General features: G+C 38.1%; 1 protein-coding gene and 1 long non-coding RNA gene across 4 annotated transcripts; one reads left to right on the forward strand and one right to left on the reverse strand.

The window, feature by feature from the left end:
* The first annotated feature begins 21,029 nt into the window (after window positions 1-21,029).
* LOC121907266 lies at window positions 21,030-26,558 on the forward strand. 3 transcript variants are annotated; one of them, XR_006098821.1, is made up of 4 exons: window positions 21,030-21,337; window positions 21,467-25,566; window positions 25,679-25,802; window positions 26,430-26,558. It is a non-coding gene; the product is annotated as an uncharacterized LOC121907266 (long non-coding RNA). The 3 variants fall into 3 exon arrangements; XR_006098822.1 differs by having other exon boundaries at window positions 21,030-24,838; window positions 25,400-25,566; window positions 26,430-26,546; XR_006098820.1 differs by having other exon boundaries at window positions 21,030-25,566; window positions 26,430-26,542.
* Window positions 26,559-26,704: 146 nt separating this feature from the next.
* On the reverse strand, window positions 26,705-92,257 carry pth2ra (parathyroid hormone 2 receptor a). The gene is made up of 12 exons (XM_042426718.1): window positions 92,152-92,257; window positions 88,813-88,923; window positions 88,162-88,283; window positions 82,104-82,201; window positions 75,494-75,677; window positions 69,091-69,244; window positions 64,499-64,559; window positions 58,447-58,513; window positions 47,974-48,068; window positions 40,208-40,346; window positions 30,859-30,900; window positions 26,705-28,736 (listed from the first exon to the last, which is right to left on the reverse strand). Exons 1-12 carry the CDS (start codon window positions 92,255-92,257, stop codon window positions 28,350-28,352), a joined length of 1,566 nt encoding a protein of 521 aa, XP_042282652.1. The 3' UTR covers window positions 26,705-28,349.
* Between the last annotated feature and the right edge of the window lie 41,875 nt (window positions 92,258-134,132).

Below are 134,132 nucleotides of genomic sequence, written 5' to 3' on the forward strand. Positions count from 1 at the left end.
CCTGACATCCACCAAAGCCAGATTTTGACCAACAAGTCCTCTGAATTAAATGACAAACCACGTTGTTTGTCCATGCCCTCCAGCACAGCACATATACGTGTTTTCTTATCTGATACCCCAAATTCACAACACAACATTGTTTGTCCATGCCTTCCAAAACCATTACAAATCACTCTTTCAGAAATAACTGTTTTATGATGTAACAAAGCTATGATTGGCTAAGGTTTAGGTACAAAAACAACGTAGGGAAAAAAGGAAATGAACAGCAGTCTCCCATATTAAAGTCCAAGGTTTTGTTGTCCCATTCTTCCATCCCACCTTCCTCCCTCTGCAGACTTTGACGCTCTATGAACTGTATATACACACACAGTACATCACACTACTTCCTCCTTTCCTCCCGACGGACGGACAAGAGTCATGATTCTTTACAGCACCTTAAGGGCTTTGTCACATTTAGAAGCAAACATATTGTTGTCTTGGCCACTTGCTAAAAGAATGATGCTGTCATTTTTCATGGGAAGACTCAATTCTCACACTGCCAGAGCGGGAGGCACGGTTCATCACCCCAGACAAAATGTTTTCGCTGCTGTTTGGTGTGTGTTGAAAGTGAGGACGAAATATTATGCACTTTATGCTTCACTCGACAGTCCTTTTTTGTGAGCTTGTGTGTCCTGCTGTTCTGAGGCTATCCTGCTGTTGCTCCTAGACACCTTCACTTCACAATAACAGCACAATTTATAACAGCAATTTGACAAATTGTGGGTAGTGGTGGCATAAAGGTTAGAGAATTGAGATTGTGACCTGAGGGTCACCCGTTGAATCTCCCAGACTGGCAGGATAAATCTGGGTTGGGAAAGTGAAGAAGCAGCACTTGCCCCTTCATCACTACCGCCACTGAGGTGCCCTTAACCCCAACTGCTCCAGTGGAGTTGCTCAGGTCTGAATGTATAACTGTGTGAATGTAATCAGGACATTCCTGAAAAAGAGAGCATTGCTCTCAGAGAAAATCCCCTGAATAAATAAAGGTTTAAAAAAAAACTTATTGTCACGTTAAAAGTTCTTAAGCCCTCATTCTTCTACTATTTGTTTGCACCAAAGGAGATGGCATGGATGTACAGTAATGCTGATTTTTGCTGTTTCAGCAATGGGATGGGTGTGACAAATTGAAAGCCAAAGCCACAAATTAAAGGAAACATCCACATACAGTATCTTTGGATTTATAACCACCCAGATGATCTCTCTTTCTCGCTGTGTCTGTTTCATATGTTCTAGGAAATGTAAGGCTGATGCTGTCAAAGGCACTTGATGGAGTCTGTGGTCTGTGCAATTAAAAATATCAGTGAGTGTAAGAATTAACAGAGATAAAAAGTCACGTTTGTCACTCACCCTGACTGGAGGTGGCAGTCTGTCTTATTTGATATGGTGGCACAGTAGAGGCAGGAACACCGTGACAGCCCTTGTAAGTGCACCGATATTACGAAAATGCCAGAAATTGCACAAGCAGCAGGAGGGAGTCATTATACCTAAAAGATGCCTTCTGTCTAACATTTATCTCCCTGACTGAGGAAAGGCAGGCAGCGTCCTGTCTCCTTCCACTTCCTCTGATGGGGATTTTGTCGTCTCCCTCCTCTAACTCTCGACTATGTCCATGAACACTTTCATCCAATGCAATAAGACATGATGGTATGACCAATACTGCTTTACAGAAAACCCGCAACATGTAGTGAAAACACCAGTCTACTCAAGAAGTGAACTATTTTTGATGTTTTCTGTGTGTCCATGTAGATGACTGTCATATATCTCACAAGCAATCTTACAATACCAATTCATTTTGCCAGTTTGTTGCCTGGATAATGTTCTCTGGCCACATTTTTTTTTTTTCCAGTTCGAGAGTGTGTCATTCTTTTTCTGCACAGAAGTCACAGTGAGAATGAGCTGAATGGTTGTGGGAAAGATATACAAAGACTTTGACACCACAGACTGGGTATCACGTCCTGTGTCCCACATGTGGTTAGGTCTAGACCACTGCAACAGTTTTTTACGGTTAGGGAAAGACTGGTTCTATGCTTCGAGTCGGCATTGACGTTTTCAGTATTTAAACAAGACTTTCCTTCAGTGTAGTCGATTTATTGCAACAATATGCTTTTCAGTTTGGAGGTGTGAATCTGCTCATATGATACTCTGCACCAAATCCGCTTAACACAGACTATCCCCGTGCTCCGGGCAAACACCTGAGAAACCCTAACCCTACATCTGATGAACACATTAAAAGAAATATCCAAAATTCATGAACAACTGAATACAGGAGGAAGTTATTTTTCTCAAAGCACACAGTATGTAGCAATGAGGAATCAGAGTTTAACATTGTTATATGGAGAATAAATGAGTGCCAAATGTTTAGATGGATAGGTAGTGAGCATGTATGATTGGAGGGTGTATGGAATATGTGACTATGAAATGACTTCCTTGCCTGCCTGCACTACTGCGAGGCTATATTGCTTTGAATTGTCTACACACACCTGCAGTATATAAAATCTCGTTAAGACATGCTTTGGTTGCCAGGAGCAGATATTGTGGGGAAAACAAATGAAATAAGTTGAATATTTTGTAGACACTGTAAGTTAAACATGTCCTAGAAAACACAGGTGGAATTAACTTCTACTTTTTTATTTTATATCTTTTTCTGTCAACCATTCCCAGAAGAATGGAAAATTAAAAAAAAAAAGATCTAATCTTTGAACAGACAGGTTCTCCTAGACACAGTTACACTTAATTGAACATCAATAGATCATTTTCTCATACTTCTGAAATATAGCCCCTGAGAAGTAATGGCACCTCATTCTAATCCTCTTTTAAGCTCTTGAAATGTTCCATTTTTTTCTCACACCATAGGGTGTTTTTTGTCTGAAAGAACTCAGCTTTTGAGATCTCAGTAAAATCCAAAAACAAACCTTTTTGACTTACAAATTCCGCACAGAGCTGTTCAGTTACAGTTTCCTCTTCTCAATCCTATAAATATTAGAGGACATGCACTAAATGCACTGCATAACATTTAATAAAATGATCTATTGATGCAGATGATAGTGAAATGACAATATTTGAGAAAAAAAAAGGGTATTTAAAAGGAATAAAGTTATACAGGTAAAGTCCTAATCATCAACTGTACTCATTTGGATCAGGCTAGTGTTGGTGTCAGCTGCTCACAGTATAAAATGACAGACTTTATAGTAACAGTTTAGCAGAGAACAGCTGTTGGAACATCTTGTCTTTTTCTGTCCTTGATACTGTGACAAAGTGTTGCAGTTGGCATGGGAACAGTGGAGGGGTAAGGAGTTTTTTTTTTTTTTTTTTTGTTATTTTGAAAGATTAACACACTTTGGGTCAACCTGTAAAGAGTGATGAAGATTAAAGAAATCAGATGAAACATAATAGAGTAGAAAATAATGAAAACACAGTTCACACTGTTCACAGTGAGGACTGCTAAATGTTTTCCATTGTACTAGGACAGCCGAAATACAAAAAGCAGGCCTACAGGTTGGTAACAGGAAGGCAGTCCAAAAACAGGCAAACAAGTCCAGATGGCAAGGCAAGCAGGTCAAAACCAAAGGTGGAAGGTTTACAGGGAGAAAACAGAGAAACACTGGCAGGAACAGGTAACTGCAACACAAGTGTTCAACGTAACATTGAAAAACTGGCAGGGAACGAATGGCAGAGGTCCAGTATATATGCTACTGAGGCTGATGAGATAATGAGCAACAGGTGGGGATAATTGGGGAGTGGCAACAGATGAACAGGTGGGTGTTGGAACCAGGCAAGAAAGTCCAGGTGCATCTGGTGGGCAGGGAAGAATGGCCAAACCAAGGGAAGAGAGTGTGGGGCTGAAGGCAGGACAGAAGCAGGCTGAATCCAAATGTCTGGACTTCACCACACTGGCAGACTTGCGGACTTTGTGGGCACACTCCTCGGAATTCCGCAAATGCTGAGATCTGTCCAAACCCACAAGTCATCAAGTCCACAAGGGCCCTAATGTGGACTGTCTGCTTGTGGTGCAGACTTCACCAGACATTGCTCAAAAAATTATCCATAATCCTGCAGTGATAGGCTATAAAGTGACGATGTAACGAATACTACTAATTATCATTATCAATAAACAACAATAACAACAACAATCATAACGTGATGTGTAAAATATTTACTTTTGATGACTTTTTTTCACTTTTGTTGTGATATAGTGAGGTACACAGAATACGCCTATAGGCTTAATAATGTAGATGTCTTTATCATAATCAGCTTAACTAGACGAGCAAAGATTGTTTTTTGTCCGTCTCCCATGTGAAAGTCCTCAGTTGAGAATTTAATGTGAATATAATATTAGCAGTGTTTAGCAGTTCACGTAAATGGAAAATCTCATTGAGTATTTTGACCAGATTTGCTGTGAATGTAAAGCAGCAGACCTGCACATATCAAAACCGTTAAGAGCCGTTCAGAAAAACACTTTGAAATGAGTAACAGGGTCAGGAATTTCAATTTATCTCTGTGGAAGCACCTGAGGTTTCAAGTCCATCTCAGAGCGTATTTTTATCCCCTCGCGACCCAACGACCTCTCAGACTTGATGTGATGATGGCGAAAACATCACAGTATGTACGACCGAAGTCCACGAGGGCTCAGGCTGCAGGTCCGGAAGGTGGACATCTGGATTCAGTCACAAAATGGCAGGAATCGTGGCAGTTGTTTAATCCTCTTGTGGTAGGAAAACATTTTGGACTCTGCTTTGTGTATTTCATTTATTTTTAAGTGCAGGATAAAAGTATCTTGGGGGAAGTCAGCACAACTTAAATATTTGCATAGGACACTGGACAGTCACCACCCAGCAATAAATATCATAAAGAAAAAAGCACACTACTCTTTTCTGACCATTTAGCGAAAGATTTCCGGAAAAAGCTTTTAAGTCTCTCATGAACTACATCAACAGGTAATGAAATCACACCAAACAAACAGCTTCAGAGGTAAAAAGAAAAGGTAGAATGGCATCGATTGAGTGTATTAAAAGAAAATAGAATTACAGAGCAACAGTCACTGACTCATAGCTCTATTGACTCAAAGTGAAACACTGACGTAAAAGGGAGGACAGTGGCACACAGACACCCATTATGGTCCTGTGCAGGTTCATGTGCCACTGTGGTCCAGAGGTGTTTGTCTGTGCTCTCAAGCTAATGGGCATTTAAGTTGTTCCAGTGTTGGAGCCTGCAGAGAAATATGGTGAATGATAAAATTGCTCGTAAGCTTTCCTAGGTAGCTGTTGTCATGGGGAGTCAAGGGTTGTCACTCGTCGTCTTTTAGTCCATGGATGATCGAGTTAGTCCTGCTATAAATAACTTTAGCTCTACTGGTTGGTGTGACTGACACTGTAGTTTCATCTCTGTGTCACCGATGTGACCAATGAGGCTCTCTGCTGGTCACAAATCTCTCTCTCTCTATCCCCCATAATAAAATATCTGTTGTTAACTGTTGTGTGGTGTTCGTGTTTTTGTTACTCATCCAGGTCTCGTGGAACCACAACATTATTGGGTTTTTAGACAATGTATCCATAATAATGTATGTATGTTTTAATGTATGTAAAATGAATTAACAGATGTTGACTTCATCTCAGTTCCAAGCACAATAAACAACATATATGGTTAATATTTGACAATTACCTTTGCTAGATCACATTTATCAATAAAAGTTCATTTTTTGTGATAAAATGTGATTTTTGTGAAAAGAAATCAATGTCCTGGACAACTTGTATCCCATGTATAGTTCCATGCATATGATGAAGCAGCATCACAGGCAGCCCAGATCTTGATTTCATATTTGATGGGTTTAGATGGTATGCACTGCCTGAAGAGGCAGCGCCCTCTAAATGGCATAAGCTGCTTATTAACAGTAACATTGTGCCCAAGGTTGTAAAACAGGGAAAGGCAGTCCACCCTCTTGTCCCTCACTGATCTGATGGCAGTTAGCATGTCTCTCTGCCGCCAAGCTGGTCTGGTGTCTTGGTTATCGAAGCAGATAATCCTGGAAATAATGTGGAAGTTTTCCAGAGACATTGTTGCACAGAAAAGTCTGGCCTCTGCCAGTTTCTGCATCCCACGGGGATTCTGTGGATTCCCCATTGGATCTGAAAATACCAGCAAGGATAAGAACCCTAAACTATGCATGCACACGGGTTCGGTCCATCTCCTTCAGTCTCTCTCCAAAAACATGGCTTCCCTCATAATTAGTGCAGTCCAGCATGATTTTCTGGATGATGTCTGGGATGAAAAGTTCAAAATAAGACTTTATGTCCTGCACATGAGTAACTGCCATCTGCATCAGCCATGGTTGCATCCTTATCACATTGGCAGCCATATCAGGTGGTTCATTTCGTGGGCAAGAAGACCATTCAATTTAACTGTTTTTAATGCCCCTATCTCTCCTCCTGCAGGCTGCTAACGGTCTGGTGCTGTGGCTGGGTACAGATGGGCTGGCTGAGGGTCAATCTCATCCTCTTTTTCAAACTCACTGTCAATTAACGGAAACATGATCCTCATATTCTGGAGACTGTTCATCATTTTCCAAAGCTTCTCTCTCTTCTAAAAGAAATTTCTAAGGCTCTCTAAGCAGAGACTCTTCTTGCCATATTGATTGATTGTGATTATGAGCCACACACCCAAAGATATTTATTTCCCCGACCCCAATTTGTATATGATAGAGAGTGAGAAAATATAGAATGTTTACAATGTTTTGACATAACATTGTGCAGGTTCCTGCAAGACATTTTGTAGTTTCTTACACTACAGAGGGTACAGTGTGCAGGAATATGTGGGAGAGTTTGAGTTTGAGTTCTCAGTGCTTGTGTGTGTTTATGTTGTCCACAGAGAAGCTGGGAGGTGATTTCTGATTTTGAAAAGAGAAGAAATAAGAATCCTTGTGGACTGGGAGTGTATTTGTGTTAGGGGGTGGGGAGGCTTTCATTTTTTTTTTACCATGTTTACTTGTTTTCACCTACAATTCACACAGTTTTATTACCTTCGGGTCCAGTGGACCCCGAACACCACATACTGTTAAAATGTGTCCTTACATGTTCTTCACAGAAAATGAACCGAGGCCAATGAGTCTCAGGTTGAAAAAATAACTCATTACATCATTTTATCTTTTAGCAAACATTGAAAACGGGTCCCACAGACCTGGACACCACACAAAAGGTTAATGTTCCCTGCAGCCAGGGAACATTCAGCCAGCCTCCAAGAAGTCACACCGTCTTCAGATACAGCAATTCAGGAAACTGCTGATTATTGCTTCCCCACTTGTCCAAGCATTAACTTTGTAAATCAGAGGTTAAAGAGATTCAGATTTCCTATATGGGGAAGTTCAGTGGAATTACAAAGAGTTATAATCACAATCAGACGTTGATTATCTCTAATTCGTAGCACCACCATCATGCTGCTCATACTGTTTTTCTTCACATAGACAAAAATAATATCTACTTCCATAAAACTATAACAATCCATAAAACCACGACACAAAATTGAAGTACTTACTGAAACCATCTAGATACTGTGTAGGTTTGACCATTTTTATAGTGTTTCAGTACTTATGCTACATGCTTTAATAGTAATTTTTTTTTGGATACGGTCAAATCCTCCCTGTATGCTGCAAGTGGTTTACCTTGATGATGTGTTGAAGGGGCGCTAGTTCGCACAGACAGAATAATGCCATTTATACAATAAGTGTGCGTCACCTGATCAGTGAGGGGTATGTCTCACAGCTCCCTCAGCTCACAGATGCATTTAGGGCAGTATGCAGTTGTTTTTGTCGCAGGGTAAATGTCTCTTACTGACTGACACACAGTGTTGAAATGTGCATGCATAGCAGTTTCCAGGCAACCCAAACCACCTCCTAACTTTGTGACAGTGTTGCCACATTTAACAATTTTCCAAACCCCTGTAGCAATTTACTTTCCAAAAAGAGCCTTGTGACAAATCTAGTAACTTTTGGGGGAGGCGTATTAAGTCAACCAATAATGCTTGGTGAATCTGCAGAGACCTGCTCTCTGTGGCTGCAGATCTTTTGGGTTGACAGCTGTGTTCATTAGGTAGGAGAGAGCATTACAGCCAACTGCAGAGCAGCTAGATTGAAACATTAACTGCCGGCAGAGTATGTGTATATGGCGCATGTGAAGACAGTTACGGGTTGTGTTCACAGACCGGTATAAGGCTTTTAGTAGGACGGCAAAGGAATAGATATTGATAGAGATATGCTAGACAAAGGTAACTTATTTTCTACCACAAGCCAAGTCTTAAAAATAACATAAAATTTCTTGCATTACCTTTATTCCAGATCAGACAGTATCATGCTCTTTTGCAACCCACTAAACCCATTTGAAGGACCCACATGGCTGGATGGATCACTACTGAATTCCTACCATTAAGCATCCTTGTCTCCTAGAAAGTTATATTCAACAAAATTGTATTCCCCATTACATTGTGTTGGCAAAAGTAATGGGTAAATGAGTAAGGTTTTCGTAGAAATTAGGTGTATAAATATGTCGCGCTGAAGTCGGAGGAAGGAGGTCAGAGTGGATGGTAGGTGTACAAGACAAGGACTCTTTCATCCTGAGTCCTGTGTGTGGTCAGGTTTAGGCAACAAAATTACTTTAAGGTTAGTGAATAAATATGTTGTGCTTTGAGTCAGTACAGCCTGTTTTTCTTTATTAAACCATGAGCTAGTGGATATTTTACTGCAAAAAAGAAAGAAAGAAGAAAAATGTTGTCACTATTCAGTATCAACATTTTTGCAAATACATTAATTAACAACAGTTTCAACATAATTCAGCGAGCATTATATTTCCTGCAAAGCATATTTGCAATTTAGTAGTGTATATAAATGTCATTTCTTGGGGATGGGGTTGCTTATAAAGACATCATCCTGTTCCCCTTATTTTCTCAGACTTTTGTTTGTCAATTCATTCAAGCTATAATTATCTCCTTTTGTCAAATAGCCCTGTTCCTGACTATGTCAAAACAGCAGTTTAACGTCCACCTGTTTCTTTAGCTCTTTCATTTTAGTTTGTCTGCCCTCATCATGTCCTTGTGAACACAGCGTTTTTTGCAGCTCCCCTGGTGTTTTTCCTATTTTCCCATCACTGAAATTGAATATCAATTTCCACCTCCAAGAACTGATCTACATACTGTTTTATGCACCGACTGTTACCTGACAGACTCCAGTCACCGGTATGATCTTACCTCAAGGCACACGTAAACTGTTCATTGTCTGTAATATTCTGACATTTAAAAAGCCACGATTAGTGATGTGAAGTGACTGATGGCAGAATATCAATGCTATTCTTTCCCAGTTTTTGGTTACTTATGAAATCTTTTTACTTTCATGAATAGGCAATGTTTGAATCCAAATGCTCTAGTGTGTAAATGTACCATATCCCAGTAGTTGCAAAAGTGTTTTAAAAAAGCCTTTTTTTTTCTTTTCACTGTGTGGGTGCTTCCTATTTATTTACCCAATCTGTGTATGTGTCTCGTTCAATCTCAGAGAACTTATAAAAGTGGCTCATAAAAATGTCTCTCAGTGGAAATTAGAACTGATTTATTCTTCATCTCCACGTGAACTATTTCAACAAAAAATACATATAGGCTCTGTGTTCTCCAGTTAGGCAAGCACATTAACTGTTGCCCACATAACATTATCAAATGTATTCACTAACTTAGACCACGCCATTTGTGTATAGTTTAAATGGTTTATTTGATCAGCAAGATGATTCAGGAAGTATTAAGATGAGGGGTGATGGATATAAGGGTCCAGGGGAGGCAATGGACGCCAGATGTGGGTTGCCATCATGAAGGAGTCGAATTGGATGGATAGTGACCGGTTGGAGTTGAGTTGAGGCTGGAGCGTCTAGGAACCCAGGGATGGAGACTCAGGGTGGGGGCACATCTCGATGAGCAATTTTTTGTTTCATCATCCCTGGTGGTTCCACAGAAAGGCCCCAGGACGGCTTGAGTTCATAACCCAGGACCTTCTTGCTGTGAGGCTACAGTGTTAACCACTGAGCCACCGTGTCGCCCGCTGAGAGGAGAGAGGAGAATGGGGTTTTGGGGGGGTGGGGTTTGAGAGAACTGAGACGAACAGGAGAGGTGGAGGCTAGGCGTGCTTATATGTGCGCGCAGGTATGTGGCTGGGAGGCACAGGTGGTTTGGGTTTAACGAGGCGCAGGTGTTGTGAATTGGTGAGAAGGAGCGGGGCGTGGTCTTGTTCCTGAACTTAGTTATTATAATAACTTCATATAAAATTAATGTTCTTTCAGAAAGTGTAGTCTTTCAGTGTTTTGTCCCATAGACAACGTTACGTGACTCACACTTGGAGCACTTCTACAGCTTGGCTTGGCATGAAACGAAGGTTACAATATTGTAACCCTGGTTCTATAAGCACAGAGGAGCCCTCTACTGGGCTCTCCTCCAATCAAACACACGCAATCACCCACTGAAATCTGCATGTACATAGCTGGCAAATCAGTGCGTGCTTACCTGTTACGTGTGCCTCACACAGTACAAAAGGCTGCGTCTCGCTGCTGCTCACATCCCACAAGCTCAATGCCACAAGCTACTGCCCCATAAGCCCTCTCAGTCACATATGTGACGACCCCTCCGCTCCACTAGGTGCTCCTGCGTTCCGTTTGCTGGTTTCCTTTTTGCCTTGCGGGATCCGGGGCAGGGCGGAGGATCGTCATCGCCATCATGAGCCACACCTGGGCCCGGTGTGGTCGTGACTATAAAGCTTGGCCGTCTACAGAGTTTCTCTCTCCTCCTTCATCACGCCTCGTCCATTCCGAGCGCGGCACGGCTGTTGTTTTTTTTGGTTGCCGACATGCACACATCCACACATGCCTACAGTAGTGATTACTAACGTTTTTTTCCGTTCTCAGTTATCATTTTGTAAATAAACACTTATCCTAAGTTACAAAACTCGTCTGGTTTCCCATATTTTGTCGCAGCCTATGAGCTGGGCTGTGACACATAGGAAAACTGTTCAAAAGAGTACTCACCTCATGCCTCACCAGCCACAAAGAATCAATAGGCGTCCTAGGAATTCACCAAGCTGGTTTCAGGAAAGGGAGAACCACCACGGACAACATCCTTCGGTTATCAGAAGACATACATATAAATTTCAACAGAAAAGAAATAACCCTGGCTCCAAATGTCCAGAACTAGCAGCTAAAAAACTTGACACAAAAAAACACAAATGCATAAATGAAATAAAAAACTGTTCAAATATGTGGAGAATCAACCTGAACCCTGCCAAAACACAATGTGTCTTCTTCACTAAAAACCCACATCTGCAGCCCAACAACAGTGTCAACTTAACACTGTACAAACAGAAAATCATTATCAGCAAAGAAGTAACATTCCAAAACAACATGACACGGACAAAACACATCAATAACCTGGAACAAAAGGCAAACAATCGACTCAATTATCTCAAAGCCCTCTGTGGAAAGCATGGTGCATCACCCTCTACAATCATCAAAGTCTACCTGTCATCCATCCAACCACTCTTTGAGTACTCTGTATTCTGTCTGTTTCTGACAACCAGCTACAATGCCTGCAAATAATTCAGAACAAAGCACTGAAACTGGCACACAAACTCCCATTCTTTATTCATTACATTCACACCATAACAGGCATCCAAACTGTAAGACAAAGACATCAAGCGATAGCACAGAAATACTTGAGGACAGCAACAAACAATCCTGCCCTCCAGAAAACTTTAACCACCTGCCTGTAGGCTCGGGAGATGCACTCACAAAGCCAACTAGCTAAGTGCCTCATGGTTAGGGCTTTACCGGCCACTCCCTCTCCATAGCACACGAACAGCTGTTCCACCAAAGGAGGACCGTGCGTTCAACATAACATGCTAACACACGTACTGGACACAATAGATGCAATTTTGCCTCCCTGAAGTCCCCATCGGGTGGAAGACAAAATGCTTCTAGCTTAATACTTCTTGACCTAAATGAGCATAGCCCTGCAGACTCCCCCATGTGCAGGGCTTCTGTAGGGGTCTGCCGGTGTTTTGCATCCTGGTATGGGCCGCTCTGCAGTTGCGGAAGGGCCGGTACTGTGGTCTCTCCATCAAGGTGGCTGACGCAGTGGGGGTTGACGGTGCTCTGCCCTGCCTGCACGCTCTCCTCCTCGCCATGGTGTTGTGGTAATGCACCTAGTCACCTCTCTGGCTAGAAGAAGGGGTGAGCAGCTGCACCTTCTCCTCTTTTAGCCTCTTAAAGTGCAGAGTTTTCATTTGCCCTTAATTGTGTAATGGGGTTGAAAGGGTCTATATATAAATGCTGTGTGGGAAAGTGTGTTGTGTGTCAAAGACAGTCAGGTTGTACATCATGTCTGCAGCTAAAATCTGCTGAACCTGCAAGTATTTTTTTTTTGTCCAACAACCTTTTATAGCTTTGTAAATTAGTAACTTTTTGTAACTGCTAATTATTCACCAGTAAAAAATCGGAGCTCTGGAAAAAATCCTTCTTGGACTGACGCCACTCATTTTTCCACCACTCCATACACCTCAACACTGCTTGCTTTCATCCTGTTTATAAGGGTTTCCCTTCCAACAACATTAGAGGACTCTCCTCTCCTATCACAAAAAGGAGACATTAACACCCTTTATCACCAGGAAATGTGTTTGTTTTTTCCGACTGGTGGCAGTCAGGTTGCCTAATTATCATGACTGAACTGAATCTTGGGAAATGAAGGAGAATTCAATGTGCTGTTATGCTGTAATTGCTACCTATGGCTACAGTGCCTAGCAACAGATAGAAAGTCTCACTCTTATTAAGATATAAAGACATAGTCCTACATCAAAATGTATCTGAGCTGAAGAAAAAAAACTGCTAAAACATAGACTTCTGTAAAAGTGAATATTCATTAAGAACCACTACAGTAAGACATTACAAAAAGGCTTGATTCTGAATTAATCAACTGAATTGATGCTAAATATGGATTACCTGGCAGTGGTGTGTAATTTCAATGAGAACACGATGGGCTAAATATGAAGCACAGTAGCTAGTCGATGATTAAAGTAGTAGTGTGGCTGTTAGAGGTGTTGTGTGATCAGTAGAAAAAAATGTTATATTCCCTGTAGGGGGAAAGAAGACATTACTTTGACGTCAAGTTTACCTTTTATGTTGAAATAACAGTGATTCAGGTGGATGGGTCTCTTATAGAGGCAATGGTTGCACTTATTCTGTGGAATGATCTCTGCTCTGGAGGGGTTTTCAATTTAAAGGGTGGGTCCTTTTATTTATATATGTGTATATATCATTCTGTAGCTTCCCACCAGTGTTCCTTAGGGTTGGGTATGGTTCACATTTGAACTGGTACCTGGAAAATTACCTGTTATTACAGAGAGACCATACGTAAACATATGGTCTCATCCATACAATCACATAAGATTAGCATGCTAGGCTAACAGTCTGTCAGCTGTGTGACTTTATATCTGTGCTGTGATGTCTTTCAGAGCACACAAACACCATAAGCACTCCTGTCACCTGCCCAGCATGGTGCTGTTAAACTGGAGACACCGCGGCTACACATTATTTTTATATGGTCTATGGGCTACACACAGCACGGAACAGCTATGCTAACGATGCTAGCCAAGCTAACTAGCTGCCATGCAGGTTGGTAAAATGGACCGATCATGTCTCCCTGTGTCGTTGGGTTGGTGCTCCTCTCAGTGTTGAAACATTTGTGTTAGACGTTTCGGTAAATGTTTTTAGAAGTTATTTCGGGGCAGCCCTCACTCTCAGTCCCGCGAGGTGATGATATTTGCCACCGACTGATTTAACGTGAATCATTACTTGGTAGTAGCGACGTAATTCAGTTGGTACCCTTAAAAGGTACAAAGTTTGGTACCCAAATTTAATGTTCCATATGTATTAAAATCCGAAAATTCAAATTTTGGTCGAAGTATGTATGTTTTAGCATCAAAATGCCATTTTTCCAAACCCTTCTAAAAACTTTTTCCAGCATGACCTGAGATAGGTTTCTGCATGATGACGTTGCTATATATGAACTGATATAAATCCCCTAGCCTGCCTAGCCAGTAGCCACAAAGACGGACTGAACACTCACTGTTGCAGCTGCTCTCTGTGACCTTTTTGCTAATAGCTGAATGGCCATTTAAATTTGAACAACCCAGGAAAAAAACGCAGGTAGTCGTCCTTTAAAACCAGCTGTGTAATTAATTCAGTGAGGAGTGCATGCACTCATCTCATTTAAAGAGTACCACCCCTAGAGCTATTTCAGTACTGCAAGTGCTCAAAAAACACCCAAATAAACGCCCACTCAAAATCATTTTCGCCAGAAAATTGGCATCAATTCACAGTATGGATTTTGCAGTCTAACCAGTATGTAGCACTCAAACAGAGCATGCAGGTCTGTTAGACTGCACACAACTCTAGTTAGCTGTGTCATTTATTTATAGCAACATATAACCAAGGCACTCGAACCTTTGCATCTTCACTCAGCTGCCCATTATTCTGTAGCATCTGTAATAGTGAGCAGTGCTAATTAGACCTGGAGAGAAGAGCAATACACAAATAATTTGAAGTCAAGTGACACATCCAGCTCTATGGCATTGTTTGGAAGAGCTTAATTATAAAATGTAATGTATTAGTACTGCAAGCTCTTGCTTCTAAAATATTTCTCATACACATAAATGTACAACTTTAACATTCTGAAGTGTGTATATTTCACATTAAATGACACCCTGAAGCAAAAAACTGCAACCAATGATATTTTTTCAAAAGCAGCAATAAGAAACACTGATAGTTTTCGTTTAATACAAATAGGACACATCTCTTCGTGGGTTAGTCCTTTTGATATACAATGATTTTTTGCCTCCCAGTGTATAGTGTCTTGAAACAAATTGAATCAGCTGAGCTAATACACTAGTTGTTTGCATGTTTCATAGAGATCTGCTCACAGTGCTTTGAATGCAGCATAACCCAGGTCCTCTACTAAAGCTAGGAGCGTGTGACTCAATATAAGGGCCAATTATAATCTTGTCTTATTCATGCTGACTGTAGACTGTGGACTGTGGAGAGTCTAGACTTCAAAAACAAAGCAGGTTTCAAAGGTTGTTTAGGGGGTGTTAGTATGCAATGTCGTGGGTGCTTAACAATTTTTTTTTTTTTTTTATAACTGTTATCTGGGCTATTCTGAACATGATCTTGGTGTTTGACCTGAACAATGACAAATGTCTGAACAGAGAAGTAATCATTACTTTCCATTATTCAACCCAGCTACATCAAAGGTGCTTTCTCAAATGTTGCATATAAAATGAGACACTGTCGTTTAACGAGAAGACAACCTATGGACGATAGAGCTCTAGCCCCGATGACTGCACACAGCCTTAAAGATGTCCTCACAGTGAAGTCGTCAGCTTTACACATACCCTGGCGATTCCTGAATGTAAGCATAACAGTGGTAAGCTACTCAGCTAAGACAATATGTATTTAAGACAGTGTAGGAGTGTTACAACCCAGAGGTCGTATACTGAACATTTCCTGTGTATTGTGTGCTTTAACTGCCTGTGTGCTTGTTTGTTGCTGAACTGCTGCGGCGTCCACACTGGAAGCGTGTCTGCTGCAGTGCTTCTGCCACTGGCAGCCCAATCTTTCTCATTTTCCCTGTCTATTTCTGCTGAGAACCGCACGCATCACGCGGCGAAAATAGGCGAGACCTTGAATCTTTAGATGAAGCGACGCAGCAGCCTCGTGTGACACGCGGGTAGTGTGACCGCTCTAACCTGTTAACATGGGCGCCGAAATGAAAAGCAAGAGGTTCCGTGATGCACACGCGCTGCTCACGCATCCAGTGTGGCCCAGGGGTAAGTGAATGATTAGGCTTCCCCCAGCTCCTGCAGGCTCTTCTCTCTCCACTGCCTGCCTGCCTGCCTGCCTGCCTATCTTTTCTCCTGTTTTTGTCAAGTTATGAGTTAGGTAAGTGAATTATAGCTTGGTTTCTTTCTGTTTGAGTTGGTAATTTTAGGTTGATTAGCTTTTGTCCCATTTGTTAACCCACCCTGAAGTCAAAAGTCTGAAATAAACATTTAAAAGAGGTTCTGAATTCCCTTGTTGCTGGTGGTTCTTGGGAGCTGGGAAGAAGGAGTCTCATTTTCATGTTGTGCCAGGGTTTCCCCTAGATGGGATCATAACAAGGAGTTACTTGAAGTTTTCCCTTTTGGCAGAGGCTGCCTCGCTCTACCTCCAGCCTCTGCACCAAGCTAACATGATCCAGACCATTTTATTCACTGAATAAAAAGAAATGAAACTATCAACCATCCATCCAACTCCTTGCAAGACAGCAAACAAGTTCACATCCAAAAATATCAAATTAACAGAGCAGCAACATTATGCATATCTTACAGCGTGTTATGTAGGAGTATATAATATTAAAGGAATGATTTATCTAGCATATCTGTTACGGGTCCTAAGTGTGGTCCCTGAACAGATTATGCTGTAACATAGCTGGAAAAAGTTGTAAACAGTAGTGAGTGAATGCTGAATGTCGTTCCTTGTCAACAAACAGTTTACTTTATTCACAGTGGTTCCTCAAAAGCATCATATGTCTTCCATGTTATTACAATTACATTTCAGGATATACCCAATGTCCTTTCTCTCTCAGAAACATTTTTTCTGTCTTTGGACCTGAATAAAATCTGTCTTACTCCTGTAAGCCAGTTCATCTTTACAAATATCAAACAGAAGCAATGGACAATTCCAGATACATCATTCATATCTCAGATCACAGTTCTGATCTGAGATGGACAGATCTCAGGTCATAGTGACCAAAGTAGTGGTCACTATGATCACTACTTTGTCATAACAACACATCAAGCAGTTCCTCTGACTTTATACTCTACTAGTTTGCTATTGTTAAGAGCCATTTTCAGCTTAAATATGAATATGCTTAAGCAACCAGGTGAGTCCATATTCTAAACACATTTATCACAGTATGAAACTTAAACTCCCAGCAAACATAACAAGCCAGTAATATCAAATTTATACATTGATCCACATATACTAAACATTGTACAAAAATATTAACAGTAATGAGCTTATTTGCTAGCTAAAAACTGCTAAGGAAAAACCTAGTACATAGACAGCACGTTAGAGTACATGAGAGAGACGATGCATACCCACTAACCTGGAAAAACTTGTAAACAGTAGTGAGTGAATGCCACGTGTCGTTCCTTTTCAACAACAGTTTTCTTTAGTCGGAGAGTTGGAACGGCACGCGTACCCTCAAACTTGCAAGGAAGCTCTGACCAGGGCACATGGCACGAGCAAGAGGGAGAACAAAGCCCACAGGTGTCCCGTATAATCTGGCCCTGATTAGGGGATTGGTTAGAGGAGGAGTCAAGCCTGGGGCTGCGTTCACTGACACTGTACATGACACTATTCACACTGGCTTCTGACATTTCTAGAAACCCCAAAATTCTCCCAAAAATCTTCACTCCCACCAGTGAACATATTCTAGGGGTGTGTGGGCTATGTATGTAGGCTGCAGGTACGGTGTAAGTGGATAAAGTGAAGCTAGGAGTTCCTGGCACTTTCCAAATAGGTAAGTATGGTATTTTAACCGGTGTTGCCTTTTAAATGCAGGGTAGGTATGTAGGGAGAGCTAGCCTTTAAGACGTTTGACAGTGATTATAATTCAATGTGGCACAATTCTCTCACACTCCTCATGGAAATGAAGGGACAACTTGTTGCAAATATTAAGTAACGGAATTTTGAACAATGCAGCTTTGTGAATTGCTTTTTTAAGTGGATTACACTCACATCTGGCACATATTCAGCATTTAATTTTTAAAAAACAATTCCCTGTTTGTTTTTTTGTTGAAGAGATGAAGTGAGGTCAGAATGATGGGAAGGAAGGAAGGTTTTGCTTTTCAGTTTCAGTTTTCCGCACATCAATAATGAGTAATAAGAAAGTAATGTGTTACCTCTGCATTGCAATGCACATTTTTTTCCTGCTAGAATCACTTAGAGAGGTGGCATAGAATCCTCTCCATACTGTTGTTTAACTATGTAATCACCTGTTTTGTTGGTCTTTCATTCTCCTCTTCCAAATACTTCATCCACCTACTATTTGGCTTTTTCTTCCTCAAGTGTTTTTTCCCAGATGTCTTCACCCTTTATGAATTCCTCGTAAATGGTGAGCAAATTAAAATGCTGAGTGGGTCCTCAGGCTATGTGGGATCTCTTTGCTGAGCAATGCCGCTTAGCTCTCCCTAACAGACAGCTTAGTGGTAACTTAGTTTTAAATCACCCAATATTTATAGTTGTGCTTAACTGTATAGTGCTTATTGGAATCTGACACAAGGGCTGCAACTAATGATTATTGTCATTGTCAATTAATCATTTAATCTATAAAATGTTAAAAGTAATGACAAATGCCCATTACAAGTTCCCAGTGCCTAAACTGATGTCTTCAAATAGCTTCCTGAATCTGATCAGCAGCCAGAAAAACCTTTGTTTGTGTGTGTGTGTGTGTGTGTGTGTGTGTGTGTGTGTGTGTGTGTTGTATTGATAGGAATGGGAAAAAAGCAAATGGTTCTTAGTATTTGTGTAGCTATAACCGGCAAATGTTTGGTATTTTTACTTGATAAATGACTAAAACTCTTCATTTATTATCAAAGTTATAATCAATTTCAACTAAGTGATTAATTGACTAATTGTTTCAGCCCTAGCTAACACTCATTAAAAACCTATTAATAACCAGGCATTTAAATACTACACTCATGCCTGTAGAGAGATGTAATAAAGTAAAAATTGTTATCTGAGATGGTAGTGGTGTAATGCTTCATTTATACTCCCTAGTGGACGTGCACACGGACAGCTGCGGACACCACGGCCAGATAGTTGATGTGTTTATACTACCCTCTGGTGTCCGCGTTGAGGACGTGTTCCACACATATGCAGTAGATCGGCGTGTGACATATTGCACACATGCGCACTACAAATCAAATCAAACCAAGATGGCGACATACATGGACAAAGAAGAAGAGCTGCTTTGTCTGTTGTACTTAGCAAAATCACACAGAAAAAGAAAAGCAAGGAAACAAAGAAAGTGGTGTGTGCAGCTGCTCAACCACAACAGGGCCAAAGACGGGGAGTTCAGCATGTTGGTACAGGAAATGCGTGCAATAGACGAGGAGAAGCACCATATGTCTGCCGCCAAATTTGATTTTCTGGCCCGCAGCATCAGAGAACGTATCCAACACCAGAGAACACACCAAGCTCCGATCAATGTGGCCGAAAGGTTAGCAGTGACGTTAAGCTATTTAGCCACTGGTTGCTTACAGACAAGTGTGGCTGCAAGTTACAGACTGGGCAGCTGCACTGTCGAAGATCATTCCAGACACAGTGGAGGGAAATTGCAAAGGATTTTTGGAGAATCTGGAACTTCCCACTGTGTCTTGGTGCCATCGACGGGAAGCATGTTACCATCAGAGCCCCCCCCCCAAATGCAGCAAGTGACTACTTTAATTAAAAGGGAAGTCACTCGGTTGTTTTGATGGCTGCAGGTGATGCCAATTACCAGTTCATGATGGTGGACATGGGGGCCTATGGACGTGAAAGCGATGGGGGCATCTTCAAGGAGAGTATTTTTGGATCCAAAATACTTGATGGGTCTCTGGAGCTGCCACAACCGGTCAACCTGCCAGGCACAGGTGTCACCAACCTGCATGTGTTTGTTGCAGATGCAGCTTTCCCACTGCACCCAAACCTTATGTGCCCATTCCCAGATAACATTATTTGTTTATCAGAGTTCACAAATTAATTATAAGATTTACAGCAGTAATTCATCCAGAAGCATCGTATATAATAGCAAAACACTGATAGGGATACTTTAAGTAAATTTTGCTGATAATAAATAGTTTTAACTAAGTAAGGTTTTGAATGGAGGACTTTTACTTGTATGGAGTATTTTCAGTGTGGTATTTTACTTACTTTACTTTACTTGCACTTCTTCCACCACTGTCAGTCACTTTATCCCACAGGCTCCAACCTCACAACAGCACAGCAGGTGTACAACTACCGACATTCCTGGGCCCGAAGAATCATAGAGAACACCTTCGGCATCATGGCATCCCAATGGAGGATTTTTGGTCGGCCAATTGACTGCAGCCCACACAATGTGGTACACATTGTGAAAGGTAGTTGATCCGTAATCCGTACGTATCACCCCCCACAGTTCGGCACACATGTGAACCGCAGATTCATTGCAAAATTTAATGTCTCATTTAAGATAAAGTAAACAAAGCGCTGTAAGTACAAACAGTACAGACAGCGTCGCTAACAGGGATTTTGAAGAGCAATGACCAAACCAGCATCTAACGGGTCCGAAGTGACATGGTATATTTACATGCTGTTTAACCCATAAGAATCCATGGTGACACACGTGTCACCAACCCTTTCAATGTTCAGGAAAATTCCTTATACAGCTTTATCCTTGATTTTAACTCATGAAGTCCCTCAGTGACATCTACTGAACATCCTGCTGCAGTCATGTGACAATGTGTGAATCTGTGTACCCATTACATCACTTCCAAAATGGCAGTGTGCCTGGTCAGCAAATGTGACAGAACTAGCTAATTTTAAAAAGCTTGTTTTTTGTTACTAAAGGTAGGTTTCAACCCATTTAACAATTCTGATGCTTTAATAAGATGTCCTGGATTACATTTAACCTGTTCTGACCACATTTCTTGAACAAATTGATATAAAACAGGTTAGGGAAATATCATTATGACATATATGTTACATTACAGATCTTTGACACTGAAGGTAGAATTTCAAAAAAAATTCAGAAATGTGTTCCTTGTGGTCCATTTGGTCTGTTTTACATTCCCCATAATTTTCCTTTAAGGAGAAATGGGTCCGGGTTCTTATGGGTTAATGTGCTGCAGCTGAGCAGCCAACTAGCGATCTAGCTGCTAACTGACAATAGCGGTGCACTTTTTTCCTGGTGAATATTTGTTTGGTGGCTCATTCAACAAGCTGCAGGACAAGACGTGTGTTCATGTTTGTAAGTTATCATCAAGTTTTGATGATGTGGACACAGGCTGTTGTTTCATTCACTCCCATGTTTAAAGGAGGAAAGTACCATGCACCAGTGATATGATCCGAACCATGAGTTTTGTGATCCGTTGCACCCCTATGAGATGGTAATTGCTACCTGTGCATTACATTTGATGCACAGCATCATTTGGATACATCTGCAAAAATCAGGGGTATAATTAACCTTAATTTTTAAGTGTTCTTCATATTTATTCAGTAATATTAACCTTGGGTAAAGAAATTACTATCTTTTTATTTCCTGGCATTGCCTCTTACACATTCCATCTTTCCTTGTCTACCAGTACAATAACAATGAAGATGATTGAAGAAATACTTGAGATGACATGAGTAATGCTTTCAATAGGGAAGATGAAAAAAATAAAGTGGACAATGAAGACTTTGAGAAGTACATTTAAGAGGTATTTACATATTACACCTATTACGGCAGTACAATGTCAGCATTTTTTGCTTTTATGAACTCACAAAAAATATTTACTTGCTTGATCATTCATATCCACATTACTAATAATGTTTATTAGAAATCTAAAATTGTGTAAATGCAGTTGTATGCAAAAGTTTGGGCACCTCTTGTGTGAACACTCAGCAACCATGGGTTCCTCTGAGCAGCTGTGTAAGACTGTGAAAATGGAAGTTATCGATGCCCACAATGCAGGGGAAGGCTACAAGAAGATAGCAAAGCGTTGTCAGCTTGTATTTTCCACAGTACAAAATGTAGATAAGAGATGGCAGTTTAGGTGAACTGTCAAGATGAGATCTGGAAGACCAAGAAAACTCAAAACCCCCATTTGACAGCAAAAAACCTGGAGGAAGATTTAGTAGACTCAGGAGTGGTGGTGCACTGTTCCACTGTGCAGTGATGCTTGCACAAACAAGACCTTCAAGGAAGAGTCAGCAGAAAAAAACATCCACAAAAGCCTGATACATTTTGGAAACAAGTGGTGTGGACTGATGAAGTTAAAATAGAACTCTGTGGCCACAATAAGCAAAGTTATATTCAGAAAAAAGGAGTAGCATTTCATGAAAAGAACACCTTGCAAACTGTTAAGCGTGGGGGTGGATTTACTATGCTTTTGCAATGTTTCTTTGCTTGCTTTGTGCAGTGTTTCCTGTGCCACTGCACAGGTGAAAGGAAAAATGGATTCCACTAAATACCAGCAAATTCTGAAACATCACATTGTTTGTAAAAAAAAAAAAAAAGCTGAAGCTGAAAAGAGGATGGCTTCTACAACAGGGTAATGATCCTAAACATACCCTCGAAATCCACCATGGACAAACTGCAGGGACGCAAGCAGAAGGTTTTGGAACGGCCCTCACAGTCCCCTGACTTAAACACAGTTGAAAATCTTTGAGTGGATCCATGAGAGCTGTGCATGCAAGACAGCCCAAGAATATTGCAGAACTAGAAGCCAAAAGGAAAACGGAAGAAAATCCCAAATACAAGCATTTAAAGACTTTTAGCTGGCTACAAAAAGATTTGGAGGCTGTGATATCTGTTGGGGGGGTGTTACTATGTATTACATAAGTATTATGTTGGTGCCCAAACACATGCCACAGTGATGTTTTTGTTTTTTTGTTGTTTTTTTTTTTTTCAATTTATGATATAAAAAGTAACCATGAATTTATGTTTTTTAATAAGACATTTTGCATATAAATGAACTTAATGGACAATAACAAACATATCAAAATGGATTATGCCAAAATAGCAGCCTTGTACCAACATTCAGCATAGGTAGTAGGAAAATAATTATAATTGCACAAAAAAGGGGAACTGGGACTTTTTATTTTTTATGTTAGCATAATCCGCTTTTTGTCTGTTTATGTGATAAAAAGTGTGATTATGAGACCTGTTTTGCCATGATATGGAAGAGCATGGACAGATACAAATACAGTATTCTGTATTACCAATACAGGAAGGCACAAAGAAACGAATAAGGATATTTCAACACCGTTAGGACTCATGTCATGCCTGGATAATTATATAACCCAAGACTCTACTACTACTACTTAGTTCAACACCTAAGTACATACTCGGGTAGCTACTCTTTGTTCTGAGTTTGCAGCTCTGTAGGATATGATGACATTATTTTCCATTTTGTGATAATCCAAGGCAAGCATTTCTCAAAGATTACATTTGCTAAAATAAAAGACAATAAGCTGAACTGATATCCCTGCTTCATTCTGCTGTGCTCTCTCTGTCTCTCTCGGGCAAGTGAAGCTAGAGCAGATACTGGTGACAAGCCCTTTTATCCTGGTGCACCTTTGGATACTCTTCTAGTGAAGAGTATCAAAAGTTATGTGACAATGTAGTTCTTGGAAAAGATGACTTGACGCTAATTTGGAATTGTGATGGCACACCAGTGTTCAAAAGTTCTAAATGCACCAGAAGTGAGGAAAAACATTTTAATGTAACCAACTAATGTAAACCAACCATTTTTACATTACTAATGCCATTTGTTAAAGAAGCCTCATTATTAGAGACCGGAGGTATCGACTGGTGAGACATACAAAGAAACTGTCATGTTTCTAAAGTGTTTAAGTGGTTTGTAGCTCAGATTCAATGGCTCATCCATTGCTTCACTACACAAAGCAGTTTAATGTTTTTAAATGGTTGTGACTTTTGTTATCACAAAAGTGGTAAATCCTATCCATGTGATCAACCTGAACCTCCATTATGAAATGAGAGAGATCATTTCAGTCATGGAAAGGAAGCTTCAGTTAATGAGCCAGTGTTTGGAGCCAAAGGGCCATCTCCTTTAATGAAGCTTAGTCACTTCCAAATGATAAATGGTTTCATTCCTGAATATCAACACAGTGTGTGCCCTGGAGTCAATAGCCAACTGTCCATATTTTGGTTTGATACAGTAAACAGTAAAGCCCCCTGGTACAATGTCAAACAGATGGAAGAGGTTGACTTGCGACTTGTAAAAATAAAACCTCCTGTTGAGATAACTAGGACACCAAAGTCAACGAGTGAAAGAAAACAAATTTTCTGGTGTGGAGAGAATTGCTAGAAAAACCCAAGCATACTATCACTTCAATAAGTGCAAAGGTTCAGTAATTTGTTGAAGAACTTTTTAAGAAGCGAAGAACAGAAAAATATGAAATACAAAATGAAAGCGTCAAGGATTTTTGGGCAATCCCCATTGCAAGAAAATATCACAGCTTCATATAGGCTTGCCATTTCCAAGTTATGTGGAAATCTAAGTCACAGCTTTTGGGCTTAGATGGAATTTTGTATCGCGGTCAAAAATATGACTACTAAAAAAAAGATACAACAGTGCTGTATACTTGAAAGATGATACACACAGAGAAATAGGGGTATCATTTCTGTACCTAAAGGTACATTTGTCAGAAAAGTACCCTGTAAGCTATGGAAATGGTCCTTAAGGTGATAACTGTAGGCCTTTGTTTTATTTTAAAGGTACAAAATCATTGCTCACAGAAAAGGGTACATAATTGTACTTTTAACAAGCTTAAGCTGGTTCAAACCGGTTAATCCCCCATTGTGTTCCCAGACATGAAATGGCACAAGACAGTGAAAATGTTGGTTTTCTTTTTCCTGCTTTGTCAAGCGTGTCCATGGATGAACTAATGAAAAAGATAATTGAAGATGGAATATAAATTTAACAAAGAAGAGACAAGAAAATTCAGGGGTAAGTAACTGGACCTTAACATTTCTTTTCATGCTACTGTTAGCTAGCTAGCTAACTTTAACAAGCCTAACTCAGGATACTGTAACTTAACATTAGCTAGCTACATTTATGGCCTGTTGCTAGATAGGCTACATTTTTATTAGCTATTTCAGAATGATTTGGTCTTTTAATCAAATAACTTTAACTTTGTGACAGAAAACTTATTTCAGAGTGATTTTGTTCATTTTACCAAGTTGCTAACTGCAGTGTAGCAGAATTGAAATGCTTCCACTTTCCATCACCATTATCCCCCATTTTATTTCATTTTTTACAAAGTATTTTTACTGTTTCATTCAATATTCTTTGCAATTCTCCACTGGGACTTTTTTCCACTGGGTTTTTCTGGATTTATTAATTTTATGCATTGGCGCTCCCTCATGGAGCCCATGTGGACTTCAGTAGTACAACCCATTCCAGCCAGCTAATCTAACATTTACTTTTTCACTTAGTGCAAAATGAGTAAATATAAAAATAAGTGATATACTGAATGTCAATTATAATGTTTTCATCTATATTATACAGTTTTTTGACGAAGTTGACCAAATCCACTTTTCAACAAGCAGCTTCTGCCATTGCTTCAGGGAGGACTTCGCAGGTGTTTTGCCAAATGTGCTGAAACTTCCCGGGGGAAAATCTCACCTAACAGTACACCGTTGCAAGACAGGATGCCCTGGCTGAAGCTCTACCAGGTAGTGACAGTCACCTTGCTAATGAACCTGACAATAGATCTGCTGTCGTTACCACATTGCACACTTGAAAATGTATGTAATTGTGAAAGTAGGATATTTTTCTGCATTGCAGGAATTGACTTAAGGGCCAGGCTTATCCTCTTGACATCCATCTTCAGAGAAAAGATTGAATACTACATCACTATGGGAGAGGTGGGCAGCTGTATTGTCCAACAGTACTGACTGGTAGACCTCATGTAAGTGTTACATAAAAAGTAAACTGAAAGCATACTGTCTTATTTTTTAGTTTAAAAGAAGTATGCTAATAGCACACTTGAACAAACTTCTTTGTAACAAACTTGGAAACTTGGAAATATGACTACATTGATTCAAATACACTAAACATTGTACAAAAATATTCACAGTAATGAGCTTATTTGCCAGCTAACCACCACTAATAAAAAGCCCAGTACATAGACGGCACCTTAGGGTACATGAAACAGACAATTTACTGCTTGTTAGCAAGCTGTGACAACAAAACATCATTATCCTCTAAGGGAACATTACTAAGTTTTTTAATGTTGATTTTGAGAGACTATGCTTCTCCACTAACCTGGAAAAAGTTGTAAACAGAAGTGAGTGAATGCTGCGTGTCGCTTGCTTTATGAGTTGGAACGGCACCCATACCCTAAAACTCTGATCCTCAGAGGAATCACAGCTAAATAATACCAGCTACTGACATAAAATTAATAAAAACTGAATAACCTGAACAATACTAATGTGGTGGTCATAAATTTGTTTTGGTTTTCTTTTTAAGACAACCAGAAAAAGGATTTATGTGTATATGAATTATTTAACTCATAAAATCCCCCCCCCCCTCTCAGGTATTCAGCTGAGTGGTGAATGGCCCTGCCCCATATTTAAGAGAGGCTGGAGGAGATGTCTCTCTCCCTGACTAAGCAGCCAACTACTGTTGTTGCGGTTCATTTTTTCTTTTGCAGCAGCTTATTTTAATTAATGTTCTTTGTAAATAAAATAATTTGTGGTACAACTAAACCATGGTTCTGGCGCTCTCTTGAGCCAAGTGTCTTTTCTTATCTGTGGCCATAACAGTATCACACATCCATTGATAGCTGAAATATCAAAGAGCAGCTCAACAGGTAGTTGTTGAAAACATTAAACATTTATCAGTAGTTAACAGCGGGAGTGTGAAAATATATGGGAGAGGAGATAATGAAGGGAGGAAAGACACAAACAAATATCACAGAGAAAAACAGCCAAATTCATTTAGCACATGGAAAGACGAGATTAAGAAGGATCTCTTCAAGTCATTTTTTAAAGCTTCTGCAGGAGAGGCATACAATAAATATACTATTTGTGTGACAAGCATTATAATGCACTAACAGACATGCACGCACAAAGCAGACAAAAAAATCCTTAAGCAGCCACCAAATGCAGGCCTTCACTGTTAGCACAATAGTTGATTGTCAAAATAGAAAAATGGTGCTTTTAATGCTGTCACATTTGATGTGCCATTACAACTCTATGTGCTACTGACTGGGACTGTTTTTTGTGCCCTTGCTTACAGCTTAAACATAGCAAGTGAATCCACCAATGTGAGCACTTCACGGCAATAAAAGTCAAAATTGTGTGTGTGCACACAAATATATCAATACATCTCCCAAAAGGTGAGCAACATCTGAAGTTCATTTCAGTTTGATTTTAAAGTTACATAAAAAATATTCTGGAAACATTCAGTTTAGTTCCACTGGGAGCCGCAGGTAGCATGTTGCTCTTCACAAAATGCATGACTTTTCACAAAGTGGGCTGACTGTACAAGCAAGCACATCATTTCACCATGACACTGACTGACTCCTCTTGCATGACAGATACTGTAATTGTAATTAAGCCAACAGGAGGGATGCACACTCCTATCAATGGCTGAAAATTACATTTTCTGTGGAGCTTGGAGCTATGCAGAGAAAATGACATACAGTATCTGCTATAAAGATTAAGTGAACACTTGTTGGCAAGAACAAAGATTCATCATGTCACCATTCCAGTTTTTATACTACAGCTATCATGCTGCTGGTGTTTTCATTTTATTTATTTATTTTTTTAGAAAAGTATGCACCTGTTTCTTACCTCCTTTTTCTCCCAGTTTATGGTAAACATATTTTAATGTAAATTTCTCAAGGGTTCTGTGTGCTTTTTCCCCACTGTGGTTTATCATTATCTCCAGGTATAGAATCAGGGTGACAGCAGGAAAAGTGCACTTTAATGCAAATGCTGTTCAACAGCATACTGTATTTTCCATTTGTCCACCAACCAAACCAAGTGGCCTCCAGTGGCTGCTGGACAATAGAGAGCACTATGGTGTTGCCCTCCCTGAGAAAAACATGGGGTCTTCTGTTTATTGTGTTTAAACAAAAATGTTTGCCCTTTTTTAAATCTAAAGACATCTGCAGTTTTTCAGTTGAATGAGTTGCATTTAGCCTTTAGGGCACTAGGTTGGACCTTACACAATAATCCGCATCAGTGATCAACATTTAGTGCCAAGGCAGGTAGTACTCATTGATAAGTTTCAGCCAAGATCAACATCCTCTGTTAAAGAGCTTGTATGATTTAAATATTTCTGATTTTGGCAACTTCAAGTGGTACTATCAAGAGACACTGCAGAATGGCACCAATGCAGCAAACTGGCATTCAGCTCCATAACTCTGTAATTGTGTTTGTTACTTTCTTTTTTAAGTTTAGCTAAAAAAAAATTCCATCAGTCTCTCCCTTGTGATGGTTGTTGACTGCTACAGTGTTTCCTCCTCATCCTCGGCTGCAGCACTGGTATTGAAAACAGGCAGATTCTCCTTCAGCGAGATATCATCCACCTGCTTGGGGCCGCTGTCCTCAGGTTCTTCTGGTATGGATGGGTCTGAGTTACTGATCACATATCCTGGGAGGGTGGCGTGCATGCTGATCATGGGGGGACCTGTGCCGCGATAAACACGGCTTGAAACAAGTGTTGTGGAGCGTGTGGAGGGGCCACCCCCTGCCAGGTGGGACTGGCTGCTGGTGCTGTTGTTATTGAGGCCGACAACAACTGAGCCATAACGGTAGCGGCCGCAGACCACAGGTCCTTCCCACTCAAAGGTCAGATTCCAGCGGGTCCATGTTTTCTTTATCTCTGTCTGGACCTGTGGGAATGTGAACAAAGGAAGCAATAAACATCAAGTGCAGAAAAGAAGTCGTCATTGTTTTGCAAATATCTAAATCAATCATTTTGGGGTTTTTTTGCAAAAGTTGGTTTCATCCTAATTTGTTTTTAGCCACGCTAACAGCATGGCCACCACTTTGGTCCAGACTGAAATATTTCAATAGCTGTAAGGGTGCCATGAAATTATGCACATTCATTGATTCATTGATGACTTTTTCTCTAGCACCACAAGCAGGTCAAAATTTTCACTTATCCTGTGAAATATCTCAAAATTTATGAGATAGATTGGCACCCAATTTTGAACAGATTCATTGTTTCCTTTGGGGATCCCCCAAATTTTTCTCAAGCACCACCATGAGGTTGACATTTTGGTTTTAAGTTGAGTTGAGTCTGGGTCAGAAATTCCCCATCAGGATATAATAACTTTGATGATCTCTTATCTTTTCAAATAATATCATCTGGTCAAATTTTTATTTTGTCCTATAGCTACTGTGGTTATGACAAAATACCTACAGAACGAATCACATTTCCTCAGCTGTACTTTGTGTTTATTGCTAATTGGCAGATGTTACCAATGCTAACATGCTAAACTAAGATGGTGAACATGGTAAAAACACAGTATATAACAAAGCCGAGTACATCCCCTGTCAGTATCACTAAAATGTTAAATAATTACAAATCCTGCCCATTTCATACAATTTCATTTGTTTTTAGAAGAAACCTAAGAAAAATGAAGCCAATTCATTAAAAAAACAAAAAAAACATTATGATCAAACTATAATGAAAGGTCCATATTTTTGAATGAGCTGCAACAAAAGTCAGCACACCCTTCAATAGCGAGATATGCCTCTTTTCAAGTGTAGGAATGACAGTGATGCTGCACACAGCACTGGGGGGGTCTACGAAGTCCAACACATCTAATAGTTTTAAACTGGGTAAAAAGAACAACAAATGGTCACTAGGATTAACAGCCAATACCTGTGTTTTCAATTGAAACACTGTGTTATACTATCAGTCACAATCGTAAACTGATCTGGTTATGTGACCTTTCACATTAGTCACATGACTGATAAATGTTAATCAAGACAATCCGTCTATTTTATCATTTAAAAGTTGAATTTCTTGCCCAAAGCCAACAACAACACTTTTAGAGCTTCCAGAAATTAAAAATACATTCTGTCACAATTGTGACCGGTGGGACTAAACAGACTAAATTTGAATATATATCAGTAAACAATTTCCTTCTAGCAAACACAAAGCAACAAAAGCATTTGGAGTCATGTTTTTGGCCATGTCACTATCTGTGTTTGGTCTCTTCCAACTGAAAAAACATCAGTCTTAACTTGCTAGATGTTTGCCTTCACTAGCATCTTTATTTTCAACCTGCCACTTAATGCTGTGGCCTACAGTTTTCTATTGTCCAGTTAATTAAATGGTAAGGTTCAAGTATACCATTTATGTCTGCGCCAAACAACAAAAACAATGCAGCATAAAGCTATCTAGAGCTACAGAGTTGGGTGTTAATTCTCAGGGCCAATTGAGACCCCTTCACACCACATGAATAATAATGTCAATAACAAAATTATGCTTTATGGGGCTTTGATTTAGCTCTGACTCAACAGAAAACAGACATCCTCTGTTTTCTGATAATTTTTGAGTTGTATGAATTGCAGTCGCTCCGAAAGGTCTTGGAGGATGAAAAGAGTGTTCCCCAGGAGACAATAAAGAACACAAAAAGCAAGCAGAGAAAATGCAAAAAGAACATGGAGGCATTTGTGAAGACAAAACTGGCAGAACTGCCAATTCTGATTGCAACTGAGAGTGCTGAGTACAGAGTGTATGAGATTGAGGGATTCAGAGAACGATATAATGGCTTAGAACACTTTTTAAAAAAAAATCACATTTCATTAGAGAGGGCAAGAAGCAGATGAACAGAAAACATACTTGACATACTTCCCCCAGTTATGTGTGTCACCAGAATAATACTAACACAAACTTTTTTTAAATACATTGTGTACATATTTTTTTAATGTGCTTCAGTTTTGGAGTGTTTGTGCCATGATTAATGTCATTTGGAAGAAAAATACAGTATATACACTCACCTCCCCATTGCAGAAGCAATAAATAATGGACACAAAGAAACCCTGAAAAGAGAGGAGATTGACATATAAATTATGAGTGTAGATTACAGTGGGTGGCAAGTCAAGTGAGAAAAAAACTAATATACAGTAGATATAGGATGATCTAAATCATTTTTCAAATGTCATTCTTGTCTCAGTACAACACTAACAATATTTATTATCAAATAAATATGATAATGATTTTCCAGGTCACCCACTGTCATCCCTTTGCTTATTCTAATGAAAAAAAGAAAGACAGAAACATTAATCTCTGCTTCATCTCTTGTTCTTTCTTCACGCTCTGATAAGAAGTTGAAGGACACACAGTCTTTGTGAAAGTGGTAGATTACGTGACCATCAGTGTGTGCATGGGTGTGTGTGCCTTCTTGCATATCTTTGCTAGTGAGACAACCTGGCAGAGACAATTTCTGATAAGCCTAAATCAACACTGCACTCTGTAATGAAGAACAGTCTCAAGAGACATTTATCCTAACAGTCATCTAATAAGAACGTATTTACTTAACACTGAAAACCAGCAACACTAATAACTTCTTTATTACACTTCAACGCCCCTTTTAAGACCCAGAGATTTTATTTTTTCCTTTTTTAAACTGCGAATCTGAAGTTCTAGTAGAGTTTGAAATGTACAAAACAACCAAAGGAGTTATGGTGTACAAGATTCTTGATCATTCTTAAAAAAGCAAAATTATTAGGTATATATAGACTGTAGCAAAATGAAAAGGTAGCTATTTATATTTCTAAAGTAAGTAGTCTGATTAGATTACTCAAGTACCTGTATAAAAAATATAATTTTGCACAGGCTGATTTTAGTGAATTGTACCTGAAAATCATATATTATGTGTTATTAGTGGCATGCAATCAGAGCACATAATATGTGAATTTTTGTCTTTTTTAAAGTTGCTTTCATTATTTATGCCCTTAAACAAGTTCCTGATTAAATACGGTAATGATGTGCATGTCTATATGAAGATAAACTGTAGATAAACAAAAATTGTGACTCAAACTGCTGAGCAACACACAATAAAGATTCAAAGCACAAATATGCGTTGCCAAGGCTGGATTGCAGCTATCCCCAGAGGCCCCAAAGTTTCAAACTAACTTTATCAACTGATTTGTGCTGATTTAATCTTTTAATCTTTGGCAATATGCATCAACTGACATCATAAAGGCCTTAAGGTGGGTCCTGCTTAATTTCCTACTGAAGACGATCTCTGTATCAAAATCTACTTCATTATTTGAGTATTGTACTTAAATGCATATTTCTACAAATGATTTTAATTAATTATAACACAGCAAACAGGTCAGGTAGTTCTCTAGCATTGTAAAGAGAAGGGGAGTTAATTAGTGAAATCAGATGATTTTTAGCTCAAGAGCCCCATAGCAGAGCACTGAACCTACCATACTCTGTATTTTGTAATCCTTCATTTCATTGAATTTAATCTTTTATAAAAGTTGTCTGTACTTTTTTGGAGAAAACAAAAAAAACTTTGTTTTAACATTAATTAGGTACTGCCATCTAGGAATAGCTGATGTTTCTTTGAATTCTAAGCACCTATGTACATATGTGTATGGGTACATTCATTATAATTGTAGTGAGGGCAGCCACCCTTTAGAAATCCGCTAAGAGATAAAGGTGGGTGTTTTTCCAGCCCTCTGGATGTGCAGAACTGGCTTTTCATCTCTTGTGGTGGGGGTGTCAGTATTGACACTGGCCAGACGGGGCACCGGTGCTCTCAACCCCTGAGAGACCGATGATTTAACAAGATAACAAAATTAACAGCAAGACGTAGAAACACTTAATGACCTTCTGGGGTCATTTTAGCTGTGAACCACATGAAAAGACAGAAGTCAAAGGGATTCCGTCTCCCCATGGAATAGAGAAATAAGTTTCACTCAAGAGACTGAAATACATTTCACATCAGAACAAAAGAAAACTCACCAGGATTAAACAAATAACCTTCAGTCTCATTCTCCCCTCTCTCTCTGTCGTAAACACACATGCACACATACCCTCTCCCTGTCACACCCTGTATAGTCTGAGATATCTGCCAGACCGTCCTAAGTTGTAGAGACATTCCTGCAGTGACTCCACACTGTATTTCTCCTTGTGAAGCACACGTCTGAATTAATGTGAAGTAGCTGTCCAACTATGTAGTAATCCAGTTAATATTACTAAGCAAATGTTTTCATGAAAAATAGTTCAACTCCCATATCTGTATGATATAAAATGACTTGAATTACTCAAATTCAGATTTAATGCATTGTTTGCTGTGTAGCCACACTGCAATCTATTGACCATAGACAGTTATTTCTCTGTAATACTAAGTATAAAGTTATTGTTTGTGTAATACTGTATTTTAGTATATTGTATGATCCAATTAGTTGTTGTTTAACTTTCTGTTCATCTATTAGAAGTATAGGAAATCACTTTGCCAATTAATTAGTCATGAATATCATTTTGAATAATTACCTGATGTGCTGTACTATGACTATTGTTATGCTATGTATTGGATATTCTATATAATACACTGAAACATGCAATATATGCTTACAATCACTGTTGTTGACAATAGTGATAAGCTGAAGTATGTGACTTTTGCATGTAAAACCTCAAGTGAATTAATCTCCCTAAAGTAGGGAAAGTTTCAGATCAATTTTTTTTTCATTCCTTGACACAAATGAATCAATATTCATTAAAGACGGATAACAATCGTCTCCCTGCCCAAAATCCCTGCCTATCTTTGCTAGTTGATAATAAGACCTGACTGATTTTTGTCAGCAGGCTGGTCCTCCTAAGCTCAACAAGGCTTTGCTCCAGTTTATCTTAGTTTTTTCTATAGACGTCTAATCTATTCATCTTTTGTCCTCGCCTTAAGTATGCAAGCATTTTAACCTTTAGATAGAAACAAGCCTCAGATTGCACCTCAGTATCAAACTGAATGAACTTTTTTTATATATATTTTTGTACCACAGTAAGCCTAGCATTTGTTAGTGTCTTGGAAGTTTTGTCATCCAGCCAACAAATTTAGTTAAAGAAAGTGAGTGTAGTAGAGGTCTATTTGACTTAAACTACAATGGGCCAAGAATCAGCAGTAACTGTATCACCTACCAACATCTGCCCGCTTTCAAGAACGCCGTTACGACAGTATCTGCCTCAAAGACCTTCTCCACCCCCATGGTAGCAGGATTGCTAAGGATCAGCTGAGAATCTCTGCAGCCTGACCCTCCCAGCTCAGCATCCAACTGCATTCTGGTGAGCGTCACCTCGCTGGGAGGCCGCGAGTACAACCAGCACTACACAACAGCCTCACAATCCGCTGAAACGAGTTTATCTCTACAACGACGATCCAACAAGTAGACAAACTTTACATCTGCTGCCTGTGATAAGAGTTGATGTTGGATATTGCTCTGAATTCTTATTTTTGATCCTCATAGAGAAGTTTTAATTATTCCTCTAGCGTTCTGCTGTTTCATAGTAACTGAACCACATACTTTCACTATTGCTAAACTGATAAGTTATGTTTTGCCATTTAAAAGATCTATTTTATTCATCTGTTTGATTCTGATCTTCTGTTATGTACTCATTATTAATGCCTCATTTATTCAGTTGTAGATAGACATTTAGCGATAAATAAATGTCTGCATCTATCGCCAAGTCGTTGTCTGTGTGTATTCCTTGAAGCAGCAGACAGAGATCACTGTACCGAGCGTTCGCAACTTCCAATTATAAGATTGGTTGATTTGGTTTGTTTATTTTCCTTCAATTGGAGGCAGTGCCCCAATTATCAACGAGTACAAATTTAAATGCTAGTCGCGGCCATCACACTACATAATCTTTTCATTAAGGCACATGTGGAACTCTGATGCAACTAATCCTTAGTTGCATCAGATAAATAACCAAATACTTCAGGCAGCAGAGAAGGCTGTTTTCTTATGTCTGGATTTATCATAGTTTCTAAATTTGGTTGAAGTGTTGTATCCACCTTGCAGGAAGAGACTTTGCTAAACACAGCTTCACAATGGCACAGGAAGCCTCAACCATTTCAGTTAAATAAATCTTGTTTTGTCACAGTTTGGTCATGTATGTGGCTTTTTATACATTGTGACTTATTTCTCTTCAGAGCATAGATTATCTTTCTCTGTCGGCATAAGCATGTAAAGTTAAAGAGACACCAACCTCCCAAATTACAAAGACTTGCACTTGATTTAGGATCCCATATTGTATTCAAGTTCAAGTACAAGAGGGAGGTCATGAAAGTTAGATGATTCATAAAAGTATTTATAATCACTTGTCCAATAAAGTTACTTGATTAACCAGGATTTGATTCTCCACAAAGTGAATCCACAATTGGAATTTCCATGATTCAGTTATTGTTGATTATTTTTTGGTTCAATTTGTTTTAGAAACAATTGGCCTGTGTCAAAACACACACTCACCATGATCCAGATTGATTTATAAAAAACATAATAATAATGTTATTAATAATTATAACATAATATATAAAGCGTGTGAGTGTGGAGTTATTATATACCATAGACCTTATTATCCATATTTAACATCTCAAATGTTTAATCTGCTTCAAAACAAATCTGCTCATGCTGGGGTGATGGAGTGATGCAGCTGAGGGTTTGTTTGTTTTTCTTCTTGGTTTTTTTTTGTACTTGTTTTGGCATGAAATGGTGCTTTTGTTGTATCTCTGGCCATTCAGACCACCATCACAAATGCAAACCAGAGTCATTTTTTGGCTTTAGGTGGCAGAGGCACAAAAACAGACCTCTCTAAAATCACAAAAAGCCCTTTCATGATGGTAAATGTTTCCACTTTCACTTTAATAGAAATTATTTCAACAAGTACACATTTAAATTCACATCAAAAATTAAATTGATATAATTGCTTGAGGAATGAATAGGTCCCATCCCTTTTGGTTGACTAAATACCACTAACCATCACACTGCAGCAAGAATTATGTTCGCTCCATTGGCAGCCTATAATTTAACACTAAAGCCGCTACAGATGGGTAAAATTTACCCATGGCGGTTTTTCAATTCTGTGTCACTATGTTTTAATAAAATATTCATGTCCCTCAGTCTTTGTCTTTTCCTAAAATAATGTTGTGAAGCACTCCCTATTGTTAAAAATAGTGAGGATGAATCCAGATTAAAAACATAGGCCTTTATACCTATAACTGCCACCCTATATTAACCCTATGAAATGCAGTTATTTCCATGTGGTTTATGTTTCTACATTCTAGTTACTAGGCAATGGCATTCGTTGGAGTGTATGATCTGACAACTACGTTAACTCATAATTAAATTATAAAAAGAGCAGAGAAGAAAGACCTGCAAAAAAACATTCACCAAGTGCCTGAATTGCAGGAAAGTTGTCTGAGGGATATGTACAGTCAAGGTGCTGAATGTCTGCTCAAAGTTTGTTTGAGGGACACATATAACCGCATATGTTCAAATGAAGATGATTTAGCCAACTCACAAACGTTCCTAGTGTGAAAAATGTATTTTTAGTTAATTGATTATTCATTCATGTTTGTTTTGCCATGTTATCATTTATTGTTTATTGGCTATTTAGCCTAATTTGCCCGTTGTCTTACTCTGTTTTCATGTACAGAACATCAAAAGAGAAATATATATTTGTGTTATGATGTCTTTAATGGTTACTTCAAGTCTTATTCACACATTGTTGCATTGCCTAAATTAATAATTGATTAGATGCATTGTGCGCTTGACTTTGTCATGTCGATTTTGTTGCAACATTAAATCACTCACAAGTGTGGTGGCTGTTTATTGTTATCATTGTGGCTCATTACTGTCCATTTGGGGTATTTAGGCTACTTTGGTAATTTAAATAACATGGGTTATCTTATTATGTGATGAATGTCATTTTATAAAAATATCATACCACCCAAATATGCAAATATTTCCTTGTAATACCCATTTCCAGTGTCATTTTAAACTCATTTATACTGATGGCCATGCAAAGCAATTAGTGCTCTTAAAGATACTGAGATTATAAAAAAAAAAGGAACAAAGCACAGGTGAGGATTAAACAAACTAATTTTGTGACTTTAAACATTCCTTTGTGAAGACGATGACAGAGTACATTTCTTAGTATTAGAAATGCGGTAGCCAGGCACACAGGTAAATTTTACCCATTGGCCATTTTAGGTATATAGGACCCCTGGCAGTTCTAGTGTTAAGGAATATACCTCTGCATAATTATGCATGGGTCATACGATACGGATACATTCGTTAATAAGAGAAATCTTCCCATATGCACCAGCATCTAGGACCAAACAGGTACTGTACATGACCTTCTGTGATTTCATCAAACTAAATCGGCACGCTGTTCCACTCTCTCCTTCTGGTCCAATAAAAAACTGCTTTAAAGAGGATGAGAGGAACTGTCTGTTACTGAAGCACTCGTGTATATCTGTGTGTCAAGTGTGAGTGTGTACCAATATTCAGGAATACACAGTTCTTTAACCGTAATGCTGTGTCTGCAGCACATGGACATTTCTAGTTAGTAATTTGAGGAAAACAACATGCGATGAAGATCTATGTGACCACAATTTTGCATGTATAAAATATTACAGGCTTATTTTAAAAACGTGAATTTTCTTTCCTTTTGGACATATATTGGGAATATGTCATCTCTTTTATTCCATAAACAGATGTTGTACTTACAAAGTAAACAAAGTCAATATGATTTATTTGTTGATCATATATTTTATGGAAAATCTTAACCTGTAAAGTAACCAGTAACAAGCTGTCAGATAAATGTAGTAGAATGACAAGTACAGTGTTTCCCTCTGAAACAGAAGGAACTGTAGGATCCTTGGATCCCTGGAAATGGAAATATTAAAGTAAAGTACATGTAAGTCATAACTGAAAGCATAATACCTGAGAAAATGTACTTGCTTACTTTTCAACATATGGTATGAAGAACGTTGATGATTTCACTAACTGCAGTTATTTACCAGGTTTTTCCTCTTCTTCTCTGACTGAACCAGCCACTTTACTTTACCAGTCCTTTTACTTTACTTGAATATTTTCATTTTATGCTACTTTATATTTATATTCCACTACATTTTCAGATTAAGATTATTGATACAAAATATATGAAGTGATAAAATACGAAGTATCAATATAGATTAAACTACCCAGCAGTATATAAGGTAGTTAAAATTATATTAAAATTAACATTCAAATGTTAGGCAATACATCTGTAAAAATAATACATATAGCATGTAACATAATATAACACAAGTAAAACTTTAAATGCAGGACTCTGATGTGTAAAAGAGTATTTCTATACTGCAGTATTGTGACTTAAAGTCTGAATTTTCCTCACTGGGACCGGCATGTTGTCTTCCTCTCTCTCTGAAAGCTTTTTTCTTTTTTTATAAGCTACTAGTTGACTCTCCCTCCACCGTAAATGTATTTTTTTTCGTTTATCATCATCTTTCTCTTTGCCTGTTTTCATGAAGGTGCTCCCATCACCTAACAAGTGAAGCGATGCAACAAGAAAACATTAGTAACTGTGGTCCTGCTAGTTGTTTCACAGGGAGCAATAGAAAAGCAGATTACCTTCTGGAGTTGTACAATGATTGTTTGACTTTTTCTCATTTTTTCCCCTTTGAAATGTGTTCTGTTTCACTGTTTGATGTTGTGTTGAATTGCATGTTACCTCAAGGGGTTTCTGTGACCTTAGCAACATGTGAGTCGAGAGGTGTGCAGCGGTTGCAGCTGCTCCTACAGTGATGGATTAGTCCATTAATCTGTAGTGCTTGGGGAGGATCCTACATTGAATATATTTTTTGAGTGCTTTGGGGGTCTTTGTAAGTAATTTTGGAGGGTATAATGAGTTAGAATAATAAGCCCTAACATAATTTTGTATGTTTCATATCTAAATAACATCAATAAACCTATAGTTGTTTGGGGCCCCTAGTAGTTGGGGCCATAGCCTGCTAGAGGTCACAAACTCCACAGGGAACCTTTAAGATGATGGAAAATCTTCACAAGGAACTGCAACAGGATTATTAATGTCTTTCTATTTTTGTTCAGTGAACAAAACAGTGAACTTTTATCATGGGCACTGATGCTGTCTGTCAGTATAGTGTTCGATGGAACAGTTTGCAGACACCGCTAATTATTATATTCATAAAAAAATTTAATCCGGGCAGCATTAAGTTCCCTACAAAATGTATTTCCTATTGCAAATTACTTGCAAATGGGTGTGATTTCTAGGAGATGCACAGCACTTTGATGGGGAAAAGTGTACTGGAGGTTAGAAGCTACCAGATTTTAGCAATGTCATCATGTACTTTCATTTTATCCTAATTTGTCTGTGTGCCCTTGAAGTTCATGGTTTTCACTTATATGCTTTTAGTATTACATTAATTCCAAGTTTACAAGTATGCAAGCCATCTGCCTGACTCGGTACTGTAAAATCTGTTACATATTGGTCTGACTCTGGGTCTTCTTGATATTCAATATAATGAGGCAAGACTTTTTACTATCTTGCATAAGAATACTATGCGAGTTATACTTTACTCAGAAAACTTTTCTTGTGATCTAAAAAGTATCTACTGTACATGCAAGATAGACATGTTTTTTCCATATTGAATTTTGCATAAAATGAGTAATCATTAGAGTATGTTTAGCTGCTTTTGGCTGAGACCCTGTAGTGTAATTTGATTTTCTCCATCCATCATCATTTTTACATGGAAGGGTTCATTTCCCGTTTGTCATCCAAGCAATTTAACGTAGAACTGAGAATCATTTAATTACAATAGCTCATAAATTAAGGGCAGAAATAAATTCTAATTAAGTATGAAATGTAATTTTATGAATATGTAGGAAATCACGCCCTTACTTACACATAGATTTAAATTGCTTATTTAAACTTTGGCAGAGTCACATTATGACACTGAATCAATCTCATTAACAAGCTGCTTCACTGAATAATGAACAGAGTTTCACTCTGACACTGACAGTGAGTAATTTATCGCAGATAATTGTGGTTTAGCCCCACACTGTGAAATTAAAATGTTATAAGTTACAATAAGTCAGCACTTTGCCCACAGTGAGAGACCATCTATGGAGCAGCACAAACTGAAATCTGTCATCTAATGGACTCTAAATGTGTTGTATGTGTGTGTCTCTGTGTTACTGAGAGTCATCACGCTGACTTTGAGACGATGTGTGGACACAAAAGTGCTTTTAGTGAACAATCATAAAATCACTGAGCTGTCTGATATGTGAATACATCCCATTACCAATTGAAAAAGAGTACCTGGAAGGAGTTGAAAAACAGCTCACAGTACATGCGGACCTCCCAGCTCGGTCCCTCAAATGTATGAGGCAGTCCAACAAAGATGATGTAGTGGATGCCAAACACCAGCACCAACACAAGGGTGGACTTCGCCAGTTTCCTATGGAGACACACACATGTAAATATGTATAGACCCCAACTGTCATGGACTCGTGGTTTTTGGTTTTTGGACTGTTTTTTGTTTTTGTTGTTCCTTTTGGTCATATGGTTTTGGTCGTTTATGATTTGAGTTGTAGGTTTAAAGGACTGTCTTGCGTTATAGTTATTGACATAGTTGGCCCCAGTATTTTATTGATTATCAACAGTTCCCTAGAAAATTGACTTTTTCCTTCTATTTTTAAACATACTGTTGTGCAACCTCTAACCTAACCTCGATCCCTCTGTTTTTAATAATTTTAGACCAATTTCTAAACTTCCCTTTTTAAGAAAAGTTTTAGAAAAGGTTGTTTCAACCCAACTTTTAGCTTTTATGTGTCAAAACGATATCTTTGAGAAATTTCAGTCAGGTTTTAGAGCTTTACATAGCACAGAAACTGCCCTCCTGCAGGTAACTAATGACCTCCTTTTAGCAGCTGACAGGGGGGAAAACAATTTTAATTCTTTTAGATCTAAGTGCAGCTTTTGACACAGTAGACTACACCAATTTAGTTGACCGTCTTAAGACCTGGATGGGCATCAAGTACACTGCTCTTGATTGGTTTTATTCTTACCTTTTAGAAAGAACCTTCTCGGTCACCACTGGTAACTTCACTTCTTCCACAGCCCACATTACTAGTGTTGTACCGCAAGGTTCAATTTTAGGTCCAATTTTATTTTCCATCTACATGCTTCCACTTGGCCAAATCATTCAACAACCCAATGTTTCTTTTCATTGCTATGCAGACGACACACAGATATACCTTCCCCTAAGACCCCATGATCCTAGAAGCCTAGCTGCTGCTGTAGATTGTCTCAGCGATGTCAACTATTTTCCTTCAACTCAACAACTCAAAAACAGAAATCATACTGTTCAGTGCCCTAATCCAAAAAACCCCATCAGTCTTGGTCCCCTGTCCACCTACATGAAGCCCACTGTCAGAAATCTAGGAGTACTGTTTGATTCAGATTTAAGTTTCAAACCATGCATTAAAAAACTTGTCCAGTCCTGTTTCCTCCAAATAAGAACCATTTCTAGAATTAAGCCAATGCTCTCCCACTCTGATTAGATTACTGTAACTCCCTCCTTTCCGGCATAACACAAAAATCCCTCTCTCGTCTCCAACCAGTTCAGAACGCAGCAGCTAGGTTTCTAACTGGTTTTAACAGACAACATCACATCACCCCGATTCTGGCTTCTCTTCATTGGCTCCCTGTTCATTTTAGAATTGATTTTAAGATTTTACTGATCACTTTTAAAGCACGTCTGGGTCTGGCTCCAAGCTACATAACAGATATGTTGACCCCATACAAGCCAGCCCGCAGCCTTAGATCCTCAGAACCTTCTGGCTGTTCCAAAGTCGAGGCTTAAATCTAAAGGTGGCTGTGCTTTTGCCATCAGGGCCCCTCGACTTTGGAACGACCTGCCTGAGGAGATAAGGCTCGCAGAATCAGTAACTTCTTTTAAATAACTTCTTAAAACCCATTTCTACAGACTTGCTTTTACGTAATGTTCTCTTTCGATCATCTTTCTATTGTCTTTTAATCTTTTTATCATCTCTTTGTCGTCTGCTGCCGTCTGCTTAAGGTCAGACCTGCTATTGTTTTCTGTGTCGTGTCTTTGCTTTGCATTGTACTGCTTTTGCTTTGTCTGTCAAAGCACTTTGTAAACTTTTTTTTTAAAGGTGCTATATAAATAAAGATATTATTATTATTATTATTATTGTTATTATTATTATTATTATTATTATTATTATTATTATTATTATTATTAATTAGCTTGAGATGTTGTTTACTTGGGTTTATATTCATGTGTATTCTTGGATGGGTTAATGTATGCTGGGTTGTATTAATTATTTGTATTGTGTTTTCTGGGTTTTGGTTTTCTGTTTCCCTCCTGTGCTCCTGCACTCCTCTCAAGCCCATTTTTCCCTCCACACCTGCCCTGCATCAAGCTCGATAGCCCTGCTCTGCTCTCAGTGTTTCCCTCAGCCTCTCAGGTCCCAGCCTGCCCTTGTGTCTTGCCACCTGTTCCTTGTTGTTTGATTAGTTCAGTTTCTATTTTAGTCCTGGTATTCAGTTCAGTTTTGTTGGATCCTCTGTTCAGTTTCTTCAGTCTTGTCCTGTGTTCAGTTTTGCTCAGCTCAGCCAGTTTTTTGTTTTTTGCCTGCCCAGTTTCAGAATAAAGAAGTTTTTCTTCATCTGCTTTGCTCACAGTCTCTGCATTTGGGTCCACCTGCTCCGCTACAAATGACACCGACTGCTTGCAATGTTTGCAATCAATACTGATACCGGTATTTGAGAAAAAGAAAAATCTGATAATGTATTAAGGCCAATTTTTATTCTTTTTATTCTTTTACATAAACATTAATTTAACATTAAAGAGTTCCTATCACTTTGTTATTAAAAAGGATTTATTATTGAACATGACAGTAAATTATTATGAACACAAATGGTACACACAAAAACATTATTACCTTGAGTGAATAAAAAATTCTGGTTTAATATAAAATAAAATGCAGCCCACTGAAAACATGTATTGCTGTAATTTACTCTTCTTTTTTGCATATTACTGCCGACATAATACACCAGTATCAACATACCTGTGTATCTGTGTATTGATTGATCATACTATCATACATATTTCTGAAGGAAATTTTCAAAATTGTTTGATAAGGAATTGGTGATTATTTATCAGAGAACAACCTGCAGACATGGCATGTTATGGCTTAAGTTAACAAAAGTGTAAACTTGGCCAGCCTCATGTGTGAATGCAAAACAAAAATGTGTGAAATGCATGTGTATATGTTTGTAAACACTATGATAAGTAATCTGAGGTTCACATCAAATGAAATCAAAGCAGTAAAATTTAACGTAGAGGCACAAATCAACAGCAAATTAGTTTTATGGTTTCTGCGCTTATGGCTCCTAACACTCCAAATACTGAGATTAGTTATGTTTTTTTCTTGCCAAGGTCACATTCCTTCCACAGATTGAGTCTCTTATCTTAGATACAGAAGCACAGCTGTGTCTGTCGATACTAGACTGCAACACTGAAGTGCACTTTTTGTTTAGGCTTACTGTTAGGGAAAATTGCATTATAAATCCTGCAAACCACCTCTGGGTTTCTATTTCCCAAAGCATATGACAGATATTATTTTGATATTCTGCTGACTTTCCTAAAAAAAACATTAATGTTAAGGTAATACACCCACCTTAGAATCCAGTCATCTAACCCGCACGTCTAAATCAAGAAGTGACATACTCTATGTTTGAATTTGTTCTGTAAACTTTTTTCTCTGGTGGATTTCCTGGTGGATATATATATTTTTAGTTAAGGTGTCTTCAGTGCTTTGACTAGCAGTGTTAGAAGTACTACATAATCCTACAGATCCTACAGATCACTACAGATTTTAGCTCATGGCAATCCAACATCCAGACCACACTATCTTTACCTAGCTGGCTGATTTACATGCATCTACATACATCTCTCTCATCTTTATATACAAATCTCAGACCCAGTGCCACACAACCATCAAGTAATCACAGTTAGGACCCAGACAGCCCTACTGAGAAAACATTTTTAATTTATGGTGACCATCTGGAACGTACGTAGCAGCAGCTTACGCCATGCAAACTGACAGAGGTGAAGATTCCTGATTGGAAAATAGTGTTTTTGTTGGAGTTTGTTTGTACAAAGCATTGAATTATCAACATTCACCACAAGTTCAAGTGAGGACTTTAGCTCAATATCTTCATGTAATGATCCATCCGGGAAAGAGAGGAAGAGTACTTTGTAAAGAAAACAAGTCAGATGTAGCTATTCAAACTCTGCTGGGAATGTAAAAGGTCCCAGAAAATAGCCACACAGAGAAGAACTGAAATTCCTGTATTGAAAGAGCAATTTGGACGACAATAGCAAACTGCGTCTGCATGATGAACTCAAAACTAGCTGAAAGGAGAGCATATACATTCATTCAACATATCTGCTTCCAGTAACTGACTGAAGCAGATATCGGAGCAGAATTGCAGCACTTCTCAGCAGGTCGCTATGTTTGAAGAAATCCTCCGTTTGGGAAGGGAAACTGATCTGTCTGCTGCTCTCTTCAGCTGTGATGGTAATACTCTGTGGCAGATGTGTGTAATGTGTATGTGAATTTCAATTTAGCTATGTCATAGTTAACGCTGACTAGGCAACAGTGCTAAATGCCTGCACATTGCAAAGAAAAATCAATCATAATACACAAGTCCCAAATCAAGATCTGTTGCCCAAACAAAAAAAAAGTGACAGTGATGTTCTTTCCTGTTTCTGTCCTTGTAGCTTTTCTAGTTTAACTGCTAGTGTGAAAATGAAGTATAAACAACATACGGCCAAGAAAACAGGGGTAATTTAATGCAATCCAAGAGGCAATTTTATATTTTTTACCCTGAAATATGCAACATTACTGTATGACTTCGATTTAAAATTCAATCCATTCGTTTTGGCTCATGTTTTTTCCTCCTTTGGTCTCTCTCGGTTCCACAGCATCTGTGGTAAACGTTTAGGAGGCTTATGATTAAAAAAAAAAAATCTGAATTCACATGTAATCATCCATTTTAAAGGGGCCCTGTGGAGTTTCCTTGTAAACAAACATTTTGATTCAGTTTTACACAACAAAACGCATTGTGTGTATCCTTGAGGACTATACATGTGGAATGCATTTTGTTCCCCATGAAACTTATTCTAAATCCTGCATTGTTTACATCCTATGGCATCATATAGTCATATAGTTAACAGTCAAGTCAATTTTATTTGTATAGCCCAATATCACAAATTTTCCTCAGGGGGATTTACAGTCTGTACAGCAATACAACATCTCCATGTCATGGACTCATGGTTTTTGGACTCTGTGCTTTTGTTCTCTTGGTTTCCTGTGTTACACTTCTGTTGTCCAGTCCTTTTGGTCATATGGTTTTGCTCGTTCATATGATTTGAGTGATTTGTATCTTTAAAGGACTGTCTTGCATGATTATTTAGCTTATAGTGTTGTGTACTGAAAGTTATTTGCTCAAGTTGTTTGCTGCGTTTGCTCAATATGACTTGTGCACTTTAAGTTTATGTGATTCTGAGACAGTTTGATTTATGACGGGTTATCTATTAATAGGTTTATGCACAGTTATATTGTGTTTTCTGTTTGCTCTGTATTTCCCTTCTGTGTTCCTGCACCCCTCCCCAGCCTGTTTTTCCCTCCACACCTTCCCTGCATCAAGCTCATCAGCCCTGCCCTGCTCCCTGTGTTTCCCCTAGCCAATCAGTTCCTTGCCTGCTCCCATGTCCAGTCACCTGTTCCCCATTTCCTCATTAGTTTGTATTTTAGTCCTGTTTTTCAGTTCAGTTTTGTTGGACCCTCTGTTTGCTCTGGTCTGTTCGGTCTCGTTCTGCTCAGCTCAGCCAGCCTTGTTTTTGCTTGCACCATCTCAAAATAAAGAAGTTTCTTCAGCCTCGATCAGCCTGCAGTCTCTGCGTTTGGGTCTACTTGCTCCGTTACTCTTAACACCTCTGTCCTTAGACCCTTGATTCAAATAAGGAAAAACTCCCTACAAAACCCCTTTTTTTTTTACTTAACAAAGAAAAAGTTTAGCGACTTTATATAACCCACTTTACTTGGAGTTAAATCAGAGTGCTCCCTTAATGCTGCTAACAATCCCTCATTTGCACAGGGGAACAGTCTTAGCACAAAACAACACTAAGTTCAGTAGGTCTGTAGACTGTGATGGTACATCTGTCATAGATTTAATGAATATTGCTTAAATCATTCTCAGTCTTTGCAAGATGTATTCTTTTGAGAGAATGTTGATTTTCCTCAGTGCTCTCTTTCTATTTTCTTTATTTTTTTTCTTTCTTTATTTATTTATTGATACTCTTTCACATATATGTATGCAATGGGCTTTATTGGCTTGGCATTCATCTCTCAGCATTGGTTCCAGTTTAGTGCACCTGATTACTATCATCTTTTCTGTCTAATAGTCTGCTCATCTATACAAAACAGCCTCGCTTGCTGCATTCAAAACACAAGCTCTTCTTAGAAAATACTCTGTAATTATGATGTTTTTATCTGACACATGGATGCCAGCACCAGCAGGGGAGAATAATACTGATAATTGCAGATGTGAAAATGTGTGTGTGTGTGTCTGTACATATTAGCCTACTTATGTTGTGGGGACTCGCCTCCCTTTTCAGGACAAAATGCAAGTCCCCACAATATAAATTTTAAGTTAAGTCTTGATTTAAGGGCTAGCATCTAGTGATTATGCATTATGGAGGGCAAGTCTGTTTGTGTGTGTGTGTTTACTCATTTGCATGAGCTCTGCATGTTTATGTATAATTGAGAGTCAGTGAAGATATGAAAGGCGTCTGGGAATAAAATCTATTGGATATCATGGTGTATAAATTTGAATTAATTTAAATTTGACAAAGGGATTAGCAAAAAAACAAGTGCATAAGCACAAATCAAAGACTTGGTTCACGCCAAGCGAGATACATCTGACAAAGTTTATTTTAAGTCTAAAGGATAAGTCTGATGAAGACAAAAAAAAACAATGAGTTGATCCTCTGCTAACAATTAGTGTCTGTATAGCCACTGATTGCTCTGCTGCAGAGGATGACATGTTTCTTCCTTGTGATTAACAGTGTTTATTGAGTCAGTCCCAGTCATTATCTTACCAATCCACACTTGAAAATAGTTCATCAAATACAATATTTTCTCCTTTTTTATCTGTCTACTGTGGTTTAGGAAAGTACTTAGCCGTGTGTTGTCAGCAGATATCAGTGGCATCGAATGAATCCCCTACACGAGCTGTGATATAAGCCGTCTCCAAGGTAAACAGTGATATATATAAACTACAGATTGCTGTGACTACAACACTATGTGCCTAAACAATACTCTTATACCTGTGTTGTTTTGTGATACGTGCATGTACACTTGCTATATCTATTTGTACATAGTCATATTTGAGATTCTTGTATGTATCTTGCTCTCCTGGATTTATTTTTTTCTTTCACTCGTTCTTTCTTCAGTGTTTTCTTTACATCTTAAACTCTTTTGTCAGACAGTGTATCACAGGTGACCTATTGAGCCCTGGAGGGTTGAGTAGGAGAGGACTGTGGAAAGAAGGACTAAAATGCTTCAAATCAAAAGCAAAGAGTTTAAAAAAAACATATATACAGTATATATTTGTGACCTGTTTTTTGAGTTTATATCTTCAGTAGTAACAATTGGGCTTGGGGCCAAGCACAACAGACAGGTTAAGGAGTATTGAGAGACTGACTAATGCGGTGTTGATTTTGGTGTTTTCATGCAATTTGTCAAAAATTACTGAGATACAGTACAGAACAACAGCAGCCTTTTCCTTTAAGGTTAAAAACGACATGCTTCCAGAACTTTTACAAAAGTGAAAAAACACTGAAACAAGAAAACATTAAGAAAATGTGAATATGAGCAATCACAGACAGAGATCAGACAATTCTGCAGTACGCAGATTACGTCAAACTCCCACCTTGGATATGAAATAAAGAGCAAAAGAGTTATAGATACAGTCAGCTCAGTACAAACCTGTACTGTTTCCTGGTGTCGTATCTCCCTGCATTTGTCTCTCGAATTTTAGTGGCCAACACTCGAACGATGTTCACAAATAAGATAAAGTTGAGCTGAAACAGAAGGAGAGAGGTGGAAAAACTCTCATCAATCAGATCACTAACTTGTTATGACTTGCTTTTATACTGTGGATGGATTTTACAACATCTGTTTTTTTTCAAGAGTGGATCTAAATATCTATACTTGTCATTCATCAATATTCACAAAAGGCAAATTACTACCACAGTTTTATCAAATTAAATCAGAGAAATTAAATCAAAGAAAAAATATTGCGGTTACAGCTGAAATCTGTAGATTTCCACATGTTGTTGACCCATTACTAAGATAGCATAACATCTAGTTTGGAGCTACAAACAAGGTTTTAGTACCTTATTTGTTAGTTATTAACTCTTTTGTATTTTTTTGTGTATATGAAATGTTGTCTTTTTAATGGCTGCAGCATGGGTGAAGAGCCCAGAACAAAATTTCCCACTATGTGGGATAATAAAGTTAATCTTAATATTAATCTCAATCTATAGTGTATATATCAGAGTGACACAAAACATTATTCACAAGAAAAATATGGACTGTTTTCAAATCACAGGCCAATTTTAGTGTTTTACTATCGTCCACCATAAACCCAAATGACATACTAAGGAAAATGGTTCCATCTTTAAATTGCAACAAAAATACTAACATACTGTATCTAATTCTGTAAGAAACCATAATCTGTACATTTTTTACATAATTTTCAAGTCAATTTATCACAAGATAGGATCAAATAAGTATTGAATGCTTGCAGTTTAACAACAACAATAGTAAAAAACTTGACTTATTGACTTATTGTAGTGTTCTGTAAAGTCAATTTATTTTTCAGCAGTTGAAAAACAGCTAAAAAAAAGACTTGCCAAGTCCGGGGATTTATTCTGAGAGACCTCCAGTGAGGCTGAGTAAAGTAATTAGAAACATGTAAATTGTGGCTTGTGTTTCTGCAGCCATTTTCTTAACATGGATAAAGACTTGGACCGCTGAATCTATATAATCCTTTCAATCCTGTAGGCCACTTGGATGAGCCTGAATGAGGGTATAGTAACAGATGCAGTATATGTATTCCAAACATGGCTTTGTTTTTAAGATTTTAACTCAAACCCAGAGCTGCCCTACAGTCGCATTGTTCCTTGATTATCATAGAGGGAAATAAGAATTGACTTTTGGGACTTGCTTGACAGTATCAAGATTGAAATTTTGCACCTGTAATTGGAATACATGATAATGAGAAAGTGCCATCTGACCCTGTAAAAACCCAGAAAATATGTGACTCTGTGTGATGTGAAGGAAAAGTGGCATTTAGACTATGAACCTACATACAGCACCATCCAGAAATAATGCTCATCAAGGACTGTGATGACTATTAATATCATTCATGACTGGTCACGTTGTGGTAAATGGAATCAAAGCCTACTCTTGACATGCAGAATTTATGAGGCGTCACTTCCAGTATCTATAAATGTAACACAATATGACAGGTGTTTTGCATGTTTTTACAGCAATATTAATCCATTTTAAATCACCTGTGTATGCGAGCCAGTGCAAGTTTATTTTGAGCAGTGACTGAACAAGAGATGTAAACATCTTGAGGTTCAGTAATTGACCATTCAACATTTTCCATAGATCATCTTATCTTGAAGAGCTTGATATACAGACTGCACTGCAAAAACATCAACAATTGTCTGACACACACACACAAAACACACACAGAGCTGAATTTTTCTCCACATCTATTTGAAGGCTACTCACAAAGGTACTCTAACATCAGTTATTGATGCACAAACAACATTTATATCAAACAAACTACTTTGTATGTAACTATAAACTCTCAGAAAACAGTGAACACAATAGAAGGTTAATATTGTAATGTATTTTGGAAGAAAAAAAACTATTGTATAAAATAAACTCCTTCATACATTTATTCATATGGCAGACGCTTTTGTCCAAAGCAGTGTACAAAATATATAACTCTTCTTACTCTCAGCAAATAAAAAGGATGGGCAACATGTTAATAATGTAAAAACTGATAAAAACATCTCTACTAGCTTTGTTTACATGGTGCTGAAAGATTCACCAACAACAACATTTTTTCAAATGGTTGCAGGACAACACAATGGGCTTTACAATACTGCTAAAATCAAATGTCGTCTTTTAATGTGGAGAAATAATCAGTATAGATTCAATGACCAAATAAGTTAAGGTTTACAAACACTGAGCTATATCACACAAAGTCAAAGCAATGTTATTTGTATAGCCTATTATCACAAATAACAAATTTGCCTCAGTGAACTTTACTGACAGATACACAGCAATGCAACATCCTCTATCCTTAGATCATCGATTCAGATAAGGAAGTTTTGCAGGTATTTGGTCATAAACAAAAGTTTCTGAAAAAAAAAGCCTGCTGATGCTGCTAAATAGAGTGTTAAAGGATTAGCAAAGTTATTACAATTCATCCTGAGGGGGACATGAATATCTGAACCACTTTCAACAGCAACCCAGCCAATAGTTGTCAAGATATTTCACTCAAAACCACAAATTACAACCTCATGGTGGTGTTAGGGGATGATCAAAGCCAGTAGGATTAATCCTCTGGGGATCATGAATGTCTGTACAAAATTTCATGGTAAATAATCAGATAGTTGTCAAGATATTTCAGTTTGGTGGGCCGACTGATCAGCAGACATCTCCATCTACAGAGCCATGCCACTGGCTGAGATTGTTCTGTTTGGTCCACTTAATCTCTGAGTTATCAGCTATCAGTAATCAGCTGTTACATTCCTGTTGGATATAAAAATCTAATTTCTCACCAAGGACTTCATCAGCACACAGACATGCTTTGCTGAGATGAAGTGTTCTGAAAGTCTTTTCACACAGCCGGAGTCATTGGAAGTAATTTACAGCACATGTGTATGAGGATTGTAAGAGTTGAATTAGAGCATGTGCAACTATTTCTGCAAGTCCAAACTCTTTTTGTATCTTCAGGGGATAATCTGTTGCAGCCAGCAGTGCATCAGTCCGCATTTCCAGTCGCAGCTTGGTGGCAACTTCAGCAGACAGGGACAGATGACTGATGTCAGAACATGTCTTTCTACAAGTGTATCACATTTCAAGAGTTTGGTCATAATTTCATAGTTTTTATGAAAGTGGTTCTTACAGCAAGACACTGCATTTCTCTCTATATATATATAACAGCAGACACTAAAAAAATCCTCAGCATTTAGAGGTAGTATGTATAGTATGGATAAAAGACAGAAAGAGACTGGTGTTAATCCTGTTTGATTCTCATCATTTGCATTGGCAACAAATACTGTGGTTTTAAGCCATAATGCTCATTTGAATTTGAATTGAAGGGAGTCATAATAAAGACTCATTTTCTTGATATTAATGAATACATATCTTCATTCCCAGTATTCAGGTTCAGTGTATATTTTCTTCTTTCCCTTCTAAGTAAGAAGGGAAAGAATATTTTTAGTTTTGAGTGCCATGTCTGCGTACAGCCATTTCTCTGAGAAACAAACAATTAAAGTTGGATGCAGCCTTTTTAATGATCTCTCCTTTCTGCGACTCTCAGTTTCTTTGTTCATGTCTCTCGGTACTTATTTGTGCCGTTCCTTCCTTTTTTGGAATAAACCAGAGATCATTAAAAAACATGTTCAGCCAACTCTGAGGTTACTTACAGTACTGCCTTTGGGTTAATTGTGCTCAGATTCTGCTCAGTTATTTGCTGTTTTGGTTATGCTCTGGTCTGGTGCAGTTGTTTAACCAGTACAATAATTGGTTCATACACACACTCACACAACTATAAATCTTTTTCAGCTTGCCACCACTTGATAACCTATGTCAGTAAGTCTCCATGGAGGACATTTGTTCATTATGTCTTTCAAATCTGTTGATTTGTTTACTCGGCTATTATGTTTGTTCTATACTGTGCAACAGTTGTAAAATGACAGAATAGTGTTTGAGACACAAAGACTCATGGCTGGTGGCTATGATGAGGAGTAGCAGTGGCTACCTAAATCACCTTTGCAGAAAGCATGTAATCTAAAAAACTGAGGGTTTTAGATATTCTTAACCCCCACAATAAAATAATCTGTATTGCCTGGGTTAAGATCTTTGAATCCACCCATCATGACATGAAACAGCGGTGTCTTGGTTGAATCAATTCAATGAGCACCACAGAGGGACTAACAATTAGCCAATCAACGCCGAGGGCACTGTTGTCAAGCTATTGTCAGTCTGTGCACCCGAACCAAGGAGGAGTAAAACTGAGCAGTGCTGATCAAATATGAATCAAGATTATGTTACTGTATTGCCTATTTCTCGCCTCAAATGTTTTCAGAAACATATTTTAGTGTACTGTTTAGCTGTAATATGAGAAAGTTTGTGACCATGGATGTATTATAATAGCTGGATATGGTGCCGCTGCTCAGCCTTGCAGCCATTTTTTCCCAGTGGCCACTCACGGTATTGCAGTAAAAAATCCCCCTGCAGCCCAAAAAGCATTTCCCTAGGAATGTGGAGGTCAGCGTGGTGGATTGGCATTTAACACATCTGACTTTGATTCTTCAGACTGAGTCAGAGGCTTATGATGGCTTTTTTTTTAAAACATGACTACAATATTTCCTTAACCTTAATCAAAGGTTTTGCCGCTAAAACCTTAAATCTGCATTGCACATGTAGAAATAAATAAATATCATCATTAAATGTTTAAACTTTGCCAGTGAACAGGTGCTAAATCATCCAGTATAGATAATCTGTCAGGTGATAAAATTATACAGTATGTATGTGTGTCTAACTCCAACCTAATGGCTCGCGCTTCACTTGCACTGTATGTCTTCAACTGCAATCGAAATCCAAAGCCTCAAGTCTTTTCTTTTATCCACTTACACTCTGTGAGTACCAGAATAATGTAGAAACTGACAGAAGACTGCAGCTGCTGCTGTTAACATGCTGTTTTGCTGCTTAAGTGGTGTAACATAAATTTTACTACGCTCCAGGGCAGAATTGGAAATCATTTAAAAAATCTCTATGTCAGTGCAAACAAAATATCTCAGAACCTAAATACCTTATTTAAGGAATATTAACATGCTTAAACTTGTTTTATTCAAATTATTTATGCTGCAGTCACATTTTGGGTGGTAATCAAAACACTGGATACCCAGCTACCCAGGGAAATACACCCAGCTTCAGCAGTATAGGTAACCATGCAGACACGATGACAAAGACCACAGAGTCAGAGTAGTAACTTGGGGGATTGTTATTTTCATGTTTACATTTACAAATTAGGTTGCATTTCACAAAAGAGTATTGCATACATGCAGACTGGAAATGACGCCACCATCCCATTTCACAAATGGCACCTAGTTTGCAATTAGGTAGGATTCATGTATGTATGTGTGTGTGTATATATATATATATATATATATATATATATATATATTGATTTTTGTGTGTGCGTTTGTTTTGTTTTGACATATAACATTATAGAACACAATAAGCGATTTGAATACATAGTCCCATAGTCCCAACGAATAGAAATACAACCAATGAGTCTCCAGTGGTATACAGTAAAAGTAAATGCTCAAAAGTAATTTAGGTGATAGGGAAATGAACATAAAAAGAAAGTAATGATCAACTGTGCCTTTAGTCTTTATCATCACCTAAATAAGAGTGGAGAAAGGACAAAGAAAAAAATCCAACACAATGAAAGGAAATAAGCAGCAAAGGAAAATAAGAGACCAGTGGGAGAGAAAAATAATTTAAAAAGGAGAAGAAGAACCTAATCCCATTTCAGCCACATAGAAGACCAACCTATCCTCTAGTCTAGCTAATCATCCTTTCACAATAGAGTTTGTATTTTCTGATTTATCTGGTGTATTACTTTGATATTGGATATGACAGCGACATGTGTGCTTGCCGCTGCTAATTCTAAACGCTTCAACCCAATTCTGTTTAGAAATGGAACGAGGGGGTTTCCATCTGCAGACAATCATTATTTTAACCGCTGTTGTACACACAAGTAGTATAGGTTTTTCACTGACTGATAAATTAAGTTGCCAAGTAATAAACTGACTTTGAGCATGTAATAGTTTTGTCTAAGATAATAGTTAAGAATGCTGGAACTTCCCTCCCTATATGTGTATAATACAGGGTTTTTTGCCAGTGCATTGCAAGCCTGGTGGCCCACCAGGCCTGAGTTAAACCCCCCTGCTAGTTGAAAATCTCTTATTCCACCAGTAATACCAGTAATACGGTGACCATAACCAAAGGATGCATATAAAAGGCAGACACTTGAGGACAATGACCTGAGGTTTGGCCCATAGCGCTGGCACAATGTATTCGTACTGTGCCAGTACAGGAAGAAGGAAGCACGACATGCAGATCTTCAGTCATCCAGGTCGTAGGATATCAAGAATCACTGAGTCAAAGATACACTATTTGATCTTTTAGTTTTGAGAACGTTTTACCACTCCCCCAAGTGGCTTTAATAGTTGGAGTCGGAGTCAGAGCAGACATAAAATCTCCTGTCTACAATGAAAGGAGCAAAAAAAAAAAGGTTGTTGCTCTATAGTAGGTCAAGTGCAAACAGTGAGGTCAACAGGCAGGAAGTAGTTTGTAACCATACAGCCATTCTGTAAAAACTGTTTGGCACCAGTATAAATCACTTCAAGACATGAAAAGCTGACTGCTCAATGATGGGAAAGAGAATAACATGTCTCAATTCCCTTCATTATACATGCTTGAGTACAGTTCTACAAATTCTGAACTTTATTATCGCAGCAGGCACCCTCAGCTCCTTTTCCCTCACTTGGGACCACTGAAGAACATGGCAAACTAAACCGAAGCTCCTAAAGGGATAACCAGTTTACCTCAAAATTCGATTGATAGAATACTTTTTATATGGTCAAAATTACTTGTGGGGTTTCTGTTTTAGTTTAACTTAATCTTAATTAAACACCAATGATATTCAATGTCAACAGCGAGTAACTCCAAGACTAGAGCTGTCAAGTAAGCGCTGAGCTACACTAGCATGGCAAGTGAAATACAGCATGCCAAACAAATAGATCCCACAGTCACCCCGTTGATGGAGAATGAGAAAAGCGAGACAAAAGTTATGTCTGCCATGCAAGCTTCTTTTGGAAAAGAAATTGGCCAGGTTAGCAAACTACTAACAGTTCTGCAGGCCAATATCTAACAAATCAAGGACGTTAATGCAGGGCTCCGAACAGATGTAGACGGCATCCTACAAAGGCTAGAGGAAGCTGAAAGGCGGATCTCACAGCTAGGAGATGAAAATGTCAGAATGTGAGGTTTTTTCAACTAAAAGAGAAGCTTGAGGGTGGGAAACCGGCGGAATGCATGAAAAAAATTATTGCGGAGGCATTGAGTATTGAGAAAGACCAAGCAGCTACAACGAGTGCACCAGAGCCCCGAACCAATGCCTGATGAAAGCCGCCCTCCCAGGCCTATCTTCATCAGCTTCTTGAGCAACTTGGAGCGGGAAAAGAGTGCTGCCAGCCACGAGGAGAAAATATAGAAGTGGACAGGATGTCGCATGGGGACGTTGCATACTGTCTTTCTTCCCAGATAAGACGAGATAATTGGCAGAGAAGAGGAAGAAGTTTACGGAGGTGAGGAAGAAGTTGCATGACCTGAATATATGCTTCACCATGGCATACCCAAAAGAACTGTGCTTCACTTCACATAATGGCCAATGTAAAGTGGTTTCTGAACAAAGAGACCACTGAATCCCCAGCGAATAAACTGAACTAGTATGGAAAACATGCTCAGTAAATATGGACATTTGAAATACTGAACTGCTGGTAGAGATTAACCATCAACTGGATTTAGTTTTTCTTTCTGTTTTTCTTTTATTTGTGAGAAATTGATCCGCAAAAAGACACAGAGGAGCTGCACTATTATTTTTGTTGAGAGAACTGATTTGCTTTATAATAATTCATTTAGAAAGAAAATTGACATGGACCACATCTCTCATTTGTACTGAAATTGACAGACAGGGACTCTGGCAGACAAGCCTCTGTTTTCCCGTTCTGCTTCTAGGAGTGAGTAGGATTTATTGTTTGTTTGTTTGTTTGTTTGGAATTACTGTTAAGGTTTGTGCAGAATGTTCCATCCATAATATTTTTGTTTGGTTTGGCAGTCGGATACCACCCTAAGAAGCTTACTAATAAATGGGTTGTCTGGGCTAATTTTCTCACATTCTAGTAGAGTAGAGTATACAAGATACCAGGTTATGGTTAACTTTATAAGGTTGAAAGATTACATATGGAATGGGAAAAGGCAGAGGATCAGCTTTATGAAGCCATGTACTTTTAGGGAAAGGGGCAATCCCAAATGTGAAAATATATACTCTGACTTTTGAAGTTAGCTATGCAGCGGGCAGGATTGGATTCCCACTTGGATTGGATAAAAATAGAGAAGTCTATGACGGCTCCTTTCAAACCTAGACAGGCCCTTTCACGGATAAGACATATAGATGGAGAAAGAAACCCCATATTAAGGCATTCCCAGCGGGTGTGGTGTGGAGGTGCATAAATGATGTGGAAATGTCAATACAGACAAGTTTATCTTCCATATGTAATAACTCTCAAATCTGGATGGGGAAACGTTCATTTAATTGAGATAGTTGGCAGGGGAGTGGTATATGCGTGATTAATGATTTATATAGAGATGCAACATTTAAAACATACCAGGAGCTACTTGACCAGTTTAACTTGAATGGGAAGGGAGAATTCTGGAAATGCCTCTAATTAAGGAGCAGTATAGGGACTGTGTTCAAACTTTACAGGAGTTTAGAGGAATCTAATATGATACAGAAGCTCTTTGATTTACCAAACATAATGCACGGTACCTCAGTGTTCTTCAAAAAAAAAAAATAAATAAATACGCATAGTGAGAAGTGTAAGAATCTAAGGTGAATTTGGCAAAGGGACTTGGGGAGTTTGGCCACTAGAGATATTAGAAGCAAATTTACTCATTACAAAGTTATACATAGATACTATTAAACTCCTCTGAAGTTATTTAGGATGAGCCTCATACAAGATAGAAAGTGTTGTAAGTGTAAAGAGACAATTGGCACATTGTTATGTGTTATATGGGAATGCTCTGTTGTTCTTCCCTTTTGGAAGGAAGTGCTGGCGAAACTTAAAGTATGGATAGAACAGCCCTTATCAGACTGTCCTCAGTTACTGTTTATGTTCTTGGTGATAAAACACTTTTACCACAGGGTGTCACCAAAGTATAGTTTGGATTAATACTGACAGGTTTCATTATTGCAGCAAGACTTGTTTTGCGGAACACCAGAGCTCATTGAATGGGTTAAATTTATGACTGAAACTGCTTCCTTTGAATACACAATAGCTAGGATGTGAGAAAATCAATGTGTAAAATGTAAAATGTTTTAGGTGCTGTAATTGACTGTCCTTCTGTTTTGTTTTGGTTTTGTGTGTGTATGTGTGTGTTTTCTTTTCTTTTTATATTGCTCGGTTTTGTTTTCCCTCTCTCGTGTATGTTTGCAAAAGTTGACTTATATAATACTGATAACATAAGATTTTTGAGTCATATGAGTCATATGTACTGCATGTAGAATGACTGACTGAAAAGAAATTTAATAAAAAATTAAATGACAAATAATGAGAAAGAATAACTTATGTTTGCTGACAAATAACTTGTCAGCAAACATAAATCATGGAGGGCAAGACTGATTTAGGCTCTTTTTTTAAAAATATTACCTCTTAGAAGCATATAAGGATATGCAAGGTACATGTATTGATTTTTTCACAAGGTTAAAGATCCCCTCCAGACATGTTTTATGATAGATAAAAATATTCTGCTTCAATAATAATTTATATCTAATTTTTCCACAAAAAATATATTATTACCTTGTTAAAATCCTTTAAATTACATCAAATCCTTCTCGCTCATTGAAAAATCCAGAATCTATGAAATATTTTCTACTTCAAAGATTCAACTGCTGGACACAAGATGTCTCCTACTTCACTGTAAAGTTCAAGTTTCCACATCACTCTTGTGTAAGTTGCATACAGACCACAATTGTCACAAAACATGTTCACAGGTGCACACCTTAAACTCAGATACAAGGTGAGCAAAGAGAAACTTTCCACATACATCATTCTGCACAGTGAAGCTCAAACATCCAAGTGAAGTAATAATATAGCAAATCACATTTTTACCTGGTGGAGGACTTTTTAAAAAAAGGTTTTATACCATAACTCACATGCACAGACAGACACACACACACACACACACACAAAAGGCCCCCAAATTGGGATGTCTGTCCCTGCTCTTAGCAGCTCCTCAAGCTACATCAACACTAATCGATAGTTAATATCAAACTCACTCACAGTCTCACACTCTTACCCCAATGGCTGTCAGGATGGGAACCTGATAGATCCACTTAATGTTACCAGCACTTAACTCCCAACACCTGCAGTTGAGACAAGAATTTAAAGCAGAGGAGACAAAAAGATGATGTTAAGAAAGCAAGATATAATGGAAGACAGAAGGAAAAAGTAGCTGGGTGATATTAACTGGAAGGGCACAGACAGACTGAGTAGACACCAAATAAATGATTAAGTTCAGTGTGAAAAAGAAATTGTTTAAATTTGTTAGAAATGATTAATTAATGTAAGATTTGTGATACAAATTAAAGTAATGATCTCAGAGAGGATACCACAAGCAACAGAGACAGAATCTTAATTGGAAAACAGACAAAGAGAGACAGAGATAAAGAGAAATTAAAGCCAGAGGACAAGTAAACACTTATGTCACACACTGCTGGTGAATATGCTCTGCTGTGTGTGAGAGAGACGAAGAATATTTGTCTGACATGTAGTTGCTAAAACGTTGGGATCGCATATGCCCACTTTTGAGTGATTGCTGGATTTCTACTTCTAGTTCATATCTGTGTGATGTTGTGCTGATTCGTGTTTCTGCTGGTAAACATTTGACATTAAAGGAGCCGTCTGTCTCCTTGTGTGTTTGACAGACAGGCCAAAGTAACTGATTCATAAAGAGTTCAACAGCCTCGTTGGGTGTGCGCTTGTCACACTACAGAGAGTGTGTAAGTGTATCAGTGAATTTGTTAACCAGCTGGGAAGTTTCTTTACTCTTTTGCGGTCTGATTTGTGGTCTTATGGCATCAGTGGAAATCATGATGTAATATTAGTAATGAAGAAAACCATGGCAATAAATTACATGAAAATAGCATCCTTTTGCTTAGTTGTTTACCTTCTAATGTGGAGTTTTATGATCTTTCTAATGTATGCTTGCTATGTTATTTGACATTTACTTGCAAGCAGGGTTGTATTTTTTACAGTGACAAAAGGGGTGACAGACGAGAAATGAGAAAGAGCTGAGGGAGACAGCAAAGGGAAGTAGCTCTTTGAAAACCTGGTTTCAAAGCAGCAGCCAGACAACAGATGAATCATTACTGAAGTATCTAACATCCACCGAAGATGGTATGTCTCCATATCTCTGGCATGGGGCATGAGGCATAGGGGCAATACAGTGTGGGAGTGCCCTTTTTTTTGTGCAAAATATCGAGCCACTGCCCCTCTAAATGTCTGTGCACGTCCCTTCTCTGCTCCACTCCTCAGGCCATTCCTCCTCATTTACATTCTGAAGCCCAAAGATACATAGCAAATGCAAAAGGGAAGAAGGAAAACCAAAAAAAAAAGCCTAAAAAGAGCCAAAAAAATCTATACAGTATATGTTTTGCAGCTTATTTTCAGTCTTTTGAAGTTGTTTTTTCTCTTCAGGTCATTTTCTGTTTTTTTCATTATAGATGTTTCATCCATTTCCTATGGAATTATATTCTAAATATAACATTTTTCTTAGTGTTCAGTTAATTTTCTTTTTCCAAACTACTATTTTGTGACATAACTGCAACTCAAAAACTGTCTTTTCTATTTCCTAGTCTTTTAATGGCTTGCATTTTCCTTGTAGTACAGCAAAATTACTTCACTTTTCAATTATTTTATACTTCCTTTTTTTTCTACTCTTGTACGTGAATTGCCCTCCATACCTTCAAAAAATGAACCAGGTGGAAAATGGTTAATCTTCCTGTAGATAAAGGTGAAACTAGCATACATGGGTTCATTTTGTCTGCGTTACTCTGAAAATATGAAGGATTTTTTAAACACAGAAAACTTCAAAGAAAACATTACATCAGTACACAAACATATAGCTTTCCACAGAGCAGTTGTTTCAGGTTTTCAGCAATTATGCGAATAGCCTTATGCAGTTGTATCACAAATTGAGCAGACTTCAAACCTGGCGACATGTGCACTTTGCATGTTATGTATGCGTTCATGTGGGGGAAGTGGCATGAAAGTCAAGAGTATCACCTCTAACCACAGCCTTAATAACTACCAGAGAGTTCATGGTAGCAACTACAATACAACTGAACACAAGTTTTATAAATGTACTTGTTATTGCAGCGCTGTTATACTTTGTCAACAGCACTGCCTTTGTTGTTCACTGCACACAGATTTTCCATTTTTTAGGTCACTGAGTAAATTGAATTCTGCTATACTGCCAGGAGAATAGCAGCAGTACTCTATTTCCCATATTCAGGGCTTTTACGGTTGTTTACAGAACAAATACCTTAATTCACCTAAGCCCTGTGATGGTGTGTTTTGTGTACAAACAGGTCTTCGTACACCAGGGCATGGTCCTGAGTATCAAATAAATAATATGCCTTGTCATTGACGCAGGCTGTGCTGGGTAAAGTATAACTACTACCACATGTACTGTATATAAAAAAGAGATGTAGAAAATAATCCTGTTAGATTATATTGCTGATGTCACCACTTCCTTTCACCACAAGTACATCAAAAGACCTAACAGGATACAAATTCATTAAATTTATCTCCAAAACTATTGGAAAAGCTCATTTCTATACCTGAGTATTCTGGTCATGTTTGCTGGTGGGTCTAAGCTGACAGTCAGGAGGCAGGAGGCCGGGAAACACCTCTGAAGAGGTCAAAGGGTCACCGCCTACCCAAAACTTTTTGCTGTAAGGCAACAGCATTGACTTACAGTGGATTTGGGAGTTTTAAGGAAAGCTACAGTATGGTTCAGTTTTATACATTAGTTATGGACATGTGTGTTCATTTTTAGTGGTAGCCTCAATACTGCTGAAAATTACTGGCCATCCCCTGTTATCTCCTTATTCAATTTATTAAATTACACTTTACAAAAGGCTCAGAATATCTTTGCTTTTTGAGGAAAGGCCTCTCGGGAGGGTATGTAGACAACTTAGTTTTAAATCAGAGCGGCTTTTAGAATACATTCCCTGATACTATTTGACTGTTGAATGGTAAACCTTTGACACTTTATGTTGTTTTTAGTGGCATTTATGGTCCTTTCAACATTTATTTATGGTATTTATTTTGAATATGTCTGTTTACATGATAGTGTATGCTGTGTTGAAAGTTGCACTGTATGTTCTGTTTGCACTGTGAGCTAAGTTTGAAACAACTTTTATAGTAATGCCAATAAATTTAACTCAACACAGCGTTTTTAACCCTCCACTTGAGTGCCTGGAATTGGACTTTTTATGTGACACCCCACCCATGGATGAGGGCATATTTTTACCTCTTTAAAATGATCTTTTCTTCCCCACAAGAGCACCAGTGCTTGTGGTGGACATCAGAGTCCTGGGGCACAACGATTTAGCATAAATGGAAATTGAATGAAGCAATCAACTGTTCACACAGATGAAAAATATAATTTAGAATTTAGTTGTCATTTGCTGATGGCTCTGGCTCCGGAGGGACTTTTCTTTTTAGAGTAAGAGATTGAATGCAGAGATGAGCATTGTCTTACGCATTAACAAGTGTGTTGCAGTACATTTCTGCAGATGCATAATGAGGCCTCCCAAAATTTGAAGCCCAACAAATAGGCAACTACTTTTTGAAGCGGAAGCAGTACGTCTTTGTCAGCCCTTGATGAACATTTTGCTATTTAGTCCAAAGTAATCTGTTCAGAAGTCCAACCCAAATACAGTTCTCAAGGCTTAAGATAATTTAGCATATCACTTCAGCTGCCCCAGATTTTGCAACTCTTTTGTTGTTTGTATTGTGACCTTTGTGGAGAGTCAGCACAGCGGGTTTTGTTCAGTCTTTGAACCAAACAATAAATGTTATTAACAGTTACTGAGAGGCAGAGGGAGGTCATATGTGGCAGGGAATACCATTATATCTGAATCTGAAAATCACCACTCAACGCAGGGGTGAAGACCTCTGATGATTTTCATGCAAATGGAGTCGGACCTTTTCAATGGTACAAATATAATATAGTAGTATAACATACAACATAGTAAATTGCTATTGTCCAGTAGAAATCCTGAACTGCATCTATAACATTACCTTTTATGTTTCTGAAATACATAGTGTAGCCTAAAGTATGTGTACTTTTGGTCTGGGACTGTTTGTCATAGTTTAGGCAAGGCTCATTACTTCCACTTGAGGGAAATCTTAATGCTACAGCACACGATGATACCTCAGACAATACTGTGCTTCCAGATTTGTAGCAATAGTATGGGGAAGGCCATTTTCTGTTTCAACATGACAATGTAACAAGTCCTCCAAATTGTATGACAAAATATGTTGTTAGTCCATTTGCTCTAGGACCGACACAATACAAACGTTTTCAACAAATAAGTACTTAAAAATACTGCATCATGGTTTGGGTTAAAATGACTACTTCCTTAAGGTTAGGATACCCTTGTTTACATGGTTACAATAATAACCACAAGGTTAAGGTTAGGGGAAGATTGTGGCCACGGTTTTTAAAAAACAGAATTGACTTGTGGTTGGAAATGTGAAATGGCACAGCAATCTCTTGTATTAAAGTGTGATGATTTGTTTACCCATTCATCCACCCCAACCTCCTCCCAGAAGGTAAACACACTCGCTGGCCATTTTATTAGGTACACCTTGGTAGCACTGGTTTGGGCACCCTTTTGCCTTCAGAACTGCCTTAATTCTTCGTGGCATAGATTCAACAAGGTGCTGGAAACATTCTTCAGAGATTTTGATCCATATTGACATTATAGTATCACACAGTTGCTGCAGATTTGTTGGCTGCACATCCATGATTCTAATCTCCTGTTCTACCACATCCCAAAGGTGCTCTATTGGATTGAGATCTGGTGACTGTGGAGGCCATTTGAGTACAGTAAACTCATTGTCATGTTCAAGAAACCAGTTTGAGATGATTTGAGCTTTATGACATGGTGTGTTATCCTGCTGGAATTAGCCATTAGAAGATGGGTACACTGTGGTCATAAAGGCATCGACATGGTCAGCAACAATACTCTAGTAGGCTGTAGGCTGTGATGACTCTACCATCTAAATGTTGCAGCAGAAATGGAGACTCATCAGACCAGGCAACATTTTTCCAATCTTCTATTGTCCAATTTTGGTGTGCAAATTGTAGCCATAGTTTCCTGCTCTTAGCTAATAGGATTGGCACCCGGTGCAGTCTTCTGCTGCTGTAGCCCATCTGCTTCAAGGTTTGACATATTGTGCATTCAGAGATGCTCCTCTACATACCTCAGTTGTAACAAGTGGTTATTTGAGTTACTGTTGACTTTCTATCAGCTCGAATCAGTAGACCAGTAGATCAGCAGTTTCTGAAATACTCAGATCAGCCTGTCTGGCATCAACAACCATGCCACATTCAAAGTCACTTAAATCACCTTTCTTCCCCAGTCTGATGCTTGGTTTGAACCTCAGCAAATCATCTTGACCATGTCTACATGCCTAAATGCACTGAGTTGCTGCCATATGATTGGCTGATTTGATATTTGTGTTATCAAGTACTTGAACACGTGTACCTAATAAAGTGGCCAGTTAGTGTATATGTTTTTTTGGGGGACTTGCATAAACAACTGATCCTGTAATTTTTCTTGAACGGTCTCAAACAAAGCCAGCATAAAGAAATGGTCTTCTTCTTCTTCTGAGTTTGGTGGTTAAGAATCTTGACCTCAACCCTGCCCAACACCTTTTGGGATGAATTGTATTAAACTAAATATATTATCGCACAGCATCGGTGGTGGCTGAAAGGGAGGAAATCTCTGCATCCAGATTACAAAATCTTCCCAGAAGAATGGTGGTTGTGTGTACATATATATACATACATACATACATAAACATTTATTCAGATTTTTCTTGCACAAGAGATGCATGCATATTTAATTGGATTTCACTAAGGATTGAAATGTCACTGCAATTAAGCACTGATTAACTTCTTGAAATTCTTCTTTTGTCTCCCTTTTCATGCTTATTTTCAAGCTCATTTACATCTTTTTAAATATTGGTTCCCTTTTGAATCGTGGTTTCTTTTAACTTCATTGATATAAAAGAAGACCAGTAAATAAACATACTGTGACTTGCACTCTCACCTTGCATCTGCTAGCGTTGCCCTGACAATCCCCCACACTGCCACAAAAAGAGCCGGAACACCTGAAAGTGCACAAAACAAACAATGAGCTTAGCCGTCCTGATGATATTGTAACACTCTTTGTGTTGTTTACCTGATATATGGAGCAGGTCATATTCACATTCCCCTATTCCCACATCATATTAAGAAAGTAAAGACACATGAACCATTTTCATAGGCAGCATCTTTCAAAGAACCAGACTTTCTTTGGACACATTATTTAACTCCCTTAAGGACTGTACAAGAATTACTGGAGTGGGCAGAGGGGATAAAACTTTTGTTTTACTTTTTAAAATGATGAAACAGTCTTTGGATCCTTGACTTAGAAAAAGGCTGCGACACCCTCCCTCCCAGTACATCTCAAAATAATATGACAGTATTGATTTAACATTAATCAAACATTAATAACTAAAAGAGGTAAAGAGTAAATAATTGATGACATACCACAATTCAAGCATTTATATTGACAATAAAGTTTAATTATATAACACCGATAAAGATTGGTGACTTAAAAGGGAAAGCATGAAAGAAAAAAAAGACTAATACACATATATACAGTATTTAAACATACATTCCCACACAGCATTAAAAAACAATTCAGCCAAAAAACATCTTGCCTTCAGTCTTCCCTTAGGAACAGCCAAGAAGTTCCCGCCTGAGGACCGCAGACAGGTCAATAGGGGGAAAGTAACTCAGAGATGTAATCTGGGGCCAGGCAATGAAGTGGTACAAACGTAATGAGAAGGACCTTAAAATCAATTTGAAAACCAACAGCCAGCCAGTGTAGGATACTAAAAGGGGAGCAATATGATTTTTCTTGGTCTGTGTTGATTGGTCTGGTGGCTGCATTTTGTACAATTTGGAGTATGTGAATTGATTTATGATTTACACCAGTTAAGAGACCATTGCAGCAGGCAAGAGGAAATTTATGATGCATTCAGTATCTGTAAAACTCAAAATTTAACTAATTCTTGTGATGTTCCTGAGATGGTAGATTGGACTACTTTATTGATATGTATTTCAAAGTTGAAACTGGAGTCAAACATCAGACCGAGGTCTAAGAAGATATTTGCAGAGTGGACCAAGTGATGACTGGATTTGTGGATGCAGAAGGTCAGAGCCAAAGATAAGAATTCCTATTTAATCAGAATTTAATTGAAGAAAGTTCGCTGACATCTAATCTTTTATATCTGCTAAACCGTTTCTAAAAGTGGAATTGTCAGACTTCACTGGTTTACACATCTGTGTCATCTGCATAAAAGTGTAACAGAATGTCATGCCTGTCTGTTGTAATCAAGTGGGATAAAGTGAAACATCGCACACAACCAAAAGACATGGGGTTGCTGGGGTGTGTGTAACCAAATTCAAACAAGTGAGAACACAACTGGTCAGAACACATAAATCAACATAAATACTACTGGTTAGTTGAACTAGTGAACTTTAGTTGATTGTGATAGGAAAATTAAGACCTGACACAGAGAAACAATTGTTATTGTATCCTCTGCATATTTTTATCACTCATGATGCATGATGTCTGATCATATGACATGGCATATGACACATGTAAGAACAACTAAAATCATTGTTTTATTTGTGAGTCCACACACCAATCCTAACTCTAACCCTAACCCTAATCCACATCACAGGTTAACGCATCAAGCATCCAGATACGCCAATGTCCTATTCCCTAGCACTGATACACATCAATTCTCCACACCTGCCCCCAGGATCAGCACATTCCACCTTTACTGTATATTTCTTCTGTCACACCTGCTCTGCCAGCATATGAACAAAACCAGCATTCACAATTACTACCATATCACACAAAGACTAACCATATAAAAGAGCTGCTATGCTTTCTAAAGCTATTATGAAGCATTCACACTTACTGCCATACCACACAAAGAATAACCATACAAAAGAGCTGCTGTGCTTTCTAAAGCTATTATGAAGTCAAGAAACAAAACCTTCTCAAGAAACTTTCTACTGCACCATTAATTTCTTTAAATTTAGTGAGCAACTGTTGATTCCTCTTTGATTCCATTAATATTAATATTTATAAAAGAATTTTTCACCAGCATAGATTTAATTAGTCCTTATGTACTAGTGTGCACATATAGCAAACCTGCTACCAGACAAAGTCTGCACTGCATGTTCTTTGGATCAATTTTGAAATTGTTGAGGCTGCATTTAGGTCTTGGAACAATCTACTACACACTTTTAAAATCCACAGCATATGGTACCCTTGGGCAATTTTAGAAATAAGCTTCCAAATGGTATTATGGATAAAATTGTACCAGAGCAAAATTAAACCTCTCTCATCTCTGGGTGGAAAAAAAAGGCCTCATGAAGAAATGCTGTATCTGCGAGAGCCAAGAAGATAGTGTAATCTACTATGACATCTATTGAGAGAGACTTCATGTATTACAATCCAGAAATTAAGAGAGCCAGACATTAATTTTTTATCCACAATCATCCCCTCTAACATGAACAATACAAACACGTTTGGTTTTCCATTATTTTCTTTTTGAATTGTAAATGTCATGTAGCTGTTGCAATATTTAGGTAAACTAACAGAGAAACTAACAGGGAATGAAAATTGAATTTTGTCATAGATAATGTATCTGAAATGATTGATGTGGCCTCCTGAATACACAGTTTCTTAAGCAGTAGTGATTGCATAACACTGTAAGTGTGGTTGTGAAAGCTCGACTTCTTTCAGAAGAAATAGAAAATGCAATTTCCCTCCTTCATCCCCTCTAAGCACCTCATCTACATATGGTAGCGTCATTACAGTCAATCTGATTAATTAATGAAACTTTAATTTTGTGATAAGTGTTCCCCTATCTTTCAGTATATATTTAGCTAACTAGACACACATTTTAAATGAATGTTGTATCTTATCTGTAGCTAAAAAGAAAGAGACAGAAAAATGTAGAAAATAAAGAGAAACTGAGTATAAGAGGCTGAGAGAGCAATATAAGAGTGTGAATGGAGGAAATGCAGGGATGTAACCAAAATCTTATGGTAGTCACTGAGTTACTGCACTGGAACAGCTAGGGTGGTTTATATCTAATGGTTTATGAGCACTTAATGGTACCTACTGATGGAAGGAAACACATTTTCATTAATTTATCAGCTTGTCAGGGGGATTATAGCACGGCCTCTCTTATCCATACCAACTCAAAATAACAAATAGCTAATTAAGGCAAGATGTTGGAATCATTGAAAAACAATTATGTTGGAAACAGACCAGCCACTCAACACATCTACACCAAAATATCTACATTAATACTATCAGTATGCTTTTCTGCAAGGTTTTTTTTTTCATCCACTAGTAAACGCCTCCCCTCCATCTGTATTCACACTATCATGCCAAAATAGTACAACATGCAGGCTGCAAGAATAATTTAGTTCTCAGGTCTCCAGATAGAAGTTTAAGAGGTGGATGCACCATTTGGCAGAACTTATTTTGGACCTGTCAAGAAATGCATCGCATCTTATGAGTGTCTTTTGCAAATAAGAAAACAGTGATACAAAACAAGTTGTTCTGCACCTATTTCAATCTACCTATTTTCAATAACCACCCAAAACACAACAAAGCAGTTAAAGGATAGGTCCACATTTCAAGTCTATCTTTAAACAACACTCACATACCCATGGGTACAATGAAACGGCTTTTTGGTTGCGGTACTTGTTCCTCCTGCCCATACTTCCTGTGAAGTGATCCCTTCCTGATGCAATTCCAGTGAAAGAGATCAGGTACAAAATCCACAGTCTAAAATTTACCAAACCTTCAGCAGTCTGATTAAGTCAAACCATTTCCAAAGTTAGTCTTTTTTTGAAAATCTCTCTTTGTGTTACTATCCCTCCCCTGACGGTCAGCAAGGAAACAACGCCCAGGGAATCCTGAAGGGCTAAGTAAGATGTTTGACCTTTCATCCAAAAGAACTGAAGAAGCCTTTTGGATGAGGGGCCAAGCATCTTTAAGAATCTAAAGCAAGTCCAGTTGCACTTGACTTAGCCCTTCAGGATATACCCTGACCTGGATGACTGATCTTCACAGATACTGTGTCTGTTACTATGAGAGATATACACTTGATTTGTTCAAGATTGCTGAAGTCTTATATTAGTTTGTAGTAGTAGTTTGTTTTGCAAAATGCAAGCGTAGAGATTTGTGACCACTATATACCTTCAATTTCTCTTGTGCACCAGATAATATTAATGACCACAGGACAATCATATATGAGGGCAACATGCAGTAGTTGTTTATGTCAATGCTGTGTTAAGCACTTTCCCTAAAATGTGAGTTGGCGGAGAGATAGATTAGGTTTTGTGCTGTATACACTAATGCATTGTATTATCTGTATATTTAATCATAAACTAACATACTGATGTTGGGTGTATAACAAGTTCAAGCTGTGCCTTACATAGCTTTCAGCATCAGTTAGATTTATTCTAAAGTAGATGGAGGATTGTTTAGAATGGATTCTTTAGTCATACTGCACCATGTCTATATGTGTGATATGAGACGTGTATATATTGACTGCTTACCCCATCCGATGAGTGTGAAGCCCCAGAGGTATTTGGAGTCTGATCGGAAGGCCATGAAGATGAGACTGTGGAGGTAGAGGCCTTCTACCAGGATCCAGTAATAGTTGGTGGCCAGAAAATAGATGAAGAGCAGCACTGTCACCTTGCAGCCAATCTGACAACAAAACATTAACACTTTTATCACATCCAGCTCATACCTGTCTGCCTGTGTGTTGACACATTTTGTGACCACACAAACTATTCTTACAGCACAGGTGCCCCTAACTCTGTGTCTAGACAGCAAGCGTGGTGTGAGCAACACGTCAGCAGAGTGGTGGCAGCGGCGAGTGCTCTGTCTGTGTGTCTACACTGAATGTGCAGTGTTGAGCGTAGGTCACCCACATGTTGGAAGCGTTCAGAGCCCAATACACATGACTGTAGTGATGCGTGTAAAACAGAGGAAAATAGACTTGAAGCGTAAAGGTCGTGGTTACCCCCATGAGACACAGCTAAGTCGGGAGCCTGCGTGGAGCTGGTGCAGACAGCTGCATAGATTAAAATGAGAGTATATTTGTTGCTTGTGAGGTGCAAAAAAACGCATCTGAAACACTTGCTGTCTAGACATGGGGTAATGGCCCAAATGCACTGAAAGCATCTGACATGCGTGTTTTGAAGTACCCCTATTGTTTTAAATGGCCAAACTCGCACCAAAGACATTATGAGTAGGAATGTGCAGAGAGTCCAGTATTTTTATTTGTATCTGTATTTGTTGAGGCAGCAAAATTATTTATATTTGTATTCCTATTCAAATAAAAGTGGAAACAGGCATTAAAATCTGTTTTTTGTTTTTATTTTGCTTTTAATTTTGGGACATTAGTGTGTTTATGAATAAACCATCTTCTCAAACTCGACTTCGACAACTGCACTGACTACTGAGCTAAACCGAGGGCATTGCCATTGTGCAGACAGACCTCTACTTATTTATACACCCATAACACAGAGAGCACAGCATGTAACATATAGAAAAGAACTTCAAAGGCGATTCTTGCTTTGCACTTTTCATTTACTGCCTTTTTTTTTTTACAACCTAACTTTGTGGAAAGGAGAAGGGGAACAACAGGTTATAGAGAGTCCCTTGGGAGCACTGCACTTATGTTATCTCTGGGGAACACCCCCAAACTCCGGGAGTGATGTCTAAATTAGGAAATGTGCGTCATGTGGCAGGTGGATGAGACTCCCCTTGTTGAGACCTGCTGATAGGCGTGACAGTGGAGCAGAGGAGAGAGACTGAGATAGCGATGTAACCAACCTGCGCGCTGGTATTTGACATGGTTCTTTTTTCATCCCAAAAACAAAATTTTTAAAAAATATTTGTACGAAATAAATGTTTGTAAAAACCTAATATTTGTGCTTTGCCAAATAACGTCTCTGTATTTGGGCACACCCCTAATTATGAGGCACGTCAAACTGCCTCGACGCCGCTACTCCGATCTTGTTGCGAGTTTGGAGCGTCAAATGAGGACCCAGCAACCAAAGCTGTTTTTTCTGCAGCTGGAAAAGAGAGAGAATGAGAGCGAGCTGAGAGTATTAGTGAGTGAGAGAGGGAGACAGACACAGGGTGGTCGTGGTCCAGCGAGCGGCGATAGAGTGAATGAGAGAAATAAAACGTTATTCTCTGATTGTTTCATTGTGGTTAGGTTCTAAAGCACAAATTAATAACCATCAAACACTCAACAGATGATTTACTGTGGGAACAGACGCTCTTAGTTTTGTTGTTCTCCTCTGCATTTTCTCCATTCATTCAATCCAAATCATGTAGCAGTAAATACAAAGAACAACAGGACAAATCTGTGTTGGATCTGTGGTTGTTGGCATTTCAAATCTGATGCCTGCAGTGAGCCATAGAAGCATCAAATGACGCACGTTAAATGAGGTGCGTCAATTATCGCTTTGGGCCATGAGAGAGCAGATCATCCAATTATACTTCACTGTATAAATTTGCACAACAATGAGAAAAAATACACAGCACAAAATAACTGTCAATACTAAATGCACATTAGTAAAAGCCATCACATCTAATGTACTGTGCCTCTTGACTACCCACTTGGCCTCACACATTTTACTGAGTTTTGGGCAGAGTATTAAACCAGGTACTGTGCCTACTAGATTCACTCTCAGTTCTCAGGTTTTTAGAGGGTAAACTTGCAGCTGACTGAGCCTCAGCGGTATGTGTTTAGCTCCAGGTAACAGAATCTATAAGTGGGAATGTTATGAATATTCGGACTACATGTGGGTATATATGTACACATGTGAGAACTCAAATATTATAATAATTCATATCTGCACAAACATAATGAATTCATTAGCAAGATGACAAACACTTGGAGTAACATGTATGATCACACACGTTCACTGCGCTGACCTTTTCAGTACTATAGTATAAAAACATAAATCCTGTAAACACGGTGCCGTAGTTCAAAGCTTGAAAAACAAATGACAAAAGACAAAAATAGGTTTTATAGTCTAAGCGAGCACATACTCAGCTCAGGTTATATAAGTCTTTCACTTCTTTTCACTGCCATCTCAGGAAAGATTTCTGAGGGCAAGGATTAAACTATATGGCTCAGTGGAAATCTGTATAATTGATTTTACTCTTTCAGGGGTGTAAACTTACTGGTAACCTAATACAATTATTTCTGGTTAAAATCAAACAAGCAATCTCAACCTTTGATGCTAATTAAAGATCCCTAGATTTCCAACTCAACTAAATGTAACGATATCATGATCATTCAAAAACAACATTCTGACGCCATAATTCATTCATAAACAATGAAATAAACTAAAATTAAAAGCTAAAATTCAAGGTGGGATCATGGCTGCAGCTGAGTCACTGAAATGAAAGAAAATGACAATGTTAAATGACATACTGAAAAATAAGCAGGTCTGTTAAATTCAATCATAAAAGTCTCAGTAGAACATTTGTGTGGAGGTGCAGTATCAACAAAAAAAAAACCTGTGGAGTTTTGAATGATGAAAGCCTTTTTGCTATAAAGCAGGCACAGTATTAAGATAACTGATGTTTTTTATTCTCCTTAAGCAACCCTGCAGATGCCGTGCCAGTTTGTACTTCATTAAAGGCATCTTCAAATCTTTATCTGTCAGATGACATGGCATGATGACAAGAGGCATATTCCTTTCATCAGTTGGTAGAAAAGCTACAAACAAGAATAAAAAAAAAACAACAAACATTTGTATTATCTTGAGGCATTTTGGCAATGCTTATTCTGTTGCACAAAGTTTTCAAAAGACAGAAAAAGAACATAAAAAAACATGCATTGAATGTCACAGTGCAGACAACAGTGTCAGAAATTAGGGGGATGCCTGCAGCAAAACAAAAAAAAGGACTATACTGTGTTTAATCACACGGTGGAGAATCAAAACAAATGTCTCCTGCTTCTTTTTGTCTTTTCCCAACAAAATGGTTGGTTACTTCACTCTATGAAGATGATGTGTGGGTGGGTCAGACACAAAAAGATGAAGGATAGATCCCTTAGATATTGCCTCAGGGTGTCTGTTTATCAGGCATACCTATCAGTTCCTTTTGGTAAATACGCATCCATCACAGCAAAATGAAGGCCAGACTCATTTTTTAGCCTTGAAAGAAATTTCATGAGAGTGCAATTGATAATCAGCAGTGAATTTAAACAGCTGTTTTTAACTGAGACACCATAAATCTATTTAATTGGAGTCTCTTTCATTTTATCAGCGCATTTATCAAAGCTGTGCATTTACAGTTGTAATTATATCACTATTAGGTGTAATTGCTTTGAAATTCCACATCATCAGGTATTGGCAGGGTTTAATGATTGTAATTGAGAGTATATAAGGCCAGGTAATTGCCACTAATGGTTACAGCACTAAGGACACACTTAGATAAAAGTGGGCTACATTTAAATATGGATGATCAACAAGTGAGAGGAGTCAATGGGTGAGCTTGCGAGGTCCAATCCAAGCCCATGTATGAATTGCAAAATAGAAATAATATTTTACTTTTAAACCCCAATAGCAACATGTTTGTTAGGTTTGTTTGGAGTACATGGTCAAACAAGCCATTTAGTCACTTAATTTGGACTTATTGGTCATGTTACCATATATTATATGTTACATGTCTTTCTGGGTATTTAGCGTTTTTTCCATGTTGCACCCGAAACAAATTCCACTGACTCTGATCACAAGTGAAGTGAAGTAAAATGACATCATGCTACAGTTGAAAAGGACATTTTAGTTAAAATTTTCTAAGGGTCAAAGAGAGAAACTGTCCACAAAATTAGATTCTGTAGGACTTGACCTCGGTGTTGTTGTCTTTGACTCAAAACTGTGGGTCATGTCACCAAATCTGCTTTTTATCATCTTAAAATTATCACTAAAGTGCAATATTTTTTTCTCTCTCTGAGCCACACAGAGAGACTATTGTGTGCTTTTATATCCACCAGGCTGGACTATTGTAATGCTCTCCTGGTCCACCTAAAAATATATATTAGTTAGAATATATTCAGGACTCTGCTGCCCGAGTGCTGACAAGGATCAGAAGGACAGAACTGACATTTGGATGCCTGTCAGTCTCTGTATTGTTTTCTAAAATCTTTTACTTGTCTTTAAAGCACTTCATGGTCTTGTACCAGCCTACCTGTCTGACATACTTGCATTGTATGAGCCAGTTGAGTGTTGATATCTTCAAACCTACTTATTTTAGCTGGCATTTGATTAGAATGTTTTATGTCCATTATTTTATTCATATAATCATGTATTTTATTGTATTCTTGTTTTAAAATGTTTTATTCCCCCTTACTGTATCTATTTTTATTTCTTATTGTCTTGTATCTATTTTACTGATTGTTTTATTAAATCAGTTTTATTGGTTTTATTATGAAATTTTCATCATTTTTATTTTGTGTGTGCATTACTGTAGCCACTGTAGTTTTTAGTCACTGTAGTCATCTATAAAGCACTTTTGCACAAAACCTGTACGAAAGGTGCTACACAGATAAAGTTTGATTGATCAGTAAAGTTTCCAGTATATGAATGTGCTCTGGTAGAATCCCTGTCTTCTTCAAAAATCACTTGAAGACCTATCTCTCCAAGAGTACTTACTCACCCCATCAAACAATCCTTCTCTAGCTCTTTTTCTCAAAAAAAAAAGAAGAAAGATCTTCCAGGCACTTAGTTGTTACTTCAAGCACCTGCAGGCTTTGTGACACTTGTGTCAGGCAGAACATGGAGTGTTGAGGCTCTTATTCCTCCTTATTCTTAAAGGCTTCTCCTTGATCTACTGTAGCTCGGATGGTGCCTCATTTGTATGTCGCTTTAGCCACATGCCGCGTCTGCCACATGATCAGTCGCTCAGTGTGTTTATATGCACTTAAGTAACCTGGTAACTGTTAATTCACATATACATGCAGCAGATAAGTAACCAGATTTCTTCCCTACTCCTTTTTAACTGTATTAAAGAAAGAAGACACTGCTTTCTCACATTATTTTTTCCTTCATCGGAGCAGACAGGTCAAGCAGACAGACAGAGTGACTTCCTCACAGCACTCAAGTGTGTGAATTTAAAGTATTTGAGCTTCACTGTGCAGAATGAGCCGAGTTTGATACTAGAAAGCTATTTTCATATTATACTGCAGACAGTGGAAAGTTCCTCACCTGCAACCAGCATGATATGTGACATCATGAATAGTTTGTAATTTAAAGAATTTAACTTTTTTATTTAAAAAAAAACAGACACAGATTTTTATGTCTTGAAACAAACTCGTTCATATGACATTTAAGAAATCATCTTACTGGAGAAAGCCGAGTTGTAAATGCTTATTATTTGGACATATTTACCATTAACATGGCAAACTATTTGCAAGAGAAAATGCAAAAAAAGTTTTTTATAGAAAAAATTTAAAATGGGCCACAAAATTGGCGAAAGAAACCACACCATTTGTTTTAGGTGATGTATGTAAAACTATAATACTTTTTGGTGAGTACTGAGTTTGAAGATTTAGAACTATTTTACCAGATTTGTTGATAATGTACTTTATGGATTTTGTCTTTCATTATGTTGTTCCACATTTGTTACTTATTCTTATTCTTCAGGGAAAAAATGCATGAGAAAAAGACTCACAAAATAACAGCACTTGCAGTATTTACTTTTTTAAAAACATACATCTCACATCACATACTTTCTACAAGGGTTCAGAAGACAAAAATTTGTGATTATATTAAGGAACATAGTGATCAGAGTCTGTTAACTAATTTGGGGGGCTTACAGCTCAGTCAGTCACTCTAAAATATGGTTCTAAAGCAGGTTTCTATGGCCAAAACACTCAAAGCACTCAAAGCACTTTATTCTATAGAAACAAGTAAGCCGGGTACTTACATATTGAGAATTGTCCAGCGGTGCCATGGTAACTGTTTTTAAGTTGTCCAGCAGGGCAGAGTCAAAGTCCTGCAAGCCGGCGCTGGAATGGACGACTTTGTCCTTCACAAAAATGCTGACTGCCCGTAACATGAAGGAAACAAACAGGTGCATGTGGATGTAGTTTCTGGTGCAGTGAAGACGCCTGCCATGACAACAAATAATTACTGTTAAAATTCATAATTTCACGCACAATTAAATGCAATCCAACCACTAAGACACATTTATTTAAGCACAGCAGGTTCATCTGGAGGTTAAAGGATGTTGCTTATGCTGTAAGGGAATAAAAACATCCAGACTGGGGAACAAGTTCAAATTCAGTCAGGCAGAGTAGAGACGGAAGAAATAAAACATCAAAGAATACTTTTCAAGTCTTTCCTGAAATAATAGACAGGTGCCCAAATGAATATTTACAAGTGTCTCTTGCTGTAATCATTCCTTCTGTTCATACTGGCCATTAAGATATCTCTCCATAATGTACTTTCAATGTAAGTGATGGGGGACAAAATCCACAGCCGTCCTGTGCAAAAATGTATTTAAACGTTTATTTGAAGCTGATATAAAGCTTCAGCCGACCAAATTAGTCAAACCAAGTCAACACCTCTCAAAGTTTCTGTCTTTTTGGTGCTAAATTCCCTCTTTGTTAATGTACTTCCACTGCAGCTGAACAGGGAAAGACTGTCGAGACACAAAGAGAGAATTTTTTACTAAAAAGACTCTGGAGGAAATTCACTTTATTTAACTCAGACAGCTGAAGCCTCATATTACCTTCAGACAAACTTTTCATTAAAACTTTTACATTTTTGTGTGGATTTTGTCCCCCATTACTTACATTGTCTTGATCTTCTAACCGTCAGTATGAACAGGAGGGATGATTACAGTGAGCAAAACCTGTTTCAATGTTCATTTGGGCACCTGACTGTTTTAAGACAGACTTGAAAAATTGTGAACCTGTCCTTTAATCCAAGTTGGGGCATCTTGCTGAGATGACATCACCTTTCTCCTCGTGTTTACTCTCTACTGTCAACTACAGAGGCTGATGAAAAAAAACTATTTAAGTGACATCTTAGAGAAAATACAGCCAACCAGTTTTGTAAAATTAGTCTTTATCAGGGCCAAACACAATTAAATACAAGTGAGACAACACAATCCATCTTCACCACATTCTGAAGGGTTTGGAGTGAAGTGTTTGGCACAAACATACTTTACTGAAGGTCCACCTCTGCTCCAACAAGAGCCAGGTGAATCCTCAGTGACCCTGCCTGTTGCTGTAAGACATTAAAAACTTTCAGTGCAGCAAAAGCCTGTCCTTCAGATTTTCATCTCATATGGTACCGTGACATACTGTAGAGGTTTTGTTAAAACTTTTTTGCCTAGTGACCAAGAAGCTTTCAAGGACTTTGTAACCCATTTGTGCAAAGACCCTCACCTCGCACATCACTGCGTACTAGCAGTGACACATTGTTGTTTTTGCAGAATTTTATAACAGAAACCAGCACTGCACTTCTCCATGCATCCCCCTCCTTCTAAGGTACTGTATAAAATGTGTTTTGTTGTTCTCACTGACTGAAGAGGTAAGTAGCAGGTGTAGTGTTGGTTTGCAGTTGTTGGTGGACTGAATTGTTCTACAGCTGAAGTGCTCTGGAAACACATACTGTAGGGGAGACCAGGGATGGTTGTAACATTTTTGACATTTCTGTCTGTAGCATGGAGCTCTTTTAAACCAATGCATTCAAAATGTGATGCAAACTAGTGACATGTGTCTGCTATTAAATGGTGTAGCTTTTATCTCTACAACACAAACAGAAAATGCACAAGGAATGAAATGTTACAACTGACCCCATAGTTTGGGTTAGTTGTAACATACCCTGAGGTGAAATGTAACATTATGAAATAAGGATTGGGACTAAAACTTCAGATATTGAAAACTCAACACTCAACACTTGAATGACTTTTTAACATAATTGGGATGTGTTTGCATGTTTGTGTGTCACACTAACATTTGAACACAATTATAAAACTGAAAACAAATGTGCAAATGTGCACCCGCTTCATCAGTTGAACATTAGTGTGTTTCTGTGTGAGTGTGTCTGTGTGTGTCAAGTGTGCAGGCTTCACGGGCCCACAGACTACAGGTCATACACCAAACCCAATCTTAGCTTTCCCTGCTCTTCTACATCATTTGATGCTCTCTTCTAAATGTTGAGAGGCGTCCCCCTGTCAGTCTTTCTCTCTCAGGACTTAGGCAATTCAAGGTAAACATATAAATATAATGAAATGCTTTGCTTGGGGTAGGTTGCAACATTTCTTCACATGTTTTTACAACTAACCCAGACTCTTGTAACCATGAACTAGCTTACCTTACAGCTAACAACTAAAACATTAGCACTAACAAATTGCATGAAAGATATCTACACAGACACATAATTAACATGATTTAAGTCTGATGAGTTTATCTACAAAGCAGGCAATGCTTTCACAAAAATAAATGAAGTAAAAGAAATTACTTTCTTACCCCAAAATTAGTTTTTTCTTTCTAAAATGGGCTGTGTCTGCCACAGGGTGCTACAGTGTTACAACTAACCCATGTTACAACCATCCCCGGTCTCCCCTATATACATAACAATATACACTCACCGGCCACTCCATTATGTAAACCTGTGTAATCTAATGCAATCCAATACATCAGCTCTGCCGTAAATTTTTCCAATTATTTTGCCCCCCTCATGTGTGTTAATGGAAAATATTAGAAACACCTTTAAATATAATGAGCTCCAGTACACCACCATCACCAAATGAGTTCATTTTTTTTTTATTTTTCTGTGTAAGTATTAGACACGGCAATACCCTAATTAAGCCTTTCTCCCTCTCTCCCCTCATGAAGCTGTCGGTGGTTCAGACTATTTTTTCAATTGATGCATTGCCTTCAAAACTCTCATCTGGCCATGGAACAATCACTTTTTATCTCAGTCAGACATGGAAACACTTCACACATCCATGCTTTTGTCACCAGTAGAATAGATTATTGTAATGCCCTTTTCACTGGTCTCCCTACCATTCAAAGGCTTTCAGCTCATTCAAAATGCACCAAATATTTAATCATATCAGCCCAATTCTCAAAACAACTCCACTGGCTACCTGCTCATTACAGGATTTAGTTTAAGGCTTTGCTCTTATTCTGGCTCCAGGCTATATCTGACATGCTCCCAGTTTATCAACCAAGCAGATTCTCTCAACTTCCAGGACAGTTGTTTCCTTCAAATCCCCAGAGTGTAATCAAAAACTGGCGATTGAGCTTTAAATGTTTATGGATGTGAATATGAATGTGCCATGTGTAGTAGCTACTTAAGCTCAGCAGAAACATGCTAGATTATGATTTAAACCATTAAACCCTATGATTTCTTGGATTGTAATCATGAGAAAAGCACAATTTCAAAAAAACTGGAAAAAATTATTTTCTAAAAATATAAAAATATATTTCATGGAACAGAGGCTTGTGGTTTTTATTTTATGTCTTTTTCAAAATTAAAATCCACAACTGCCCAGAAATGACACCAAGTTAAAATGAACTAAATGTCGTTGAAAAGATTTTTAGATTATAACCTTTATTTTAACCTTCATTTCATGGCATATGATGGCTATAATTTCAACATATAACCACTTTTACAGGATCTCCAGTACAGTTTTTTTTTGACAAAAATGTCCATAAAGTGAGAACAGCACCGCAGTAATGGTGGCCTGTCTACTTCCACCTACGACCCGGATTTGTCAATAAATGCAGCCATTTAACTGTTGACTGTTTGAAAAGGTTAATGTACTGTAGCTTGATAAATCTAGCTCCACATTAGGTGTTGCACATTGTTTTCAGTGAGGCGGAGAGAGCAGAGGGAGGCTGAGGGAGGCTGAGGAAGAGCTTTCATCAAAGATTTAGAAGCTGCTTTATGAAGTCAAACACATAGCGAAGATAAGACCTGTTTTTCTCAAAAGTCATCTTGATGGATCTTTGAAATTTTACTTTCTGCTCTGTTTTCCTATTTAAACATGCAGCTCTGTTCACCAAGGAGAGTTTCCTGTCTGGAAAGTTAGACACTCATTTTGCTGACTCAAGTTTCTTCTTCAGTCTCTCCTAATCAAATTCTGCACACCAGTCTTGTTGTGAAAATGATGGAGCAAGACAGCAGGCAATTTCTTTTTACACTGAGTAGCGATTAGCAGTGACACAGCCATTACTATGATGGTTTTCCCCGACCTGGAAAGCATTCAAAAGTCAAAACCTAATAGTACACTTAGTCTAGTAGAAAATGGTCAATCCTGCAAAGTTATACATATCTGAGAAATATCTTTCTTGTGATGTCAAATATTAGTCATTAGCCTTTTCATAGATGGACATTGAGTTGTTGAACTCTCACCAGTTCTTCTTACCAGCCAACAGTTTTCGCTGTAAACCATAATTGTTCTGATTTTGCTGTCCTCCTCTCAGTCCTTCTCTCCCTGCCTGCCGTCTATCCATCTCAGGCTCTGAGCTTCAAGGCAGGGCCACGTCAGCTAAGTGTGCTCCTCTATTACGTACTGTTTCAAGTGAGGTGGGATTTCCAAAAAAGGTTTTTGAATTGCTGATGGGATGATTACACCCACTGTAAAATTCCAAAATAAACCTGTACAGCCTCGCCAGTGCAATTTCTTGATTAAAGGTACGGTGAAGTGTTTTTGAAAATGATCAACCTTCTCAATAAGGAGGCTGTGTGTGGTGCATGAAGAGAGATGGTTTCCTGTTTACTTGCATCTCTTAAGTTAATAGGTGCAAATTGAGGGAGGTATTTAAGGATTTTCTTTACATCATTATTTTTTAAACTACTTTAATTTAAAAATGCATATCATCTATACTCTTCTTTCACAAAATGGATATAAACTGATCTACCAGTAATACATTTGAATCCAGTAATATACATAAAAGTTTTGTTGTTCTGCCTCCAGTTTCTATCCTCACTGACTACTCTGAAAATGAAAGCAGTGTTCTCTTGTGCATGGATAGCTAACTGGCTATTCAGTAATACTTTATTTCATGGGTTTGTGATTTCATAATAATTCCCATAATTCCTAAAATGAGCTATATGACTTGGTACTAATTGTAGGAAATAGGAATTTTCTTAGAAGAAAGGTGCAATTTAAACCTGCATGAATATTAATTCAATATTCAGTTATTAGTCAAAACTTTATCATCCGTATATAATCTATTGTATGCTTCCCTGCAGACAAATTGCACAATTTTGCATGTTCATCTGACTTGCTGTGCACCCGAGACTCCCTGCTTATGACTTAATTAATTGGAAATGCTCGAATTGAACACTGTTTCCATTTTCAATATGATTAGCATTAAGTTGGAAACATCCTGTATTGTAGTACTGAGCGTGAAATGAGAGGAATATTTTGTTCTGCTGGATGCCAGATGCCTGTCCATCAGCAGTGACAGGAAATAGTAAACAAACAAGTTCCAAGCCTCCTCTGCTAACAAAAGTCAGGATTACAGCGCTATATTGCTTTGCTAACAAGGTAATCTCAGTGCAGGACATGATTATTTATTCATTGATTGCCCCCTTCTTTCATTATTGTTGTGCTGGATTAATTTACCACATGTGCCATTAAGCTGGTCCCATATCTAACATGCATTCAATCACACTTCAGTAAGTAAGTTGAGGTGTTCAGCTTCCCTGCAACAGAAACAGTATAAACAGTTTAAAACAGTTTAAATACATCTGTACATTGCCAGACAAGAATATCAATATTGGACAGATTTGCAAAACCTTGAACTACAGTACATTCAATGACAAAAACAATGTTTAGAGTATGTCCAGTGCCAACTTTTGCAAAATCTTTCTTTTTACACTATCTGTGTATAGCAACTGTGTTACAGCACATAAACTACGGTTAAGTTTAGGCAACTAAATAATTGGTTAGGGTTAGGGAAAGATCTTGGTATCAATTAATAAAAAGGCAAACGTTAATTGAACGTCTATACTGACGAAGAGATGCAGAACAAAGAAGAAACAAAAAGAAAAGAAAAACTGGAACAAAACATAAGTATGAAATTTTGCCAGAGCATGAGCAATCAAATCAGTTTTTAATGTTACTGCCGCATTTCTAGTTGAAAACTTAACAACTGGCAAGAAAAATGTTGTTTGTTATCTAAGCTCTTAGTACTTTATTGTTATTGAATTGTTTTTGAAAATATGTATTGACCAGCCGCAGCACTGTGAGTGTGCAGTAGTGGAGGACAACACCTCACTCAACAATCAAATCATTTATATGATGTCATTTTTACATATACTTAGTTTTGTAAAGTTGTACTTGGTGTTACAGTGAAAATTACATTTCCCAGGTGTCTCAAGACTTTTCAAAACCCACTAGATAACCTTTTTTTAAAGATACAAGGCAGGATTTGAAGATGCAAGACACAGCAGAGGACCCCTTCCTATAGTTATTCCACTGATGTGTGCATCTCTGATATTATATGATGATGTTGTGTTTACTCTGCAGTCTGTCACTTACGTATTAGAAACTCCTCTCCTCTTACCTGAAGTATCCAATGATGAAGATGGCCACTAGCAGAGAGCTGAAGGAAACAGCATAGCCGATGGTATACATGACATACAGCCGCTCAAAGAAGTCTTGCTGTGAACACAAAGAGAAGCAATAACGATACAGTTTAAGAGCCATTCAGTCAGATACACAGCCATGAATCACAGCTGCCTGGTTGAACAGGATGCTTCTATGAGAGCAAGACAATGTTCACCTTTCATGTTTTAGGGATCTAATTATTTTGTATTTGCGTTTTTGACAGGATGAAGGTGCCAAGAATATCACAGTTGAAGCTTACTGAAGCAAATGCCGCCATTGACAAATCAAAGAATGGATCAGTAACCTGCTCTCAGATCTGTAACCATGTCAGTGTGTGTTTTCTCTGAAGTTAATTAAAACAGAAAAAGGTTAAAGTTATAAAGTCAGAATATAGCAGCTTTAAATCCTTAATCTCTGACAGATGAAGGGCTTTACGAACGCTTGTAAACTGGAGAGAGCATCGAGAGTTTTAACAAAGAACCTATTTGTTTGAAATCTATAATAACTTCAGCTTAAACCTGAGATAACTTCATCTTTATCTGAGCGACGCTTGGTCAGGCTCAGAGGAGCCAGAAGAATCAGTTGATAGCACAAACAAAAGATGCATTCAGCTCTATTTTCTGAGAGCAACCCTTTTATTTTATATTTTCACAGAGCAGATGATAAGACTCTCTCAAATGATATCAAACAATGAATGGGTTGAATAGAAAAAGGTGGTAACACTTTACTTAAAGTCCACAGTGCACCACAAATCTGTTATTATTTATATTACTTTACCTCATTTTATATTCTATTTTATATTACTCCTTTAAAATCCTATTTATACAATAAGTGGTCTTTTTATATAGCATTTCTTCTCTTAATGCCTTTTATTCTTCAGTAACACACTTTGAATTGGCTTGTTGTTGAAAGGTACTATACAAATAGACTTGCCTTGCCTTTCCTAAAGTGTAATAATAATAATAATAATAATAATAATAATAATAATAATAATAATAATACAGTATTCTCTGTAATAATCTTTTTTTGCCAGATGTATTGGTGGCTTCTTTGTATATATTATAGTGAACTGTGAGCCTAGTTTTCCTCCATTTTCTTTCAGCTGCCTGACAGATTCTCTTGATCTCATTAACACTATTATAGTGTAACCATAGGGAGATTCTGTCTGCTTTTTAACCATTAGTGGAGCAAAAGTATTTAAAGCAGATGATAATGCATTGTTGAAATTTTCAACCATGTCATTTTAAGGGCAGTCACAGCTGTATGGCTAAAATGATCTCATAATATATATTTTTTTTAATATTTGATTTGATTTATTGATTGGGACAGTGTGCAGTTTTAAACATATAAGATGCACTGCACTGGAGTTAGCTCGAAGCTAATTTGCATCCGTAGTCCCCCACAATCAAAACATACATCAGCACAACAACAAACAGTACAAAGCAAAAAAAAACAATGTCACACCCTGCCTGGACTTTGTGTGTTTTTTGGTCTCTTTGTGTTTTTGTGTTCTTTGGGGTTTCCTGGTTCGCACTTCTGTTTAGTCCTTCTGGTCATGTGGGTTTTCTTGTTGTATTTGGGTGGTGGGTTTGGACTGCCTTTTGTTGTTTGGCCTGGCGTATTGTGTACTTGGGTTTGGGTTCATGGTGGTTCTTGGACGGGTTGGTGTGGGTTGTGTTTCCCTTGTGAGTTCATGTGCTCTTCCTCACCTGCCCTGCTTCACCCTCGTTAGCCCTGCTCTGCTCTGCGTCTTCCCCACACCTGCCCTGTATCAGTCTCGTCAGCCCTGCCCTGCTTCCTGTGTTTCCTCAGCCAATCACTCCCAGCCTGCCCTTTGTTGCCCATTCCCTGATTAGTTTAGTCTGTATTTAAGGTCTGGTTTTGAGTTGAGTCTTTGTTGGATCATTTGTTTTGTTTCGTTCTGTTCAGCTCTGTTTGCCTGTTCTTGACCATCCACAATTAAAGGAGATTTTCATCAAATCTGCGTTCCGGCCTCTGCGTTTGGGTCCACTCCTGCTTCCCCAACCTGACAAACAAAACAAAAAAAACAAAACACACAAAAAAAAAAAAACCACACAGAACACACCATACAAAATACAAAGCTACACACAACAGCACATCACATACACCCACAATGTCAATTAAAAATTAATAATGTAAACTAGACTCAGTGGTCACACAGCTGATTGGTCTTGATTTTTTTAGATTTTTGTGGCTTTCACAGAGAAAGCTGACTGCCCAAATGCAGTGCGACGAAATGGTATGGTACAACTTTGTATAGAGAATATTCTGGAGGATCTAAGTCACATAGTGGAGGAGGGGCCAAACCATTTAAAATTTTATAAACTAGGCACAAAGAAAAAAAAACATTGTTTCAGCCTTGTCATCTAGGAATCTCTTTTAAACCAAAAATTCCCTTTTATTCTTTGTTAGGTTAGGTTGGCATCAAAAAACACACAATGATGGTCAATTATTATCAATGTTTAACCCTTTTTGATATTAGCAAGTCTAGAGTGTTACTATGCTGACGAGTGGCTTCATTTACATGTTGGGTGAGTTGAAAGCTGTCCAATAAATTCATAAGCTCCATAGCTTTGGAGCCATTCTTTTTATTAATATGTACAGTCAGGTCTCCATTCAGGATTAACCGGTGATGTGAGATCAGCTCTTAAATTTCCTGTAGAAATAATGATGAATATTTTGGTGGCTGATATAATGTAATGATGGGCACTGATAGAGCAAGATATTCAAAGGATGTAAAATCACCCAGGTCTATGTCATCACACACAAACTGTGTAGAGAAAATGGCTATAATCCCTCCTCCTTTGTCTGACTGATTGATAAAAGGTATAGTTTGGAGGACAAACCTCTATCAGTGTTGCAACACCAGTAGTGCTGTTTAGCCAGGTCTCAATTAAAAAATGTACAATGCAAGTTCTTTTCAGTTATCAAATTAATAACCAAGGATTCGTTAGCCAATGATCTGACATTGAAAAGAGCTAATTCCAGCCATAGAGACTCTGTGATAGGAGACTGGCTGTGGCTGGACATTGACAAATTTAAGATTACTGAGACAGGTACCAGATGGTCTGTGATGGCTAATATCACTGGTATGTTAAAGGGAGTGGCAGGGGTCTGTCTCATCTCCGGTAGACACCTGAGTGGTGATATCTGTGGTTCATGCTGTTTAATAGTTCATCAATTTGAAGAGTTTTAACTAACTCCTTGATTGGTGAGTGTGCTTTATAGTTCCAAAAAATACTGAAGTTGTCAGTAAACTTTATCCCATGGGTAAAGCATGTCGATGTCAGCCGTGTATTCGATTCCTTTTTCAAAGTTGGAATTGGTCCAGAAATGAGTACATCTTGTGATTTATAGTCACTCAGTTTTTCTAGTTGCAGTGAAAAGTCTTTTTTTTTTCAAGATTTCAGAGCCAGTTTTCTTTCACAGAATGTTGAAAGACCCAGTGTGGATAATAACTTTCATATTACTTGGACATGTAGTGAGGATAACTGGCAATAGCCCTGTTAGCTTCTTGACAGATGTTTCATCCATGGTTAGATTCTCAGTCTTTGCCATTTTTACATGCTTGGTTATAGAGTCTCCACAAAAATAGTGCCTGACTTAGGTGAAGAATTAGTAGTGTTTTTTCTGGCCCTCGGATTAGCTTCCCTGTGCTCAGTGGTTTTGGGGCTGTTTCTTAGGCTTTGATTAGCCTTTGTGCGAATGATGTGAACCCCTTCCCTGGGTTCAACATAGTTAGAATTCTCACACTTTTCATTCAGTGTAATAAGAGTTCAGGTGGTGGAGTGAGTATTGACAACATCAGACCAAGTCCGGACTGGAGTTAATGTTTTCGGGCTATCTCCTGTGCAGTGCCAGTGAGCAGCATCATTAGGGAAGGCTGGTGTGGGAGCCTCAGCAGCTAATCCAGTGGTGTAAGAACAAATCCAGGGGACCGTGTTGGCCAAGTCTGTGTTGGGATGCTCTATGTTTGTGTCTGTCTGTTACCATTTGGTAGCTCTGTACCTCGTATATTAGCTGCTACAGAGTTAATGAATTGCTCACTCTCATCTTCTTTTCAAGCTGCGTTATCCTCTCACTCATTTGCTCACAGTCCATGCAGTTTACCAACTTTGTTGGGTTTGGAGACATAGCTTTTATGTTGTCTTTTGATGGTGGGCGGAGCTTGTATGCTGTGGTAGGCTAGGCTAGCAGCTAAGTCTGTGACGGGGCTCTGAAAATTTCCCATGTCCTGAACGTAAACTTTTGCTCCGTTCCGTGTTTCCACTATAGATGCTTTCATTAGCACCAGTGTAACCAGTAATAGCTCTCTTGGAAGAATATTTAGGAAATGAAAGGAGAGAAAAACATGTCTGCACTGCAACACTACCAGAGGCATAAGTGTTACATCATTTTGTATTCAACCCATTAAGTTTTTGATTTTGGTTGAGGGAGTATTTGTCATCTGTTCTTTGAAAATAAAAACATGATTCCCTGGAATGGTGTTAAGAAAACATTTGAATCAAATTAAAAGGAAAAAAAAAAAAACATTAATACATTTTTTTTTGTGAGCAGCAGCATTTATCAACTACACAACAAAGCTGTGTCAAAAAGCCAATCATTCCACTTTATCAATGCCGAGTGTGCCAATTACAATCAAACAACGTTGAAAATCACACCAAACACAAGAAAGTTATATGATGGAGGCTTATGTGTCATTTTATGCATGTGTCTCACAGGAGTCACATAGTTTACTCTTCGTCAAAATTTAAAGAATGCAAACCAAGATGGGGATCCACTTCAGCCCTCCTACATACTTTTAAGAGTCTCAAGAGAAGTCAAGTCAGGCAATCAACTCTCAATTATGTGAAATGTTACCGCAGACAAGTCCATGTTGAGTTGCATGTTCGTTTTCATAACTCAAGTCCAGAACTAGCTGAAACGGTCTCATCTCTGCAACAACGCAACAAGTAGACCTAATCAAGGCCCTCTTGTGATTAAGAGCTGATGTTGAATAAGAAATTAATTCCCTTAGAGAAGCTGATCGCCCCTAGCCTCCTATGTACTTAAATCATGTTCCTCCATCACTATTACCGACTCGGTGACCAATTTATCTCACCACTTAAATATCTTTTATCCATTTGCTTCATAAGTTTCTTCATCGTGTAGTCTTTATACATTTAGCTATAAATAAATGCCCTAAGTTATCAGCAAGATGTTGTCTGTTTGACCTCTGTCTTCTGCTTCCCAAGAACACAATGTATCGGAATGAATTCCAAATATTGGGTATAAGACTGATTAATTTGTTTCTTTATTTATTCCGTTCAATAAGGGTGGTGCCCCTATCCTAACAAGTGCAGATTTAATTTCCAAAAGTAGTCACTATTACATCTTTATCAATTTATCTTCCCAACCTGGGGAAGCTTCTTTTCGTCCATGAGGACGGAAGATAAATCTTTGGTATTTCGATTGCAGACGTAGGAGTTAGGAAAAAAACACTTCAGTGCTTTTTTTTCTGATGAAATAATATAGTTTTTTCCTCCTGAGACCTGTCAAAATTATTCAGATGATGAAACGGATGAAACAGCCTGAGAATGAAAACCACTCCAGCTGAACTGCTAAATACTCGTGTGGTAACGGGTCAAAAGTTGACATTCTACATATTAAGGGGTAACGTTGGGAGCTCCTGGGAGCTTTTCATTTGTTGTGGTAGGATGTGAATGTCAACAAACAGCCAAATTTGCACATTGTGTCCTTACATAACATAAAGCACGTACAGCAACCCAGCATATTCATCTGATTTTATTTCTCAAAGGACATCAAAGAATATTCACAGTCAGCCCCCACATTAGCTTCCCCGAGAGATCCTGTGGGATTTTCAGCTCTTACGGCGGCATACAGTATGCTAACGATCTACATGTTTAACACATGCCTCCATGCATTTGTATGAGTAAAAATTGGATTAGTTAATCAAATCAGCTGCTGCTTACATATTTCACAGCCATACTTACTCTCCCTTCCTCATCAGTGGGCTGAAGAAAACGCAGACACTCCGAATAGTTGGTCCATGTCTTGTTCCAGAGCTCCACAAACACCCAGGAACCGTTGCCATCACACTTCCTGTAAGCATATCCTGTAAACACATATTTTTACATAATTTCGGACATTTACAACACATTTTTATTTCAATTACAGTTTTGGTCATGATTTAAACATTTCATACAGATGGAAAACTATTCACAAGAGGTCTAAATGTCTAACGGTAGACTGTTGTTTTGTTCTGTTCTAGAGTATGGGTGGATCTCATGGGCACTTGCCCACAAGCCTGCCTAAAGCTACATTCACATTACAGGCCTTAAAGCTCAATTGTGAGTTTTTTTAGATACAATCTTTTTGTGTTGATGGTTCACGTTCATGTTTGTAAGTAACGTGTATCCAACTCCAGTGTGAACAATGTTGAGGTCTAAAACTGCCAAGCAAGCGCAGATGTAATAACAGTAGTGTAATCTGTGCAACAGTCAAATCATAAACATGGATGACATTCAGTTAAGATAAGTTCCTTCCAGTTTGGCTGGAATATAAGCCTCTCCATAAATGTCAAATAAATTTAAAACTTCCAAACAAAACTTCCAAAACAAAATAGTGAAGAAAAAAAAATTAACCTTTGTGATTGAAGTCATAGATGTAAGAGGGGCAGGGAACCTTGGTAACCAGCCCAGGGGAGCCATGGGGCCAACAAATAAGACCGTCCCAGTCTGGAGGGCACACCTCGTCTGCAGCAAGTAGGAGATGAAACCAACACACACAAACACACGGTGATCTTGTCAGTCTTTTGTTTTTTGAGGACCAATATTGTAATATTTTAATTTGAGCATATTAATTCACATCGCACTGCAAATTATTCTTTGTGACAGTAAATTAACTTTAACTTCACTCTGGTTTGATCATAATTTGTTATTTGTTCAATTAGATCCCCATTAGTTGCCACCAGGGTAGCAACTATTCTTCAATATGCAACATGTATAAACACTTAACAACAATACCCAAAACCCAAAGTCCTCACACCCACCCAGCACCCCCCAGATTGGTCCCTCACAGAGCCTTCTGAACTTCAAAGCATTATGTTCAATCAGTATATTCAAATGACACATTTCCCAACCATATACAAAAGACAAACATATCTCCAACAATGACAATGATAAGAAGTCTAACAATAAACAGAGAAAACAAAATAAAATAAAATAGAATGAAACAAAACTCTGTTTCCACCAGGAGGGAAAGCATTTAGTCGCAAAATGAAACACATAGAACAGAACTGGGAGGCAACAATAAGACCAAGAGACATACAGTCATACACCAGACTACAGTTGACAGGTCATTCTCAAACTGACAAAAACTATTTCTTCACTTATCTAGAAAGAATCAATTTTTTTAGTTGTTTTCTTAAAAGACACCTTGCTAGTTTTTTAGGGAAAATGATAGCACATTCCATCGAGTGGTAGCTCTGTAAAAGAAAAACCTTGTACAATTTCTGCATTGCACAAGTTCTAGGTGCAGGGACTACTACATAACCTTGTGTTATCTGTCTGGTAGTGTTTCTGTCATTGATATAAGATATCTTTGAGTGTAAACTTTTAGGCTTAGCCATTGTACAAATGTAACGGGAAAAAAACTAGGAGATTGCTTAAAAATCTGTCCTCAACTTTTAGCCAGCAGAGAGCATAATGCATGCCCTCTACACTCGTCCTGGATGAACACTGAAGAGCTAGACGTGCAGCTTTGTTCTGCACAAGTTGGAGACAGAACCAGCGATTGTATAATCTGTCTGATTGAGTGATCAGTCAGGAAATAGGCACACCTCCTGATGACAGACACTGCAATACCCGTTTTGGCTACAATCCTATCAATATGACAAGACCAGATAAGCTGTTCATCCAGGGTGACATCTGGAAGCTTCGCTTCATTCAACTGCTCCAAAGCTAGACCTTTCATTTAGAGGCAGAGAAGCAACTAACTCCTCAATGTATGATTCGAACAAAAGACAATAGACTTTGTTTTAGATACATTTAGCACAAACTCATTTTTTTCTACCCAATTTGACACACATTCAAGTTCACTTTGCAGAACATCATCTAGTTCATTTAGACTGTTAGCGGACTTATACAATGTAGAATCATCAGCTTACATCATCATAGATGGTAAAAATTGAGAAGAGGAGAGGACCAAGGCAGCTACCTTGGGAATTCCCACACTCAAGCTTTCTTGTAGCTGAAAAACTCCCATTAAGGTACACAAACTGCATTCTGTTAGTTAAGTAACTTTTCACCCAGCTGACAGCATTTGCACTGAAACCAGTAATCAGTAATAGTTCATGGTCAATTACATCAAAAGCACCGCTGAAGTCAAGTAAGACAGCACCAACACTTTTTTTTTTTTTTTATCATCTATTTGCCAGTCATCAGTCATCTATGTTAAGGCAGTACAGGTTGAGTGGCCATCTTTATAGGTATGCTGAAACTTTCCGTAAGTTTACTAAGAGTAGGATGAATATTAATCCTGCTGTTCTTAGATATTGGAATTATTTTAGCAATTTATCATGTTTGAGGGAAAACACTTTCCTTCAGGCTAAAGTTAAAAATTCCAATAAATAATTCTTATTAATTAACCATCGAGGTTATCCAGTCCAGATTGTTTATCATTTTTTACTGAGATTAGAAGTGTTTTTTTTTTTACCTCCTCTAGTTGTACTGGTTTGAAGTTAAACCTACCATATTTGTTTTTCCACAATGAATTCATTAATTAATTCTACAAATAGTTCACCATTTGAATTATTCAGAAGTTGTTAAAATTATTAGCAATTTCAAGGTGCTTTGAAATGAATTTGCCACCTGACTCTATGAAGGAAGGGTTATTTGCTTTAAACCTACCTAATAAAAGTATTCCATAATTTCTTCCCATCATGCTTTATTTCATGAATTTTGTTCTGGTAATGAGATCTTTTTTGAGTCTATTCATTTTTGTGACCTTGTTTCTGTGTTCATGATATTTTTTCCATTGAATATTGCAGTGCATTTCATTTCACCCCATTGAGCCATACAAGTTTTAAATTCCTCACTGAACCACAGGGCCAAAGTCTTTGTCACAGTGAATCTTTTTGTTGGTGCACGCTTGTCAGCAATAGTCTGTAAGATCTCCAAGAACAAGTGTAGTGCAATATCTGTGTCTGTACAATAAATTTTTCTTCACAAAAGGCTTCATAAGATCATTGCAGCACAGTCCTTGGCTCAACCTTCAGTAGTTTAGCTTTTCTTGCTATAGCTATTATATTGTGGTCACTAAAACCAACAGAAATAGACACAGAGTCATTAACCGAGATGTCTAAATGTCTTTCTGAAATTACCTCTATAAACTTATGATGCATGCTCACTGGACTTGTCCCTTCATCAGCTGTGAGACAGTTTTGGGTTGATTTGTTTGGTTTTAAAACACCCAGGCACAAAAAAACATGTCTTTCTGATTATCTTTTACATGAAAGTAAATTAAGCCATGCATTACGCATCATTATTCACTATGTTGTTCTTTGCAAATGATTCTGCTATACAGTATACTAACACATGCTTTAATATCTTAAGAACATATTTCATGTCCTACATTGTTTTTTTCAAGCACCCATTCCTTCACCTTTTGCCAAAAAAAGCTAATAAAAAAACTATAAAATATAAAAAGATCAAATTCAGAAAATGTTAGCCTATTTAGAAATTAGCTTATGAACAACTAACTAAAATATGCAACTCTGCTGACTCATCTCCTCTCTGCTCTACCCACAAAATGGCTGTACTTGTGTAAAGAAAACATTGTAAAGTGCCATTATCAAAAACAATGGTCTTTCCATTCAGTCTTTACATTAAAGGTCACATAATGTATCCTACGTCATAGTAAACAGCCATAGCAGCATTTTTAGCCTTTTACATAATGTAACACTGTATCACTTCATTTTGTACCTGAGGTCCCTGGGTCGATGTTGGAGAGGTTCTGGTAGCACTGCAGTTTGATTTCATAAAGGATGTACATCTGCTCCTGTGCAGAGAGAGGACCATCAAACCCCATCTGTGGAGCATAACAAACAAGATCAGATCTGTGACCCTGAATCCACATGTCTAAATCACCTATTTGCCTAAGATTAGCTTTTCAGAAACATTGGGGGCACTATTCCATATACCATCTGCTATAGGCCAGGCCATCATTTATGGCTATCAAGTACTAGAAAGTCACAACAAAAACAAAAACAATGACACAAAGCATTGAGAAACAATAATTTATTACACATTTCTCATGTCTGCACTCATTTAATATTTGTGGTTTTGTAGTTTAGGATTTAAAACTCTGTACTGAATTAAACACTTACAGAGACAATTCTTTATGTTCATGCCTTCATTTATTTTGTTGCTCAGCTAATCCTAATTGGCTACCTTTCCACTTACTTTAAATTCTACTTGTAAAATTCAAAGCACTGCACAAAGCTTTACTTCCAATGTCCTAACCTCCTGTATGCAACGATTTTGTTTTCTGTCTCACAAAGCTGCTTGTGTGGCTATAGATTTTAAATTTGTTGAATAACAAATCAGAAAAATTAATAAATTATTGGTAAATAGGTAAATTGTTGGATGCTAAAACCCCCTTTTAAAAAAAGGTCTGTTGCCAAAACTGCTCCATAAGCCCTTATTGTATCAACATTACTTTCCCCTCTACCATCAAGCCAAAGTCACTTTGTGGATTATAACTTTTCTATCCTTCCATATATTGATCAACAATTTTTGGAGATATTTCTGAGATATTTCTAATTAGTCGTCTCAGTCAGTTAATCGGTATTATGAGCTTTTTCAAAAACAGTTTTCACTTCTTCTAAAAAAGTTGATTAATTCTTCCCTATGCATGAAAGGAATCACTTTAATGCCTTTGCTAATCAAAGATTTTTATACTTCACAAACAATTTATGTGTGTGATTGATGAAGTTTCATCAATCAAGCATCATTTAGGCAATATTGTTTTGCCCAAATTTGGTTTCCTGGTTTAGAAATGAAAACATTTTCTATGGGGATGCCATTTTTGTCTTCAAAACATTTTTTGCTATTCATTTTTTTTTTTGGTTGATTGCTCACTGTGTGAATTCAAATGAGAGTCACTGTGCAGTCAGTTAGAGTCAAAGGATATAAGGTGTGATTTGTTGTGAAATTTAAAAGACCATCTGTGTCTGTGCCAACCCCATCTGTCAAACCATAGTTTAAAGTGGAGGGAAGAACAGAGGGGCTTCTTTATGGAAAGTTGTTTTGCTATCACTATTGACAGTCTTCTAAATTCATTCGTTTTTCAGTCTAAACAACTAAGCCTCAATTTAAGTTGAAAAAGTATGAAGAACTGTCCTGTCGTTTTTTAAATGTATTTATTAAATAGACAGAGTCAGTAAAGCTAGCTTTGATTATATGACTTCCTGGGATTTCCATGTCCATGATCCTCCATCTAAGTTTGTTTTAATATGAGGACACAAGATGCAATCAGCAGCCCCCGTTTGGAAGATGATGTCAGTCGTGTTCTTGTCCACATTCTGACTGAACCATAGAAACCCAGCTTCCAGTGTCTCACAAAGGTAACAATGAACATAATAAACTCTACTCTAAATTCAGGCATCTTCCCCAAAACTTACAATTGCTACTGCAAGGTAAAAACCTATTCTTAAGAAGTCCTGTCATAGCCCTGATGTTAGCCCTTAAAGCAAGACTATGTAACATTTGAAAGAAAAAATGAAACAGTTTTCCTCTTCAAAATCAAGTGCTGAATTCATAAATAACAAAATGAACCCTTGCTCTATTCAGTAGCTGCTCTCAGGGGTTTAGTGAGTCTTACTTGGTTTGGTATGACCAGTAGCATAGATACTTAGGTAGTTCACTGACTTTATGATTCTTTGCTACTTGTGCAACTGTTACAGATGTTGTATCACATCGAAGATAAACATTTCAATTGTTTCATCATTAATTAATCATTAATTTTAAAATCTCATCTCTAATGAAACATCTTGTTTTGCATCTCAGGAACATGCCTGAAGTTAGAGCTATTCTAAATCAAAAACATGTTTGAACATTTGAAACATTCTTTAATAGTATCCACTAGGGGTGTAACGGTACGTGTATTCATTCGGTAAACAACCTCCTAGGTTCGGTAAGCTTCGTGACCCAAACAATAACTGTCAAAATAGTTTTATAATTTATTTACTCTGACATGCGGAACAATAACTTTAGAGCACAAGTTCCACCCGGAACGTTTTGGCGGTGCACCACTTAGCTGTAGCATGCTCATGGATGTATGCTAGCCAGCTTACCCAAGTTAGCCTGGTTAGCCACGCTCATGCATTGTCGCTGCCGTCGGAATGACAAACACAAATTAGAGACCCGAGCATGAAGATCCTCCCATGACATTGAGAACCACTGTATGGGAGCATTATGGTTTCCCTGTGAAGTTCGATTTATGATCATTCAGAGTTGGTTCTTATGATGAGTTGTGTCTATAGTTGTTCTGAATGGCTGGAGTGAAGTAACATACCAAACGGTGACCCCAAAACCGAGGTATATAAGCCTATCGAACCAAGAATTTTGTGTATCTTTACATCCCAACTACCCACTTTGTCATCACAGGCAAGAATGTTGCAGCAAGTGTTTTGAATTATACTTAAAGACTTTCTTAAATTATACTTAAACAAGAGTATACAGTCACGCTAGTGGCTCTGTGAGGCTTTATTTAGCCATAGCAGTGCTTTTAGCTAAATGCTAATATGCTCACAATGACATTGCAGGTATCATTTTTACCATGATCCCCATTTTAGTTTAGCATGTAAGCATAGTAAAGTTTCCTAATTAGCACTAAACACAAAGAACAGCTAAGTTTTACTAGTAGGCCATTTGGTCATAAACCAAATTATTGGAAAAAGTCTGATTTGGACCAGCTGGTGGCTCTAAAGGAAAAGTCAGGGGATCACCAAAGTCATTAAGGTTCATCCTCTGGGTACATTGAAGGTTTTTGATAGTTTTTAATATTGGAGTCTGGACCAAAGAGATGGACCAAACAAGAGACCTGGCAATGCCTAAAGCCATGCTAGCAGCATGGCTTTAGGCATTGCCAATTCCCTGCATCTTAGTTTCTGATAACGGTGGCACAGGTAGTTCAGCTGTCAGTCGGCTTTAACAGGCCTGTAGTGACTTCTGCTGAGTATCTGCACTGTCTAAATAATAATAAAGGCAGTGTTTTCCCTCTGTATGTTCTCTTAAACTGGTAAATATTAATAAAAACCTGCATTCTGCATAAATACTATGTTCAGATCAGTCCTGCTCAGCAAACTGCTGCTGAACATTTTATTTATTAATTTGTTGATATTCTGATTGTAAATTAATTATATAATAACCCACATTATGATTAGTATGTCTTTTAAACTGTAGAAAGTATTTATGAGTTTTAGGGAAAGTAGAAATTATATAAACACATCTCAAATCAAACTGTAGTTAGGATTTTCAGTCTCACAAGTGACTAAATGAAAATGATGATGAACAATTAAAATGTGTTTCTTGCTGACAGACTCTCCTCCTCTCCCTGTCTATAATTGTATCCATGATAAAGGTTAATGGGGGAGACGACAGATCACGAAAAGAAAAATCCTTCTAATCAATGAAGAAAATTGTTTTTGTTTTTTTATTCATCATAATTAACACAGATCAACCATTTTTAATTAGACAGTGAATGAAAAAACACATCATTTTCGAGTATTGCACTTGCATTGTATCTGTTATTTGTCTCTCCACTGCAGTATAAAACAGCTGTGATGTCAGTCTGATCAGCTGCAGCATCCAATCACTAACAGAATTCCAATAAAGATGTGTTTGCTAGTAAAAAGACTTCCTGTCGGCCTCATATATCCTCGCTCAAGACTCCTCGGGGGGATCTCTCCTTGCACTTCGATCCTCGGCCTTCATGGTGGCGGACTAGAATGATTTCAAAGTCAAGCGAAGATCGAACAGCGAGGAATGGCTAACATGTCTCCTCACTTCTCTCACTCACATCTCCTCCTCACGTCTTAGCTCTTCCCAGCCAGGATGTGAGAGAGAGATGTGAGGAAGAGACGCAAGGGTGAAGGAATTTAATTCACAGCAACTACTCATGATGAACAGCACCTCAACAGCCAAATATGTAGAAATCACCAATCAATATGTATAAATTATTAAATAAAAGTTTAAACTTAAAATTCATGTACAATTAATTAACACTTGAAACTGTTACTTAATCATTTCTACATAGTGATAGCTGGAAGGAAAACACCTGATAACTGCGCCAATTATTATCAATTGATTATAGATCTATATCATTGTCTGTCTGTCACAGAGAAAGATACAAATACACAATTTAAATCTGTTAATTACTGAAAGCAACTATAAACAGCTGTAGCCTGCAGAATATGTCTAAATAAAATGCTGCTTATTTAGTTTGGGAAAGTCTGACATCCCTTTCGGGCTCAGGATGATTTTATGGGAGACACGCAGCTGTGCAGCGTCATATTTTCCTGAAGGAGCAGAGACGTACTGAAACAGAAAAGAAAGGAGAAGCCTCTCGGCTTATGAAGAACAAAAATAAAGTTACAAGAGTGTTTTTTGTGATTGAGTCATAATTCTGTAATTTTTATTTTATGAATAAAGATGATCAGCTGCTCTTGGTGCCGTCATTCCTGTTCCACAGGTAGTTCTCCCGATCCGCTGTAATACAACAACAACACAACAACAGCTCGACTGTTTACTGTCCCATCAGATCAGTTGACCAATTAGTAAACACCTGTAGTTCCTCACTCCTCGTCTCCTCTAGGTGCATTTAAGGGACTAGAAGATCCCTTAAACCCTCCATGAGGGTGGAAGGAGATCGATTTACGGGTCACGGTTGGAGGAGGGAGGAAAGAAGACACAAGGAAGCATAGACATAGCATAATGAAAAGCACCCATCGTCTCACAGCACAAACCAAGACAGCTTGATGACATCATTAGACTTATTTTCTCAGACTTGAACAAATGCTTTCAGAGCCATAGAAGACATTAAACAACTGTGAGTAATACTCCCTTTGATTTGTAAAATTAGTGAAATCCCCTTCCAATGAATACCAGAAGACACTGTAAGATAACCAATCAAGACCAATCACATGTACAACAACATGGCAAATTCACCTTTTCAGGATATTAACCTGATTAGGACTGCCTGTTAAATCCATATTTTACTTTGTCTGGTTTTCTATGCCTTGCTTCTCATCATCACTGACAGTAATCACTCCTTTCTAATCTTTTCTGTTATCTACGTTGTAATTGACCTCCATATATAGAAGAATATGTTTCATTATAAGTCCAAGCAACAGTAAGATCCACTGCTGCCTTTCTCATCTTTTAATCACTTTCTTTTTCACACGAGACCACTTTGTGAAGTTTCTTTTTGTTATTAAGCCCTTAAATTGTGGAATACCTTGGCACTTTATTTAGAGTGTACCCTGAGTGTCGGCAAGAGCAGCAGTGCAAGATGACTCACAGGCAGGAAACCAGGCCTGGAGTGGAACTGACAATGAGCAGGGAGAGCACTTCAGTGGAGGCCACAATATCAAAGGTAGAGGAAAGACAACTGCAGATATGCCCTTGTGGCAGGAAGAAGGTGCCTTAGGCCGTTTTCAGACCAAATCAGACGGTGTGGCCCACCGCCGCAGGGTTGAACGGAGGGGTGTGGGCGTGTTTATTTGTGCTCTCGAAAGTAACCCCTGTGAAACAGAAAATAAGAAAATAACGTTTAATTGATCTGATTCGCAGACTTTCTCACTACCAGCGCTCCCTCTCTGCATTCACTCTCCAGCTTGCTGGACCACAGCTGCTCTCTCTCTCCCACCGCTGGTGCTCTCAGCTCTCTCTCTCTTTTTCTCTTGTCTTTTTTATAATGAGTCGGGAAGCAGACAGCAAAGTCCACCTTAATTTTTAATGTTATCCTAGTAACATCTTTTACTCCCTCTTGGCAGGGATTTAGAGCTCTGATCAGTCTGATCTCCAGCTGTGATTAGCCACCGCAGCCTTCAGCTGCTGTGATGTCGGGTTGCATTTCTCCAAAAGTTGACTCTGGCTCAACTTTCCAGCCACAGCCTGGTGCGGCGCCGTTGCAGCCAAAACGCCTGCAGCTGAAACGCACTACCCACCTTCAAATGAATAGGAAGACTGGCGTTTTCACCGCACCACCTGATTTGGTCTGAATACAGCCTTACAGTGACGGTCGAGAGGGTACTGCATTGATCAGTGCTTCCTAAGAAGTCAATCAAATCTGTCAGGTAAAGTCCAGTGACAGGCTACCGCCCAAAGTTTGCAGGATATCAGTATCCCTGCAACTGAGGAGAAGGCAGAAGATAGCACCGAACAGCAGCTCCAGGAGAGTGGTGAGAGGAAGGAGGAAGGATAGAGGAGTGATGGGCAGAAACCCCCAAAGTGAATTTATCTAGGGCTAGTGAGAAGGACTTATGGGATCAGATATGTTTGTGAGAGTAAGAAAAAGGTAGTTTTAGCAGAAGCAAAGTTTCAGCAGCAACAGGAGATCGGTGGGCTCATCCAAAACAGGAGGCATTTTCAGGCCTGCGCTTTTTAGTCCTGTCAAATTGGACTCTGGTTCATTCTTCCCCATGGTGTGATTTGTATGGGCAGGTCTGAACACAGCAATCATACTTAATATTTTTGAGCTAAACAGGGAGGACTGGGGGAGTTAATGGGGTCTAGGGGGAATAATGCACTGGATGACTCCCCACATGAACAACAACTAAATAACTGTTTCCTGGAAGGCAGGGATGAGAAAATTAACTACCAGGTACACCAAAATTGCGTAGGCTGGGACAGGCGATGTCCATCACTCACACAAGATCATGCTTCATGAGAATACCAGAGAAAAAAGAGCAGCAGAGCAAAACTTAACAGAATGACAAGCTTCAGCTGGCACAGCTTCAATCTCTGCGAGGACCGAACAGAGGGAGAGGCAGAGGGCACAGCGGTCCCCAAATCCTCCAAAAGTCAGTGGTAGATACTGTACATTAATACAGTGTACTGAGGAAGGAGTTAGAGTCACCACTGTACATGTACCGATGGGACCTGTTACCCTCAGGGCCCAAGTCAGTAACCTCAAAAACTGCTTGAGACAGAGCACATGTTCATGTAGGATTTACACTGCACAGCCACAGTTAGTGAAGGAGCAGACACAGAGTCTATTTAAAAGCCTATTTAAAAAAAAAAAAAAAAGAAAGGAGAAGGCTAGACAATCCAGTGTCCCAGTATACCCAGGCTCTCAGTTTCAGTTTGCTTTCACATTTAAGGGTAAAACTTGGACTTGATCCTGGTTGTCGATAGGGGTTCAAGTCCCCCTATTTTTATTCTGAGGCATTACTTGTAAACCTTGAGAAGTTGCACTTACAAGCAGGAAGTGCATGTGTACAATATATTGACGATTTGATGATGAACGGCCTGTTAAGTCAACACAGTAGCCTTATTGCAAAAACTAGCAGAGTAGGGCCACAAGGCCAGTCTGTCTCAACTGCAGTTGTCCAGGAAAATGTAACTTTCCTTGGTCAAGAGATTTTTTTTAAAAAGTGGTAAAACACTGAGCTTAAAACAAGTGAAAGCCATCCTCAAAATTCCTAAACCACGTACCAAAAGACAATACATTTCAATTTTTAGGGATAACAGGCTACTGTAGATAGTGGATCTATGATTATGTATCCCTGGAGGCTACACTTGACTGAAACCAACTGGCAATGCGACATGGACAGAAGACGCTGACACAGTATTCACCCGACTAAAACAGACTCCACCTGCCACACTTACACTGGGCCTATTAGACCCGAACAGTTAATTTACGTAGACTGTAAATGAGACAGGAGATTTTATGACATCTGTATTGCTACAAGAACATGCCAGAAAACAGTAACAGGTAGCATATTTTTCCTCAAAATTAGACAGTGTATCATCAGGTCTGCCTCTCTGTTTGAGAGCAGTAGCTGCAATAGGAAAAGCGATAATTGCTTCATGTGATATTGTGGGATATCAGACAGTTACGCTGCTGGAGCAAAACAAAACAGCTTATTTGTCTCCAGCATGTTGGCTGAGATACAGTAACATTTTTTTTTTTGCTTTGCTTAAGGTCAAATGTTACATAGCACTAAATACTGCTACTCTGCACCCCACCACAGCTTCCAGACACACACTGCACAAGCAGCCGCACTATGTACTTTAGCCAGAGTTTGCATTTTAGCAGAAGTAAAAACATTAACTGTTTTTATTGATCCTGTTTTACTAGATAATGTTCGAGAGGATGCAGCAGCCAAACGCGCAGCAACTCTAACTACATTGTCTTTGCAGATACAGAAACGACACCTGAAAATTTCACAGATCTAAAGGGCAGAACAATGGAAATTGGCAGAAAACCAAGATGGCATCTGGATAGGTCCTAATGGCAATCTATGCCTACCTAAATATGTTTTCCTTCTATGCTAAATTGACATGTGGTGTGGCTCATGTGTCAAAGGGGGTATCGTTATCTATGCTGAAGAGACCATTTACTTCATTAAGGAGGTCAAAAGATCAAAAATGCTTTTATGAGGATGACTGATATTTGAATTTGATGAAATGATGAGACAGGACTCATATAGATAAAAGCACTGCCATTAGTGTTAATGGCCATGAAGGGAAGGGCCAAAACATTTTTGGTCTGTCACCATTTGAATTCTAACTGGCAGACCTATGAACACAGCAATGGCCCTCCCCTGAGAAAAGCAAATCATTTGATCAAACCTCCTAGGAGATGTAATGCTTAATTACTGTGTGCACTTAGCCAAAATGTTGAGCTCCATTCATGCACAGGTGAAAGCAGCAATCCTGTAGCTGACAGAGGGCCAGCTGCATAATCTGAAACAAGAAGACTGGGTGCTGATAAAGGACATGAAAATGAAGAACTGGAGGAAGCCTAGATGGACGGGACCCCATCAGGTGATGGGGGTTTGTCTGCGGACTGCGTAATTTGTAGCAAGGGGCATTACTTGTAGTTGTCCAAGTCACACAGAACCACACAAAAAAAGATGTCAAAAGATGTTGTCGGTAAGATGGCAGATCATGTAGAGACAGTGGTGAGAATATTTCCCCAAGATAACCATTTAAATCGTTCCCATTCTCCTTTCCACAAAGTTAGGTTGTAAGAAATAGGTAATACATGAAAAGTGCAAAGCAAGAATCACCTTTGTAGTTCCTCCCTACACGTTACATGCTGTGCTGTCTCTGTGTTATGGGTGAATAAATAAGTAGAGGTCTGTTCACACATTGGTAATGCACTCAATTTAGCTCAGTAGTCAGCGCAGTAGTCTATGATTTGGAAGACTCGAGTTCAAGAACCAGGGTGAGGATCTCCTTCGTAAGATAGTTTATTCATAAATGCTTATTTTAACACTTTTAACACTCCTAAAATGAAAAGTGCAATAAAAACAAAAACTATTTCCACTTTTATTCAAAGACAAATACAAATATAAATAATTTTGCTGCCTCAACAAATACAGATACAAATACAAATACTAGGCTCTCTGCACATCCCTACTGAACACCTGCGGCTGGAAGATCCTCTCCCTTTTTTTCCTCTGAAAGCAACAACGCTGAGGAGTACTATGAGAGCCTGAGTGAGCTGAGGCAGAAAGGCTATGAAGATACGCAGGAGAGAGTCAAAAGACTCATGCAAGAGGTGAATAACTAATCTATCCAATAAGTACATAGGATATTAAGCTTTTGGTACTTGAAGATGTGAGTTTATATAAGCGTATACAGTACAAATACTTAAAAAGGACAGGTTCACAACTTTTTAAGTCTGTCTTAAAACAATAGTCAGGTGCTCAAATTAACATTGAAATAGGTTCTTCTTGCCATAATCATCCCCCCTGTTCATACTGACCATTAGAAGATCCCTTCATAATGCACTTACAGGGTAAATCTTAAGCCTATTCTGTAAGATCTGAACCTACGTTTTACACATGACCCCTTCTGTTCTTTTGACATCAGATGTGGTGAACTGTAATGCATTTCAGGGGAGTATAGAAGGACCTACAGAACTCTGTATCTAATCTCCTGTTGCATTCAGTGCAATTCTCTTTACAAAGGCTTTGAAGGCTACAGGGGATGTAAGCAGAGAGGAAAACTGTAAGGATTCTACTCTGAAAATGATCTTGCAGGATACTGTAGCATTGACTGTTTTGATTCTGATTATGTGGCTGAAGGCACTTTCTGAGTAACCTCTCCAACTCTACCATCAATGGGTTCATCATTATTGCACAAGTTCCCAAATATGTCCTGAATATATTAATTACAGGGAAATGTATATAAAATGATGCACAAGAAATCTGATTTTCTATTTGATGTAATGCTGAATCCATAAAACAATGGCATCTTGACTTTGAATATTTCATTATACTATGAACATTCACATGTTCAGCGAACATCACAAATTAAAATCTAATATTGTAGGAGCATCGGTTAGTAGATTTTTCCTTGAAGAGGTATCTAAGCTGAGTAACCTGGAAATTGTTTGATATAAACAGCATTATCAGTGTGGTGTAGCTTCAATGAAGTGCTACAACCAGCAAGACACATAATGTGACCTTTTTATACAACAGAATATGTGATATTTTCATACAGTGTGGAAAAGTGTTGAGACAGAGAATCAACAGTTGCCACAAACAAGGGAGAAGAAAGAAAAAAGAAGTAATGAGCACCTCAGTGCTCCACAATTGAGCAATAATAAATGCCCCAGGCTCTGAGAAAGAGTCTGGTGGTCCAGAAATACAGTGATATTCCAGCATTCAAACACTGTGTTTTTAAACAACGATTTGAGAGGACTATTTTTTTCATAAGAGACTTGAATGTGACATATACAAATGAAATATATGACTCACCAATAGGGGTGCAAGTGATTGTACACACTTTGATATACAGTGGTCTAGGTAAAGTGAGCAACATCAACAACCCCCAAGCACCTGCTTGTTTTGAAGAACACTCACTCAAAGGTGTTATTACAATAACTGAGTTTAAAGTGGGGTTTACTATTTGGTCCACACATCCCTGCACAGAATTAACAGAGTTACTAGATACTGCTAAATTTAAAAAACAGATTGATACAACCTTTAGGTTGTACAAATAAGAGTCACAGCTAAAATAGAAGGGGCAACAGATAAGAACATTTTGGTTTAACACTGACTCGTAATACTGTGAGGACAATGCCTGACAACAGACTCTGGCATCCTTTCAGGATGACAGGCTGTGGTCTCAGGGGAACAAAATGTTGTCTTATGATCTTAGTCCTTGCAATTCCTGTCCCAGTTGTATTGATTCTTGAAACAAAAAAAGAGTGCCAATGTCAGTATAACTGCTCTCCCCTGTTTTCATCTCTGACAAGACCCTAAACCACTGATCATGATCATACTCCTGTTACCCATTGCTATTTTTGTCATTACCTGTTTGATCTGCAAACAATGCGCTAAAGCCATTGTTAATGATACACAAATTGACAGACTGACAGAGTGGGGTTCCCCTATCCTTTGAGTGTTCAATTTTATGGTTGATTAAGAATAATCAAAAGGGGGGATTGTGAGGGAAATTGCACATACAACACATACAATCAAGTTTGAATATCTTTAATTGCACATCTGCTTATACAGTTAATTTTTACTATGTAATCATGTTTAATTTTCACTATGTTTGATTATTCTGGGTCTTAGGCATATACTCTCTAACTGAGAGAGCTTCTGCTGGGAAAGATGCCTTAGCCACTGAGAGTGTGAACAAAGAATGACTGATTCAGAAAATCCAAGGCTAAAGGAATAGGCAAGAAAATGTGAGAAGGTGTCCAGTATGCTGCTCTCAGCAGATGCAAAATGTATCCAAGGCTTCTCAGCAGCTGCAAGAAGTTCCCCATGAAAGAGAAACATGATAAGTTACAGACAATGGACTAGCTTTAGTTTTTAATTACTTCTGAGAATGATGAAATGATTTGTAGCTTTCATGCATGATTCACTCTGCCTCTTCGCTCTCTGTCTAACACAGACACTGAGCCCGTTTTCACACATGATGGTCTGAGCTTTAGTAAAGTGTTACAATATTGTAAGAGATCTTTGTCTCTTTCCTCTTAGTCAGAGTGGAATTGCAAAATTGCCATGTCACCCTGTATGGAAATGGGATTTTGGAGCTGCCTATGACCAGTTTAACAGAGGAGTATTTAAATGTGCAAAGGCAAGACCGGAGATCATGATTTCAGAGTCTAGGGAAGCACCAACAATCTCAGCAGGGAGGAAGTGGAACCAAGGGAGGCAGTTCTACAGTTTCAGGCAGCACTTACACATAGGGATGTTGTAGGGCAGGTACAGCAAGACAGCAATAGCTGTAGGCAGGAGGAAACTGGTTGTAGAGGAGATTCAGAGGCAAGAGGAGGCTGCAAAATGTGGATAAACTGTCTGCAAAGCAGAGCCAGCAGGTGAGTTGGTAAAAATGTAGAAAAGAAAAAACATAGCTTGAGGGAGGTGTGGGGCATGAAGGCAAGTTTGATTAGATTCATGCTAGGAGCAACTTATAATGGACTTCCATCTCCCCCCAAATATTAGTAAATGGATAGGCAAAGACCTGACATGTAATTTGTGTTCAGGTATAGCTCCACTTCAGTACAGTCAGCAATATACCTGACGACATAATCAGTAAGTGACATCAATAAGTTCTTGAGTGCTGAAGCAGTAGCCATTGAGAGCAAGCACTTAGAATTAAATTCATCAAACTTAAAATGGACAAAAGAATTCCGTTTGTTTGTGAGGGTGAACAGGTCAGACATTAAGTAATTTTGAACAGGTATGATGCAGGGCAGCTAGAGGCAGGGAGCGACTGGAAAATGAGAGGTTTAGGGAAAACAGCCTATAGTTCTTCTGGAGCTGGCAGTACCATGGGAGGATGCAGTAGAAATTGCAGAATAGAAATTACAGAAAATAGGAGGAAAAAAGGTATAAAGAGTTGGCAGCAGATGCAGAGAAGTGTGGTTGGAAACCTAATGTCCACCCAGTGGAGGTTGGCTGTTGGGGTTTTGTTGGCAGATAAATTTTGTTAGCTGTTAGCTGAATTGGTATAATAGAGCAGGGCCTAAAGCAGACAGTAAAAAACATAGCAGATATTGAAGCCAGCCCCAGTGAATGGCTGTGGGTTAGAAGAAAGGCACAATGGGTGTTCCACTAGGGTCAGTGTTAGGTCCCCTATTATTTAGCCTATATATTAATCATTCACCTCAACAGTGTCATGATGTGAATTGCAAATGTATGCAGATGACACTGTTGTATGCACACATGCAAAAACAGATGAGTTAGCAGCTGCTAAGGTAATAATTGTGTTGGAAAGGATCACACATTGGCTTGATCAATCATGTCTGAGTTTAAATGTTAAGACAAAAGTTGTGTTTTTCTCTAAAACTATGGGTAGGTGTCCCGTGTGTTTTTTGCTTTGTACTGTGATATTATTGTACTGTTATATGTTTTAATTGTGACCTGCCGAAGGGACTGCAGATGAAAATTAGCTGGTGCAGTACATCAAATGGTAACATTTATGTTTAACAATGTACATGGTCCCAATAAATAAATGAATACATAAATAAATAAATAATCTTTGCATAAGAGGTGATATAGAAATGTATTATTAGAAGTAGTAGTTAATTATATAGCAGACCAACAAACCCACACTGCTTTTTCTTATTAACAAATGCAAAGAAAGTTAGAGATTGGTTTTTGTTTTGTTTTTATTCAGACCCATTCTGAGGTAGGATTTACTTAAATGCTAGAATACAGAACATTTTGTCAGTGCCTGAGGCCAAAAGTTCAAACTGTAATACCAAACATCACAAGTCTCCCTTGTTACCACAAGTAAGAGGAGAGAGCCTGTACCACCCCCAGATTTGTTAGTAGGCATTGGCTCTAAGTTCACCACCTCTACTTGTCTGTAGCAGTGGCAATTATTCCGGGTATTTAGAATATATTACACACACTGAAAATTTGAATAAATACATTAATATGGATTCATTCTGTCTCATAACCTGACGACCTGTTGAGGAGAACATTTTATTTATAATACCAAGTCGTTTATAGAACCAAAACAGGCCAATTAGGCATAATGAATGTCTATGATGGATTGTATTACCATTGTTGAGATGCTTTTAAGAGTGGGTGTGCAGCAGACACAATGCAAGATGTTTTCTGAAGAGTCTGCCATTTCCAAGGTTCTCATGTGTTAATTATGGTAAATTAATTTCAATGGCATCTCCCAGTTTCATGAGGACCAGAACTGTTGTGGCAATGAACGTTGGACTAATATTGGATTTATGCCTGAACATATTAAAATTAAATTGACTGGATTTGATTTCTATTTATTATTGTAATATCTCTGTCAAAAGATTTCCAGTCAAATATCCTTTGAAATGAAATGCAAGTTTTTTTTTTATCAACATAATGAGGAAACATTTTCAATGAACCAATCAGCAAAGTTGAAAAATATTCATAGTAAACATATCTGCAAAGCTTTTACTGTTACTCACAATCTTCACCTAACAATCTTTCCCTGACTGTTATTGTAGCCTATTCCTAACTTATGGCTATATCTAACAACACATTACGTCTATACCATACCACAAATCATACTTATACCTAGCCACACTTTATGCTTATACCTGACCACACATTGCACAAACCCCACTGTCCGATATCAAGGTATATACAGTATACATTTATTCTGCAGCATGACAATGACCCCAAACATACAACCAGAGTCATAAAGAACTATCTTCAGTGACAAGGAGATCAAGAAGTCCTGAGTCTATTTCTGGAGTCTTTAAAGACTTTTCTAACCATCTGGATAAAAATAATATCCATTTGCTTCACAATAAAAATAGTTTTAACCTCTCTCCCATGTTGTGCCTCTTTTCCCTATCCAAACAAAAACATGGAAATGGCATATCTCCTTGCTCAATTTGTACAGTTTAAAAATGTATTGTCAGTTATATTGATTAGTATATTTCAATACTTTATATTTTCATACAAAATATGCATTAATATTTTGCATTTGTTTTAGAGCAAGCATATAGAGTCTATAGAGAAAATAGAGTCCCAACTTGGGTTAAAGCTTCTTTTTAAAAGAAACCGAGAATATTTATTTATCCTCCTCTTTCACTGAGAATTCTACAATCTTTCATGTGTAAATATTAAAATTCCTGCAGCAAAACAAACCACAGATATTATTTCAAGTGGTGAAGGTGCTGATCTTACCCATGTCTGTCCTTTCAGATATGAGCTGAGAGTCTAATTTTAGAAGCATACCCTCCCAAGTCACCTCATCTCCTGTGCTATTGCATCATATAAGAAAAGCTAAATCAAACATTTGTGCATGTAGTCTGCACGGTCAACAAGGAATTGTTTATTAGCAGTTAGTTTAAAAGGATTAACATCAGAAAATGATTCTAAATCAGATGAGACAAACATCTAGGACATTATTTCATATGAGCTACTGTAGGACACATTGCAGCCTTTTTTCTTTGATTTCATGGATCAAACAACCCTTCTTTAATCTCATATTGAAGAGGTGAGTGAATTCCACAGAGACATGGAGAGTTGCCTCACCCCTGGACCCCCACACTGACCTCTTTGCCAAGGGGGGTGTGACAACATGACACTGACCAAAGTTAAACACTGTGACAAAATGGAAATTATACAGACCCCCTGAGAGACCATTTCTGCCCAATAACTAAATTATGACCTCAACTAAAAGCATAAATTAACTTTGGGGTCATTCAAACCAGGAGAAAGGACCAATAACACCCATGGACAGAAAACCCTGCTCCTTATCTACATAAACCAGAGTCATAAACTCTAATTCCTGAAAGACATTCATTGAGTTTCTCTGCAAATCTGAGCCAAATCTGAATTTTTGTGAATTAAATGTCTAATTATTATGTAAATCATATCATGTTGTTTGTTATAAAAATTCATGAAGAACTGTTTAATTTTGATAACTATGCTACAATCTATTAGGGAGATATTATTTTTTTGATTTTATTACATTTTTTACTACATGTGACAATACTGCCCCCTGTTGATAGGTTAGAACTTCATATTGAATTTTAAATGTTAAAGAGTTAGTGTTTATATTGTAACTATGCAATGGTATTTTAAAATCACCAAAGTCTTTAACTTTTCCTCTATTAACCTTATAGAAAATCATATTTTAATAGTTAAATTAGATTGAATGAATGAAGTTGTATTATATAGTTGTTTTGAATGAATTAAGTTTTCTGAAGTTACAGGAATGTAAGAATATAATGTGTGAAGAATTTCAGGTTAAGTGTTTTCTTGTATTATGACATAAAAGTCATATTGAGTGTTTGAGCTGAGACATAATTCCTCAGTTAAGACCTCTCTTTTCTTTGTTTTTTGACCAAGAATATGTGTATTTTTATCTTTCATTGAGACAAGTTCAGTTTGTTTTTATTTTATTTGTAACATTAAGTCTTATGCTTCCACAGTATTTCATTTTTTGAAGTTTACACCACTACTGAATAAAGATTTGAGCGTAGTCAAGAAAGTTTATTCAGCACTCAACTATCATTACAAGAAGCCAGCCAAAGCCTGAATCCTCAACGTCGCTTTGAAGAAGACAGCAACACTTAAACTGGATCTCGCCCTACCTGCTGAGAGCAGTACAGCCAAACTGGGAGTTAAGCCGACAGAAAGACTTTCACAGCGCAGCCTGAAACACAGCTTGACTCCTCTTCACTGGTGGTTCAACATTGCTGGACTGCAAAAACTCAATATGGCCACACCGCCCAAGCTGTACAACTACAGAATAACTCCAGATTATGCCAAAACAATGCCGTACCTGCCGAGATGACATCTCTGTAGCAACAAAACTCATCACCAGTAAGGCATAACATGGCTTTGTGATCAACCCTTGATCACAAAACCATGCTAACTCAATATCTTTAGAGAAGTTGAGTTAGCTTTTCCTTAGCATTCCCCATTGTAATACATTAGCCTTGAGTCACACACTTCGAGCCACTATTTCTAAACAATTTATTTTGTTATCATGTATGTGGCTTATTATTCTTTTTCTTTATTATATTATGCTTTATTGAGTATCCTCAAGACGTTTCGCTATTAATAAATGTCTTCATTTATCCTAAGAAGTTATTATTGTGATTTCTTTGAGCACAGCAGATAGAGGGCACTGCTATGAAAAGAACTTATGGTTATAAGACTGATTAATTGACCAAATTGAGCATTTAATTCAGGGTTTAATATTTCCTCCAGACATTAAAGATTACCCTTAAGGAAGTGGTGCCCAGACAAGGTTATATTTTAAAAGTAATAATATTCTTACACTATACATTGTCCCATTTCACAGCCAGCATTCAGCTAGTAGCAATGACTGGTAATGCTAGCACCAACACTACAAAGCCACTTTGGAAATTATTTGCATGATATACGCTCACTTTTGAGATATTAGTTTCTCACTTTGTTAATAAAACCCTGATATTCCTGTCTCAGCACAAGACTCTGACTTTGTAAATTGAAGACAGAAGCTCCCTGCGCTGGATAGAATCCTAAAACTGCACAATCTGTCAAGTTACTTTGACTCTTTCGATTTGTTCAGCAATTCAAAAAGGTCTGGTGTTGTCCCCATTGAATTTAGCCTAGCAGGTGGGATTAAGAGTGTGGAAAATGGATGTATAAAGAGAACTGGATACAGGAAGAGCGCCAGGCTTTGAAGCAAATTTGACATAGCGGCCAAACCATGTAATTATGTCACGTGATGCACACTGGCCCAAAAAGACTTTTTCCCATAGACTTACACTGTGAAAGAGACATCTGTAAATCAGTGGATACATTTTTTTGAGTGTCACAACCCCCGCAAAATGACTTATTTCACTATCATAATTTGATCCGTTCTGAACAATAATACAGATATTGAAACTTTCAAATGGCATGTTTTTCAATTTCCATAAAAAACATTAAGTTACAGTAACTGCCTCTAGCAACCATTACTCTGTAGCTGTAATTAAGGTTCTCCGGACTGCATGTAGGCGAATGTGCACAGGGGTCACTCAGTCACTCTTTTATACTTTCACGTAACATGTTAATGTTTGTTTTCATCTCCATTTTGAAACAACCTCCCGAAAGCAACTGAGTCCAGCAAACAACTTGCGTAGATTCACAGAGACACTTAAATATATTCAAAGAAATGAAGATACCCCGTGCACAGTAATACCTCTCTCTTGGGTGCCAGCGGATGCAGGGCAAAATACAGAAAATCAAAAAAAGTATTTCAGCGCACACCAGGATACTAGGATAGATACTATTGTATTAGGGGATTACATTAAACAAAAGGAGCGAACTACACGTTTCGCATGTTGCTTCATCAGATTTGCTCTGTCACACATAGTTCTCAGTTTTTTTAATGTAATCCCCTGTTAAAATAGTGTCTATCCTAGTATCCTGGTGTGCGCTGAAATACTTTTTTTTTAAATTTTCATTTAAATGTATCTTCAAAGAACCATAATTCCAGTTTATGCCAGCTGTGTTAGCTTTTGTATCTGCAGAAAATGATGTCTGCAGATTTGTCACTATAGCTACTGACTATTTAGGGAACAAACAAAACAAAATAAGCCCACAAGAAGTCATCAAGATGTCAGGCTGAATGAATGAAGTGAACTGACATGGCAGTTAACTCATCCTCCTTCACCAGAGGGAGTAACTACATTATTATTTACATCATTTCTGATATGTTTGCTTGCATTTTAATGGCGGCAATATATATATATATATATATATATATATATATGCTGATATCCATGATGGTACCTCCTCCTCCGATGATGCAGAGGAGGAAGAGGTGCCATCATGGAGGGACAAGCCCCTGGACTGAAGGACAGCACAGAAGCACTGATCATAGCAGCACAAGAACAGGCACATAGTACAACATCAACAGAGGCAGGGATCTACCACATCAGACAGGACCCCAGGTGCAGACTGTGCACAGATGCTCCTGAGACAGTTCAGCACATCATAGCAGGATGTAAGATGCAGGCAGGAACAGCGTACATTGAACACCATAACCAAGTGGCTGGCCTAGTGTACAGGAAGATCTGCACTGAGTATGGGTTGGAGGTCCCAAGGTCACAATGGAAGACACCTCCTAAGGTGGTTGAGAATGACCAAGCCAAGATCCTGTGGGACTTCCAGATCCAGACTTACAAACTGGTAATGGCTAACCAACCGGACATCGTGTTGATTGACAAACAACAGAAGAAGGCAGTAGTGATAGACATAGCAATCCCAAGTGACAGCAACATCAAGAAGAAGGAACACGAGAAGATCGAAAAATACCAAGGGCTGAAAGAGGAGCTAGAAAAGATGTGGGGAGTAAAGGCAACAGTGGTGCCAGTGGTAATAGGAGCACTGGGGGCTGTGACCCACAAACTGGGAGAGTGGGTCCAGCAGATTCCAGGTACAACATCTGAGGTCTCTGTCCAGAAAAACGCAGTCCTAGGAACAGCTAAGATACTGCGCAGAACCCTCAAACTCCCAGTCCTCTTTTTTTTCATTCATTCATGTATTTTTAGTGGTACTATGGCTTAAGGCGCTGTCTGTAGTGCTGATAATGCAGGAGGACCTTCCTAGCACCCAATTCAAAAAAAATAATACAGAAACAACAACTTAACAGGTTGCAATCCGTATTGAACCGTTCTTGATCACGAGTCAGTGACTAATAACCCTGCAAGTCTGGTGAGTCATTTCTCAGGTTTTACTCAGCCAAGGCACTTTTTTGTCCCTCATTACTGTCAACATTCATGGTAAATCATTTTGAATTTTAAAAAAAATGTACCATAATATATTCCCATAACTCATAGGAGCTGCCCGGTTTTACTCATTTTTGATTGGAAACAATGTAAAATCAAGTCAGTTTTATTTTAAATAGGGCCAAATTACAACAGAAGTTATCTCAGGGCACTTTTAACATAGAGCAGGTCTAGACCCTAGCTTTTTAACTCACAGAGACCCAACATTCCCCAATGTGCAAGCACAAGGAAAAGTTCCCCTTTAACGGTAAGAAATTTCGAGTTGAACCGGTCTCTAGGTGGGCGTCTCTGCTTTGAGCGGTTGTGTTGAGAGAGACAGGGGAGCACAGCAGGCCGAAGGTCGGAAAGCACAAAACTCCGGGGAAGATGCCAAGGCAGTAACACGCACGAATGGAAACCATGTAGGCTGTACCACCTGGTGCTGAGGAGACCTGTGGTCTGTAAAGCATGCAGTAAGGGCAGAGGGTGAGACAAATTCAGAGTGGATCGTCAAATCAGGGAAAAAACGCTCCTGAAAAGTCTGGCGATAAACGTAGAGAAACACTCTGGGTCGCATCGATTCTGTGATGATGGATAAAACGTCAGCTGTGGAAAAAGTACAGTGAAATGTGGGCCGTATATCAACAGGTCAGGGGCCAGATGTATAAACACCCACAACCCATGCATACGCCATTTCCCACACATAAACCGGTATTTATAAACACAGAATGTGCGGTGAGAATGTGCGCAACTCACGCAATCTTCAGACCAGTATACTGAGGTTGATGTGAGGAGGTGGAGATGGAATATAAGGTGAGAGACGGAATCTTTTAGTAAAACATTATTTGTTTAGGTTGACAACCAGCTACACCGATTGTGTGATTTGTTTGTGTTTACACAGAGATCTGTAAAATGCCAAAGACGCATTTACAAACGTAATGTTGATTAATTATTTTTATTAGATTCATTTCAACATTCTTTTAATTTACATAGGAGTCGACATTGTATTTTGCTGTTAATATTCTTTTTATCCTTAGTTGTGTCACACTTTGGAAAGTCGATTTAGATATGAGCGCTACAAGCTAATCATTAATTATATTTCTGAGATATCACTGATGTCGATGGTTTACAGGTCCATGTGATGAATTAATGATATGGACGCTATAAAGCGCCGCATGGCCACGCGTAATGGTCGCGCGTAATGACAGCTGTTCTGCTGTTGGAGAACCTCGTCGGTGCAACACAATCTGTGAAACTGCACGTCTAATTTGTTGTTTGTTTCATTGACAGGTGTACAGACTGGTGGAGAAGACAGCGTTGTTGATATGAAAGCAGCCGGTTAAGGGTGGGTCTTCATCCATTTATGGATAATTGTGGGAGTGGAAATGAGGCTCGTGCACGTGCTCCCAGTTCCACACTGACAGATTTATAAAACACAACCATGCGTACACACAGCGCTGTGAATCTGACTAAAAGACTGTGTATGGATATTTCTGGCTGTGTGAGTGAACACAGTTTTCATCATGAATCTACACAGAGTTTCATGCATCTGGCCCCAGGTGTTACAGAGCTGTGGACAATATACGAGCGTCAACGATTCTGCTGTTACTGCTATCAGAGAAGACTATACCACAAAATGACTCATACATCCCCCAGCTGTACCATATCCTAGAGGGCAAATACCTCAGCAACACTGTAATATACAGGAAAGATATATAGAATATGGAGAATTATTCCACACATAGTCATTCTTTACAGCTCGACTGTTTTTTCTGTATACTCAGAGTTTATGTTCATATGCAAATTTCAGCTTTTCCACTGAATATTCTTTCAAAATATATTAGACAAATGGAAATTTCTTCTTATATCAGGCTTTTTTTAAGAAGCTGAAGGTGGGAATATTGCTGTAAACATACACTGTAACTCCAGTACCAAAAAAACAGTAAGTGCTGGTGTCACAACTGCTTAAAATAAACAAGTGGATAAATAATGTTTCCTTACCTGTGCGTCAACGTAAGTCCTGCACAGGAAAAAGTTTAATATCCACATGAACAAGTTCATAGTTCGTCTGTCTGCCTGCATCTCCAAACAGTGTAAAAATAACACTTCATTCAGATTAAAGCAACGTCCTCATGCTTGAGATAAACATCCTCTCTGTTGTCGGCGCATCGTTGGGTAACAGGTTCACATAAATGGAAAGTTTCATCGCAAGTTGTGATCCAAAACTGAGGTGCCCAGCGCAATGTGACGGACGCGGCACCGGACTTCATCAGATTACAAATCCCACCGGGGTTTCCCCGTTCAGATTCTCTTGTCGTAGACTCAGAAATGTTTCCAGAAATGAGTATAGTGTCATCTGCCGCTGCGCAAGAACAGTCCAGGACGCACATTGGCACTGGAGATTTCCTTTCTGTGATGTGGCGCGCAATGAAAACGACAAGCAGAGCTCGACCTGGGCGCAGGGAGGGAGGGTATGGGAGGGGGTGTGGGAGGTGTTCTGGGAGAGCTTCGTGTTCAAGTGTCATACTGAAATCCCCTCAGTCAGTGCGCGCTCGCTACCACGGAGCTGGTGCGTAAACGCTGTCTCTGCCTACCTTGTAACCTCATGTGATTTGTGATTAAGATGCCACCGCCACCCCTCGCTCGCTCATTAATTCATGGCACGCGCTGTTGTTGTTTATGACGCTCAGACACTCTAACATAAACATAAAATTCAACATTTTGTTGAAATATTATTAGTATCTCTCTTTGTCACGGTAAAGGTGAGATGAGTGTCGAGTACACACCTTCAAGTTCAGCTTTGTCTCACCTGTAACAGTAATATCCAATATATGTTTATGAATTTTAACTTACCATATCGCCATTAAGGGGACATGCATTATGGCAATAAATGGTTAAAGACTAATATTAAAGATTAATATTTAGTGTGTACGCTGAAAAGCATTCACACTAAATATAAAAGCTATGACATTTCTTTTTTCCTGCCATATTCCAGTGATTTTTTTTTTTTTTTTTAAATATTAAAATTTATAATGGAAAGTCTGTGGGAGGAATGTTTGAATTTTGACATTTCTGAAGTATTCATACTTCATGAACAGGTGCCCAATGTGGAAATGCTTGACATATTAAAACATGGTACCATTAGCGTCACCATGTGGTCAGTTATTACATGTTTTACGTTTTGGCTAATAACTCACGCACCCTGAGGCGTAGCAAAACAAAATTTGCACAGTGTGTTCCTTGGAAAATGCTGATTGACCGATACTGACCACGCCCATTTTTGCCTAGAAAAAACTTTCCGCCATTTTGGATTTTTTGGTAAACGAATAAAACTCATGAGTTCGTTTTTGGGTATCACTTACCGTTTGGTTGTAATTTGTCACCAAAATTTTGAAGGTATACTTATTGGGCCATAACTGTTTAATGCTAAATTAGATTGCAGCCAAATGTGGGAATGTTGTAGGCCTACATACAGCCACGCTACACAAGTGTGTAACATTTGATACAATTCTACTCATAGGGTGTGCTACTGTAATATTATAACATGATATTTCTACAATTCTGTTGTCTTAAATGAAATGAAACTTGGTACAAAAGTTCAAGTATGGCACCAATAAGCCCCACCTTGTGGTCAATAATAGAAGGCCGACCATACTGCTTATTAACCGCCATATCTCTTAAATGTAACATTTCATGGTAACCAAATTTAGCAAAGTTGTACAGATTGGGACGCTGAACAAGTCTGTCGGATTTTCAGCAATGCTTTGTAATTTACTTCAGCTGTTATCATTCACACATATTTTCCACACGAAATGCATTTTCTGGCAGCTTGATTTTAGACTTCCAAGCATGCATTTTATCCAGAATTGCCACTTCTAAAGTTACAATTACAGATGTATTCACACAAGCTTATGTGTTAAGGAAAGGGCGGACTGAGGGTCCCATGTGCTAACAGATAACATCATGTACTGTATTCACCACACGTGTGTCTGCTGCCAGCAGTAAATGACGCGATCAAAACAACTCTTTAGGTGGCCAGTTCTGCTTGTGCATCTCAGCTCAATAGCTCTACCCACTGGCGTTTAAAGCACACACTTAAACCCACAGCCTCTAACATTCCTGTCAGGATTACTCCAAGACTGTATATTAAACACTCTATATTACCATCAGAATTATTATCAGTCCCCCTCTGATCCACTGTCTCTATGCCCCCTGAGTCTGTATCCACCTCAAACTGCCTTAATACCCCCCATTCATTTAAATCCAGGGATGGGTTAGGACTCCTTCATCTAAATATTGGAGGTTTACTCCAGCCGCTAGACCATCTGAGTGTACTGGTTCTGCAGGCAGACCCTGATATTTTGATATTATCTGAATCTTGGCTAAAGAAGACTATCAATGACTCTGATGTATCTTAATGGTTTTAACTTGTACAGGATGGACAGATCTGGAAGAGGAGGAGGGGTGGCAATCTATGTCAAATCCCGGTTCTGAGTCACAGTACTACATGCAGCCACCATTCTAAAATGTTTTGAATTTTTAGCTTTAAAAATCAACATAGAGTCTGAGTGTGCATGGACCCCTATCTGCATATCATTCTGCCATTGACAAACTGGCTCATCTAATTTCTCAATTCTGTAACTCAGAGCTGTTAATCCTGGGTGACCTTAACCTGAACTGGCTGAGTACTGCATCCAACCATCAGAAAGATGTGTAACCTTAATTTAACACATTAATCACTGATCCTACAAGGCCAAATCCAAAAGATCATAACTCTATTAGATTTAATCCTCCCCAATAGAGATTACTGCTTACAAAATTATTGCCTCTGATGTATTTGACCTGGTTATCAGCAATCACTGTTTGACAGCTTGTGTTAGAAACACAAAACTGAAAAGAGCACAATCACAAGTAGTTTCTAAAAGAAATTTTAAAGCTTTTAATGAACAATCCTTTTTAAATTACATATTTCACAGTGATATTCACTGCACCTCTTTTATCCCTAATGTCAAACTGGCTCTTGACCCAGAAAACTCCTTAAAATCCTTCCTTTCCATCGCCAATAAACATGCACCATTTAAATAATTTAGAATAAAAACCAGGCTAACCCTTGGTTATCCCCTGACTTATTTGCTCTTTTTAAGCCTGGTCACTAACCAGACATACAGGGAATCAAATCCACTGGACATCATTCAGGCGTCTTTGACACAAATGTACAGCTGCGTTTAGAGCTGCCAAGTCAGCAAACTATCTGGACTTAATTATTAACTCATACTCAGACTCGGCAAAATTCTGAAAAGCAGTCAAAAAAAACAAAGCCGCCAGTTCTCTTCCCCTAAATCTCAAGTTTGACAGTTGTTTTGTGGCTGGACCGAATGATGTCTGTTCAGCTTTTAATAATCACTTTGTTGCTACTCCCCAATTATTTGGGGACAGACTCACAAAGATTCCTTTCACAATTACAGACTGTGTGCATACGACTAGCTCAAAGTTTCAGTTCTCTATTCAACCTTCCCTCATTGATCATGTTCTGGAAGCACTGCAAGCCTTCAACATCAAGAAGTCAGTCGGTGAGGATAATTTGGGCCCATTTCTTAATAATAGGTGCAGACAAGACTGTCTGCACCTATTACTAAGGAACACATCACACATATTTTCAACCTTTCTGTCTCATCAGGTATAATCCTCAGTGTTTGGAAATCAGCTCTCATGGTCCCTATGCACAAAGGCAGAGATGATCCTAATAATTATCGTCCAACTTCAAAACTGTCCTGTCTCTCAAAAATCCTAGAAACATTAGTGAATAGCCAGCTGAAATCATTCCTCTCTGAATACTCCATCCTAAATTCACATCAATCTGATTTTAGAGCTAATCATAGCACCACCTGAGCTGTCACACTTGTATTAAATGATCTCATCACTGGTTTAGATAACAAGAAACATTGTGCTGCTATATTCATAGACTTAGCGAAAGCATTTGACACAGTCGACCATTCTCTACTTATAGATAGATTGCTCACCACTGGCTTCGATAGGGATGCTCGCCGATGGTTACAGAGTTACTTGTGTGATAGACGTCAGTGTGTGAGGATGGGTGGAGCACCGTCTGGATTCTTGCCTGTTACTAACGGCGTGCCACAGGGATCCATTCTGGGCCCTGTCCTGTTCACCATTCATATTAATGAAATTGTGTCTTTCCTACATGGCTGCCAAACCAATCTATATGCAGATGATACTATTTTATACTGTATTGCTGATTCTTTTCAATTAGCCATCAAGAAACGGCAACTTCCCTTCATTAATCTCAGACTGATACTTAATGCAAATAAAACCCAATTTATGTTTTTTTTCAAGATCCAAAAACTCAAACTACAGCAGTCATATATCATATTTCTACTATCAATGGTTCAAACATCGAAATGGTTACAGAATAAAAATACCTTGGCATCAGGCTCAAAGAAAAATTCACATTCAATCACTATATCAAGAACCTTGTTGACAAATCAGACTTCCTGCCGATCTGTAGGAAGAGGATTGTTGAATCAACTCTCTTATCACTCTTAGATTATGGGGATGTAAGTTACAGAAATGCTGCTGCCTCCACACTCAGGCCTTTAAACTCAGTTTACCACTCAGCCCTGAGATTTATTACCGGTGATGGCTTCAATACTAACCACTGTATCCTCTATGATAAGGTCGGCTGGCCCTCTTTGACTGAGAGACGCAATAATCACTGGTATCTGTACATCTATAAGGCCCTGACTGGAAAATTACCATCATACATCACATCTCTGTTGCACTGAAACTCTGGTCCACTTCTAACCCGCTCCAGTGACTGTCTGGCTCTTCAGATATCTCATGGCAGGACTGAACTTGGAAAGACTGCTTTTAGTGTTAGTGCAGCAAACTCATAGAAACTCTTGCAATGTGACCTAAAACTGAATACTCTCATCCTTCTTGGACACCTCAGGAATATAATTAATAACCATTCACTGTCTGTCTGTTACTGTTTTAACTGATTGTGTTGACCATGTATATTTCTTTGTTGTTTGTTTGTTTTTGGGTTTTCCCATGTGTAATCTTGGCATCATTGTAAATGAAGGTTATCCACAATGGTTTTCAGAGAATCTTAAATAAAGGTTGAAATGAAATTAAATGAAATATTTTGGAATACCAAATAATGAGTTTATTCAGCTCCTTCTTCTGATTGGTTAACAAGAACCTGTGTGGTCAGTTTAGGTGAAGCCATTGAGCCTATAGGAGCACAAATTTTGACCATCTTCGACCACATTTTGCATGTATAATGTACTTCCAATGTGTTATTGTGGAACTATGTTTTATTGTAAATTTTTGAGACCGCTTCAATAAATGGCAGAAAAGAAGAAATGAACTACAGAGTTTTAATGAAATACACGTCAACTAAATTCTTTGTACTTTGGACTAGTTTAATGGCATTTTAAAATAATAGACGGAGCCGCACTAACATAATTATTAGAATTATTACAATCAATAAACTGACATGTTTTCACCCAGCTATTCACAACCTCCCAATCCATTTACATTTTCATGGCAGCCAAACTCATAAATGATGAGTCATGAGAAGTATATGAGTCATTGTGATATTTTTTACAGGATGTTCTTTTGGTTCAGTATTTTAAGTGTATAATGAAGGAGCACCTCAACCCCATCAAATTTATGCTTGCGCTGGTAGCCTTCGAACTCTTAACTGCTTGAAGGAGGAGGACTACACACAGAATTGCTCATGTCATCAACTTCTTTATTCACACAGCATTGTGCTGAATCAAAGCCCACCATTTCAGCTTACGCCTTCATCAGGTGCCATAGTGGGTTGAAAACCACTTTTTAAACATTTTCTTTACTTTTTCAGTATTTGAAGTGGTCATAGCGCTGCAGGAGTCAGCGGTGCTGACAAGGCATGATAAGGATAAGGCAGCAACCCAATTCAAAGGCAAGCCTGCCACTTTATTTCATGGTATTTTGTTGTACACTAAACAGGTTTTTCTTTAAGAAGGCATGAGACTGGATGGTATGTCACTTATTAGCTCAAATTATTATCATGCCTTGCCAACAGTAATTTGGGGTGAAAAACTATCCCTGTACATTTCCTCTTTAACAGGTCTAAACTGTTTATAAGCCACTTTGAGCACAAATCTCTAATTATGTTGGATAGAAAATGAAAAACCTGTAGCACAATGCATATGTGAGCAGAGTCTGCCTGGTGACTCATTAATGAGCTAATGCATTTAGCGCATACGCCAGGACATCACATACTGTGCAGAAAGTCATGTTCAGATGGTGACTGTTGATGGCATGCAGCTGTCATATTGACATTTGTGTCCCAGCGTGTAATATGTGTGAAATAAACCATTTTACAACCTTATGTTAGCAGTGTAACAATGGAAAGGAAGATACAGAAAAAAAGAGACAAGAGGGAGAACTGATACGTTTCCTTGTCATAAACTTTCTGTAAGTAAAGGCATTTTTTCAGAAATCAAAAAGGCATAATTTCTGTATAATTTTAGATTCAAGCATTAATTTTTCCCTGGCTCAGTTAATGGAAAAGGTCATCCAATTGCATTTTCATGAGTACTCTTTAGCATCCCACAAAGGCCTCTTCACATTGCTGGAGCGATGGCCGGTGAGTTCGATCCATCCACCCCGATGAAACCTGAAGAAGCTGTGAAATCAGTACAAGTTCTCATATGTAACCACCTGTTGTCAAATATTAAATTCTCTCTAAACCTTATTTACTTCAGACTCAAATTAGTATTGCTTCTAGCTGCTTGCTTACAGTATCTTGAAGCAAAAGAGAACTGTCAGTGCAGTATCGTAACACTGACAATACAAAAGGTTCTAGCAATTTAAATGTTGTGTCTTGCATTAGTGGCATCACTCTCATTGTGTTGAATGTGATGTTATACTGTATACAGGCTTTGAATGTATATATTTAAGGTCCCCTCACTCTCCCCACCTCCCTCTGCTGCTTCAATCAAGTGTATTTTCATTGTTATTCATCTCAGAAGCACATTTGTCTCAGAGGATGTCACTTCATTTATGCTAATTTTAGAACCCCACTGTCATACTGGAGATATGACTTCCACCATACTGATGTTTGACTTTGCAAATTGTGGACAATGACAGGCATGTGAGTCAGTAATAAACAGGGAGAAACTCACTGTGGTTTTGAATGCGGGCTAATTTATAGAGCTCACATGGTTAACTAATGGCTTCAAAAAAGGTGCAGCGTTTTGTTCTGCACAGGGGCTTTCAGCCCTCTTGAATTTTCCAGTGATATCTTTTGTTGTGCTCTCCCACTGATTCCTCCTTTTGCTTCGTGTCCTTTCCCAGCTCCAATTCCTGTAGAGGTCATTGTAATTGTACAGTGCTTCACAATTTGCTCAGTGGAGCAGAACAGGAAAGACACATAAAAGGCATCTTAGCTCTTCTCAAATTAAAAGGTTTTATTTCTAGTCAGAAGAATTTATTGGCATATGTAAAATCCCCAAAACACATAGAAGGAAATCAATACCATTCATGCTTCTTTTTTCTTTTCTTTTTTTAAAATAAAACATAAAAAAGATATTGATTTTCTTCATCAATGAATCACAAAATGGTATTCATTCATATCTAGGAAACTCAGTTTGATAGCTAATTGACATTTAACTGTACAACTATAGTTAGTAGCCATAGATTAAGGTCTTTTATTGCCTGTAATGTGAGTGTATGTCATTATATTACCTGTTTTTCACCAGGAGTCGCTACCGCTTCGTCTCAACTTGACTTTCATCTGGTGAATGTGGTACCAAGAGACAATTTTTTTTGTGGCAAGTTATATTTTTAAAACTGTTTATACAGCATCTGTCTAGTGATATAATATATTGAAGTATATGGTAAGTACAGTACCAGTCAAAAGTTTGGACACATTTTGGACACACTACAGAATACTGCAAATAAGAATTAATTGTCCTCGCTGTGCAATTAAATGTCAAAGATAAAATGAACAAATGATTCAATTACTGCTTTGTATTGGAAATTAAAAACCAACAAAGGTGTACAGTAGCTACTGTAGAAAAGCAAGTAAGCACATGTTTTGCTGGTAAATTGGTAATCACACCTCAAAGACAGCCCAGGCTCTGCTGTTTCCCTCCTGAGTGCCTGAGATGATAGAGGGGCTGATTGAGGCAGAGTGCAGTAAGTCCTGCCAGCCCACTTCCCAGCATGTCACGAGTTTGTGTTGTGATGATATAAATTAAACACTCGTCAATCTGCCAAGATAGAGAATGCTTTTATTTTTCTCTGTCACAGTTGTATGAACTCTGTAAACCTTACTGAAAGCCTCACTGGTTTTATTCCAACACTTCAACCACTTTGTTTGCAATTTTACTGTTATTGTTACAATGCTTTGCCATCTAGCAGGCTGTGACAAGCCAGTAATCACACACATGGATATAAAAAAAGGACATGAAAGACAAGTGTGAAAAAAAAATACTCAAACATGCCATGACCAGTCCATTTAATACCTTTTGATGCACTCACCACTATAATACAGGTTTCAGATTTGTTTGTAGATTTCCTTTTATCCCTTGGCACCGTGTCACACTGAAAAAATGCTTCAAAACACTGATACATTTATCCAGAATGAGGTTGAAGCTCACAAAATGGCAAATTAACCATTCCATCTCACGAAATGCGTTAAATGGCTTGAAGAACAATATCAAAGTAATTTTGCCAAAACCTCCGAACTGAACAGTTCACCCATCAGTATACCTTGAACTCAAAGTCTAACAAAACATTGTTAATGTTTGCACCCATATTGTAAAACTACACATGCAGTGTGTAGTGTGAAGTTTAAACAATCAGTGGTTATAACAGTAAATATACTGGTGAATTTTGGGATTTGCAGTGGTGAAATGTAAATAAATACATCTACTTAAGTACTGGTTTGAGGTACTTGTACTTTAGTTGAGTATTTAAATTTTGTGCTACTTTACAACATACTCTGATTCCTTTACATTTGAAAGCCAATGTTGAACTTTTTACTCCACTACATTTATCTGACAGCTTTTGTTATAAGTTGCTTTTCAAATTCAGATTAATAATTGCATTTTTATACATTAAGCTCCCCGGCAGTATATACAATTATTAAAATTAACCCCACTTTTACCAGCTGTGACATTAGTGATGCTTACACATCAATGCATATAACAATTCTAAAATGGACAGCTCCGCATAATGAATACTTTTACTTTTGGTACTTTAAGTATAATTTGGTGCTGATACGTATGTACTTTTACTTAAGTAAAAATTTTAATGCAAGACTTTTACTTGGTGCATGTAATTTCTTTTGTTGTAAAGCACTTTGAGCTGCATTTTTTTGTATGAAAGGTGCTATACAAATCAAGTTATTATTATTATTATTACTTGTAACAGAGTACTTCGACACTGTGGTATTGCTACTCTTATGTGAGTGAAAGATCTGAATCTGTCTTCCACCACTGGGGATTTGTCAACAACACTATCGATTGCTACAAAGATAGAAGGCATGAATTTATGTAAAAGCCAGTTTTTCCGAGGACATAGGACAGGGAGCTGCATCATAAACTCAGCTCTGAAAGGAACATTGAGAAAAGCAAAGCAAGATGATGTGGTTTATTGGCACAAGGACAAGTGGCAATGTAACAGTGTAAAAATAAGTTACAAAAGTTCAGGGGAAAAGGTTTTCCCACATCTTTTCAAAGAAACAATTTTAAGATGAATTCCAGTATTATTGAAGTTTGAGATTATTAAACAATTATCCTTGTCTTTCATCACTGTATACATTTTTCATATCATTGTGTTGATATGAAGGCTGCCTAAATATGAATACACAGCAAAGAAAAAAGTATGTATTTCAAATTGTGACAAACAAGCTTTAATTCCCCTTCAGCCTTGCAGATTCTAGCTGGTTGAAGCAGTTTGCTTTGGGATTGGCTCATCTAGACCAGCCTCCTACAAATGATTAAACTCTACAAATGATCAAACTCTAAGATGCAAAAATTCAGCGCCAATTCAGGAAGTAGTGGGAGATTTCATAGAGCACAAAGACAAGCTTCAGCTTTTAAAAAGAGTTCATGCCCCATGTCATACTAGTAATCAGTATTAATGTTTTTATACAAGCCTGACTACAGTTTTCCCTAACATACTGCCAACCAAGTGGTTTTTGTGGCCTAAAATGTAAAAAAGAAAACAAAAGAAAGAAAGAAACCAAAAGATTTATCCTTGCTTCCTGGTCTGGGTGTTAAACTGGCAGACACACAGAGAGAATCAAATTGGACTCAACACCATTGGATACTTGAATAATTATTACCAGATTGTATCCACTCTTTGTAGTTTCATTTAAAAAATGAATACCTTCCACCCTCCTCACTGACTTTCAACTACATAATATTGTCCCCAGTATGAAGGCACATGTGAAGCCATTATATTACCAGTTCAGACTATTAAACCTAGTGTAATGACTTTGATTTGAAAGGTAGAATCACTGGGGAGATAATGACAGATTGTTCTATAATGAGAAAACGTGAAACATGTTGTAGGAATAATTTTCTGACAACATCTCCTTTTGACACAAATCGTTTATCATCTATCTGTTTTGTTTTCAAACTTTTTCAATTTACAGACTGATTAACTGGAGTATCACTCTTTAACTTATGAATGTGCACTAGTCGCATTCACGTTACGACCGGCTGTGGCTGACAACGACACTGTTAACGCAAATGCACTTTCCATTATGGAATACATGGCAATATTATGAAAAACAACATTTTACCTGCCAATCATCCCCCATGTGTCTCAATAAATCATTCACCAGTTGAAATAGAGTAAAGGGACGTCACCTTTCACTGATTATTAAAAATGAGGAACGTCTGTATGGATGAGGGAGGAAGTGAGAAAAAAATAGATGTTTCATTGTATTTAAGAGGTACTTAAAATACACTGGCCTTGTTGAAACACCACATGACATTCACAATTATGCGTTTGAATGTAATTTGCAGTCTTTGTTGGATGTTATATGCTTTTACATTTCACACAGCGATAATAACCTTTTGCAGAATGTCATGGAACGCAAACAGCATCAAGATGGCCTTTTAAAAGTGTTGTTTTTTTCTTTGTAATGGCTTGTCTGTCATTCTTACAGTTGTTGAAGCCTTTTTAATTGAATCAGCCGCTTTCTCATTACATTCAAACAATGAATGACTTGAGTTACTTTGAGAGGCACTTTGAATATTTCTTGAATACTTTGCTGTTTAATATATTTATCAAGAAATATGGCGCATGAGAAGGGAAAACAGTGTGAGTTGATCACAGTTAAAACAGAAGCATAATAATAATAATAGTAGTATAATCAAAGTACTGCTCATCTCAACGGATCAAAGGAGAAACAAGCCAAACTTTCTGCTCTTTTAAAGATGTTTTTATACTATTCAAAGTTCAAGCCCACAAAAACAAAATACAAAAAAAATTGTTCCAGAAAGGGAAAAGTAATAAATAAGTGAATTTATTAATTAAAACAAACAAACCCAAAGAAAAGGGGGGGTGGGGAAGGGACAGAGATTGAAGAGAGTTGAAGAACGTTAAAAAAAGACTGCAACTTATAAGTTACCTCTCACTGAATATTTAATCTTCTCCAGCTTTAGAAAGGACATGATATCGCTGAGCCACTGAGTGCTGGAGTTTAGTAGACTTCCAGTGAAGAAGAAGATGGTCTCTTGCCAGAAAGGAATTGAAAACAATATCTTTCTATTGGTTGTAGTATTCTGGAAGCCAGAATATGGCAATATGGGGAGAGATATTTATAGTTATCAAGAATAGAACATATAGGTTGAGTTGCAGGATGAAGAATTACATTTGTCACAGCTGTTGGTGATATTAGGATGAATTCGAATCGAGCTTTGTAAAAATGAATCCTAAACAGCACCTTGAACTGTATGACACTCACTGATATGAGTGTGAGACAAGTGCAAGTTGAGCTTGTGTGAATTTTGTTAAGAGAAACATCCCACCAGTTATCCTGCAGATCCAGCACCAGTTCACGCTCCCAGGCAACTCCCAGAAACTCACCCACAGTTGACTCAAAGGCGAGGAGGGAAAGTTTGGAAAGTATCTAATTTTGAAAATATTGAAAGATCTTTTTATGCAATTTAATACTTATAATTTACTATATTTCAAAGGAATATATGATAGTTCTCAAAACATTTATATTTTCGAGTCACTTTGCCGTTTCTGATTTTACATGCAAAACATATCAGCTTATAAAATGTGATGCATTATCATAGATTTAATTACACAAAAGTATGTAGCTAAGATTAGCTCCCTTAGCTCCAGAGTCTAGTCTCCTGAAAACCATCTTAACATGAAAAACACTTGACTGTCTTTTCAGTGTGGGATTTAATAAGCGAGCTGAATGGATTTATACTCAGACAAGCTCACTGAACATTTCACTAAATACAATGACGCTGTTAAAATTATGTAAATGAATACAGGCGAGTGTACTTCAGTGTTTCCATGACTACAACCACTTCCAGTCTGATGTATGCTGAACACTGCCACGTTACTGTGTTAGTCAGCATCTAAGTCCAATATATGTTTAACCTCACCAGCACTTATGGTCAGCGCTCAGGTGTACATTAAAAGTGAATGATCCCTATATCATATTAACCCAGGTCACAAAGAGAATAAGAGTAAAAGAGAGTACGAGTGCAGCTCTTCCTGTATGTACCCTAGTGATAGTATACAGGATGCACTCACCCAGCTACATAATAGCTTGAACCATGTTTACAGCAAGAGGCAAACAGTAAATGGACTGTATTAATATAGCACCTTTCCAGTCTTCTGAACACTCAAAGTGCTCTTACACTGCATATCACATACACTCATTCACACATACATTCTTAAGCTGATGGAAGAGTCTGCCATGTAAGGTACCTACCTGCTCATCAGGAGGAGTTTCTGATCATCCACACACACACACACACACACACACACACATACCGCTGTTCATCTGATTGGTGGACAACACACTCTACAATGGAAAAAACAGCAAAAATAAGTTCTGCCTCTACCCTACACTCTTCTCTTCCCTTGGTTTTGCTGCTCTCTACCTGTCCGACAGATGCCCCCTGGTTTTTCTTGCCTGGTTCCCACACCCACCTCCTCACCTGTTGCCACTCCCCAGTTATCCTCACCTGCTGCTTATTACCTCATCAGCCCCCGAAGCTTGTATACCAGTCCTCTGCCATCCGTTCCCTGCCATGATTGTCTTGATACCTTTGTGTTCTACCCATCTTATCCTGTTTTCTGTTACCTGTGTCCCAATCAAGTTTACCTGTTCCTGATTTTTCTCCCAGATATCTGCTGTCTTTGTTTTTGACCTGGCTGCCTGTCTTGCCCTCTGGATGCGTTTGCCTGTTTGGACTGCTTTTTCATTGCCTCCCTGTAAACCTGTGTTACAAACCTGGCTCCGGCTTGTAACAAAGGAGAGAGTCCATACTGAATAATGGTGCAAAAAGGATATTTATTTAACTAAACATAACTCATACTTAAATATGGGACTTGTTGTATCAGTGGTGTAAGGATGCATGAAATATTGAGTGCAAAAGTAAAGAAACAAGTTCAAAACAACTTAATCTAATGTGCAAGCCGTGTGGATGGGGTACTGGTGTTCAGCAGAAAAAGAAAGAGTTTTTTTTTTTATATCCTTTGGGCCACTCCCTCCTCAGGTGCAGCCGATCAACTGACAGACCTCTTACCCTCCCACTCCTGGAAGAAAAACAACAAGAGTAACTGGAGAGAAATAAAGGGCAAATAAAGAAAGAGGGAAAGAGAGAAAGAAAGCAAGCGAGGGAGACAACAAGAGAGGGCTGTCACACCTGTTTTTTCACTTATTAAGTTTGCTTTCATTTTACTATTTAGCTTTGATGTCTGCATGTGTGTCCTCCTCCTGTCGCCTGGCACACACCCAAAATTTTAATTAGTTGGCAGATCTTTGAGTGTGTTGTGAATGGACACAAACTTAAAAACAAAAATAAGCCGATAAATTCTCACAAGGATTGATGAAGTTTAATAGTATGTTGCTGCCAAAACAGCGCAGTCACTAAGTCACACAATTCTTTGCAACTAGTAGTTATCCTCAAATTAGTAGATTGACTAAATTGGGTGGCACCATTAAAACTTAAGAAATGTGTCAGCTAGTAAAAGGAGAAACATCTGTAGCGCTGTCCAAGAAGAAGCAACAAACTATGTAAACAGGAAGTCACTGTAGCATCACAAGCTGTAACATAACTTCCAAAAATAAATGTTTTAGGGGCCAAAAGATCAAATAAACTTAACTGCCAATCTTTGTGAATGTTGGTCTGACTTTGTTTTATTTATATCTGCTTAAATGGAGAAATATCTGATTATGCTGAACTAACAGTCATCATTTGGTCATTAAGTTTAATGTTATTGGTACATAAAGTTCTATAATTTGAGGTTAAGGTCAGATATATCAATAATATTCCATAGTACATATTCAGTAACAAATCATCTCCACATAAGTACTAGTTTGTGTGATGTGACCAGTTTTAATTTAGTGATACATAAATCTTTACTTAGTAAATATCATAACTAGGCTAAGTTTCAGCTTACTGGCTGGTCTCTACTGTAAACCACAAACACATTTAGAGCAACTATTAGCATTTCACTGAAAACATTGAAGCCCTGAGCTGCTGCATCTGACTTCACTGTCTCACAATTTCAGTAGAGGAAAACTCACTTTGCTTCTAATCTGGTGGATGATTATGATTATTACCAGATAGCACATCTAACAACCACTCTTCTACACTGCTGTTTACAGTATTAGTCAGTGGTTGGTGTTTAGCAGGTGGCATGCCAGGATGTGTGACGTCAGTTAGATTATTTATAGCTGTGAAGCAGCAGGACAATTACAGCATGCATGTCAATAAATTTCCCTTGACTTATGTTTTTCAAGGCTTGATTACCAACTAGGCAAACAGGACAACCGCTGCGGTGGGGGCCTCCGGGGGGCCATTAAAGTCATAGGTTCACTGTGTGTCAATTGGTTAGTGGGTACTTGATTAGTTGCTAATTGGGAATGTGCACAAAGCTGAATATGAGCTGATATGATTAGGTCTTTACATCAGGTGCTGCATTATTAACCACTCGTGAGGAGCCGACTTGTTTCAGTTGATACTCTGCTTACATGGTGCACATTCCCAAAGAAATTCAGATTACCACAAACTAACTGATTGGTTTCTGGAGATCTAGGCAAAATATAATGAAGCTGCCTTGCCTTCAGTGTCTGCTGTGTCCAGTGTATTTGATGGGTATATGGAGGTGATGAAGTACTTACATAAAGCCCCAGTGGAGCAGCAGAAGGTCAACAGGTAATTTGTGCCCCCAGTGCCCCCTGAAAGATTAATCCTACCATCCTTCTGCACTTTACTTGAGATCCATTCTGTGTGTCTGCTTTACTGTCTGTGCACTGTTAAATAACAAATAACTTGACTGACAGTCAGTCAAACACTTTTTCACTTTTCAGATAATCTGTGTGGTAAGCAATCATAGCTTTCAGTACTTACAAACACACACACACAGACACACACACACAAATACCCTTTTCATTTAAGACTAAGCAGTCACCCTTACTATAATTGAATGATGATAAATGATATTCTTTTGCTCACAGAAACTAGAGAATGAGCACATCTAGCTCAGACAATATCCGTAATAAACAGCTTATTTTGTTAATGCAGACCTGCACCAAGATATCTTCAGATCTAGGTGTTAGCAGAACCATTTCAAGTTTGGGAGAAGAATGAGAGATGGGATTTCATTGGGCCTCTTTGAAGTCGCTCAATTAGATGTGGTGAAGAAAAAGAAGTCAAACTGGGGCTGTACTGGATAGAGCTCCTAATTTAACCGTTTCATGCCTTCTTAAAACCACACACACATCAGTGAGAACCTCCTCAACACAACTGAAACCAAACAATTTTATTAACATGGGAGCGAGTTTCTTATGGGAAAGTTATTTCAGTATAACGAGTGGAAGTTACGTCAGTGTAATGCTGTGTGGGAGGAAATTTGAGAGTCAATTTCAATGAAGACGAAGGTGACGTGTTTTGGTTTTTGTGCGGTTAGCTTTTGAACCCACACCTCAAATAGTCTGGAAGTCTGAAACTAGATCTTTTACACCAGGGGGAGTGTGGTAACAAATCATATTATTGACTGCATTTACTCAAGTTTTAATTATTTAAGATAGTTGCAGACGTATTGAAGTAACATATCGAAGGACTTCATGGCACCACTATATAGACACTTAACATTCCTTTTAAAATTACCTTTCACTAAAGGAAAATTGAGGTTAAGTCATAGTTAATTCATGGATTTTAATAAAGAAACACTAAAATATAAAATGACATGACTTTGTGAGAATTTATGTGACATGTAAGAGAATGGAGAGGCTTATTCGTCATGCACCTCCTCAGGGTTGGTCTCTCTAAAAATTATGTCTGTTTATTTATTAACTTGAGATTACTGGCATGAAATGTTCATTGTCTGGAGTATTTGTAAGAAGCGGTTGGATCACATAATCAGATTTAGGTATGACATTCATCTTTAGTACATCTACTGTGCGTTTCCACACAAAAAGACCTCATGGCACATAAGAAAACATGAGGTCTGGGCGTCATGGTGGCCTATAGTCGATGTCCCAGGTTCAATTGTGGTCGGGGACCTTTGCATGTCATCCTTCCTCCTCCTCTTTTTCCTGTCATCTCTTAACAGTCCACCTTTCAATACAGTGAAGAGCACATAACTCTCACAGCAACTTCAACGATAACTTTCCCTGGAATTATCTTCTTCATTATTGTTGTTGTTATAATCGGCTAGTCTGCCCCTGCTATTATTGTAAACTGCACATGTGCCATGTGAGAAAGCTTGGAAAGCTTGACAGGTTAAAAACTGCAATTAATGGAAGCTAACAGTCAATTATGCCCTCCTAGACGCCTTCTCTCTGTCTCTCTGTCTTTTATTGATATGGGGTTCTTGCACTCTAATATACACATTTCACTCAAACTTTTCAAGCTGTCGTTATCAGTCAGTGGCTGTTTACTGCACTTTTACATTCAGATATACATACTGTGCAGTTAGGGAGGAGTATATGTTTTTGAGTTTTCTCTTATGTGAAAAGATCGAGCTCTTACATGTGGTTTTCATCAGGAGTCAGATATTAGCCCGGTTGCCGTGGAAACCGGTGGTTTTCAATATCTCTAACATCACTTGACATTGACAAAGAAGTGTCGGTCTTTCCAGTCCGCTATAGTGTCTATTTTAGGACATCCTTAGACCTCTACATCCTCTACAACGTCATTCCTTTGATCAAAAGACTCCAGGCCACAGATCTGTACAGTGTCATAAAACTGGACCCCAGAATCGTGTATAAACTTCCTAAAATGCACACCATACTGTTACTGTTGATTTGTTTTATAGGTTAGCGTTTCCAGAAATGCTAAATACATTCTGGTAGTGTCAGAAATTTGAGGTCAGACTATATTAGCAAGAAAATCTGCTAATTTTCCATAAATCCCTGTAAAAGTTTTTATTTTGACCAATTTCTTGTTTCCACATAAAAATAATCAAATTCAAACCACTTTTATAAGCCAGTATGTTGAGATCCTGGAGGGACTGATCAGGATACCTTTATACACTTAAGTATTTTAAAAATTAAAAAGGATATTGCCATTGGCCATCATAGACCAAACAAAAAACGTGTAAAGCGTCTTCAATTAGAAGGTCCCTTTCATTAGCCTTCAGGCTTGTTATTTTTCTGGCATGGATCATGATTTTCTGTTTCTAAAATAAAATGAAGATGAATCACCCTCAAAAGCTTCTAAATAGGGAGTCCAAACGAGCCAAGAATCACTTTCACCCATTTCATTTTGTAGTTTTTTACTTGACTTGTCTTTGGACCTGAATTTAAGATCTTGGACCTTCGTGCTCAATCGCGTGCGGGAGCCAGATTTCTCATCACACACACACCTGCCTGCGTCTCTGAGTAGAAGTGACTCCTTGTGGCACCAAAAATAAATTTTGTGACATCATGCAGAACCACAAGTGTGACAGACCTCCTATCGCCTAGATAGAAGTCATCACCCTGTTTGAGAAATACATTATATTGCATAGAAATAGGTTTGAAGGGCATCGTGCCGCTACTGGCTCCCTATTGTGGTGTAAAATGAAGGTTGTGCTTTGAAATACGTCAATCATTTAAACTCCTTGAACAGCTCTAATGTTCTCTAATTTAATTAAAGAAAATGAGGTCAATAATTAGAGATTAAATAAAAATGACTAATTGTGAATACGACTGCTGACTACTGTAAATTATATGACATGGCATTTTTTCTTCCCTTGCTTCCTAACCTTCTCCACTGAGTTTTGTAGCTAATTATTATGTAATAAATAACCACACTGACACACTCTCACACCACTTTGTGTTTCTTCTCCTGTGTCTCCGCTGTCTGCCAGAATGTTATCTCAAGCACACATTAATGCATTTCAGTAATATTTAATGAATAAATTGGATTTGCACCACGAAAAATAAATTAAATTCTAATGGTAGTTTGATTTGTAACCACTGACTAACAGATTATTTGTGTTGGTGTTTGAATATTCATTTTTATTTTTCAAGTCATAAGAAAAAGCAAAACACTAAATAACACATCTCTCCCACTTTGAAAATACATAAATAAGTGTTATTTACCATGTACAGTATGCGCATAAGATAAAACACTAAGTTAGCGTACACATACATCTCTAGAAAGATTTAAACGTCCTTCAAATCATTTAATAGGAATTAGTATATTTTAAGACATTGCTGCTTGAAGTGATTAAAACAACTGAAGAGGTTGCATAAATGTGACCTTGTCTTTTGTCTGTTGTACTGTCGATACTGGATTGTGTACGAGTGTCACATAAAATTTAACAAACAAAGTGAAACAGAAAGAGGATCATGTATGAGGAAATGCACTTTTAAAAGGATATACTGTATATCAGACGACACAATGCACAATCAACAAATTGGAGTTATTCATCATCATTAACACCATCATGGTAACCATGACCATTAACATCACTTACACCATTAAAGTGACTACATCCTCCCTACTATCGTTATATATATATATATATAAAAAATCGGATATATATATATATATATATATATCCGATTTTAAAGTATGTCAATATGGATCAACATGAATATATTTTGAGATATGTGTCATAAGTGTCATTCAACATTCCATACTTTGCCATTCAAGTATACTTTGATCTCATAGGTATCAATTTCTTGAGTTAAAGCTCAGTTAAACTCACACTTCCACATACCTGCAAACATAGGAATCCATCTGTTTGTCTGACTGCAGGTAAAAAGAAAAGGGAAAAACTCAGAACACGGTACAGAGTGATACTGACCATCAATACATAAAGAAAATTGCATAAACTCTGAAAAACGGATGAATTAAGTAAAATTTTGAGGTACTTTACTTGAGTATTTCCATTTTATGCTACTTTATACCTCCACTTCACTACATTTTAGAGGGAAATATTGTACTTTCTACTCCACTGCATTTATTTGATAGCTTTAGTTGCTTTTCAGATGAAGATTTGACACAATAGATAATATAACAAACTTTTAAAATACAACACATTGTTAAAGATGAAACCAGTGGTTTCCAACCTTTTTGACTTTTTACATCATATAAAAAGCAGTGTATAGTCGGATTTGTGTTTCAGAACTTTGTTTTTTCTTTTTCCTCTCCCATTAATCATCTCACAACCCCTTAGATTTATCTGGTGACCCTTTGGAGGAGCCTGACCCCTAGTTTGGGAACCACTATACTAAACTAGCTAAGTAGTTGAAACTAGCTCCACCTCCAGCAGCTACAACAGTAACAAG

Source organism: Thunnus maccoyii, chromosome 11 (assembly GCF_910596095.1).
Source record: "Thunnus maccoyii chromosome 11, fThuMac1.1, whole genome shotgun sequence".
Taxonomy (NCBI): domain Eukaryota; kingdom Metazoa; phylum Chordata; class Actinopteri; order Scombriformes; family Scombridae; genus Thunnus; species Thunnus maccoyii.

Bases quoted from the DNA above. Each gene is read 5' to 3' on its own strand.
- pth2ra (XM_042426718.1), bottom strand. From the start codon at position 92,257: ATGGGGTTTGATGGTCCTCTCTCTGCACAGGAGCAGATGTACATCCTT. The intron at 82,202-88,161 runs GTAAGTATGGCT...TTGTGTTCACAG, and splicing joins CCACTGATGAGGAAGGGAGA to CAAGACTTCTTTGAGCGGCT. The intron at 69,245-75,493 runs GTAAGTACCCGG...TTTTGTTGTCAG, and splicing joins CGCTGGACAATTCTCAATAT to ATTGGCTGCAAGGTGACAGT.